Source organism: Lontra canadensis, unplaced genomic scaffold, assembly GCF_010015895.1.
Source record: "Lontra canadensis isolate GAN:19392208 unplaced genomic scaffold, GSC_riverotter_1.0 scaffold38, whole genome shotgun sequence".
Classification (NCBI taxonomy): domain Eukaryota; kingdom Metazoa; phylum Chordata; class Mammalia; order Carnivora; family Mustelidae; genus Lontra; species Lontra canadensis.
In genome coordinates this window covers 13,430,835-13,575,013 of record NW_022631032.1, presented here as the reverse complement: position 1 = coordinate 13,575,013, position 144,179 = coordinate 13,430,835, and the positions used below count along the sequence as shown (strand labels likewise).

Below are 144,179 nucleotides of genomic sequence, written 5' to 3'. Positions count from 1 at the left end.
CAATGAACACTTGACCTGTTTCCCTAATTTGGTTATTGTAAATAATGCTCCTATAAACAGAGATGTGCACGTATCCCTTTGAATTAGTGTTTTTGTATTTTTTTGGGTAAATACTCAGTGGTACAATAACTGGATCATAGGTTAGTTCTATTTTTAACTTTTTGAGGAACCTCCACACTGTTCTCCACAGTGGCTGCACCACTTTGCTTATGCAAAGTTCCTTTTTCTCCACATCCTCACCAACACTTGTTTCTGGGGCTGTTGGTTTTAGCCATTCGGACAGGTGTGATATCTCATTGTCGTTTTGATTTACATTTCCCTGATGATGAGTGATGTTGAGCATCTTTTCATGTGTCTATTGGCCATCTGGATGTCTTCTCTGGAGAAATGTCTGACTGTTCATGTCTTCTGCCCATGTTTTCATTGGATTATTTGTTTTTTGGGTGGTGAGTTATATAAATTCTTTATATAGTTTGGATACTAGCCCTTTATCAGATATGTCATTTGCAAATATCTTCTCCCATTCAGTACATTGATTTTGTTTTGTTGTTTTGTTTTGTTGATTATTCTCTTAACTGTGCAGATGCTTTTTATTTAACACTAAGTTTTTATTACTATAGCTTTATAATAACTTCTAAAATCACATGATAGCTCTCCACTTTTACCTTTATCCTCAGAGTTGTTTTAAGTATCCTAAGTCATTTGTATTCCCATATGAATTTTTAGGAGCAGCTTGCCAATTTATATTTAAAAATGTTTGTCAAGATTTTGATTGGGATTGCTTTGAATTTATAAATCTTGTATATTGTACTTTACTTCTTCCCTGGGCTTTAATCTCCTCTTCTTTAATGTGGAGATGATTCCTGCATTGCAAGGCAATTGGGAGGTCCATATGGGCTCATACTATAAAATTTCTGACAGTGCCTGGGGCATAATAGAAACTGAAATTTGTTAGTTTCTTTTTTTAATACCTTGTTCTATAACAAAACCTTGCATCTTTTATCCCTAACCCTCCCTGTAGATTTCCCTCTGTCATTTTTGGAAATTTCACCATTATATCCCGGTCAAGAATATATGTGACACGCCCTGCCTCCCTTTTTTGACTTTTTTTTTAAACTTATTTATTTGTTAGACAGACAGAGAGTGTGGGGAGCAGGGCCCGAGAGAGGAGAGTCTTAAGAGCAGACTTAGTGCTAAGCACAGAGCCCATCACAGGGCTCTATCTCATGACCTTAGGATCGCAACCTGAGCCAAAACCAAGAGTTGGATGCCCAACTGACTGTGCCACTCAGGTGTCCTGGCCTTCTGTCTTTTAAGTGGCCTCAAAATCAATGTCTTCAAGGTCTGTTTACTCTCAATCACCACAACAAAATCTTAACTCAAGTTCCAGTCATTACCTGCTGGATTTCCACAGTGAAACTACTGCCTTGACTCTTCCTCTCTAGGTTTGATTCTCTTTGAAGTTGTCTGACCTCCAGTCTATTGGTTAAAAATGCATTCAGTTGCAAGTCACCATGAATTTGGATAATGGTACCTTGAAGAAATAGGGGTTTATTTCGCTCACGTAACACAAGTAGTGGAGGTAGGCAGTTGTTTGTGTTGGCTCAGGTTATTTACCAGAATACCAAAGACCATCCTTTTCTGATCTGCCATGCTTAGCCTTATTAGCTTTCACTCTTGGGCTCATTTTCTCATAGCCACAAGATAGCTGCCATGGCTCCAGACAACATATTACTTTAAGGCAGAAAGAAGGATGTGGAATAGAAGCTTTCTCAGAATACTTCCTTCCCCACTAGACTTCTGCTTATTTCACATTGTCTAGATGAGGCTTGCATGGCCAGCCCTAGCTCCAAGAGAGTCTGGGAATAGAATTTCTGTGAGCTGTCACCCAGGCTTAGACACATTCTCACCCCACACAAAGGAGCAAAGAAGACGTAGAGAATGGGTATTATAAGCAGGCAATGGATGGTGTCTTTTACACTTGGTTCTCTTACCTGAGAATGGAGATAATAATGAGGTCATTGTGGGTTTAAATGAGGTAGTGCATAGAAGGTGCTTACTGCTGTGCCTGGCCCATGTTAAGTGCTGAATAAATGGTATATATTATTTTTATTATAGTTAGTATCTTCCTTGACAGAGTCCAAAGATGGCCTTCATTGCTCAAAAAGCCCATTTGGTTCCCAGTGAAATTAACTCCTTTCTCTGGACACGATGTCTTGCCAATTCCTTTCCTGACCACAGAGCATGGCTGCAGCAAACATTCAGGGGCATTCAGTACATTCTAGACAGTGGCGTTGTGGCAGAGGATGAGGCAAACCCAGCTCCTGCCCTCATGGGCAGCAGGTCATAAACAGACAAATAAATAAACAGGAGTGATTACAGTTAGTGATGAGTGGTGTGCAGGAAATAAACAGGGTGGAGAGCTTGAGGGCTGGGAGGGTGCTTTTAGATAGGGCACCCTAGGAAGGCTCCTCTGAGGACCCCATCTGAACTGAAGAATGACTAGGAGCCTCCAAGGGAAGAGTATTCCAGGCCAAGAAAACAAGCAAAGATCTAGAGGCGTGAAAGGGCTGGTGTACTTGAGGAGGTAGGAAGGGGGTTAGACTGTCCTGAGCTCAGGGAGAATGTTGGAAGAGAAGGTATGAGATGCTGTGGGCGAGCACCAGCATAAGCAGGTTTTGTAGCCATAGTAAGCAGTTGAGATTTTGTTTTAAGTGCAACGTGGAGCTGTTGAAAAATTTTTAGCTTGGGAGAGATGTGATCTGACCAAAGTTCTCAGATGATTCCTGTGGCTGTTCATTCATTCATTTAACCACTATTTATTGAGTGCCAGGCAATGTGAAAGGCACCAGAAAAAGAAGTCATGAACAAAATAGAGAAAAAATCCTGCCCTGTAGGTAACCTATAGCCCAGTTTTCCAAGGATTTCCTGGGACACAGTAATTTCAGTGCTAGAATAGGGACCACACTGGCCAAACTGGGATGGTCACCATCCATGGATGGTGACCATAGAAAATAAGCAAAACAAACAAGTAAATTGTTTAATTAGTTCAATAATGGTAAGGAAGGGGATCTGAAAGTTTGGGTGAAGGGTGAAGTTTTGGATAAGATGGCTAGTGGAAGTTTTCGTGAGGAGGTGAATCAAGGAGACTAACAGTGTTGAAGTTTGGGGGAGGAGTTTTCCAGGTAGAGTGAACAGCAGATGCAAAGGTTCTGAGGCCAGTGTATGCCCAATGGTGTTTGCAGAGCAGTAAGGAGGGCAGTGTGGCTGGAGAAGAAAACGTGAAGACCAGAGTACTAGAGAGGTGGAGGAGAGAGAGCAGATTATATGGGGCTTTGTAGAACATTATAAGGACTTTGCTTTTCTCTGAGATGGGAACCATTGGGGTAAGGAGCCGAAGGTCTAGAGGTTCTGAGTATCACTCTGGTCGCTGTGTTAAGGAAAGACTGAAGGAGCAAAGGCAGAGCAGGGATAGTGGTTATGGAGATATGATAGTCATTCAGGTGCTTTGGACCAGGGTGAGGCACACTGTGGAGACAACCTCAGGTTGATGAGTCAAGTTTGGTGCTGGGGGTAAGGGAGAAAATGGGTGAAAGGTGATCCTTTGTGTCTTATTTGAGCAGGAGGGTAGAAGGAGGGACCACTGCTGAAGTCAAATTTGGGGTAGGGCCAGGGAACCAGGAGTTTCACTTAGAGAAGTGCATGATATCTGTAAGTAGAGATGGGGGTGGGAAGGTTGTTTCGAACTTAGGGGACAGCTGTGGGACTGGAATGTAAGTTAGAATATCCTTAGCAAATGCATGGTATTAAGGCCATAAGGATGGGTATTATCTAGGCAGGGAATGTAGAGAGAAGGAATTGAAAGACTGCTCCTAATTCTTGGCTCCATGGCAATATATACCTTTGCCACTGTTTCAAACTGGGTAGAGTGAATCTTATTCCCTTGACTTTGGATTAACCATGTGACTTAGTTTGCCCAATAAGATGTTAGTAGATATTATGCATGTGTAGTTTGGCTTCGTGCCTCATGCTTCTGTCATTGCTGGAAGAATACCCCCTAGGGAGCTGACCCCTCAGTCTAGCCCCTGAGTAAGACATGTGGAATGGAACCACTCCTACTACCCCACAAATTCACCACCTCGAGCAGAGTTGCAGCTGACCCACAAATGCTAAGGAAGAATAAAATCCTTATTGTCACATACAGTTTGTGGTTGTTTGTTATGTGGCATAACCTGACTGACACTCATACCTCCCTTCAGCCTCTGGTTCCCATTTTTTCTTAACTCCACCTGTCCTCTGCATTGTAACAATTTAGAGTCTCCCAGTTGCCAAAGCTTTCCTCTTCTTTAAAAAAAAATTTTTTTTTTATTTGACAGAGATAGATCGTGCACAAGCAGGAGGAGCAGCAGGCAGAGGGAGAAGCAGGCTCCCCGCCTAGCAAGGAGCCTGATGTGGGACTCAATCCCAGGACCCGGGGATCCTGACCTGAGCCAAAGGCAGATGCTTAACTGACTGAGCCACCCAGGTGTCCCCAAAGCTTTCCTCTTCTTATCCAAGACCTTCAAATCACATTTCCTCAGATCTTGCTAGACCAGGGGAGGGGAATGAGAAAAGTGCTTTGTTTCTAGTAGTGGTAACTCACAATGCTTCAGCAGTCCTAGAACACATTTTACATGTTCTCATTGGTCCTTGTTGTACTGGGGAGGCGGTGGACGGTCAGGGAGGAGAGTCTTGTACCAAACCCCATAGCTGGAGGAAAGTCAGGAGCCCAGAGGCCCAGAGGGAAGTCTAGTTTTCTTGGGGCCAAGCAGAAACAGAAAACCAAATACGGATCTTATGGGTACAGGGTGGAAGGGAAACTTGTTTTTCACAGAATAATCATTTGTTCCTTTTGAATTCTGTACCACGTGCATGTATTACCTACACACACACACACACACACACACACACACACACACACACGGCCCAGGAATCATGTGTAATATTAATGCATTTAAAGAATCCATCTTTGAGTTGAAGGGGATTGGAAAAGGGATTCCCAGAAGTACATTTTTTCTGTTTCTAGATCTGTCCAAGGGAGGAGGCCTGAAGTACATTATCCAAGCAAGTCTTCTCCATGCCTAATTCTGATTTCTCCCTATCAGGCCCTTGTTTGGATGGGGAATTATGAGTCGGAAGCCCTGAAATTTCTAGAGGAGGAGAGCCTCTGCATCGGATCCTGCCCTGCCTTGTGTGGTAAGCATGCTTCCTGGGGTTCAGAAACGTCTGGGGTGCCAGTGCTTCTTTTTTCTGGCAGCAGGCTGGAGAGACAGACAGCTATTGACATGTCAGCCCAGAGAAGCCCTACCTCTAACACCCTAGAGCTCTGACACCCCTCTTTGCATGGAAACGCCTGCTAGAAATAGTAGTCCCAATTGCATATGGTTGCTTTTTGTTGTAAATCCAGGGAGGTAAAATCCACATCAATCCACAGCCTCTCCAGTCTGTCTGCTTTTGGATTCCCATCTATGAAAAGATGTGATGGGGGAGGGGTGCAACGTCGGTGGTGTGGGATTGGGCGAGGGGAGGGTGTGCTCCTCAGGCTGGGGTTGGAGAGGTATCTCGGAGGAAGGGAGGATTAGAATCTTTGGGGGGACAAAAGTCCTACTCTGAAAAGGCAAGCTCACAATGACCACAGTGAGCATAGCTCTGTTTTGTTTTGGTATGTTTGTTTTCTTTTTGGTCGGGATACATCAAAGCATTTGAAACTTCCAGTGACATTAAAGGAAGATAGATGTGAGATATTAAACAAATGTGGGTGAAGAAAGGACTGCCAGGACAGCAGGCTGGCTGGTGGGACTTGAAAAGGTTGCATTTGCAGTTGCAGAAAAGAGAAACTCTCCTTTCAATCCAGTGTCCCAAGAGGCCTGGACAATCAGGGTAGACTTGGAGGATCAGACGCGCAGACAAAACCAGCATCTGCATTTGAAACGGGCTCCCAGGGGCTCTTCTGGGAAGCTAGAGCCGGGATCAGCCAGCTGACAGGTTCCGCCAGTCCAGAGAACATCCCAGAAAGCTCAAGCAGGAGGCTCCCGCTCTGATCACGGCTCCTGGGTGTCCGGGTCCAGGAGGGGCCCCAAAAGAAACCCTGCGCCAAAAGCTGGAGCTGGAAGGTGGGAGAGTGGGCGGGGGTCATGTGTTGCCCCCCCCCCCCGGCTTGGTTATTTTGCTCAAAGTCACCCCCAAACGCGAATGGGAATAAACTCTCCTTGTTTGCCTCTCACCCGGCCTAAACCCCGGGTCCCCTTGGGTGTCGTCCAGGACGCCGGCACGGCTGCTTACAATGGCGCTCAGACGACAGATGGCGGGCGGGGAGGGGAGGGGAGGGGAGGGGGGCGGGCAGGTGCGCGGGGGAGACGCGCCGCCGCAGCGCGAGACGCCGTCTGTCGGCTCAATGGCTTGCGGCCCGCCGGCTGCAAGCGGCGGCCGCCGGGCCCTGCGAACAATGACCGAATTCTCCGAACCCCCCACACCCCCCGCGGGGCTGGGCCACGCGCCAGCCGGGCGGGCGGACCCTTGTGCGGCGCGGGCCGAGCTCGCCCATGCCAGTGCGCCGGAGCCTCCGGGCTGGGCCAGGGTGCCCAGCCGGAGCCGCGAGTGCGCTCGGGCACGCACACGCGCACGCACATTCACGTGCTTCCGCTCACGGGGGCTCGGGGCCAGGGAGGCCTTGAAACGGTCACAGGTGTGGCGAGCCCCGCGCCAAAGGCGCAGGGGCTTTCTCTATTGGCACAGAGGCGTTTGCTGTGGAGCGACAGGCCCATTATCACAAGCCAAGGGGCTAGGGGGGTCTCAGCCAGGGCAGCGATACAGAAAGCCCTGGGTCAGAGCTGGGAGGGCTGCAGCCTGGCCCTGGCTCTGCCACTTGCTGGGGCCAAGTCGGTGCGCCCGCGGCAGAGCGCCTTTTCCAGAAGGCTCATTTCGCCCCGAAGCCCGCAGGCTTTCGCAACCGCTGTTGCAGGCCAGGTTCCGTCCCTGGGCTTCGTGCCCCTTAAACAAAGCGAACCGGAATCGGGCAAAGCAGGAGACAGGACCACAGCCCTTTCTGCCCATCCCCTCCGGCCTCAAGTTTTCCTGAAGTCAGGGAGGCACTCTGGTGAGCTTAGGGGAGTGTTCAGCCCTTAGGGCAGTCGAACAAATCGGGCGAGTCCAAGGCAAATGGAGGCAGGACCCAGCACACCATGTGGCAGGCCCACTTTTGTTGTTGAGGAGCTAAAGGCAGCCCGGAGGGGGGGGGGCGGGGGGGACCTGGATGACTGAATGTTTAAGGCATATGTGTGTGCGCGCGCGTGTGTGTGTGTGTGTGTGTGTGGCTTTGAGGTGGGTATGTGTGCCCTCAGGGCTTCTAAGAGGTGCTGCAGTGACCTTCCCTCCCCCACTTCCCCACACTGCCTGGAGGAGTAACAGTGAACACTGTACAACCAAGGCAACACAGGAGGCTCTGAGTTTGAAAGAAATTCTTCCCTGCGGGTAAATGGAGACGATGCCATGTGAGAGGAAGTCCCTTAGGATGGCCACAGCTCTGATCCTGCCTTTCCCTAATAGGGCCCAGGTTCTGCGTGCTTGCTGCTCTCAACTGGGTTATATAAAACATTATAATCCCTGCCTGCTTGCTTTCTTTAATTATCAACCTTCATTCTGAGATCTATGTATATGATATATGTATGATACATATGTATCATGCATTCATGGTACTTATAAAAATATGTATGTGTATATGTGTGTGTGTGGTGTGTGTATTTGTAGATATGGCCCACCTGACCACAGAGAAGTCATTTCACTAGTCAATCTTGATTATGAAATCCCCCTTTTTCCTTTAAAGGGGTACATAACGCTGTTGGCAGAGCACTCGGTAATTCTGCTATACAGAGTAATAACACACCGGAGTTGGAAGGGAAATTCAACATTTTTCTGGTGCAATGTTTCTCAGGCTTTGTCATTCACACACCACCTTTGTGACTTTTGGCATATCATGTACCACCTATATTATTTACTTAATATATTTTTTGTAAATCCTCTTGCTTTTTTACCTTAAATTTATTTTTAAGGGAGGGGCACCTGGGTGGTGCAGTCGGGTTGGGCTGCAGACTCTTGGTTCCAGCTCAGGTCATGATCTCAGAATCTTGACATAGAGCCAGTGTAGGCCTCTGTGCTCAGTAAGGAGTCTGCTGGAGGATTCTCTCTCTCTGTCTCCCTCTCCCCCGTCCCCCTCTCCCCCATTCCCACCTCTAAAATAAATAAATCTGTTAAAACTTTTTATTTTTAAGGGATATTTTGGAGGTGATTCTGAGGACATGGTAACATGACTGTGGCCTCCTTTTCATCCACTTCATAGTTAATTTCTCTCTTTTTCTCTCTCTCTCCCTCTCCCTTTAATAAACAGTTGTAGGGACCAATGGAAAGAATGAGAGATAGTTGTTCAACTCCATCAGTTCGTACATGAAACACAGTTCAAGAAGAGGTGGAGCCTGAGGAACTTGGACCCTGATCCGTGGCCACTCAGAAAGGTTCACACTGGGCCAGATAGAGACACCTGGTCCCTTGTGCCTCGTCTCAGCAACTAAGAAGTTATTAAACTGGTAGGGGTTAAGTTCCCTTTTTCCTGAGGTTGGAGACTCCTTGGAATGCAGTTCAGGGAAGGATTTTCTAGATGCTTCTGCAGGAGATGGGCAGCATGTCCACATCTAAGCTGCCTCATTGAGGATAGCGTCCTTTCCCCCTTTTTCCACCGGCAGAATGCCCATCCCTTAGGGTGCTCCAGCACTTGGACCTGAGCCTCAGTGAGCTGGCAGAGAGATGAAGGACAAACAGAGCGTACATCCAATGAGCTAGACCTGCTGAAAAAGACAGATGGTAACACGAATTAAAAAAAAAAAAAAGCCCTACAGATATTTAAATACAGTAAAAAGAGACTGTGGAGCTAAAAATGCGATTTCCCAACGAAACAGTTCAATTGATGAGTTGAAGGAGAAAATGATCACCACTGAGATTTAGATAAGCAGCCTGGAAAATCAAGGTCAGCAAGTAGCTTCAAGTACAGAACACAATTATAGAGATGGAAATTGGGAAAAATTGGTCTTGGAGGGCAGATCTAATGATCTAACATATGAATAACAGGACTTCCAGAAGGAGAAAAGGGAATAGATGAAAGAAATAATTAATGTCATAGAAAAAGATTGCCCTGAGCAGAAGGAAGATTTGAATCTGCAAGACTGAAAGGATTTTCTGAATTTCAGGCTGAATGGACAAGAAAGTACCTGCCTCTTTCTGAACCATAAGGATAAAATAGGAAAATGTTATAAGATCCAGACAATTACCTCAACTTATCTGAAAAGAAAAAAGAACCGTGTTGGCATCACACTTCCCATCTAGTACTAGAAGCTACAAGCTGATGAAATAGACTCCATAGGACTGTTCCTGTTGAAGTGATTCACCTGGTGAGGACAAAGAAATATATTTAAGGCTAACCCCACCTGCTAAAAATATTCTAGAGAGGATGTTCCCCAAACGTAAATGACCCAGGAGAGAATGGAATGGAAAAGTAGATAGAACTTCCAAATTAACAAAGGGAAAAATGGAAACCAGCAAAAATAAGAAAAGACAAAGGAGAGAAGAAAATAATTATTCTCATTATTCTAGGACTCCATATTTGTAAATGCACCTACTTCCTAAACTTTTTTTTCTAACCTTAAAATCAATACCGCTAAATGCCATACGTATAGGGCATACAAGGTGTACAGCCATTTTGGAAGATGGTTTGGCAGTTTCTTACAAACTAAACACTCTCTTACCATATGATTCTAATTGAACTCCCCAGTATTTATCCAAACAAGCTGAAAATTTGTGTCTACATAAAAGCTGCACGTGGATATTTATAGTAGTTTTATTTGTAATTACCAAAACTTGGAAGCACCCACAATGTCCCTTAGCAGGTGAACGGATAAAATAAACTGAAGTACGTGAAGACAATAAATACTAATCCGTGCTAAAAGGAATCATCAAGCCATGAGAAGATATGGAGGAACCTTAAAGTATATTATTAAGTGAAAGAAGTCAATGGGAAAAGGCCACATACTGTATGATTCCAACTATATGACATTTTGGAAAAGGTAAACTATGGAAATAGTAAAAGATCAGTAGATTCTAAGGGTTGGGAGTTGGGAGGGAGGGGTGAATAGAGGAGCACAGAGCATTTTCGGGGCAGTGGAACTACTCTGTATGATGCTGTAATGGTGGATACATGTTATTACATGTTTGTCCAAACCCACGGAATGTACAGCACCACGACTGAACCCCAGTGTGAACTATGGACCTTGGGTGACAATGATGTGTCAATTTACACACATCTCTGATAGCAAACATGGCACCCTCACGCCGGATGTTGATAATGGGGGAGGCTGTGTGTGTGTAGGGAGACAAGGGGTATATAAAAACTCTTTCTGGAGTGCCTGTGTGGCTTAATCAGTTGAGTGTCTGACTCTTGGTTTCAGCTCAGGTTCCGATCTCATGGGTCATGGGATCGAGCCCTGTGTGGGCTCTGTGCTCACCGGGGAGTCTGCTTGAGATTCTCTCCCTCTACCTTTCCCCACACTCACGCTCTCTTGTCACTCTCTCTCTCAAATAAATAAAGAAAATCTTTAAAAAAAAAAACTCTTTGTATATTTTTCCTTGGTCTTTTCTAATATTTGGAGAGGTTAATCCTGACAGGTTTACTCAAAGCACCTCCCTACCTCAAGCCCTACTCCCCCTGCCCATGTTAAAATGGGAAGCCCTTTTTCCACAAGAAAATAAAAACTGAAAGGAAGCTATATTCATCATAAATAAAAAATTAGATATAGCTAAAATAAGTAGAAGATAGCAGAAAAAAAATAATAAAATGAAGTTCTTAAATTCCAGCTTCTATCGCCAGCAGAGGGCTTGGACCTGAGACCTGCTCAATCTGTGGTAAAGGAAGATCAAAGTCATTAGAGAAGCATTAAAACCCCCCTGGCACCAAATGGAGACCCTCTCTTCCACAGGATTAATGAACCAAAAGGTCACTGCAAAGGAAAGCGCTCTCTCAGTGCCTGCTTCCATTTCCTTTGATGCTCCGCTCTTTTGTCACCTAAAATCTCTAGCGTTGGAACTCCAGCCCTTGAGAAATGCGGATTTCATCTAAACCTTGTTTCTCCCATTGGAAAGCCAACCCCTGGAAAAATGGGTGCCTCATGCAAGGTCATACGGCCGGGTGGTAGTGCGTCCTTACTGTCGTACTGGGCTGGCTTTACCCGAAGAAGCAGGATTCTCTCTAGACGCCTTGAAGAAGAAACAAAATTGGGAGATGACGTTCAGTTCTATTCTTTGCTGGTCATAGAAAATAACCCCTTGCTCTTTTCCTTTCAGTCACTTAGAAAAATAATTTCATGTACATGAAAATTAAAATAGATGTTCGAGGGGTAGCATGGAATATATAAAGGTCCTAGGAGGAGAAAAATCCTCAGCCAAGAAACCATTTCAAATGCTTTGTCTTGTTTCTCAGGGCAGGGAACGTATTTAAGAATAGAACTCACGGAAGCAAGGTTTTCAAATGGAAGAGAGCGGTGGCTGGTAATTATAATGTGATGGGTCATTATGGTTTTCCAGGAAGTGCCTAAATTATAGTACAGGTGTCATTTCCCTGTTGCTTCCTCCTGAGAAAAATAACGCAAGCCCCAAAATCGATGTCTGGCTGGTAGGCATTTGGAAACTGTACCCACTTTGTCCAAGGCAAGGTGGTTTTACTTCAGGGACTCGTGGCTGCCCCCTCCTTCCTTCGGCCCATGTCACCTGGCATGAAGGGCAGCGGTCAGTGCCTTGTCCGCCTCCGCGACCCTCTCTACAGTGAAGGTGGCACTGTTCGCCAGGCTCCTCCCTGCCGCCTCTGCGGCTCCGAGAGAGATGAAATGGCAAGAAAGTCAACACCGATGAGGTCATGGAGAATGGGCAGCCGTGAAACGGGCAGATTCTGTTTCCCCTCTCCATCTGTACAAAGGCAACCTTTCATTCCCCTGGAAAAATCCACCGTGGGCCCTCGTGAAGAAATGGTCTTCCCCAGGACTCTTGTTTACTTTAGCTCTCGCCTGGGAGGCCAGGACTGGCTGACACAAATGCCACCCTTTTTTAAGGCATACTGACCTCAAATTGGCAGAGAGGAGAAATGAGAGTTTGTGTGAGGGGGGCCCACAGGGAAGGTCCGTGGAATTTTCCTGCAGCATCTTGACTGCAACAACAGCAGCTGTTGCACACAGTTGTCTTGATGAAGGGACATTTTGACTCAGTCTAAAACCCAGCCATTAAACTTTAGGCTTAAAAAAAAAAAAAAATGGCCAAGTCCCCAGACATTCCTATCCTATTCCTGAGCCTCCTTGGCTGGGGTGAGGATGGGGAATGGAGTAGGCGTGATAAGATTCTGTTTTGCCAATTGATGATTTTATAAAGTGTCAAGAATTTGGTGTCAGAGTGACCACCTTAAAATAGCCAGCTTCTCATCTAGCCCCACTCTTGCCCCACAGTGTGGCAGCCCTCTTGTCACATTGCCTTCTGTGTTGGTTCTTGGCCCAGCATGACCTCCTTGGGGCAGGCACCCTTTCTTCTGAGTCTCCAACAGTACAGCTGCTCGGTGCGCGCTCACTTGACTAATAGAAGAAAAAGTGCTTACGTTCAGCTGGGACTTTCCCACATTGCTGAAAAGCAAAGATAATGAACAAAGAAAAAGATCTCTAGACCAGCGGTTTGCTTTCTTCAAACTCGTTGACCGCAATCTATAATGAAAAAAGGCATTTTAGGGGTGTGTGGGTGGCTCAGTGGATTAAGCCTCTGCCTTCAGCTCACGTCATGATCTCAGGGTCCTGGGATCAAGCCCCGCATCAGGCTCTCTGCTCAGCGGGGAGCCTGCTTCCCCCCACCACCCTGCCACCTGCTGCTCTGCCTACTTGTGATCTCTCTCTCTGTCAAATAAATAAATAAAATCTTTTAAAAAAAGGCATTTTATATTGCAACCCAGTCTAAGATATACTAACACACACACACACACACACACACACACTTGATACCCCCCAGGTGCTCTTGCCTCGGCGCTCACCATTGCCCCCAATGTGGCCCCAGCCCTCAGCCCCAGGTTTTCTTTGAAACTCTTCAGTGAGGTGTAACTGACATATAAACTAGACATATTTAACATATACAACTCAGTGAGTCTGGGGGTAAGTTTACACCTGTGAAACCATCACCACCAAGACCATAGACTTGTCCATCACCTTCTAAAGTTTCCTCTTGCCCCTTTATTATTACTACTACTGTTGTTGTTATTACTATTATGCGTGTGGTCAGAACACTTAATGTAATAAGATCTATCTCTTAAAAATTTTAAGCAATACAATATCGTTAGCTATAGGTACTTTGCTGTGCAGTACATCTCCAAAACTTATTTATCTTGCACACCTGACACTTTGTACCCATTGACCATCTCCTCTCCATTTCCTTTGCCCCATCCCCCAGTCCCTGGCAGCCACCATTTTATTTTCTGCTTCTATGAGTTTAACTATTTTAGATTCTACATAGAAGTGAGATCATGCAGGATTTGTCTGCCTGTGTTTGGCTTATCTCAGTTATAATAACCTCTAAATTCATTGTATTAGTCAAGGTTCTTCAGAGAAGCAGAACCAACATGATATATATAATATATACATATCTCCCCACTATACCCATATATATATATCTCCTAACATGATATACATATATATATATGTGTGTATATATAGAGAGAGAGAGATAAGAGGACATTTATTATAGGAACTGACTCACATTGTTAGGGAGGCTGAGAAGTCCCAGAGTCTGCCATCTGCAAGGCAGAAACTGGGAAAGCTGGTGGCATAATCCAGTTCAAGTCCAAAGGGCTGGGAACCAGGGGAACACTGGTGTAAGTTCGGAGAACCAGGAGCTACCATGTCTGAGGGCAGGAGAAGGGGGATGTTGCAGCTCGAGAAGAGAGCATATTGGCCCTTCTTTCACCTTTTTTGTTCCAACTGGGTGCTCGATGGATTGAATGATGCCTGCCTGCATGGGTGAGGGCTGACCTCTTTACCCAGTCTACTGAATCAAATGCTAATCTCTTCCGGAAGCACTCTCACGGGCACATCCAGAAATAATATTTTACCAGCCATCTGGGCATCCCTTAACCCAGTCACGTGGACACATAAAAGTAACCATCACATCCATACATGTTGTCCCAAATGGCAGGATTTCCTTCCTTTTTTTCCTTTTAAGGCCAAGTAATATTCCGTTGTATGTATATGCCACATTTTCTTTACCCACTCATCAGTTAGGTGTTACTTAGGTTGTTTCCATCGCTTAGCTATTATGAATCTCAGCCCCTTATTTAGCCCACAATGCCCCATATGACAAAGGTCCTGATGAGCTGGACCTTGGACCAGAATATCCCTGCCACTACATGTGGACAATCGGGGAAGATAGAATTTGGTGCCCATATCTTCTGGATAAGGTCCAACTGTTGTGAAGGAGACACGGTTTTAGCACAGAACTAGAAGAGATTTGAGCCATCATCTACTTGAAAACTTCCTTTTTTTTTTTTTAATTTAATTTATTTATTTAGAGAGTGAGTAGAAGGGAGGGGCAGAGGGAGAGAGAGAGAAAGAGGATCTCAGACAGACTCCTTGCTGAGCACAGAGCCTGACTCGGGGCTCGATCTCATGACCCTGAGGTCATGATCTGAGCTGAAACCAAGAGTTGGATGCTTAACCAACTGAGCCACCCAGGGGCGCATTGGAGTCTTCATTTTACAGACAAGAAGGTTGAGGCTCAGGGCTTCAGGCCTCCCCCAGATCTTCACGTTCCAGCAGCGTGTGCTTGCCCAACACTGCAGAACTTCTCCCAGCCCCATCTGGGCTGGCCAGGCCGCTAGCATGGGGCCCTGTCTGAGGCACTCATAGCACCCGTGGGTGTCTGACCTTGGGCAAAGCTGTTAGCTTCCATGACCTCAGCATACTGAGCCATAAAAATGGGGGTAGTAATCCCCGTCAGAAACAGTTGTTATCCTGATAATTCTATTCATTGATTCATTGAACAAGCACTTATTAAGTTATGGATTACTATATGCCAAGCTCTGTTCTAGATGCTAGGAAAACAGGCATTGAATAAATAAGAAATCCAGATTCTGTCGTCATGGGACTTATGTTCTACTGGGGGAGACAGTTAATACACAAATCAGTAGGTACATATACAAGTTAATATTCAGAAGGGATAGGGTGATAAAAGATAAGGGTCGGGGAGAGACTGACTGAAGGAAAGCATTTGGTAAATTACACATCACCCAAAAACTGCCTGGGACGTAGATGTTGCTCATCAAATGCTAATTGCCTTCTCTTCTTGTCTACATTTCTCATTTCCACCTTCTCAGGCGATTCCACGCTCCCTGTTCTTCTCAGGTTGCCCATAAGCCCTCTTTGGGGGTTCCTTGCCGTGTCAAATTTCATTCAGCCGTCTGCCCAGCCATGCTGTGTCATTTTCACATCTCGCCTCTTGCAGGCCCTGTGCCACTCAACAGTAGCAGGGGACTGAGAGCAGTAATAAGTCTGGCAGAGGGAAGGCAAGGAAGGAGATGCATGTGATACAGCCATGAGGCGTTCCCCTGGGCGTCGGGGCACCTGCTTCCTTCCTGGAGCCTTGGCTCCTCCTGGACAGGGTTTTCAATTTAGAGTAGAAAAGATATTCTAAAAGTATCACACTGATTATCAAGGATCGAGTCTCTTTCCCAAATTTATTTGTAATAATGAAACTTAACAAATTTAATTTCTCTTACCCACCAAAGAGTATAAAAAGCAGTTCCAAAACATAGGGCAAAGGCAAGGAAAAGAGTATTTTATTAAAAAAATAACAATGAGGGGCGCCTGGGTGGCTCAGCGGGTTAGGCTGCTGCCTTCGGCTCGGGTCATGATCTCGGAGTCCTGGGATCGAGCCCCGCATCGGGCTCTCTGCTCAGCAGGGAGCCTGCTTCCTCCTCTCTCTCTGCCTGCCTCTCTGCCTGCTTGTGATCTCTCTGTCAAATAAATAAATAAAATCTTTAAAAATAAATAAATAAATAAATAAATAACAATGAGAAAATAAATAACAATGAGGGACACTTGGGTGGCTCAGTTGGTTGAGTGTCTGCCTTCAATTCAGGTCATGATCCCAGGGTCCTGGGATCGAGCCCTGCATCAGGGTCCCTGCTCTGCTGGGAGGCTGCTTTTCCCTCTCCCTCTCTGCCGCTCTCCGTGCTTGTGCTCTCTCTCTATCAAATAAATAAATAAAATATTTTAAAAATTACAAGGAGAGAAAATAATTTTTTTTTTCACTTGTAAATATGTACTCTGTTTCATTGTACTCTGTCACTTAATTATGAATAGCTCCAGGTGTGAGTTGCTTGTCTAGTCTGTTTAGAGTTCAAGGTTGGGAATGTCTTTGATGAGTTCTGCTTTGGGTTTCAGAGGGACAGACAGCTTACCTTTTCTGGAGAAGGAGAGTCTAAACCAACCTCTCTTCTGTGGCAAAGCCTCCTTTTTTTTTTTTTTTTCTTCTAGAACTCGAATCTCAAGCCCCCTCTTTGGGGCGGGCACCTCGGATCCATCTCTGAGCCAGTCTGGGAGCTGGCCCTGGAGGTCACATAGAGTTGGGAGACAGGGAGTTCTCAGCGAGATCTTGCAGCCAGAAGCTCTATTGTCAGATCCAGCTCAGCCTTTTCCCACTACTATGGCCCAGACTGCATTTGTAAATGGAGGGGGCTGGCACAGATCAGCATTTCCCCCAAATGTTATCCACATACAGCAGCCCCACGAGATGCTCTGGGGACAATGGTAAGCAGAGTAAGCTTGCCAGCTGCTGATGCCTCTAGGAGCAATCTGGGAAGGCTTGCGGGGGGGCAGGTGGGGGGCCAGGTGAGCGGCGCTGCATCACTTCTGGCCTGGGCCACCTGCCCTGGCTGGGACATGGGGTCATTCACTGCTGGGTTCCCTCAGGCAGCTTTCTGGGAAGAGCCAGCTGTGGTCTTCTAGAGGTCTGTCACATCAGAGAGGCCTGGCTATGAGCCCCATCCCACAGCTGTGAGGGTCTGAGCACCCTCTCTGACCTACGGCCTATGGTCGCATCCTGTCCCCACTGAGAGGCTCTAGCTGACTTCTCTGTGGGCTGGTGGTTAAGTGGGCAGACACGTCTGGGTGTAGAGCCACTGCCAGTCCGGCCGCGGCCGTGAGCAAGCGGGCGTTCCGTTGTCTGCTGTCTCACACAGGGTGCCTCATCCTGGCCTTTCTCACACCCTCTCCCAGTTTTTCCAGAACTCCCTGGGGGTAGGTGAGACTCACTATGAAGCTCAGACTCTACTATGGAGGGGCGGGTCTGCCTCTCCCCGTGGGGCCCCCTGTCAGGGTCACTGGCAAGGACGTCTCCTGGCTTCCAGAACTGGAAGAGGGGCAGGACTGTCAGAGCAGTTAGAATTCATCTTTGGTTCCCTTCCTTCTCCTTCTGGTTCCCCTCAAATCTACGGTTTTCTCCTTCCAGAAAGAGGTGACAAATGAACCAGCCTTGGTGAAGTAAGGACAGCGCACCAAGCTCCCTGAGACTGAGACAGTGGTGGTGAAGGTCAGTCAGGGAGGGACCGTGACCTCAGCCTGAACATGTGCAGTGTCGGGGGGACTGGGAGCCCATCTGGCATGGTCTGCAGGAGACGGCGGGAAGTCTGGCTGGGGTGTAGACTGAGTCATCTCGGCATGGCAGAGTCCCGGGTAGTCATGCCTGTGAGTGATGAGCACCTTGAGGAAAGACAACGTCACAGACGTGTCTGGAAGGTGAATCAGGGAGCCGCAGAATAGAGGTCTTTGCATTCCCGGGGGCGGCTTCCTTTTACTGCCTAGTTCTGTAAGTTTTCTCCCCCGAGTGACCTCAAAGGAATGATAGCTTTGCAATTGACGTTTCTGTGGCAAAATGAGTTACTGTGTCTCAGAGCTCCGAAGGGTGGAAACCATGGGGTTTCAGAGGCTGACAGCCCTTCTCTTTTTCCCTCCTTCCCTTCCTGTGTCCCCTTCCTTCCTCCTCCCTCCTTCCCTCCTGTCCATCCTTCTTCCTGTCCATCCTTTTTTCCTCCCTCCCTTCCTTCCCTCTTCCCCTCCTGCCTTCCTCCCAGAATGTCTATATTCATCTCACAAATATTTATTAGACAACTACTATGTGTGAAGTAGTGGGGACTGGGGACACAGTGGTGAATGAGACAAGATGGTCTGTGCTGTGCAGTCTCGGGTGGCAGAAGAACACCAAACAATCACAAATGATTCCCTGCAATTTGAGCCTAGTCCAGGGAATCTGAATGCACCTAACAGAGGTCTTGGCTGGACCTGGAGGGCCAGGGAGGCCTTCCTTGAGACACTGCAGTTAGGATGAGACAGGGAGGATGGGAGGTTCACCAGGGAAGAGCATCCAAGCAGAGGGAATGGAGGAAGTGGAGAGCTCAATGACTTGGAGGAACAGGGTATTAAGTGTGGCCTGAGTGGGAAGGGATTGAAGGGTTGAACCAGGATTCAGCTCAGCCAGAACCTGGGAGGCTGTGTTGAGGATCCGGGGCCCTCCTTAGGCAGAGATGGGTGAGGACTGGTCCCCATGGGCCTTTCAGGGGACCTGTGAGAGTCTGCTCATGGAGTGTCTGATCCCCCACCATCAGTCACACCACATAAGGACCACGTATCCTACTCTAGGAGGCTGGTTTCTAGGGATCATCCCACCCAGACCCACCATGGGGGACTGTGGGCAGGTGCTTTTGGTTCCCCCTGCTGTTTCTAACAGTAGGATAAACAGTAGTAGTGGCTGCTGGGGAGTATTTTCCTCTTTTAAATGGGTAGTCCAGGCCCAGAGGGAGGCTGCTGACTGGCCCCCCTCCAAGCCAGAAAACCCTGAGATCACAGTAACATAGCAGCCTGTTCATTGTGACATGGCACCTTATGCTAGGGATGGGAAAATCCCAATGAAGAATGAAGAAGTTCACAGATACCTTGATATAGAAGAAGGAGTCAGGCTTTGGGGACAGAAAGACTTGGATGTACATTCTGGGTCTGCCACTAGCTGTGTGGCCTTGGACAAATCACTTAGCCTCTCTGAGCCTCATGTGCTCACCTGTAACTAGGAGACAATTGCAACAAGCTACCTTCATCCTGTTGTATGAGGATTACTATGGTAGTTGTACGATGTTCAGCACAGCCCAAGTTGCCCTTCAGTATCTGTCCGGGGTAGGAAGAGTTTAAACCTTCTTAGACAGGTGGCTTTTCATTTGTATTCTGAAAAAGGAGAAGCCTCCTCTGCCATCAATACTCTTACCAGTCCTTTGTGAGCCAAGCTGTCACTGCTAGGACATCCTGCCTTTTGTTTTTCTGCATGGTAGCTGGACCCCGTCTCCCGTGGTCTGCCTGAAGCTGAGCGTGGCAGTATCAGGGCAGAGAGAGAAGTACCCAGACCCCTCACCACCTGTAGGCCCTCTCCCCTTGTTCCCACGAGAGAGCTCACAGGGGGCGTGCAACGCTGGTCCTGCTGAAACAGCAGGTCAGCTGCCTGGGCTAAATCACGTCCCACACAGGCACAGGTGTCCCTTTTCCCAGCACCATTCTTGGGCTACACACTAAGACCTCTCGGACCAGGCAGGAACCCTTCTCAGGACCAGGGAAGGAGAGACCAACCGGGTTTCTTGGGTTACACACACACACACACACACACACACACACACACAAACACACACATAAGGCATAATTATATAACACACATACACAGCTGCATACAGTGACCTCAAGCCCAGAGACACCTAGATAATTGAGCACATGATACTGTCATTTAACTTTTCCATTGGGTCTCTTATCTGAAAACAAGGATGATGATAAAAGGGTAATGTTGTCAGATTGTCACAATTACACGTAAGGAATGTGAAACACTGCCTGGACCAGAGTGAGCACTTAGCTTTTGCTAGCTATGATTTATTACAGCTGGAAATCCTCATGGGACACAGACAGATATGGGACCACAAGTACGCTCAGACCCCGCAGGATCAGATGCCACGTCTGTCCACAGACAACGTGTAGGGGCCCATCCAAGGGGAGCCCACCGGTGGCCCACGTGGTAGGGCTCACAAGGTTTGGCCTCCGCTCAGTTAGGCCTGATCGATTTCAGCTTCACTGCACCCAAGGGAATTAAATTGCTATGTAGATTCAAATGAGCAGGGTTTTGAGATGGAGCATGGAGGGAGGGTGTGCAGAGAGGCAGGAAGCTGGGTCTAAGAGGTCAAAGCCTCTTCTAAAGAGGGCAGATAGTGTCTTTTAAGCTGTCTGATGGCTGGGCCTGCAGTGTAGACCACACGCATCTCTGACTCTAAGGTGTTTTGCCAACAGCAAAACACCAGGCATGACAGGTATTTGGAGATGATCAAAGAAAGGGGGCTGCTTACCATATCTGAGTTAAGGTGCCACTGGCCACACTCAGAGGAAAGAGAGAAGAGAGGTGGAATTCAGTGGGAGCAGGAATTAGAGCCAGCAGACCAGGAGAGGGGTAAGAGACCCCAGGCCACTGGAAGATACCATCAAAAGATGGGTGCTGGCACCATTACAATGACTGGGGGTGCAGGACCGTCCAGGTGGCCAACTTCTGGAAGACAAGCTGCAGAAATCTGAGCACTTATGTCCAGCTCTCTTTAAAACAATGTCCCCACCTGCTAAGGGAGGCTAGATGGAGGGGTGTGGGAATTGTGTGGGTTTAGTGAGGGAAGGCTGGGTGAAAAGTGGGTGCGGGGCAGAGGAAAAGCTGCGTTGTGGTCAACTTGAAGGCACTATGGGATATATCTTGAGGGAAGTCCTCTAGGAACTTTCTCTGCAATTCACCAAGACATTTCCTACGACTGCACACTGATTATATATTTTTTAAATTTTATTTATTTATTTGACAGAGAGAGATCACAAGTAGGTGGAGAGGCAGGCAGAGAGAGAGAGAGGAGGAAGCAAAGCAGGCTCCCTGCTGAGTAGAGAGCCCGATGCAGGGCTCGATCCCAGGACCTTGAGATCATGACCTGGCCGAAGGCAGAGGCTTAACCCACTGAGCCACCCAGGTGCCCCCGCACACTGATTATATTTAAGAGGAGTCTATGAGCAGCCCTTAGTGATTAGTCCCTATCACCTTTCTTTCAAGGAGGAAGCTACCCCTTCACTCCGTGATTGACACAAAAGGAGTCTGGATGGCAGTGGAATTTAAGGAGGAGATCAATTGCTTTTGAAGAAAAGGTGGCCATCTGGATGTGTGCAGGTGCAAGGAAGCCGGGCTGCAAGGTGGCAGATGGTTTGGCCCTCTGAAGACAAATTAGGGAACCCACATGATGACAGATGGGCAGATGCTGGGTCATTGTGAAAGGGATTTGCCCAGGTGAAAAGATTTTTTGTTTCTATTTAAATTTGACCCAAGCAGAAGGATTTCATTGCTATTTATTAACTGCCTTTCAAACTTTGCCCACAAACACAGTTGGAATCTCTTTGCGGCAGATTAGCTTAGAATTTATCTCAAGCAACAAAAAGAAGAGATAAGAGAGGCCAGGCAGATCTGTCATCCCTTACCTGCAATTCCAAAAAGTAAAAGAGCTCTGAAAATTCAAATTTTTTTTTCTTTTTCTTTTTTTTTATGATCTTATTTCTTAAGTAATCTCTACACCAAGTGTGGGCTTGAACTTAAAACCCTGAGATCGATAGTTGCATGTTCTACCAATTGATCCAATCAGCCAGCCCTGGAAGCTTTAAATTTTAAAAAAACTCACGTGACAGCACAACGTGGCCTGAGTTGACCTGAAGCTCTTTGTCGTCTTTATCCCATGGAGTGGAAACTTTTTGATGGAGAAATACTGAGGTAATTGACTCTTGAGTATTACCTCCAGACTCCACTGAGTTTTACACAATGTGGATAATGTGCACTAGATTACCTAAATTTAGATTATCTAAAATCCAAAAAGTTTTGGATTCTGAAACCCACTGGGTCACCAGGGTTTATAGATGGGTCCTGCCCATCTCCAGGGACAACTGAGAATGAACGTTCTGTTCGGAAGGCCGCCCAGGGGGTGTCTCTGCCTGGGCTGCATGGTTGTAAGTGAGAGAGCCAGAGAGGCTTCAAGGGAAAGCTCCAGCTCTTTTTATGGGTACAACTGGGGTGGAGGAAACTGGGGTACGTCTGGGGAGGGGGGGAACTAAGGGGTATGCCTGGGCAGGGGTGGAGCTGGGATATGCCTGGGGTAAGCCTGGGCATTGGTTGCGGGGGGAAGGGCATGCTGAGCAGGAGGAGACTGGGGTACACCTGGGGAGGAAGGAGCTGGGCTATACCTGGGGAGGGAGCACGGGGAGTATACATGTCCAGGTTGGTTGCACTGGACTTAGGATGTGAACTGAATGAAGAGGAAGAGAAACCCTTAGGAAAACCATTCTCCTGGATGAAATGATACTTTAAAATAGAGCCAATAATGAAAACATTTTTGATGGCAAGATTTGTAAAGGACCCATTCAATTAGGCCCACCTGCAAAGCCACACCCCCTCTTTTCAAAACACATTTCAGAAACCTGGGGTGTGACTTTGCTGTGAGTTGACTCACTTTTCTGGTCTCCATCAGGCAGGTCCCTGTCCCGTAGCTCCTGCAGGGTCTCTTGAAGGGGACCAATGAAGAGGAGGGCTAACGTGAGAGGAAACGGGGTCGGGAGGACGGAGGAAGGAGGTTCTTCGGTGCCCATTCTCCCTGAGGCACTGGGAGCTTCCCTAGACAAGCTGCAGCTGTGGCACCCGGAAGTGTTGGATGCAGTATCAGGTAAGAGAAAGGATGGTTGCCAAGGAGGGGCAAAGTCAGGAGCCCTGCTGGCTCAGAGCCTCAGAGCGGCTGATGGGCTAGGCTAAGTGAGCCAATACACAGACACACGCCCACCGAGTAATAAAGGAGCAAACACGTCTGGGGCAATTTTTAAAAACCGCTTCATTTAAAAAGAAATGCAGAGAACCCTAGGTGACTTGCATCTTTAATAATGGTTTTGCCACGGATACAGAGGTGGATTTTTAGTGATTTTTGTTGATGTTACAGACAATAGAAGACTTTCAGTGAGGCTCTGATGGGGAATTCTGTGGGGGCCACCGTGAACATTCATTTACAAGCACTCTCTGTAACAAAAAATGCAGGACCTGGCCATGCTAGGTGTCCCACATCGGGCAGCTCCTGTTAGGTAGGCGAGGCTAAGACCAGGTGGGGGACCAGGAGTCCTCTTCACTGATGCAAAGAACTTCCAAAAGGAGAAGGAATCAGAACTGGGAGCAATGGATGGAGTCCCCATAGTCCCCTTTTGTCTGACTCCATTGAAGAAATAATGCCACCCAATGCTAGAATGGGCTATGGGGGAAGAGGCAAGGGAGGGGATGGTTTCCCTCATCCCTGGAGAGGCTTCAGCTGAGGCTGGCCACGCCTTGACAGGCATGCTGAAAGGGGGCTCATGCAGCAGATGGGGGTGCAAAACAGACAAGTGATTCTCCTCAGGAAAGGAGGGGGGAGATTCCAAATCAGAGGGTGGAGGGGGCAGAAAATTGTCTTCTGGAGCCACTGCCCTGTCCCTCCTCCAAATCTCAGACCCAGTGTAGCTGAAGCCAGTGGGCAAGCCTGTGCCTCCAGCTTGCCTCCCCTCAACCTCCAGGTTGAGGACTGATGCTGCCACCTGGGGTACTGGGAGCAACAACAAATCCTGGGGTAACTGTCATGGACTAGAGAAATATTGAGCCAGAGCTTTCTACCAGGGTTTCAGCCTGGAAATGCAAGCTGAGCTCACGTTCGCAAAAAAGGGGACTTTCCAAGGTGGCTGTTCTTCTCCTTGAGATCAGGACCCCCAAACCTCCTGAGACCACCTTACCTGGTTATGGGGCTACTTTTGATCTGTAGGTGATAGAATACAAAAGACCGTGGTGTCAGCAAGTATTCAAAACGAGGAGAAAGGTGGAACTATCTCATTTATGTCTATCTCTCCCCCACTGTGGCCATGCCCAACAGAACCCAGCAGAACTTTCTGCCATGATGGAAATGTTCTCTGTGGTCCCGTACGATAGCCATGAGCCACAGGGGGCTATTACGCACTTGCCGTGTGACCAGTGTGAATAAGGAAATGAATTCTTTATTTTATTTAATTTTTGCTGATGTTATGTAGCCACATGTAGCTAAAGCCCACTATATTGTCCAGCATAGTACTAGACTATTCTTGGAGAGCTCTAACTGTATTTTAAAAAAATCTTTGGGGCGCCTGGGTGGCTCAGTGGGTTAAGCCGCTGCCTTCGGCTCAGGTCATGATCTCAGGGTCCTGGGATCGAGTCCCGCATCGGGCTCCCTGCTCAGCGGGGAGTCTGCTTCCCTCTCTCTCTCTCTGCCTGCTTCTCTGTCTACTTGTGATCTCCCTCTGTCAAATAAAAAAAAAAAAAAAATCTTTAAAAAAATCTTTGTATCTCCAGCTCCTTGTGTAATGCCCACAAGCAGAGATTCCATGAATAAGCAACGGCGGAAGGTGCAGAAGTTCTGGGAAGTTTCTAGAGAGGGTGTGGCTGAAATCTGAACGTGAAAGGATTCTTTTTGGTGGTTGATGAAGACAGAAAGTCACAGGGGATTGTTGGCTGGTTCGTCTGCAGTTTTCTTCTCCTCAATGGCCTTGGGAATTCCTGCCATTTTAACCCCAGTTTGATGCCTTTTGACAAATGTACATAAATGTGTAACCACCACCAAATTCAAGATACAAAAGATTTTCATCACCACAGAAAGCCCCCCTGTACCCAGGGTTGGTTTCATGGGTGTGCAAGCAGTGTGCTCACACGGGGGCTCCTGCTCAGGGGGGCCCCACATTGTTTGATGGCTCTGTGGCCACTGCCTTGAAATTCTTAACGTTTTGAACAAGGGGCTCCCTGTTTCCATTTTGCACTGGGCCCTGAAAATTCTGTAGCCTGTTATGCCAGTACACCTTTTGACCATCCCAACCCCAGGCAACCACTGATCTGCTTTGTTGATGTAGGTCAGATTCTTCTTTCTTAGAGTTTCCTATAAAATGGACTTGTAAAGTATGTACTCCTTCAAGTGTGATTTCTCCTAGAATGATGCTCTTGAGATTGTGTGTGTGTGTGTGTGTGTCTGTGTGTATGTGTGTGTGGTTAGTAGTAGTTTGTACCTTTTTTATTATTGAGTAATATTCTATTATGTGGCTATACCACAAAAATTTATCTATTCATTTGTTGATGGACAGTTAGGTTGTTTACAGTATTTGTCTATTGTGAACAAAGATGTTATAAACTTGTGTGTACAAGTTCGTTGTGTGGACATAGATTTTCATTTCTCTTGGGGGAATACCTGGGGATGGGATAGCTGGGTTGTAGGATAAGTGCATGACTAACTTTCAGAAACTCTCAAATTGTTTCCTAGACTGCTTGCACTACTAAACACTCCTACCAGCAATGTATGATCCCAGACGCGCCACAATTTTGTTAGCGCCTTGTATTGTCCATCTTCATAATTTGAGCCATTCAAAAGGGTAGGCTATAGAGTAGGCTTATTATGGTTTTACTCTGCATTTCCTGGGCATAATGATGCTGATCCTCATTTCATGGCTTTTAACCATTTGTATACCTTCTTTTGTGGTTTCTGTCCAAGCGTTTGCCCATATTTGTTTGTTTCCTTATTATTGAGTATTAAAATAGATTCTGGATATAGGTCCTTGGTCAGATGTGTACATTAATCAGACATATTTTCTCCCATTCTGTGGATTGGCTTGCCATTTTCTTGACAGTGTCTTTAAAAAATAGAAGTATTTTTAACTTTGGTGAAGTCTAATTTAATATCTTAATCTTTTATGGTTTGTACTTTCAGTATCCCGTCTCAGAAATTTCACCTACCCCAAGTTTACAAAAATTTACTCTTTAAGTTTTCTTTTAGAAGTTCTGTAGTTATTCTTTATCTTTAGGTCAATGATGCATTTTGAGTTAGTTTTTGTGTATCATATGAGATAAGAGTAAAGATTCTTTTGCCCACCCTCCCTCTGTCCCTCCCTCCCTTCCTTCCTTTCTTTCTTTCACTCTCTCTCTTTCCTTATCATATCCAATTGTTCCAGCACCATTTTCCCCCCAAATTTCTCTTCCACCATTGAATTCCTTTTCACTTCTGTCAAAAAACAATGGCCACATGTGCATGCATTCATTTCTGGATTCTGTTTTGTCCCACAGATTTATATATTCTGTCCTTATGCTACTATCACCTTGCCTTGATAAATTATAGTATTTGGTAAGTTTTGGAAATCAGGTAACAAAAGTACTCCAAATTTGTTGTTTATAAAAATTATTTTAACTATTTCAGGTCCTTTGCAGTCCCATATAAATTATAGAACACATTGACTCTATAGATCAATCCGGGGAGAATTGATTTCTTAAGAAGACTCAGGTCTTCCAACTCATGCTCTCCCTTTCCATTTATTTATCTTCTTTAATTTTTGTCAGTAGTGTTATGTAGTTCTCAGTGCACAAGTATTGTACATTTTGGGGACTACATTTATCCCTAAATAGATAATGCTTTTTAAAATTTTTATTTTATTTAATTTATTTATTTGACAGAGAGAGAGAGAGATCACAAGCAGGCAGAGAGGCAGGCAGAGAGAGGAGGAAGCAGGCTCACTGCAGAGCAGAGAGCCCGATGCGGGGCTCGATCCCAGAACCCTGAGATCATGACCTGAGCCGAAGGCAGAGGCTTAACCCACTGAGCCACCCAGGCGCCCCAATAATGCTTTTTTGATGCTATTGTAAATGGTATGATACATTTTTTCCAATTGTTTATTGCTGCTATATAGAAATACATTTGATTTTTGTATATTGACTTTGAATTGTATAATGTAGAACTTATTACTTGAGGATCATTTTGTAGACTCACAATCGTGTCATCAGAGAATAAATTCAGTTTTACTTAAATTTTTTTATGAATTTTGTATTGTGGTAAACTATATATAACATATAACATAAAATTTACCATTTTATTTATTATTAAGTGTGCATTTCTGTGGCATTAAGTACATTCACATTGTTGTGCAACGTAACCACCATCCATCTCCAGAACTTTTCTAACGCAACTGAAACTCTATATGCATTAAACAATATAGCTTTACTTACTTTTCAATCTGTCTGCCTTTTATTTGTGTTGTCACTGGCTAGGCCCTCCCGTACAATGCCGGACAGAAATGGTGAGAACTAACATTTTTGCCTTGTCCCTAATCTTAGGTAGAAAGCAGTCTATCTTTTACCACTAGATATGGAATTAGCTGTAGGTTTTTCATCAATGTCATTTACACTGGGGGGTTCTTCTCTGTTCCTAGTTCGTTGAGTGTTTCTACCACAAATATATGTGGAATTTTGTCATATGTTTTTGTTTGCTTTTTTGTCCATTTTCTCATTTCCTGAGATGATCATATAGTTTTTCTCTTTTATGCTGTTGGAATGGCTAATTGTATTGGTTGATTTTGGGGGGAGGGGCGGAGGAAGAGGGAGCAGGGGTAGGGGGAAAGAATCTCAAGCAGACTCCCTGCTGAGCATAGAGCCCAACAAGGGCTCTGTCTCAGGACCCTACGACCATGACCTGAGCTGAAACCTAGTCAGATGTTCAATTAATGGTGCCACCCAGGTGCCCTGTTGATTTTCTTTTCTTTCTTTTGTCTTTTTATTAAAAAAATTTTTTTTTAATTCATTTTTTTGACAGATCACAAGTAGGCAGAGAGGCAGGCAGAGAGAGAGAGAAAGAGAGGAAGCAGGCTACCCGTGAAACAGAGAGCCGGACAGGGGTCTCGATCCCAGGACCCTGAGATCACAACCTGAGCCGAAGGCAGAGGCTCAACCCACTGAGCCACCCAGGCGCCCTATTTAAAAAAATTTTTAAAAAGATTTTATTTATTTACCTGACAGAGAAAGAGCACAAGCAGGGGGAGAGGCAGGCAGAGGGAGAGGGAGAAGTGGGCTCCCTGCTTCCGGGTGTGGGCCCAGGACCCCAGGATCATGCCCTGAGCCAAAAGCAGGTGCCTAACCGACTGAGCCACCCAAGTCCCCTGGTTCATTTTCAAACGCCAACTTTCCATTCTTGGAAGAAACACTACTTATTCATAGTTCATTATCCCTTTTAAATATTGCTGAACTCTTTGCTACCATTTTGTTGGAGACTTTTTGTGTCTCTCTTTATGACAGATATTGGTCTGTAGTTTTCTTTTCTTATAATCTTGTACCTTTGCCGGGTTTTGGTAACAAGGTTACACTGCCCTCATAAAGCAAGTTGGGAAATGTTCTTTAGCCTCTTTTATGAAAGAATTTATGTAGTACTAGTATTATCTCTAAGATGTTCAAAAGAATTCATCAGTGATGCCATTGACGACTGGATTTTTCCTTATGGGAGAAGTTTATTTACAAATTCAATCTCTTTAGTAAGCATATGGTTATTCAGATGTTTTATTTCTTCTTTTTTGGTTTCGGTAAATTGCATTTTTCAAATAATTTGTCCATTTCATTTAAGTTCTCAAATGTATTGGTATAGAGTTGTTCATGGTATTCCCTTTTATCCTTTGACTATCTATAGTGTCTGTAATGATGTGCCCTCTTGTACTCCTGATACTGGCAATTTGTGTCTTCTCTCTTTTCTTCTTGATCATTCAAGCTGATCAGTCTAGCTAACAGTTCATCAATTTTATTGATCTCTTAAAAACCTAGAGTTTTTTTTTAAATTTATGCTCTTATTGTTGTCCATTTTTATTGATCTCTACTCTTTTTACTTTGGGTTTAATTTGATCTTCATTTTTAGTTTTTTAAAGGAGAAGCTTGGATAATTGATTTTAGGTGTCTTTCTTTCTTTCTTTCTTTCTTTCTTTCTTTCTTTCTTTCTTTCAGTAGGCTCCATGCCATGGAGACCAATGTGGGGCTTGAACTCATGACCCTGAGATCAAGACCTGAGCTGAAATCAAGATTCAGACACTTAACGGACTTAACTGACTGGGCCACCCAGATGCCCTAGACCTTTTTTATTTCTAATATAAACATGTGGGGTGCCTGGGTGGCTCAGTGGGTTAAAGCCTCTGCCTTCGGTTCAGGTCATGATCCCAGGGTCCTGGGATCGAGCCGCGCATCGGGCTCTCTGCTCAGCAGGAAGCCTGCTTCCTCCTCTCTCTCTGCCAGCCCTCTGCCTACTTGTGATCTCTGTATGTCAAATAAACAAATCAAATCTTTAATATAAACATGTAAAGGTATTAAGTACTGCTTTAGCTGCATTGTACAAATTTTGATATGTTCTGTATTCATTTTCATCCACTTCAAAATATTGTCACGATTTCTTCTTTGATCCATAGATTATTAAGAAGTTTTTTCTTGAATTTTCAAATATTTGGGGATTTTTTCCCTAGCTATCTTTTTGTTGTTGCCTTCTAATTTAATTTTTAGTGGGCAGAGAATATATAATTCAATATTTTTATATACTGATACTTGTTTTATGGCTCAGAATATGGTCTATCTTGATCACTGTTCCATATGAATTTGAAAAGAATATGTGTTCTGCTGTTTTTGGTGTTCTATAAATGTTCATAAGATCATGTTGGTTGATTATTGTTCAAATCTATATACTAGCTGGTTTTCTGTCTACTATAAATTAATGAGAGGAGTGTTGATATATCCAACTATAATTGTGGATAAGGTCTATTTCTCTTTCTACTTCCTTTGTTTTATGTTTCATGCATTTTGAAGTTTTGTTGTTAGGCATATAAATGTCTAGGATTGTTACGTCCTCTTGATGAATTGATTCTTTTATCACTATGAAATATTCCTCTTGATCTTTAGTAATACTCTTTTAATGAAAGTCTACTTCATCTAATATTAGTATAACTGTGTTAACCTTCTTATAATTAGTGTTCATGTGGTATATAATTTTCTATAAAAGATCTTTTTACTTTTAACTTTTCTGTATCTTTAAAAAAAAAGATTTTATTTATTTATTTGACACAGAGAGAGAAAAAAAGAGAGAGAGAGCGAGCAAGTATGAGCAGAGGGAGGGGCAGGCAACGGGAGAGGGAGAAACAGGCTCCTCACTGAGCAGAGAACCTGATGTGAAGCTTGATCCCAGAACCCTGAGATTATGACTTGAGCAGAAGGCAGACTCTTAATCGACTGAGCCACTCAGGTGCCCCTACTTTTCTGTGTCTTTATGATTAAAGTGGGGTCCTTTAAAACAGCATATATTTGGGTCTGTTTGTTGTTTTAATTGAACTGTACTTTGATTTATATCTACTTTTAGTTTTTAGCTATATGCCTTTGTTTTATTTTTTTAATAAAGTAACAATAGGTTTAAAATGTATGTAAGCATTTAAATAATATTATATCACTTCAAATATAATATAGAACTTTACAACAACAAATAATCCTTCATTCTATTATTATCATACATTTTACTTCTGTTATAAATCCCCTAATTTATTGTTATTTTTTTTTCTTTCAACCGTTATCTTTTAAATACATTATTTTAAAGATTTTATTTATTTATTTGACAGACAGAGATCATAAGTAGGCAGAGAGGCAGGTAGAGGGAGAGGAGAAAGCAGACTCCCCGCTGAGCCAAGAGCCCGATGCAGGGCTCCATCCCAGGACCCTGGGATCATGACCCGAGCTGAGGGCAGAGGCTTAACCCACTGAGCCACCCAGGTGCCATTTTAAATACATTTTTAAAGGAAAAAAACTTACATTTTTATCCACTTATATAGTAAATTCCCTTATGTAAGTGCAAGATTTCATCAGTCTTTTTTCTTCAGCCTGAAAAACTTCTATTTATATTTATAAAAACTTTCCGTTTGTATTTGTAAGATATATTATTTTATAGAATATGTCTGTTTATAATGAATTCTTTCAGTTTTTGTTGTCTGAAAATATCTTTACTTCATTTCCAGTTTTGAAGCATATTCCCTTCTTATAGAATTCTAGATTGATATGTATTTCCTTTCAGCGTTTTATTTTGTTTTTAAAGATTTTTTTTTTATTTGAAAGAGAGAGAGACTCCCTGCTGAGTGTGGAGCCCTACACGGAGTTCAGTCTCATGACCCTGAGATCATGACTTGAGCCAAAATCAAGAGTCAGAGGCTTAACCAGCTGAGCCACACAGGAGTACCTCCTTTCAGCATTTGAAAGATGCCACTGCACTGTGTTCTTGCTTGCATTTTTCTTGATGATAAATCTATGGTAATTCTAATTTTCTTTCCTTTATGTTGTGTGTCTCTTTTTTTCTATTTGCCTTTAAGTTTTTCTCCTTATCCTTCATTTTGAGCAATGTGCCCTCATGTAGTTTTTATTTATGTATAGCCTTCGTGGGATTAGTTGAGTTTATTAGATATGTGGTTTGAAAATTTTACCAAATTTGGAAACATTTCAGACATTGTTTCTCCAAGTACTTTTTTGCTCCCCATGCCCTTATGCATATGCTCAGCTATTTGACATGTTATCATGGTTCATTCATGGTTTCCATGATTCCAGGTTCTATTAATTTTTTTTTCAGTTTTTTTTCCTCTGTGTGTCAATTTAGAGAATTTATATTTTTATACCTTCAGATTCATTTGCCTTTCTCCCATGTTTATGCTGCTGGTAATTCCACCCACTAAATTTTCCTTTCAGATATTGTGTTTTTTATCCCTAGATTTTCTGTTTTCTTTTATGTCTTCTATTTCTTTTCTCTGTATTCTATTTCTATTAACATATTCATAATACTGTTTAAGACACTTATTTGCTTATTTCAAAATCCCCATCATTCCTGGGTATGTTTGATTTCCCCCCCACCTAGTTATAGATCATGTTTTCCTGCATCTTTGTATGTCTAGTGATTTTTTAATTGGGTTCTAGGCATTGTCACAGTTACCTTTTTGAGTGGATGATTTTTGTTTTTCTCTTTAAAGAATATTGTACTTTGTTTTGGAACTTAGGATCACTTAAGGAACTTAGTATCAACTCAGTTTTTTGGAAGGTTTGCTTTTAAATTTTGTTAAGGCACATCTTGTTAAGGCAGCCCTCCTGTATATTTTAGCCCTACTACTAAGGTGTAACCCTTCCAGATTACTAAGTGCCCCAGCTGCCCAATGAAACCCCTCCTCTCTGGCTGGATCTCTGCTATCTCACATCCATGTGTAGGCTTTGGATGTTGTTCTGCACAGATTCCCAGTGGTTCTTTGCATAGCCTCTTGGAATTTTACCCTGAGCATCCACAGAAGTTGATAGCAATAGATTCAAGGAGACCTCTATGTGGATTTCTGGAACTCTCTGCATCGTTCTTTCCTATCCAATATTTCATCCCATAGATTCCAGCTGCTTCTGCCTCTCTGAACTCTGATCTTGGCTTCACTTGGCAAAATTTTCATGCTATGCTTGTGTTTTTTTTTCTTCCACGCCACTGTCTGGAAAAGTGGCTCCTGGCAGAAAGCCAGGACAACTGTAAGTTTTGATCATAGTCCTGACTTGGTTGTTGTCCAGTATTTGGAAACAGCTGTTTCATATATTTTGTCCAATTTTCTCATTTTTTTTTATAGTGGGAAGATAAGTCTGGTGCTGGTTACTCTATCATGACTAGAAGAGAAAGAGTTTTCTTCCTTTAAAGATTACATTCTCAACAGTAGTGACTCTAAATATTTTTCATACAGCCACAATCTGAGGGACTTTGGGAACTGGAAAGGACTTCGTAGAATCTGAGGTATGGCGATCTGGCAGTGGTTGTAGAAGTGAAAACAGGACACCAGGAAAGAGATCTCAGCAGAAAATCTGTTCAAGCTAGAACAGTATATGTCAGTTTAGAGAATTTAAATTCTTATATCTTCAGATTCATTTGCCTTTCTCTATATAGGCTGAGAATAGGATGGGAAAAGAATTTGAGTATTTTCTATTTAAACGTTGTTTGCTTCTTTTCGAAGCATGGAACCCAATATGAATTGGACCAGGGCCTTTTCTTCTAAGAACTGGATCTTGGTCTTGGTTAGATATTAGAATATCAAGAGAGGTTTTACAAATCCCGATGCTTAGGCTGTACTGAAAACATCAGTCCGTCTCTGGAGTGGGACAGGCATCTTTATTTTTTAAAGCTCCTTAGGTAATTCCAGTGTGTTTCCAAGGTCGAAAACCACTGCTCCAATGTGCCACACAGCCAGCCTGGGCCTGAATATCTTTCTTCTTGGGGAGCTGTATCAAGTGTTTTCACTCTATCACTGTGTCAGGTGTGTATCTCACCTGCTTATCAAAGCCTTCTTTTATTTTCCAGAGCATCTTCTCACCTTGCCCTTGTTCTGCTCAGAATCTCAGCTGACTGAGACTATTCAAAGTCTTCTGCTTATACTTCCTGTCCACAATCCCCCTTCTAGGTGATGAAAAAGATTGTGGAAGTCCCTTCCTCGTTATGGAGGAAGCATGGGCTTGTCTCCTGGGAATAGAATCCACAGACTTTCTGTGATGAAAAGTGCCATGGGCCAGAGTTCTCGCCTTGCCACCAACTCTCAAAGTGACCTGGGTCAGTTACTTCTCTTATATGCACCCAATTTCTTCACCTGTAAAATTAGGGGACCAAGCTGAACAGTCCTCTATTTCTGACAGTCTGGACAAGTGAAGGCAGCCTTGCATTCCTTTGAGAAGGTTCTAGAACCAGGCTCTAAGGCTTCCCCTCAAAGATAGGTGATGTCTGGTGGGTGTTGCTTCTAACCTCCCCTACTGAGTGTGCCCAACTTTGAGGGACAGAATTGGAAATGGAGAACTTTGGTGCTGAAAAGATGTCAGGTAGCTTGTTAGATGTGTAACAAAGTATGCAGTGGAATTAGACATTAGCATGGTCTTTTCTTTTTTTTCCTTTTAAACTGAGAAAAAAATGGCTATTTTGAAAGAGTTATATTAGGGGCAGCCTAAATGTCTGTTTTGAAAGAGACCACTTGGCACTCCCACTGGTGTTGTGGGAAGAGAAAGGCCTGCTCTCTCTAGGCTGAGGGTGTTGTGTGCCATGGAGAATCCTGGGGATTGGGTCAGGTGAGGGTCGACAGCCAGATGGAGGATGCCACAAGAGGACCCTGTCCTTGGAGGATACCTGGAAACCTGGAGAAGCCAGTATCACTACGGACTCTTTAGGAAGGCTGAGCCTGGGAGATCTCCAAGGAGAAGCATGGAGCAGGAGTGGAGGAGACCTTCTGCTCATGGAGTAAGAGGCCAATGGGAGAGCCAGGTCTTCAGGCGGCGGGCATTGCAGCAGGGCTCTGGCAGGGCTCAGCCCAGCCACCAGCAGAAAGATGTCCTCACAAGGACACTGGGCAGAAGGGGCAGCACTGCTGTGGCTGAGGATGAGTGAGGAGCCTGTCTGGAAGCTTGTCTCAGGCCTGGTTCCAGAGCCCACGAAAGATGGCACCTGGATGTTTCTAGGGAGCAGACCTTCAGAGAGAACAGATTCTCTGCATTGAGAGGGCGAGGGCTGGGAGAGAACAAGAAGTAGCCCTTCCTTTGCAACTAGAGGGCTGTTCCTCACTGTGTAGGCTCTGCGGCACACAGAGATAATTCACAGAACAGGACAAAGAGCTGATTACGTACAGGACCAGTGCCCCTGGTGTATTCACGGAATTGCTGCTGTGATTATCATCATTGCTACTGATCTGTCAGGGGAAAGTTTTCAAGAGCTGTGGCCCAGCTTACATGGATCCTTTTGCTGACTTCCGCTTGGTAACTAGGGTACCATTGCCCAGGCCTGTTCCTTTACGTTTATGGGACCCAGGCCAAGAGTGCAAAAGGAGGCCTACCTACTTAACCATTATAAATTCAGCTAAAAACCAAATGTCATAACCATGTGAATTGTTTAGTATTGCCAAATGCTCCTTAGCCACCATACATCTACAACTACTGTGAATGCAATGCTAATTAGTGACAGCACCTGGAAGAACATACTGGAACACAAAGAGAAGCAAGAAAGTGTCTGCTCAGCACTACCAGGGAATTATATTCTGTTATGCAAGAATCTATTGTATTCATGCTCTCTGAAAGGAAGGATTGGGTAAATCCGTAGTCTTTTTATTTTTTATTTTTAATTTTTTATTTCTATTCAGCGTAACAGTATTCATTGTTTTTGCACCACACCCAGTGCTCCATGCAATCCGTGCCCTCTCCAATACCCACCACCTGGTTCCCCCAACCTCCCACCCCCCCGCCCCTTCAAAACCCTCAGATTGTTTTTCAGAGTCCATAGTCTCTCATGGTTCACCTCCCCTTCCAATTTCCCTCAACTCCCTTCTCCTCCCCATTTCCCCTTGTCCTCCATGCTATTTGTTATGCATAGTCTTGATCTAAGCACACTGCCTTCCTGCCTCACATTCATAGCCATCAGCAATCACCTTTGTTTCAGGCTACCAAATAAAAGGTTTGGAATTGGTTTTATTGGGCTCTCAAGGGTGATCATCAAGAAGGTGGATATTTAGGTTCTGTGTTTATAATGTGTGGGGTGCTTGGAAGCATGGGGTCCCCTTGTTGGGTCAGCATTATTTAGTTTAATTTGATTTTGGACTTTTGATACAAGTTTAAATTAGTTTAAGATAGAGTCAGTTTAACTCTTGGATTTTTTTTTAATCAAAACAAGTTTCAGGGTTTTTTTCTTTAATATCAGATTGGATGTGATTGAGGATCAAAAGGATCAATACCGTTGAATGTAGATAAATGTTTATATAGAGGCAGGTGTCTAGGTCCCCAGGTGAGAATATAGGGAGCCAAGGAAAAGGCGCCGGACCCTCCTGGCAGTCAGCCTCTTCTTGTCTCCCTGGCCAGCAAGTGTACGCCTTCCAAGCTCTGTATTTCCTGCCCCCAGCTGTCCATTTGGCCATTGTAGCTGGCACCATTTGAGCCTTGACAAGGCCTCTGATGTCCCCTCAATTTCCCCAGGACCCTGCCTGTGCCCTGTGTGCCCACCTCCCCAGTCTCACCCCTACTGTCTTTCCTAGATGCCAAGGCTCTGTTTGTGGAAACTCTCCTGTGGCTGTCAATCGCAGTAATGGAGAATGTCCCTGTGAGTGAGAGCACTTCCACAAGTTGGACTGGGGTGGCAGCTATGGGGGTGTGCCGCTCACCCTCCTTTCACGAGGGAGCCAGTTGATAGGAGCTTCCAGGAGCAGTGCCTTCAGAATCAGTGTCTGTGTTCGAGCCCTGCCCACTCTCTCCCAGGCAACAACAACCAATGACTGTGTTCAATAGGGGCCATAGGGTCTGATAATTTCTGCCCAAGGCAGGACTCCTTTAATAGCCGATCTTTGTTCTAGAGCTCCCAGTTGGGTTGCCAAGTTTTTCTTGGTGCTGAACAGCTCCGAGGATCTTCCTGTTTAATTCTCCTTCTACCTTTCTTTCAGAATTGCACCACGGTCTGAAGGGTCTCCCTACCAACTCCCACTCATTCCTCCCTGTCGTCTTTCGTAATCATTTCCCCATGTAATCTCTTGCACTGCTAACTCCATCTTGTCATCTGCTTCCTGGAGGACCTGAACTGATGTAACCTGTAAGAAAGTCCGTGTTGGGGCACCTGGGTGGCTATGTGTGTTAAGCCTCTGCCTTCGGCTGAGGTCATGATCCCAGGGTCCTGGGATCGAGCCCTGCATCAGGCTCTCTGCTCAGCGGGGAGACTGCTTCCTCCCCTCTCTCTCTCTCTGACTGCCTCTCTGCCTGTTTGTGATCTCTCTCTCTCTGTCAAATAAATAAATAAAATATTTATTGGGCTCTAAAAAAGAAAGTCTGTGTTAAGAAAAATTATGTGTGGCTTTTTAGCTGTTGGCAGAGAGGGTAAAAAATGGTTTGGGTTAGGGTGAGCCAACGGTGGCCTTCTAGAGTCACTTGCCTAAAAGAGCGTGGTTTGAGCCAAAAATGAAAGGGAAGAAAGGTATGGACCTCTTGGTTTCTGTGCTTTCTTGGATCTAGCCTCTTTTCTGTACAGAGTATAGGAAGTTTTGAATCCAGGTCTGGTGCTCATCTCCTTCCTTTGCCATCCTCCCCACCACTTGCAGGGGCTGTCAACAGGAAGGCTGGAACAGGAAAGAATCTGTTACTGAGGCCCTCTTTTCTTTTGGCCAACTTCTTTACATATAAATTTATATCTGTTCTTAATTACTTGTGCAAATATCTCTTAAACGCCTGTCTTCCTCTCTAGAATGTAAGTCTTACGAGCAAAGGGACCCTGTCATTTTCAGTATTGATTTCCTAAAACCAAAAATAGTATCTGAAACATAATAACTATTCAATAATACTGGTTGATGAATACATGAGTGAAGAGTAGAGGGTAGCCCATATTGTTGTGCTTCCAGCAGCTAAAAGAACAAAAGCAAGAAATAAAAGGTTTCTCAACATTTAGTATTCTAGCCAAAAATTAGACTGCCCATGGCCACCATTCTAATGGATACGGTCCCTGGGATGTATCTACTCACTCCCTCACTCCATCACTGAGCAATCCCTCTCTCCCAGATAGTGGCCCCAGAGCTGGAGATGCCACTTCTATATTCCAGATGCATTTTAAAAAATTCCTTTTGGGAGGCCTATTTCCCCACCCCCTGTACCCAGAGTTGCCCAGTATGCTAAAGCCTCTATATGTGTTGGCCAGTACGTTTAGGGTGCCCTGCAATTGCTCCCAACTCAGGAAAGCCTGTGAGATGACATTCCAAAGGGTACTCCTCCCATCTTCTTTCATTTAAATAATTACAGGTCTCTTCCTCCTGAAAGAAGTTCCCCATGGGGCAAAGTCCTTCAGAAGGTGATCCAAGCCTGGCTCTGCTAAGGTGCACTCAGACTTTAAGCGCCATCCTCTATCAAGTATCTCAGGCACAGGACACACTAGCAAGTAATTATTTGTCTCTACCAAGGGGAAAAACAATAGCCACACTCAAGAGTTGAGTTTGACTCAAGATTTACTGGCTTCCACAGAGTAGAGCAGGGAGGGCTCTGTCTCTGCTCATCTTCACCAAGGACCAAAAGAGAGACAGTGGGTTGAAAAGACAGTAAGTCTCAATGGCTGGTTGCTGCTGAGCAGTGCCTCCTTTAAAAAATAAGGTCAGCTAACTCTTATAGAGTATATTAGATGTGCTCACTGAGGAGGTGGTCCTCTGGATAAAGTCCTGTGTTCCCTTCCTCCTTGGCACCTCAGGACACTAAGTCAATTAAAGAGCAAGTTGCCATACCAGAGACAAGTTCTTTCAACAAAAGAGTATCCTTCTACCTCAGTCACTCACTTGCTCTGTCTTCCAGAAAACATATTATATAGAAGGAAATCTCTCCAAGATCAAATTGGCAAAGAGTAGGTTTACTCAACCATTTATTCATTCATCAAACTTTCATGACATATGAACCATGTGTTCGCAATTGTTTTAAGAGCTGAGGATGTGTCAATGAACAAAACAGAGAAGGTCCCTGTTCTCATAGAGCTTATGCTTTAATGGAGAGGAAAGACTATAAACAAGAAAATCAATAAGAAAGACAATTTCCAATAGTATTGAGTTCCAGGAGGACAATGAAAGGGATGATGAGATATAGAGGATTGGTTCTCTTTGGGTAGGGCTATGTGCTGGGGATAGGTTCGCTCATTTGGATTAGTGGTCATGAAAGAACTCACTAAGGATTTGCCATTTTTGCTAATACTTGACCAACCCCGTGAAGTCAGCCCTAAATGTAGAGCTTTCTGGGTAGATGGAAGAACAAGAGCCAAGGTTCTAAGATGGGATGAACTAGGTGTGTGAGGAATCAAAAGAAAGTCCATGTGGCTGAAGTGTAATATACTGGAGGAAGAGGTAGAGGTCAGAGGGGTAGGCTAAGTGGTGAAAATAACCAACCTGCCCTACTAATGCTAACTTCAGCAGTCTGTGCCCATTTCAGTCTCTGGGCACCTGACACTAGGTATGTGTTGGTACAGGGATCATGGATTGGTCATAGGATGTGGGCCCTGAGCTGACTTCAGTCACTTCCACAGTCACACATAAACCCAGGTGTATCCAGAATCCCTCATTCTCACCAAACTTCTAGATGACCTCTTCTATGTTTTGCTCTTATCTTAGCCAAATCAACAGAAGTGGCTTTGCAAACTCAGCATTCCCAACCAACGGCAGAATTCCTATTTAAACAATTTTTGTTTTATGAGAGGGAAGTGTTCAGTTCTCAGTGCTTTACAGTGCTTTCTCTGACTTCCGCATTAATTCTGTTGCTTTGCAGCATTGGGCTACAGACCAAATCCAATTCAGAGTATTAGCACCAGAGCTTCTCACTGATCAAGCCAGGGCTCTGCAGAGTTTTACAGCACCTCCTCTCATGTTCCCTAGTGATTGTTCTGACTCCTAATTTCTGTTGGTTTTTAGAGTCACAAGAGTCCTTGAGATTCACACTTTCCTCCCAGTGAAGGAATCTCAACACCAACATTCTTGTTGGGCAGTCACCCTTCCTTGACTGGATTGTTCCTCTAATGGAGGGTTTACCTCCATCTCTAGCAGTTGGTTCCTTTGTTGGGCAACTTTAGTTATTTGAAAGTCCCTCTACCTATTGAGTGGAAATGTACCTTCTGGTAATATTTATGTAGGGGATATTGGAAGAGTTACCTTATAGTCTTAGAGTCTTCTTGTCTCAGAATTACATAACCAATTCCTCATCTTTCTCTCTAATGAAATCTCTAGATTGTTCTAAGCCCTCAGATCTACTAATATCAGGACTTCTTTCATAACAAATGGCTGCAAATTCACATCAAATTGATTTAAGCCAAAAAGATAATTCGTTGGCTCATATAACTGAAAAATCCAAGAAAAGCTCCAGGACCATCTTGGTCCAGCATCTGTTTTTCCCCTGTCTAGAACACAGGCTCAGCTTTCCTTTGTGCTGGGGGTCATTCTAGCACTCCATGGAGTAGCCCTTGGAACTCCAGGTTCACAGCAGTTCACTAGTGATGCCCTGTTTGGCTGGTCCTGGTTGCATTCCCACTGGTAAGGCAGGCAGGGTATGTGAGTCAGAGGCACAGAACAAATGTGCTGAGAATGAGGAGAGGTGTTCCCCCAGAAGGGAAGTGCAGTGTAACTACCTAGAGAAAAAAAGAGAATAGATGCCTGGGGGCAGAACAATAGTATTCCCATTGAACCACGGATTTGTCCACTGGCGTCTTCTGCCCCTGTAGAGATCCAGAAGTGTATAATTCTAATCTCAGGATGATTTCATGGGTGATCAGAGTTCTTTGGTAGGTAATCAGCTCACTTTAGGGGACTGGTTGAAACAGCACCTCTTACTTCTCTGCCATCTTGTCTCCTCCCCCTGAACCACGGATTTGAAAGTAACCAATATGTCCCACTTTATCTGCTTGGGGTTCAATTAAGGTCACATCTCTTTTTGCAGTATTCAAGTTAAAGACCTTAAGCCTCCAATCTCAACTCATCTTTTCCCTCCTACCAAGGTCTTCCCTTCCAGGATAAACAGAGAAGGGTCCCGGTTGTTAATTTGTGTTTACTTGTAATGTTGTCCTGCCTCATGGTGGGAGTGGAACTCAGACCATCAGAAATCAGACATCACAGCTGATGTCTCTGAGGTTCCTAGGGACTTCTGCTCTGCTGCTGCTGTCCCCCTTACTGCACGGGGTGTCACCCTACTGGTCACAGGTGGAATCTGGGACCGCTGGGACTGAGTCTCCCATTCAAGTGTTGCTCCTGCAAAGGGCAGGGTGCCCTTAGGTTGGGAAGGAGGCCGACTTCCTACGCCACTCCCTTCCCGTGCTCTGGGCCATAGGCTCAGCCAACAGTGTCCTCAACAAAGTATGGTCTGGGTTCCAAGCATGTACATAAACAATTTTTAATGTTTGAGGACTTTTGAAGATGGAGGAGAATCAGTACTCCTATGTTTCATTTAATGGTTCATTTATCAAAGTTCCAAATTTCTCAAATGACTAACATTCCATCAACTTTAAATGTTCTGTATTTCTCTACATAGCCACACAACACTTACACAATTATACATCAAAACTAATTGACTCACAAATTAAATTTCTCCAGTCATTTTGCCCTTGATGACTTAAGTTTCTAAACATTTGTCATATTCTAAAACAAATCCATATATCAGACTTTCTTAAATGCTTCCAATACTTGAATAAATAAAAATGGAATGTAGTCATTTTACAATTGGTTATTAGACTTTTATTAAAACCATTTATAAAAGTGCTAGTATCTGGATTTATTTATTATTTCTATTCTTATCCTCATTCTTACTTTTATCCTAATATTTCATGGAAGCTCTCTTCCTAAGAACATAAAAGCCACCAATGTTCCTAGCTTTCTCTTTGTAGACTGCTTGAAACAAAGGATGCTTCTAGCAAATTTAGCTTAAACACAGTGAAGTCTGATTTATTTCACAATGTTAATATAGGTTGCACCTAGGGAGTGGCAGCAGGAGGGAAAAAAAAGAGGAGAAACTTTAATTTTTCCTGTATATACTTGTATATTGTTGGAATATTTTGTTATCAAGCATCTAGGACCTTTGTGGTGATAAATACAGTTTTAAGAGCTCTGAGTAACAAAAACTAAATCACCCATGGCTAGCACTTTTAATATTTTTTCTACTCCCTTTGAGCTCCCCCTCCCCCAAGGCACCTCTATTTCTTTTTACAAAATAAGAACCACAACCCACATTTATTTGTTTTTCCTCCTGTCACAAGCACTTTCTCATGTTCTCAAATATTCTCTGGAACCATGGACCTCTAACAGCTGCATGACACTCTATCATGGGGACGCACCACAATTTACTGAGTCATCTTGCTTCAAATCTGGGAAGTCCATGAAAGATCATTTAGTTTGAGTTTCTTGTTTTCAAGCTGAGAAAGCCACATTCCCTGAAGCTAGCAATTTGTTTGAGTGTGGCCAGCTGGTCAAAGCCTCGGCTGGGACCAGGCACTCCCAAACCCTGGCCTCCACTCTTGCTGGCGTCACACTGCCTCCTGGGCTTCTGTAAGGCATTTTTTGGAAACTAACTGTAGGGCACTGCCTACATTCTTTCTAAATTACATTTTGCAATTTGGGGCCCATTATTCCTGCCTGTCGAGATCATTTTTTATCTTCTGTCATATAACCATTAGCTAATGGGGGACCCTGTAGCCAACATCAGAAATTGTGGCTTTCCTCTATCATGATGGGCCTCCTAAGTCATCTCGGTGCCCATAAAGGGGAAATAATGTCATAGCTTTTATCAGATAATTCCAATAGTCACCAGCAATTATAGGAAAGGGTGTTAATTAGCATACTCTGGTCCATGTTTCTCAGGGATCCCTTGGGTTCTGACATTCTGGGATCAGCATTCCAGCAGATGCCTGGGCTCTGCCTAAGTGCCAGTGCTCACAGGATGGAACAGGGATAATTATTGGGTGGGGAAAGCAAGGAGAGAAGAGAACTAACATTGATGACCAACTCCGGACCCAGCTCTGAGTCCTGGGGTGTGGATGACAGAAACATTATGGGAGGGGGAGCCTGGAGGATGAGATTCTATGGTTTTGGACGAAAGCAGGTGGATTAGGGTATTTCCCTTTTTACTCAGTATCTTATTCTGAGACTGTATCATTAAACTCTACATGGAGGAAGTCGCCATGGTAGAAGAGGTCACTCTTGGAGGGCTGGGGCTTATTCTACTTTTTCCTTTACGTTTTATGAGGCCCATTCTATCCAATCTTTACAAATGCATCTTTGATATCAGGGCCGGCCTTCCCAAGAATCACTTTTGGCTCATGTAATATGGATTCTTCCAGAATGCCATGTTCATTCTAACCTAAGTTATTTGAGATACAGCCCCTTCAAAATCTGTCTTTGGAAATGTTGTGGTGTGGGTTAACATTTTTCGTGTATTGCTTTCAGAAAATACTCAATTCATACAAATGCGATTGGTAGGCCCCAAAGGATGTGATGGTTTCTATTTATGGTTAATGTTAATCCATTGACCATATGGTAGTTTAAATTTCTGGTACAAATTCCTTTTGTATGGTGTTATAGCTCATTCCTGGACTGCTATAACTGTGTAATTTATTAATGTGAAAAAATGGACTTTGAAATGTAATAGTCCAGAGCTAATACGGAGAGCTGCAAGGGAATTTAGTGTGCTTAGGGAAGAGCTCTTTCCATGGAAACTAATTCCTCTGAGTGACATCCAGGGTCCCCAGGCTGCAGGGTGGTTGTGTGTCCAGATGATGCAACTGGAATCCCAGGCTCAGCCCTGACATGAATCTCCAGGTGCCAAGGGCAAGTCCCAATCTCTTTGTTACTTAACCTTCTCATTGGTGACTTGAAAAAGTCAACCTAGTTCAGTGTTTCCTAGGCCTTGGAATGTTAGTGACCACTTCTATATTTATTTAAAGTTTTTATTTTGGAATGATTTTAGATCCACCCAGAAGTTGTAAAGAGAGTACAGACAGTTGCCATATACCTTTTACCCAGCTCTGATGTTAACCCCTTACATAACCACAGCACATTGTCCAAACTAAGAAATGGACATTGGTTTAATACTATGCACTAAGCTACAGACTTCCTTTGGATTTCCCTAGTTTTCCCACTGATCTCTTCTTTCTTTCCCAGATATCCAATCCAGGACACGACATTGCATTTAGTTTTCATGTCTCCTTAGACTCCTCCAGTTTGTGACCATTTCTCAGTCTTTGCTGATCATGACCTTGTCACTTTAATTTCTTTTTATTTTTTTTTAAGATTTTATTTATTTATTTGACAGACAGAGATCACAAATAGGCAGAGAGAGAGCGGGGAAGCAGGCTCCCTGCTGAGCAGAGAGTCCGATTCGGGGCTTGATCCCGGGACTCTGGGATCATGACCTGAGCCGAAGCCAGAGGCTTTAACCCACTGAGCCACCCAGGCGCCCCGATGACCTTGTCACTTTTAAACAATATTGGCCACATATATATTGTAGACTGTCTCAACTGGTAATGTTTTTAAAAAGTAGAACACAATTAGAAGATTAGGATTAGAAAAATTACACAAGTGAGGTATATGAATGGAGTCTGTGTGTTGTAAGTGACAGAAAACTCACCCTGAATTGTCCTGTCAAACAGGGAATTTATTGGCTCATATAACTAAAAAGGCCAAGGGTATTTGTAGCTTCAGAATGCCATTTTGTATCCAGTTCCACCTGCCTCTTGGCTTGGTTCTTCTCTCCTCTGAATATTCAGGTCTTTCTCAGAGACACACTCACCACAGACTTAGTTACAAGATGGGTTCCAGCAGCAGCTCACACGGTTATTTCCACCCAGTGTGCATGTGTGTCTGTGTCTGTGATACTCACCTCTCCACCATGTTCACAGCTAAGCTCTCCGAAGCTGATTCTACCATCTCTGATTCTACCATCTGCCCATCCCAGAACCAGTGGGAAAAGATAATCACTTTCTGCTTCTAATGTGAGGACGTGTTGCCCAGAGTTGTGGCCACCATCTTGTTACCATGAAGGGAGCAAGCTGACAGCTCAGGAGGACACGAGAACCTTAAAGATGGATAAGAACCTGGGTTCTGAATGATATCATTTACTTGTGGAATTAATCAGCCCTGGATTTGGGTTGGTTTTATGGGACAATCAATTTTCTGGTTGCTTAAGCTTCTGCTAGTTGAGTTCCACTTTTCTTGCCACCCAAAGCATCCTAAATGATTCAATGAAATTGCGGATTTCCTTGTTAGATACAGGATATTACCTGGATATAAGTTTGCTTGTTGGGCTTCGCTATTTGACAGCACAATACAAACTGGACTTCAGTGCTTTCTGGCTGATAGTTTTCATTAGAATTACTGTTGGAAAATCCAGCTTCACCGAGGCATTTTGGCAAAAACAGAAGTGATCCTTGTCAATTTCACACACTGTAAAGTATTCGAGTAATAGCTCCCATGTTTCTGGTTTAACTTCTTCCCATGAAGGCAAGAAGCAAGCCATGGGACAGGCCAGGGAGGGGGCAGGAAGGGTCCAGGGTGCTCCTCACTCAACACAGCTAGTACATGGGCTTCTACTCATCCAGTGGGCATAGTCTGCTGTTGGTCAGAAAGGGATGCTTTGCCTGGAGAACACTTTCTCATGACAAACATTTGGGCACCTGGGCTGAGATGATCTCCTCAAAGGCCTTTCAACTCAGGCTAGCAGTGTGTGATGTAGTGTTGCGGAGACTCCCATGCCAACAGCAAGGGGTCCTTTCTTTCAGTGTACTAATCCCCGAAAGAATGAACACTTCAATAAAAAAGGTTTTTAAATAAAGATTTTTATAAAAGTATAAAGGTTTTTTTTTTAAATAAAAGGATAAAAGTGATTTTTAAAAAGGTTTAAAATAGTTTTTCGAAGTCACTGAAATTAAAAAAAAAAAGATGTAATTACTGAGAGAACAAACAGCAGCCCATCGTTTCCCATTAAAGAGTAATGTTTTAAAGAGCTAAAGGAATGGCAATTTGGAAATGCATTGGTTTCTCCCATCATTATGCCCTATACACACTCTCTTCTTCTTCTCCTCCTTCTCCTTCTCCTCCTTCTCCTTCTTCTTCTTTTTTGAAAAACAACTTTCAATCACTTTTATGTACAGAAAACTCAACAGTGTACACTTAGCCCAGTTTTGTGGCCAGTTCTTTAGTCTTTGCCTTTTTCAGCTTGGTGAAGTGAACCACCCACTTTAGACCCAGATATCGCCTCCCCCCGTGATGGCGGATCTCATATCTGTCACTGTCATTGGTCCTGACAGCTTCCTGTAGTCAAGGAAGAAAACTTCCTTCCAGGAAGTGTTGACAGTTCCTGCTTAGCCAGAACTCCTTTGTTTTCCGAGTTAACCTGTGTGAAGGCGACAGTAGTGCAGGTCTTCCCAGGGACCAGATGCTCCAGCCTGGCCTTCCCCCCGATGATGCAGTAGGGAACCCCCATCTTACAATGCAGGGCAGTTGGGAGGACAACCAGCTCAGTGGGATCCACGTCGTATGCAATCACCACCAGCTGAGGCTTCTTATTTTCTGCCAAGGTGGTGACAGTATTAACCCCTGCTTGAAGGACAGGAGGCCTTAGTGGGGACATCCCCTTTGCCAGCAGCTTTCTTCTCTGCCTGTTGCAACAATCTCTGCTTCTTCTCTTCCTGTGTCTCTGGTCTGTATTTGTGGGCCATGTAAGCAGCTGAGTGGCTGGTGGCCCAAGGCCTGGGTGAATTGGTTAATGGAAGGAGGCATTTTGAAACATTTATAGAGAATAGCCCTTTGCTACCACAGCCCCATGTAACGGGGCCATTTGACAAAGCAGGTGAGGTCCCTTTTGGTTGGATGTCCTGTCCGCTGCCAAAATTCTTGGGCTTTTCTCAAATGGGGGGGATCAATTGCCTTCTTGGCTTCCCGCTTCTTCACGACAGGGGACCCAAGGCCACCTTCTTCCCCTTTGCCTTCTTGCCTTTCTGCATGGTGGATGGCTGGAGGAAAGAACTACACTCATTTCTTTAATGATGCATATGAATAGTTGTTGCTTGTTCCTCTAGCTTTTTTAAAATGAAAACAATTTCTACTCCTTCCTTCCCTCCCACACACACTTTCTCACGAGCAGATACATACTTAGCATGAGTACGCTCAGATGTCCTGTGGATCCGCATACTTTGGGCATGTACATAAAGCCATTTATAAGGGTTTAATCCATGAATCATAAACAGAAGATTCTCATTAGGAATGAGCAGTGGCCTCTTGAAGCTTGCCTAGTGCTTATAGCATTCGAAGGTGGACGACGCTCAACATTTTCTAAGAGGCTCATAGATTCACAATGGACCTTGCATTTGAATAGTAAAAACTCAGAAATGGCAGGAAGTCCAAGCAAGAGGCAGGAAGAATCCAATATGATGGCAGCGCTGTGCTCAGGGGCTGGCGTAGACCAGTTGTCAAAAACATTTGCTGAGAAAAAAGGACAGCTTCTCCCCCATTTTTAATGTTCGAATAAGAGAAATAGAGGTTTTTCCCAATAAAAAGTTACAAAGCAGAGCTTTAGGGAGAATCGGTGACTTCAGGACTCACAGCAGATATTCCTGGGTTAAGTGCTGAAACCGTTTGTAAATTACTAGGTAAACTTCAACAGGGCTGTGGACAGCCTGGAGCGGATTTGTTATTTTCCAGGGAATGACACTTCTTTTTTTAAAAAGTGTGAAACTGGCTCTGTTTCTTGAGCTCATTTTTTGGGGACTGTCGTTGTGCTCAGCGGCCCAGATCCAGCGCTGGGGCTTACACTTTCCCTCTTGCTCTCAAATTCCTTTTACTGAAACCCTATCTTTATGTGGGTCAGGGCTTCCTTTTTCCTTAAAACTTTTTTTTTTTCCACTTTAAAAACAAACAAACAAAAAAACACTCTCCTATTTCCAGAAATTCCTTGCGCTGTTTATTTCCTGTTGGCTTATTCAGAGGCATTTTTTGCTCATGAAGTTTCAGGATGGTTTCTTGAAGCCGTTAAAAAGTTATGTAACTTTGCTGATTTAAAACTATCTTCTTTGCTAAATTCTTAACTGTTGGGTCTCTTTCTCCTTTCAGAGCAGAGGCTCCTTCTTACCTAACGACGGTCTTAACAGCAACGCTAAAGTGGGCCGTACACCGCGTGGCTCTCAGTTTTGCAGAATGCCAATCCGTTATGCATATTCCTCCTCCCCACCCACCCCAGTCTGATCCCAGAAGTAACCATCCTCTGTCCTGTACCAATTGTTATTACCTCCTGTTTTAATCCTCCTGATTGTCACTGTTTCACCTAATCCCCCCACTGTTTCACCTAACTGCTGCTGGCTTGTCTGGGAGCTCCTGGGATGTGCTGTCAAGAAGAGAACCTTGTACTGGACATGGGGCTCAGTCCCCAAATCTGCCTTGGTTTCCCCATCTGCAAAGCAAGAAGCCTGCATTGGATGTTTTATAGTTCCCTTACTCTCAGGCCCTGATCTGTCCAGGCATGATGCCAGCCCCTCTATTTCTAAAGACCTCAGAGAAGAAAATTCTAGAGGTTGTGGTTCTTTAATTCTTCAGCCCTGTAACTGGAAAAACTTCTTCCTCCCATCGTATAAATCTTTGCCCACTCAGTCAAGGCCCACTTCTGCAGCTACATGGATGAATGGCTCTTATCTGCCCACCGAGAGCTCTAGGACTCGTTCCTTCTCTTCTTCATAAACGCTGACTACCGCAGTTATTCATTTGTTTCCAGAATGAAGATTACAGGTACAATGGCATGGTGCAAGGACGATGGGCTTGGGCTGGGGCAGAAAATCCTTCTGTTTCTGGGTGATCTTGGCTCTCTGAATTTCGTTTTCCCATCTGGAAGGTAGGGGTCTGGCCACCCTGGCTGCAGGGCTGTTTTAGAGGCTGTGTTGAGAGGATGCACTGAAATGCCCGCAGAGAGTAGCTGTCCTCAAGGTATGTGATCACGCTGGTGTGAGGACAGGGATCTGGCTGGGCACTGAGACCCCTCAGAGAGGCTGTTACCTCATGGAATTTTTAGTGGAAGGGGCGGGGGTGATAAATGAAAGGAAGAAAGTGGAAATAGAGCTCCAGGGAGAGGCTGGCTCTCTTTGACTCCACTGGGGTCCTGCAGGGAGGATTTATTCGGAACACTGTGACTCCCTCCTGTGCCTTCCCCATCCTTGGGTTAAAAACAAAAAAACTTCCCCCAACTTTCCCATTCTTCCGTGGCCTGGCTGCGAATGCTGAAATTCCATCCCGTGTTTGTTGTCACCCGCGGGCCTGTTGTCATGGTTACCCAGATTCCAGGCCCTGGCCCAGGGCCCACCACAACCCATCTCTCAAAGTCTCCTTGGCAGAGTAGAAACATTCCTCCACACTGTGAACTCCGGAACTGAGAAAGGCGCACTCCATCTCTCCACGGCCCGTCCCAGCCCCATTCCTGTGCGATGGGCATGTTCTAGGTGGTTCTGCTCAGCGTCAGTTTGAGGGGGGGCAAGCACAACATAATGATTTCCTCCATTTCTCTTTACCTCATTTAAGCTGAGGAATTACTTTCTTGCACCAAACATAATACCCTTGACAAACACTCCAGATGGTTCTCATTAAAATTCCAGTTCCTTTTTTTGCAATTCTTTTTTTCCTCCATTCTCCTTACACTGTTATGTCAAAAATAAACACCAGGATGAGGACTGAATGAAGGGTCTTGGGGATAGCAGCTCAAGTGAATGGAATCCTTGCAGAGCTCCCTGGCGTCTCTGTGAAGGAGCCCCCAGGTCTCCTTCTTACCAATGGCCACCTCACGTTCTTGGGGTTTCAGAGATATGAACTTGTGGGAGAGTATATTTGATAGTCAAGGTGCCCTTGGCCATGAACTCTTTATAGGAAGAGGGGCAGAGGGCAGCTGGGTCCCTGGCCCTGACCGTGCCTGCAGATGGCTGGGGCAGGAGCGTGCTGTCAATCCCAGTTAGTGCACAGAGGCCTCCAAACATTCCTCAGGACCCTGGCTTCCAGACTGGGGCACACTTGCCCTAAGAAGTCAGTGGGAAGGACTGCCGATGCTGTTTTGCTTTTTAGCAGCTTTGCAAGCCACAGGTTTTGCCCCCACCTCTGAAAAAATCTGCATGCACAGGGAAAGCATGTGTCTCCAAGGATGTGTATTTGGTGTGTTTTTATTCGCAACTTTTTATTATGAAAAGAGTTTTAATATACGGAAAAGTTGAAAGCACAGTGCAATGAATACTCATATATATCTTTCCACCTAGATTCAATATGCGTTAATTTTGTCATATTTGCTTTCCCCCTTTCTAGACAAATAGATAGACAGATAGATGACAGACAGATCAATCAATCTCTATATATCTTTTGTTGAGGCATTTGAAAATTGGAATCTTGCCCCTACAGTGTTTTATAACTTTTAATTTATGCATTAATATAATTACATAATATATGACATTCTAATATAATACATTCTTATTGAAAATGTTCAAACCTTCAGAGAATACAGATGAGAGGGTAGAAGCAACAGCCCTGCCCAAGGTGCTACTCTGCCCCCTGCCCCCCCACACTCCACAAAGGGTAGTTTGGCTTCTGTCCCTCCTGACCTTTGTCTTTGTTTACCCAGATACATGAGCATGTCAATAGAAATGTGTTTTGTTACGCGTGTTTTTAGGCACAAATGAGATCACACTATACATGCTATTTTGTCATTTATTTTTCACTTGGAAATACGTCTGAGATCTTTCCATATTAGTGCTGGGAGCTCTGCCTCATTCCTTAACGACTGCTGAGTATTCCAAAGAATGGTTGTACCATAATTTTCTTAACTATTCCCTCTTGATGGACAATTCAGCTATGTATTGTTATTTTTCTATTACTCACAATGATGCAGTTAGTATCTGTGGAAAATGTTTTTTTCAGGACCCGGAGCAGTATTTCTCTTTGACTGATGCCTGGAGGCAGAATGTTGGGTTTGATATGATGCACATTTTATATTTGGGTAGATTCTGTCAAAATGTTCTTCAAAATGGTTGCATTGACTTATACACCCTCCCAAAGGGGGTCCATTTCCCCTTACCCTCAGCAACACTGAATTTGAACCATCTTTTTGTGTTCACATTCTGATGAAAGAAATCATTTCCTTGTTGGTTTAATTTGCCTTTCTTTAATTTTTAATAAGGCTGACCATTGTGTCAGAGTTCAGCTACAGATGACAGAAGCCACTCTGCTTAGGTTGCGTAGAAAGATAGGTAGAAAGAGAGTAGGGCAATGGCTTGTTTAAAATAGGGAATTGGGTGCTGAAAATTTTGTTAGGTCAGGTGAAAAAGTAGGACTACTCCCAGAACTCCAGCTCAGAACCAGCCTGCCAAAGGAACCGCAACTCCTTCCATGACAATGAAACTGGAGATTTGGGAGCCTGTGCCCAACTGCTGACTTGGGAATCGGGAAACCAGGAAGCCTCCGACACACCTAGCATCCGCCTAACACACCGCCTCAACTGCATTCTAGACATCCTCCATCTTGTCTACAGCACCCGCGAAGCTGGAGACTGCATCTAGCCTGCTGATTGCTGTTAACATTGATGCAGGGAAAAAAACAACAAAAAAATAAGGATTCCCCTCCCCCCCCCCCCCCCCCCCCCCACCTTCTGCTACCAGAGTCAGTAGAGCTCTTGAGGGTACATCTGCCCAGGGGAAGCCAGGATACATGCCAAAGCTCAGCTCTAAGGAAGCCTGGGAATTGTTAGGCATTAGCTTTTTAGGCTCCAACATGCCACAAGACAAGCTACAATGTAGTAGGCATGGAGTTGAGTGAATCAATCTGAAATATCTGCCATAATCCCATTTTCATGTTTTATATCTTTTTTTCTATGAATTGCCTGATTAGAACTATTGCCCATTTTTCATTTTGGGCAGCTCTTTTTTCTTATTAATTTATAGAAGCTTTGTAGTTTATCTGGAAAACAATCTTTTGTCTCTTATATATATTACAACCAGCATCTATTTTTTTTTTTAATTGACTTATTTGACAGAGAGAGAAAGAGAGAGCATGCACAACAGGGAAACAGCAGGCAGAGAGAGAAAGGGAGGAGCAGGTTCCCTGCTCCGCAGACTCGATCCCAGGACCCTGGGATCACTATCTGTGCTGAAGGCAGACACTTAACCCACTGAGCCACCCAAGTGCCCCCAGCTTCTATTCTTTTAACTTATTTTGTTATATAAAAAATCTTATCTATTTTTGTACTTCATGGTTCTTCAGTTTTGTAGCTTACTTAGGAAGGCCTCCTAAAGTATTCAACTATGTTTTTCTCCTAACATCTTTAAAATTTTTTTAGGTTTAATTCTTTAAACCATCTTGACTATGTGGTTTGAGGTAGGTAGATGGATCGAATGTAATTTTTGTTTGTTTGTTTATCCAGAAAGAAAGCCAATTGTCTCCGCATAATTTGTTGAATGAATTTATTTTTTTGAATCCTTTACATTTGGACGCTTTTAAAAATATAGAATGACTTAGCTTTCTGTGGTGCAGGACAAGGGTAAAGCTTTAAACAAAATTAACTTATCACTTCACATTTTGGTTCTTTTTAAAATAGGGATTTGGCATTTCCTAAAGCACAGATATGACAAGATCATTCCTCTAGTCAAAGACCCTGACTGTATTCCCTTTTCCTTGAGACCAAGGTCTAACCTCTGTTGAGTAGTTCTCTGTTCAGCAACCCCCATGGGCCGTTCTGATATGACTTCCCTGCTTCTTCCTTAGAAAGGAGATCATATGATTTGAATTGGGGGACAAAAGCAGAAAAGATGTGTAGATATCTTTGTCAGCACTTTCTTTGTAACATTGTAATAATCTATTCACAATACTTCTCTCACCTACTGGTATTTCTCAATGTAGTCACTATGGGTAATTTGGACAGAACAATTCTTTTTTGCAATATAGTTAAGAGCCTGGCCAACAGACTACTAAAAGCTGCAGTGTTCTCTGATGCCCTCTTTTCCATCATCCTAGTAATTGTGACCACCAAAAAAAAATTCCCACCTGTTTCCAAATGTACCGGTTCTACTCTTAGTTGGAAGGAAGGGAGAGAGGGAGGGAAACATTAGGATTATTAGGAAATGACAGGATATCATCACCAAAAGTCCCTTTGCCAACACTGCTTCTCATCTCTAGATGTATAAATCTAGCCTTTCAAAGGCTGTCTTTTTCCATAAAGCTTTCCTAAATCCCCTCGGCTGTAGATTATTCCTCTTCTTTTTTATTGATTGATTGATTGATTGTTTACTTTTTTCGATGTAATGTCTGCTCCCAATGTGGGGCTCAAACTCATGACCCTGAGATCAAGAGTCACAGGTTCTACCAACTGAGCCAGCCAGGTGCCCAGATGATTCCTCTTCTGATTCCCCTCTTCCATCGCATTATTTCTCTCTCCATCTGTTTAGCCGTCCATCCACCTGTCCATCCATCCATTTGTCCATCTATCTAGTAAGTACTTAGTGAGCACTTACAGTGCACCAGGCACCCTGAGCACTTTCTTCTTAGATTATTGCCCTTGGCACAAGTGTTTTCTCTTCCTCAAGAAGTCCCGCAGTTAGACCATGTGCCAGAGTGAGCACTGGTCTCTGCCCAGGGTGGTGGGCGCAGGAACACTGAGATGCAGACGACACATGGGGAGGAAGCATGGGCAACGATGCCAGGAGAGTGGAGGCATGATCATGGCATGGGTGGAGGAAAACCCCCTCTGCCCTTGGGTGGTGGCCCCACGATAAACGGGATCTGAGTCACCAGGGAAGGCAGGCAGTAACTAGGATGGGTTTATACATCAACCTCCCTCACTTCCTTTGGAGTCACTTGGTTGTTTTCAAATTCTCCACCCTTTGCCGGCCCCCGCCTCCCCTCATCACATCCAGTGTATGTGTTGTGTGTGTGTATGCGTTGTGTGTGTGTATGCGTGGACATGAACAGCTGGCTCTAGGTAAGAAGAAAATTAGCTAAAAACAGGAAATTGTGCCATTTTTGACCTATAAAAACAGCTTTTCATATGGTTCAGCACATTGAGTAAATGGAAATAAAAACCCAGGCTGAAACTCTTCATGAGCTAATGTGTTGACCATGGTTCTCAGCTCTGTAATTGTGCTCTCGTATCTTATTTCAATCAAAGGCTCTATTCTGAGACAGTCACGTTGCTGTAGTGTTAGCGCAAGAGAGCGTGAGTTCATATAGCACTTGCCTAAAAGACGGATGAAATTTAGGCACAGACCTGCCCTGGGATTGGGTGATAACCTTGTTTCAGTTCTCTCAACTGTCCACAAACCCTGTTTTGTTGCACTTCTAGTGTTTCTCTATCTACCCTCTCACTGTGGGTAGGATGGGCTAGCCTTCAGGTGGTGACAATGACAGAGGACTGGATCAAGCTCAGGAAACAATTTCAGCAATGGGTCTGTAGGATTTCATGAGGAACGGGAAGAGCTTTCAGGATGCCTGCTGGTCTGCCAGGCCTTTTTCCTGCCCCTTCTCCTGGATGTGCCTGCATTTTGGATATCCCAAAGCTAGACACTTGGTGGCTTGAATTCTCATTCCCAGTTGAAGGCATTTGCTGGATCCATGTGGTCACCATCCGACATGGAACTCCTACAGATGGTTGCCATAGTTTTAAGGACCAGCTATATAATTTATGGGGTCCCTTGTTCAAAGATTGTTAAGAATTTCAAGACAGCCTCAGCAGGTTCTTCTGAGTCAGAGTCCTGTGTGGCTACACAGGCTGCATATCCATGGAATGGGTCCCAGTTGGCTCAAGGGCAGAGGCCAAGGCCACTATCAGGGCCCAGAAGGTCACAAGATGTGAAGTCTACTCAAGAGACCATCCAGGTGGGCCTGGGTGGCTCAGTGGGTTAAAGCTTCTGCCTTCGGCTCAGGTCATGATCTTAGGGTCCTGAGATTGAGCCCCGCATCAGGCTCTCCATTCAGTAGGGAGCCTGCCCCACCCCCAGCCTGCCTTTCTGCCTCCTTGTAATCTCTGTCAAATAAATAAATAAAATCTTTAAAAAAAAAAGAGAGAGAGAGACCGTCTAGATACCTTTCTATGGCAGCCCCTTTCCCTTGTCCACTACTTTCCATACGAGCTCACAGACGGGGTGCAGCATGGCAAGGAAGTGGGGAACAAATATAACTGTGGGTAAAACAGGGCCAGATCAGGACAGGAGAAACTGTCTTTGTAGAGCCTAATAGATCGTTCCAGGACAATGCCTAAATTCTCCAAATAACTTAACACAGACAGCTGGGAAATAGCTTAATGAGAGAGTCCCCAGGCATGATCATGAATATTGGTTGGGGCCAGAGTCTGTCACAATTGCTGTTTCTGGCTATCTTTCTCTGTAATCAAAGTTCTGAACTGCCCTCACCTTCCATGTGTCCTCACTTGGGCCCCTCACAAAGCACAAGCGAGGAGCCCACTAAGTGAGCCCACGAAAGGCGGCCAGCTAGAATCCCAGGGATTCACATGAACCCCTACCCTGCACTTTGGGCAACGCAGATCTGCAGAATCACTTCCAAGCCAAACACCACATTTATTCAGCATCCTCAGTTTAGTTTCTCAAAAGGGCTGCATGTGATTGAGACTTTCTCAAAGCAATAGAGCGCTCCCTGCTGGGTAAATGGCATCGCCGTTAAACTGTCCGTTACCAATGCACCAAAATCTGAAAATATACCTTTAGTGAATTAACATCGTATAAGACCCAGAATCAACAGTATGACTCATAGTGATAAAGTTGTCAGTTATAGGAATTATATATGGATTTGGTGATAAGTTGATTTTTTACATGTTTCATGACTCCTGAGTTCCTAACAATTTTTTTTTAGATCTTTATCTCAATTATGGAAACAAGGAAAACATTTTGAAGTACTCAATGTTCCAGTAGGATTTCCCACTCATTTCAGAGAAGAGTGGTCACAGAAGATCTCACAGGGGAGGAGGCTGCAAGGTCCAAGGAGAGGACATGGGTTTGGAGATCAGCCAGACTAGGTTGCTAGAGTGGTTTCAGCTTGGAACAAATTGTTCGATTTTGAGTTACCATCTTGTGATCACAAGGACAATAATATCCACCTTCAAAAGTGTATGTGAGGGCTAGAGATCCTGTGCCTGAAGCACTCAGAAGCGCTCAGTTAACTGTGGGTGTCATTGTTACTGTTACTCTATTATTATGAAGTGGGTCTAATTGGGCTTCAAAGGATCTGCCGCTTCCAGACACAGAGCCTACCTTCCCAGGGGGCAGGGGCTCCATCTGGCTCAGAGAATTTGCCCCTGGGTCACAAGGGCAGTGCTCACACTGGGCACTCCACTTTCTTTTGAACCCCACAACCACACTTTGGGTGCTGGCTTTGTGATATACACCTCTCACTGGGCCCATCTGGACAATTCTCCTTGTAAGAGATCCCTCCAGTCCCTCTAATTCCACATCTGTCTTGTCAGCTCAAGCTACCTTCATCTCTCTCTTGAGCCAGTGCAAAAGCTCTTCTGTCATTCCATCTCTGCTCTTAGCTGCTCAAACTCAGAGTAACTTCTGTTTGATAAAATGAGATCCAGTTGGGGCCACTCCCCTAGCTCCCCCAGCTTACCTGCCTGCCTTGCTTGTAATGCCAGTCTCACCCCTGGGCTTTATGCAATTTGCTCTCCCTGCCATCAATCCTCAGCCCCCAGATTCCTCCCCTGGCTACTCCTTCCCATCCTCCAGGTTTTGGCTCAGACACTCAAGGTGGGTACGAGAAATAGCACACTTTATTTTCTTCAAAGCAAATTGAATTTTTTTGGCCTCATTCTGCTGTGCTGCAGCAGAAATTAAATCTGTGGTGGCCACTAGGGTGTTTCTTCCTTTTAGGGTCTCACAGTTGTTTGGGATGTTCATGAGTGACCTCAAAAGTGGGCGAGGACTTCTATTCTTCAGCTCATCTGGGTCACGGCTGCTATCCTCAAGGCCAATTCTGAGGGGCTCCGGAAGGAGGGGGCTCCAATACTTGGGAGTCCTTGCCTAGGCTGGAAAACAACCCCAAAACACGAGCCTCTGAAGCTCATCTCACTGGGTACCACCAGCAACTGGAGCACAGCATTCCACCACTTTTGAAGCTCCTCTCTCCTTTCCTCCCCTGCTTCCCAAGCAAGGGTTAGGGTTGTTTTTTAATTCATCTGTTCCCTATTGGGAACAAGAAGCTCAAAGGACCTAACCACTTACTTGGAGGAGGAAAAATTTCATAAACAAAATTACTATTTGAAGTTATGTGCTACAAGTCTTGTTATAACATCTCACCATGATCATCCAGTCTAAGTCAGGTCTCCCAGACCCACTCTCTATACCCTGTGGTATAGGGCCGCACTGCTGGGGCCCAGTCTGGTCTGTCCATACACCCATCCTCTGACTACTGGCTCTGTGTTGGCTACCAAGAGTATGGTCACACTGTCCTCCAGGTAGCCTTGAACCCCGGCAATACCTGCGGTATTTCTTCCCAGGGGACAGCGGGAGGGGAAGAACCAACGACTGGGCATTGCACACTGGATACAAAGGCCTAGCTACTTGCCTCCAGCTGGGGAAACGTGGTGACCTCACATTCCTAGCACCCATGGAACCTGGCTCTTGACTTCAGCTTGGCGCTCTTTGTTTAGCCTCCTCTGCTCTAGCCTGTTTCCCTCACAGGCTCCTCCTGAGAGCACAACCTCAATAAATCCCTTACACACGAGACTCTGCCTCAGGCTTTGCTTTCAGGTACCCAACCTAAGTGACAGCCTATTATTTCCCTTCCCCACACATGTCACAATTTAAAATCATAGATGTGAAGAACTATTGGCTTGATGTTTGTTTCTCCCACTAAACAAAGGCAGATGTACTTCTGTTCACTGCTATACTCCCAACACCAAGGGAGATGGCTTTTACGAAAGGCGATGCATTGAACTGGACACTGCACGAACACAGCCTCTCAAACCTCGCTCTGCAGACTTCCCTCTTGGGTGCTGTGCGACATTTGCTTGAAAAGCCTCCTAGCATCTCTTGGGGCCATCATCCTCAAGCCAGTCCTAGATTCCCAAGCCGCAGTGGACAGTGTGGCCCAGGTTTGGTCACCTCATTCCTGACACAGTGAGCTGTGGTTTGGGCACCACATCACAGGTCAAACTTGGCGTGGGGAGACCGTTCTTTGATGAGGGTGTAAGCCAAGCAGATACATCAACAGTTCTCTATCTTTACAGGCATCATACTGTGATTCAGTGAAAATCAAGACAGCTTTCACATTTTACTGGTCTACCTATATCCCTGGGAAAGGCTGGATTCATATGAACATACCCTAGATTCCTTGATGTCAGCGTCTTAGCTGTTACATACAAGACTAGTTATAGTAAAACCCTTATTTAATTAGAATGTGTAAGAACCATGGCATTCTAGGTACTTTCAGTTTTTGAAAAACTGTTTTCTCTTAATATACATTTTTCCTGAACATTAGACCCCTCTTTTCTACTGGGTTGTCTGTCTTTTGTTATTGAGGGACTGGTGACTTGGGGTCTTTATTCTGAGATGACTGACTTGTAGCCAAGACATGACGCACAGGGAGATCAGCCTGCATGTGTCTGGATTACAGGAGTTGCTACAACCCCGTTTCCGATTGAAAACCTAAAATCAGCCCATTTGTGATATACTTCTTCCTAAAAGCTAGGTAAACAAAAAGACCCCTAAAAAAGAAGAGGGGTGCCTGGGTTCAGTCAGTTGGGTATCTGCCTTCGACTCCTGTCATGATGCCAGGGTCCTGGGATGGAGCCCTGTGTTAGACTTCCTGCTCAGCAGGGAGCCCACTTCTCCCTCTTCCTCTGCCCAACCCCCTTCAGGTGCACATGCTCTCTCAAATAAAATCCTAAAAAACAAAACAAAACAAAATGCAGAAGACACGTCAGCGATTCAGTCTTTCTAGTTTTTGAATGAGGGATACAGAAATAGAAGTCAGGGCCTCTTCCCACGGTTCACAACCTAGGTAAGAAAACGTTGAGATGCCACTTCACAGAGGCAAATGATTCCAGGAGATAAATGTCCATGTTTTCAAAATAGGAGTTGTTTTTTTTTTTTTTAAGATTTATTTTTGAGAGAGAGCGGGAGAGAGAGTGAGTGGGGGGAAGGGCAGAGGGCAAGAGAAATCTCAAGCAGGTTCCCTGCTGAGCATGGAGCCCGACCTGGGGCTCCATCCCAGGACCCTGAGATCATAACCTGAGCTGAAATCAAGAGTCGGATGCTGAACCGACTGAGCCACCCAGGTGCCCCTCAAAATACAAGTTCTTATATACATGTATAACTGAACATGTTCTTCATGGTGTTTCCGTTGTATCCGAAAGGGCTGTGAAAACACAAAATCTTGTTACTGAATAAAACTAGTGGTCCAGATAGCCAAAGGTCCTTTCCGATGGCACCTAATTAACTTGTACAGAGCAGAAGTACCTGTCAGATAACCTTTAATCTATGAATTTATCCAAATTTTGAAAATGCCACAGGGGATCTGAGGAATCGCAACAATCCCAGATATCCATCCTACAGTGAGGGGCTCTACACCGCTGTTCAGAGGGAGGCATGTGAGAAGTTAACAGTCCCCTCACACCTGGCTCCTCTGTCTTTGCCCAGCCCTCTCATCTCTTCAGTCACCTATGTCATGGGACACAACTCTGACAGTAAAGCAAAATCAGAGTGAAAGGCAAATGTTGAACCAGTCATGTTCAAACACAAGCTAGTGAATGAAGAACTTTTGGTTCAAAGGGCCAAATATTCTGCATTCCTGAGAAATCTCAACCGGTTTCTCATTCTGGTGTTTTCACACTGCATTTTGTTGTCACAAAAACTAGTTGGGTGTATATTTTTTAGTGTAGATTTATCATGTCAAGATCTGAATGAGGAGACAGAAAGAAAACATTTTGTATCTATGTATTTTTCAAAAACCTGTCCATGAGAAAGGAGCCAGGTGTTAGTTTCCCACAGGGGGAACATTCTCATGGAGATACTGTAAGGCCAAGTCGGTCCACTTCATTTCTTGCTCTTTAACAGATTCTGTGGTGCCACCGTTGTCCTGTTCAGGTTCAGGAAGCTCATTCTGCAAAGGTACAATAGACATTCAGAATGCTGGTACACTCTGCATTAAGAAACCCCTTAAAACTCAAGAGCACTTAGAAATGAAATCAAACCTCTGAGTTCTTAGAAACAGGCAGTATAACGGACAGAAATCTATCCTAAAGAAAGAACTAGGATGAACGGACCTTTTATCTCCTCTTGGGCAATCAGAGGAAAGAGTAGCCATCACCTCAGAGGACAGCTGTGAAACTAAATGGGGTAACTGAGATGGAGTGCTCACCCCTGCAGGCAGCCATCTGATGCTCAAGGAACGGCTGCTCTTATTACTAGAGGCTGGGCTCACCGACAAGACCCAATACTAAGTCCTTTTTTGGGAGGCTGCTTTCATTGAATACCACATTTGCTGGAATATTCCTTAAGTATAAGAAATGTATTTTAACAAACTATCCCGTGCCCATCATGCCTATGTTCTTACGGAGGTGGGTGGTGAGGGCTGAAAATGTTAACATACTAGGTGAGGTGTCACCCTAGTGCTAGAGCACAGCAACACAAACCCTGGCAAATGACCGGTTCCTCCCCTGCTAGCATCTGTCTTAGAATGGTAAGCCATGGACCACACTTACTAGGGAATGTGACATATAGTGTTTTTTTCAGCTTGAACTTTAATTTACATAGAACACTGTGTGAGTTTATGGTGTACCACACGATGATTCGACACATACATACATGAAGTGATTATCACGATAGGGCTAGTTAACATACCTGTCACCTCATATAGTTAACTATGTTTTTATGGGTGTGGTAAGAACTTTTGGTAGTTTCCGTATATTTTAAATTTAAATTTCTTATTACCAGGAGTCTGCTTTATACTGGAGTTTACTGACACCAATATATCTCTTTTCAATTATTTCAATTTATACTTTTTTGGGGGGCAACAAACTGTTATTCAATATAGAGACTTTCAATTTCGCACTGATTCCAATTTGCAGCACATGAATGTTTTTCTCTTTCAAAAATATGCTCAATATATATAAAGTGACTTACAACATGTACAAATGTATCTGAACACATGTTGTTTTGAGCACATATGTTGTTTTATAAACATAATATTGAGACTCAAACATATTTGTATGAATTACAAAGAACTATCATTTACTGTAGAGCAATCATACATTCAAACCTAAAGAGTAAGTTTGGTTCCAATAATTATTTATAGCTCACAAAGCACAAACAAGTCCTTGGTTTGTGAATTATTTAACTGACAGACAAGTAACTTAATTTCATCTCATCTGTGGTATGTGTTCTTTTTTTTTTTTTTTTTAAGATTTTATTTATTTTGAGAGAGAGTTAAGGCTAGGGTTAAGGTTAGAGAGAGAGAGCATGTGTGTGTGTGTGTGTGTGCCCAAGCAGACTCTGAGTGCACTAAGCCCAGAGCCCAATGCTGGACTCGATCCCAGGACCAAAAGATAATGACCTAAGCTAAAACCAAGGGTTAGATACTCAACCAACTGAGTCACCCAGGCACCCCTTCGTGGTATAACTTCTAAAACAGTATCTTTCATTTGGTCACTACTGTCTCTTACACTGAATGCCAAGATGAAAAAATGTGTACGTGCTTTGAAACCAACACAAAGTATCATAAACTATCATAAACACAACTATCAATTATGGCTTATTGCAAATTGGCCACAATTCTTGGCAGCTACTCCCATGAAAAGGCAGAGTCTTATTTCCCCAATTTCAGATTGGGACTGACTGAGTGACTTGCCTTGGCTAGCAGAGAGCAGCCACAGTGTCCTTGGGCCCATTCTTGGCTAAGCTCCATGAAGCCTCACAGTCCTTCTCTTGCTGTTCTTGGAACCCTGAGATGGCCAGGTGCAGTCTAGGCTAGTCTGCTGGATAATGAGGCTTTGACCTCATCATCCCAGCTGACCTGCTACCTACCAGATGTGTGAAAAGTCTCCTCATCCCCCAGCCTCCAGCTGGCCTGCCGACTGACTGCAGAACACCAGCAAGTCCAGCAGGGATCAGCCGAGCTGGAAAGACTGGAAGACCCTCTCAGCTGAGTCACAAAATCATGAGATAAACAGCTATTGTTTGAAGTCACTCTGTTTGGGGGAGATCTGTTAGGCAGCAACAAAAGCTAACCAGTGCACATTCCCTGAGAGTCATGAAACAGGAAAAGACACAGAATAACAAGAAGGCCAGGCTACAACCTGGAAACTTCCTTCTCCCTCAACCCCTTCCACAGAAGTGGTCCCCAAATCCTGCCATATGCCTGCAAAATTCAGCAGTTCCCCTCCACCTACTTGCCTTTGTTCAGGTTCTCCTCCCCATACTACTGCGATCACTTCCTCACTGGTCCCTCTGCCCTATCACTCGCCCCCTTCTCCATGGCACACATTCCCTAACAATTCCCTTCTGAACATTCTAAAACTCAAATTTGAGTGTGGCAGATTTCTAATTTGAAAACCACTCATTCCTGGTTATCCTCAGAATGAAGTCTAAGCATGGCGTCATATACTTGTCTCAAAATCTGGTCCAAGCCCATCTTTTCTGCCTACCTTAGATGACAAATATAGTCTCTGTTCACAATGAATGTCTCACCATCTCCCAAAGCCTTTCAAAATTCTGAGCCTCTGCACATCTGTCCTCTCTGTTTAGAGTGCCCTTGTCTACCCCCACTACATTTCTGGCCCTCCCTTATGGCCAGCTTAAATATTACATCTCTCTGAAGTCTTTCCTGATGCTCAACAGGCATCAGCCACTTTTTATCCTACGTCACTATTCACAACCTGGCTTATAACATCTATTACTGTAATTACTTATTTCTATGTGTTGTCTCTCTAGATCCCCAAGGGCAGGAATTGTGCCTGCCAAGTGAAAAAACAAAAGTTTGCAAGGCAGGATCTGGAGCCTTCACACAGACCTAAATGTGAAGTCTAACTTATCGGCTACCCAGCTTTGCACAAATTCCTCTCTGATTCTATTCCCTTGCTGTAAAATAGAGATAACACCACTACCTTTGTAAGAGTATTTATTTATTTATTTATTTTTATTTATTTATTTTTAATTTTAAGATTTTATTTATTTATTTGACAGATAGAGATCACAAGTAGGCAGAGAGGCAGGCAGAGAGAGAGAGAGAAAGGAGGAAGCAGGCTCCCCACTGAGCAGAGAGCCCTATGTGGGGCTTGATCCCAGGATCCTGGGATCATGACCTGAGCCAAAGGCAGAGGCTTTAACCCACCGAGCCACCCAGGTGCCCCTGTAAGAGTATTTAAACAGTTAGAAATAACATATGTCAAATTTCAACCTTAGTCCGTGGCATAAAACTGGTATTGAATAAGTGGCAGCTAGAATTCTCATTGTGCACTCACTTTTCACTGTTTTTCTAAACTTGAACTAAGCTGTGACCTATTATCTGATATGTGTATTATTCACTAAGCATAGTATCATCTCTTAGTCTTAAATGAAAATGTGGGTGAGCGGAATTTTATTTCTCAGTAGGCAGCAGCAGTCTACTTGGAAGGTGCATTTTATTAACAGCTCTTCTCAGGGCACTTGGCATGATCTGAAGATAAACAATCCCTGGAGTCTGTTCTCTGTGTTTTTTGTTAGGCCTCTACGACATAAATAGGATTGAAAATAAAAATTAATGCACAACTTTTAGATTATTTATTATGGGAGGGTCAAGAAACTCCCTGCAGGAGCATTCTCTAGAGATTGGGAAAGAAGAGTATGTCCCAAGACCTGTTTGGTCTAAATCCAAGAGAAAACCCAGCTGTCTTCCAAACATTTTCCAGGAAAACTAGGATAGGTGTGTGTTTCAAGAATGTCTCTAAAAATAGCAAATGATCAATCACAGGTAGACAAATAAGAAATATACTGTAAATGCCATTGCTTCTTGTTCCTCTCTATCTTTTGTACACTGAACTCTCATCTGGTTTACTAACTTTGGTGTGGCAGACGGAACATGGCTCAGAAGTCTTGAGTCCAGTCCTGGCATGACCCCTAACTGAGCTCCTCATATCAACTCTCTGAACTACAGTTCTCTTCAAATAAAAAGTCAAACTATTCAGTGTCTTCTAGAGTTATAGGAATCCACATCTTTGTGGATTTCTTTGCCCTACTAGTTTGTCCATTGACATCCTACTTCTAGTAGGGTTCACCAGATCATACCTTTAACCCACCATCCTTGGCACAAACTATAGCCTACCAGTGGTATTGCAACATCCTCATATGGCAGCTTGTCTTCTCGCCAAGCATCATCAATCAAATCCAAGATCCTTCCATCTCTCTGTACCTCACTGTCCATTCTTCTGCAGCTTTGATCTTGTCAGATCTGTAAGTCAAAGAGATTATTTCTTAAGCATGAAGGCTGAGGAGGTGATGTAATCGAGCATTAGGCTTCCCCAGGCTTTTTAGCCTTCATGTATCTTTTGGTATAACACCACCCTGGGAAATGGGAAAGACTCATCTTCTCATCTGGGTCAGGTGACAATCTAGTTCTAAGATCCCAGTCTCTCCCTACTGCCCATTCCCTTCCCCCAACCCATGGATGCTTTATAGCACATACAGGACAGACAGCAGACATAGCCTAGTTGACAGACCAGTGTCACAGCATGACAGAAGCCTTGTGTACAAGGCCACAGTATATCTAAACATAGGTTTTCTCTCCTAATTTGCATATTCACCTTTCCCTGTTCAGAATGCCTTCAATGAATCCCTAATTAATAACCAAGTCTCCTCTCTGTCCCTGTTAGCCTTTTTCTGCACTATGTTTTACAAAAAAGTCTCTACCTGCCTCAGCTTTAATATTAGCATTCCTAGGCACAGGAGCTAAATGAACGTATTGAGATAATGAACTGGGCTATACAAAGTGACCAACCACAGGGCTGACAGAAATCCTCAGCTCAACTTTTAAAGGAAACTGTCTTTCTTAAAATAGTGCCCAATCCAAGTTCTGAAAGGAGCACCTGAAGCAGGTGAACAACAGCAGCAGGACCTCAGCTGTTGGACCAACAGCTGCTCATTTCTGCTTCCCTTTGGGGTTCTTTCCTCTTTTAATGCTGTACTCCCTTCAACGCCTGGACCAAGTGGTCAAGATATTACTTAGCTCCTTGGCCATGACTGACTACTTTTTCTCCTAAACATCTGCAGCCTACCTCTGGATTCTGTTTCCTAGTGCGGGCTCTGCTGCTCCATCATAGGTTCACTTTACTGTGTTCCCTGCCACAAAGCAGTCATCCTGATGGCCTGGAAGCCAGGGGCACCAAAGGAACTCCCAGTCACTCCTAGTTTCTGAGGCTAGGAGCATTCATAAAAGGAACAATCTTTAGGGGTGGACTCCAACTCCTTCATACAGACCTATGCTTGGCCCCAGTAGCATGACTGCATAATAGCCCTAATGCCTGGGTAATAATTATTACAGGTTGGGGTTGGATAAGAGTTTTTAACCCCATGGTAAAGAGTCAGGCAAAACTGAAGCAGAAGGTGCCCAGCAATTTTGGCTACCAGTGAAACAGTTGAAGCCTTGATGTTTCACTCAAGAATTAATCCAGCACTACCCCATGGAAAACTCAAAACAAGTATAAGGATATTGTCTTTAGAAAATGTACACACAGTTCCAGTTATATTTTTGGAATTCCTGTCCCACAAGAGCCCTTTTTCCTGCTGCCAGTCCTGTGTCCTTGCTGCTCTGTCCCCTGCGATACCCTCATTTTTCCAGTTGATCAGAACTAGCTAATTCTCCCAGTCATACACAGATTCCACCTTTCTGTCAAGTTTTTTCAAGCCTCAGTGAGCATTTGGCCCTTGAATGTCTCCTTCTTGTCTTTATGATCCACTTAACAAGTCAGGTAGTCTTTGTAACAGATTTCTCAGGTATCAGTGTCTACAATTATTATGTGTAAATATTGCAGACTCTTTCCCAAAGATGTGCTTTTTTGCAGCACATCTTTCCCAAATTTGGCCTCAATCTTTTCTCACCGTCCCTTTCCCAAACACCACTAACCCTGCCATACTTTCCAGCCTTTGCACTTAAAAGCCTTTTTCCTCCTCAGTAACGCTTATTTTCCTTTCAAACTCAACACTGGTGTCAGCTCATCTGGCTAACATCTCATTTCCAGAGTCAGGCCCTACAGTGCCTTCACTCTTCAGGGGCTGGCAGGGTGGAAAGCATCAAGACAGCCAACGTCCAGGACACAGCCACTGTCCAAAGCACCTGCCACACTCGACAGAATGAAACACTACCACCTTCCTGAGCAAACTTTTCTTACACATGTAACAGTTCCGATGCCTAGAACGCTCGTTACAATTTTTTTGTTTCCAGCTAAACTCCAGTCTAAAAAATTTGGCTCCCAGGTCATCTCCTGCAGGAGGTCTGCTCCTAGACCCAGGGGGAGCACGGTACCCGTCCTTCCTGGAGTCCCTTAGCTCCCCTGGTGCAGCGAATGGTCCCAACTGGGAGCTTGTCACACTGTCCGTTACAAGGTTTTTCCAAACCCGCGGCACGTGTCACCCGACTCCTGTGCTCTGCAATTCTACAAACGTATAGTCACACGAAATAAACGAGATGACCGTCTACCTAGCTAGAATTGACCCTCGCAGGCCACCACCATCCGTACACAAGTGTGGGCCCGCCCCCGTCCCGGCTTCCGGTTGGATCTACCAAATGTGGAAGAGGGGAGGTCCAGAACTGCCTCGCTAGTGCCCTTCCACTGTCCATGGCGTGCGGAAAGGAAAGTGATTGTGAAGATGAAGTGAGACATCGGCCTCAACTGACGGAAGGTTGGAAAGGGCGACGCTAAGGAACCCACGCGTCCCCGGACCTCCAAAACCAAGACTCGGGGCGCGGGAAAACCTTACCCGCGCCGAACCCAGCGCCGCACCCGCTTCCACACAGCCCCGCCCCCCTCAGCCTCACGTGACCCACGCGCCTTTCTCACCGATCCCCGGATGTGGGTGAGCCCATATGCTTGCACGGAGGGGAGGCCTGGGAGGACACTTCTTCAATTCAAAGTGAGGGGGCGGTGGGCGGAACGAACGTGGCGACGCCGGAGGCTGGACGTCGGGTCGGCGGTGACGCGCGTGCGCGCCCCCGGCCGGAGGTAACGGCGGGAAGTCTCGGGGGCGCGCTCGCGCAGTCCCAATAACCGCATGGGCGCCTGGTGGACTGGCGAGGGGCGGGCGTGTCCTGTTCCGGAGGCAGCTCTGGCTGCGGTGGCGCCGCGGCCTGCGCGGCCGTATGGCCCGGGGCCGGCCTCCGCAGCAGCCCGCTGGCCACCAGGCCCGCCCTCGCCGGCCCGGGTCCGCTGCGGCGCCGGGTCCGTCGGCCTCCCCGCGTACGCCCTGCGGACCCGCGAAGGCGGATATGGCCTTGCCCGGCGCGCCGTACCGGCCAGCCAGGTGGTCAGCCCTTCCCCAGAGGCCGGGCCGGCGGGAGGGCGGCGGGGGGTGCGAGCAGCTGCCGCCGAGTCCACGTCTACCGCGGCGGAACCAGCTGCGGGCCGCTCTTCCTTTGCAGAGGAGGGACCCCCGGCACAGCCCTCCCGCCTAGGCTGCCTTATCTGGTTAGCTTCCCAGCATTGTTGTGACTTAGGCCATTGACCGCACGTGATGCCGGTTCACTTAGGGGGGAATTTTAGCAAGTCTTAAAAAGTGAGTTAATGTTAGTACAGGAGGTACGGAAATGTGGCAGAAGTCTTGAAGGACTGAAGAAGTTCAGAAGCCCTGCGTTTGCGGATTGGTCCATACAAATCAGGGGTGGGAGATAAATGATAGGCCGAGAGTTTAAAAGGGACAGTTCCTTAGGAGCACTTTAATCGGGAAGCTATTTGAGGACAGTAAATCTAGAATCAGTGTTTTTCTTACATTCCTTACAACATCAGAGTAAAAATGAGTCTGCTGTCAATGACTGGTCTTCATTTACATTTAGGGTACCCTTATGTGCACGAAATAGTTTTCATTGAGCCTTACATGCAATTCCTTCAATTTCATTCCTTTAATAAAACAGTATTGTAGGGTGGGTACACTGCTGTTACAGAGTTCCCCTCGTGCTTGCGTTCCATTTTATAGATGTGAAGAGGAAGTCATAATAAGGATCATCAACTACATATTACTTTCAAATATTTACATATACTTAATCATAGCTGTAGCTTAATGGTATAACAAAATACATGTATTTTCTTAGTTGAAATTAAGTGCCGCCTTTAGATTTGTGCAGCTTCTTGCCCTTTGGCTATGTCACTATCCGTGATCAGTATAGTAAAAATGAAATTAAAATGGGTTAGAGATTCATAAACATTTATTAGACATTCACACTGCCCTTAAAAATGTATGTAGATTCAGGTTTTTAAAAACTGTTTCTAATAATTGCATATGTTAGTTGTACTGTGCCATTTTCCTCCCATTAGAAGGTAGAAGACCTTTGCTTAGTCCTTCCCTTTCTCATTTATGTAGTAGTGGTAGCCTGCTGGACAGCATCCTTAATCTACTCTGATATATCAGAGTTGTCTTCTTAACCTTTTCAGCCACCCAGGTGCCTCCAGAGTTACCTACTTTAAAAAAAAAGTCAGCTTGATTTGAAATTTATCTGAAGCTAACATGAACAGAGGTTGCAGAGATTGAATTTATTTTTAGGTTGTTTCTTTTTTTTCCTCTGAAAGCTAAATTTGCTTTTTTGGTTTTATAAAAGTGGATTACTGTCATCACACCTATGAAAATTTGTAAGAATTCCATGTTAGTATTCAGTCTGGGTTCAGATTTCCCCATCTGTCCCTTTGAAATGACCTTTTACAGTTAGCTTCTTTAAATCAAAATCCCATAGAGGTCCACATGATGTATTTGGTTGATACATTGTTTAAATCTTTTTTAATAGGGCAGTTCCCTTGTGTCTCTTTTCCCCCTCAGTATTCTAGATTTAGCTTAATGCATCTGCATGACATCCTTTTAACAAGTACATCTTTCCCTTTAAACCAGTAGTTAGATCTAGAATTGCACTGTCCACTATGGTAACCACCAGCCAGCTCTGGCTATTTAAATTAACTAAAATGAAATAAAATTAAAAATTCAGTTTCCTAGTTTTGTTAGCCATATTTCAAGTGCCCAATAGTCAAAGGTGCCTCGTGGCTACCCTCTAAATGGTGCAGACATAAAATATTCCAATAATTGCAGAAAGTTCTGTTGAATAGCTCTCCTCTGGAAGATCAGACTTAACCTTAAATTTATTTATTTTTTTTGTGGGGGTGAAGACGATTCCTAGGTGATGCAGTAGATAATCTATTGCATTAATTATCAGAGCGACATGAAGTGTCTGAGCTCTCTTGTGTTAAGATTGAGGAGTGTAATGCGTTCAGGTATTGTTAGCCCAATCCATCCATCCTGAAATTCCCGATGAGCTTTTCACTTAATGGTGAAATCTTTTTATGGATTTAGATCACCTATATCCATTATTGCATTATGGATTGCAGAATGGTGATTTTCTAATCCTATCATTCCTTCAGTATTAGCTAAAAATCTTCTATGAAGAAGAACTCTACCCCACCAGCTATTTGACTGCCATCAGCTATATGAAATATAGCTTGTACAGGAAAGGCAAGAAGAATGCTTAATTCTTTCCCTGTTTTCAGACTACAGTAATGAGGTGGTGGCCTACCAATCTCCAAAGGTAACCAAGAGGGGTTTTGCCTTTTTTTTTTTTTTTTTAATCTTCATGGACTTGACTATATTTAAACTGTTTCAATTTGTTGCAGTCTTTTTTTTTTTAATACTCAAATTGCTCTGCCTTTGGTCAGTGCCACCTCTTTATGTTGGCTCCTGTCCATCTTCACATGATCAGTAGTCTTTGATAATTCATTTCCCTATTTTCTGGTAAAACATGTTCTTTCATCATTTATACATTAATGGCTACCAAAAAGCCCTGGTTCCTTTGGGTGGGAGATGGTATTTAGAGACCCTAGTCTGGGTGCTAGAGGTGCTCATGGTGCCAGGTTGGTCAGTGGTTCTAGGATTTACAGTGGCCAGAGTTAGGAAATACATATATTTTTAAATATACAGAATTCGCACTGATACTTATATTTTAATGTAATTTTTTATATTTGTTTTTATGTTTGGGTCTTTTTGTCTTGCTGAAAATCTTGGAACCTAATATCGTTAATGTAATTACTTTTTTCCCCTATCCTATATTACATATATTGATTTCAGATTATACCAATTTTATTATTAACAATATGATTCCTGAATAGTGTTTAGGATTTCTTTGCAGTTCTTTTTTATCTTTAGTTATATTCCACTTGGGATGGATTACAAGTACCATAGAATTATTGCATTTTAAAGGTATGTGAAACATTTTATTATATGGTTAGTTTTCCACCTTGATATCTAATTGATAGTTGATTTGTTTCATTTTGTTTCCAGTTTTTCCAAACTGCTTTTCCCCCCCCATTTGGATTTGATTTATTATATGTAAAACATTAACATAAAACTAGTACTATAAAACACAGATATCCAGACAAGTTTAGTGTTCATTCCTCTTTTCTCTACCCTAGTTTTCTTTCTTTTTCTTTCTTCCTTTCTTCCTTCCTTTCTTTCTTTTTCTTTTTTTAAGGAAAATATTTATTTTGAGAGAGAGAGAGTGAGAAAGGACAAGCAGAGAAGCGGGGCAGAGGGAGAAGCCAACTCCCAACTGAGCAAGGAGCCCAGTGTAGGACTTGATCCCAGGACCCTGGGATCATGACCTGAGCAGAGGGCAGATGCTTAACTGACTGAGCCACTTAGGCACTCCCTAGTTCCCTTTCTTATAGGTATCATATTTAGTAGCTTGGGTTTATCCCTCCATAAAAACAAATGCATTATCTGCTTGCTTTCCCCCCCTAGTAATATATGCCTTGTAGATCCTCCTAAGAAGTATGTTCTCTGTTTTTACAGCTTCATAATATTCCACTGGTAGATGAATATTCAATTAGTCCCCGTTGATAGGCATTTGTGTTGTGTGCAACTGTTGCATATAGTGCTGTACTGTGTGTCCTTGTACATACGTGATTTTGTATTTTTGCCATTGTAGCTTTGGGAAAGCTTCCTAGAAGTGGCATTGTTGGATCAAAGGGTAAAGGCATATTTTTTAGGTGCTAAGTATTGCCAAAATCTCAATAGAAATTGTACCATTTCCCATTCCTGCCTACAATGTATGTGAGGGCCCTTTTTCCCATAAATATACTTTGTCATAAGAGTATATTGTCAAATTTTTGAGTTTTGGTTAATCTAAATACAGAAGAAAAGGTAACTTGTGTATTTTAAATTTGTATTTCTCTTCTTGTGAACAAGATAGAGCATCTTTTCATGTGTTTTAGTTAATTAATTTTAAGCGTTTATTTTAATTTCCATTAATTAACATACATTGTTTTATTAATTTCAGGTGTACAAAATAGTGATTCAACAATTCCATACATCACCCAGTGCTCATCAGGACAAGTACACTCCCTAATCCCCAAACCTATTTCACCCATCTCTCCACCTACCTCCCCTCTGGCAACCATCAGTTTGTTCTCTATAGTTAAGAGTATGTTTCTTGGTTTGTGTCTCTCTCTCTGTCTCTTTCTTCCCTTTGCTCATTTGTTTTGTTTCTTAAATATATGATTAAAATCATATGGTATTTATCTTTTTCTGACTTATTTTACTTAGCATTATACTCATTATACTCTCTAACTCCATCCATGTCATTGCAAATAGAAAGATTTCATTTTTTATGGCTGAGTTATATTCTGTCATATGTATATATCCATGGAAATATGTATATCAATCCATTATGTCTATGTATATTTATCTATATATCTGTCTCACCTCTTCTTTATCCATTTGTCAACTTTTGGACACTTGGGCTGCTTCCATATCTTGGCTGTTGTAAGTAATGCTGATCTTATATGTTTAAGGTCATTTGCATTTCTTTTTCTGTGAACTACTTGTTCATAATTTGTGTGCATTTTTTTATAGATTCCTTTTCTCCCCCCTCAATTTTTATTTTTATTTTATTATTATTTTTTAAGGATTTATTTATTTTAGAGAGAGTGAGTGAGTGAGCTTGGGGGAGGAGCAGAGGAAAAGGGAGAGAAAAACTCAAGCAAATTCTACATTGAGCACAGAGCCAGACAGGGCCTTGACCTCAATACCCATGAGATCATGACTTGAGCCGAAACCAGAGCTGGATGCTTAACTGACTGTGCTACCCAGGCATCCCTTCTCCTCAATTTTTAGAAGCTTTTTATATATTTGGATAAATAATCCTCTCTGATGAAACTTTCAAATACTGTGGCCTTTAGACTTCACTTAGGGCAATTTTCCTATGTAAAAGTGTATTTTTACCTACTCTGATTTCTTAGCTTCCTCCTTATTCTTTCTGGATTTTGTGCCATAGTTTGATCAGTATTTTAAAATTCCACTTTTATTTTGGAAAATTTCTTTGTTACTCTATCTGTGATTTTTTTTCCACCTTAAGTTTAAGTAGGAACCTTTCTGGGCAATGGTAAATTATTGTTTATTGGAGCAGCCAGTTTATCAACCATAGTAATTCTGACAGAGCCATAGATCTTTGTAATCATGGTAATGCCAAGACAGGTAAGGGACAGAGCATTGTTACCCTCCTTTAAATGAGACTCGTTGAGTAGGCATATCCCTTTTGTTAGTACACATTAATTCACAATTCTATCCAGAGTTTTTATTTTCTTCCTGTGCCCCATTTTGTGAGTAATTTGATCATGGGTTTATACTTGGAATATTTTTCCTGATCTGTAAATGAAGAGTTTAAAGAGGAGTCCTTCAGATCCTTTCTAGCTCTTAAATTCCAGTATGCTAATGAATTTCAAAGCTTTGCCTTTTATTAGATATCCTATCTGGATTCTTTTTCCCCTAAGATTTAAAGTGTGTTTTCCCTGCTTCCTACCCTGTGTTCCCTTTAATTCTTCTATTCTAGATCTCACTGATTTAAAATAGCCTTCATTCCAAAGGAGAGTTACAATAAATAACTTAAAAGAGTTATAATTAATAAGTTATATTTGTTGATGTCTTGGCTTAACTGCAGAAGTGACAATTGTAGAGCTACACAGTTTTTTGGTAACCATGTTAGCATTTTACATTAGTGGCAAGGAGTAGTAGATTATCAAATGGTGAGTAAATTTGCATTTATTATTATGAACAAAGAGTATCTAACTTTACATCACTATTACATGGCACAGGCAAAAGAAGAAAGCAGAGTAACATAGCATATAGAGGTGAATGAGGCTCGGTGTGTTTAGGAAGGAATCAATGATGTAGTTGTGAGAAACTCAGATGAGAAAAGTCCACAGAAAACCCGAGCCCTTGCTATTTACCCGATCCTAAACAATGAGAACTGGTGGTGTTTGGCAGCTGTTCAAATAGATGGTGAAGGTATTGGTAAAGAAACGCATTACACATTAGATCATTTTCTAGAGAGAATGTTGCTGGTCCTCCACCCCCCAATTTTTAAAAACAGAGATCTCTGTTTTAGTCTTGGAGCATTAGTTTTACTTCTGAAATGGCAATTTTCCAAGGTGTGGGTTATTTTCACTATTGTGTTACTGCCATCTGGTGTCCATGGTGGTGAGTTTGCATTTTTTCGTGTACCCAGACTTTTTCGTTTGGTTTCATTTATTGCCAAGAAGACACTATTAAACTGAAAGGAAAGATGAAGGCATTTTAAGATCTGGAATCCTGTAAAATTTATGAAGATTGCACATTGGTTGGGACTTAGGAGTTACTGCTTAAGTTTGATCCTATGACTCTAATGTGTAGTTTACTATAGTCAACCTATTTAACCCTCTAAGCCTCAGTTTCCTCAAAGTAATTGTGTCTGTCTTTTATGAGTGTTGTGAAGAATGAATTAAACAGTGTGTAGGAGGCAGAACAGTTGTGCACTCAGTGACTATTACCTTCTGTCGTAAACATTGCTAATTATTAATCATATCATCTAGAAAATTATTACTATATATTACTGTGTGTTACTAATTTATATTGCTAAATATATTAATATTTAAGAATGAAATGACCTAAAGAAGTATACTTTTACTGATGATAGTTTTTAAGTCTGTAGTAGCGCTATCCTTAGGAATTCTTACAGATTTAATAAATATCTGTGTACAGTAGACAAGAGCATGCTACTTACAGTGGACATTGGCTACTAGAATGCCATGACACCTTGGGGACTATAGTTCATACTGCTCATTTTACAAATGCAAAAACTGCAGTCCAGGGACACAAAGCTACTTAGTTGCAGAATAGGACTCTCTCCTGGGTTTTTTATTCACATGGTACTGTGTAGACTGGGCACTGCCTCGCAGCTCCCCAGAGTAGAATAAGACATGGAATCGGGATTGTGCTGTAATTGACCATATCAAGGTTTGAAAGAAGGTGGATTAGAACATGAAAACCTCCATCTTTAGGTGTTTATTTTATTTAACATTGGTGTAAGGTGAAGGATAAGCCAGCTGGAGAAAAAGCCTCTCTGCCATATTTGTGCACAAATAGTTAAATACTTCCGTTAGTAACTTTAGAAATGGATGCAAATAGCATGCAGTAGTTGTATTTTCCAATCTTCCATTCTCCTCTCTGTCTCCAGGACACTCTGTCCTCACCTTTGTCACTACATTTATCATACTGAGGGAACATTCTGGGTGAGTTTTTTCTTTCACATACTGGACTATTAATTCCTTGAAAAGGAGCATGTCTTTCATCCTTGTGTATCTGGTGGTTAGTATGACACTGAATTCTCTGTTAAATGAAGAAATCCCCTTCCAGAGCATTGTAATTTTTGGATGAGGCGTTAGGACGAAGGGGTAGAACCTCCCACCACAGCTTTTGAGAATTACCTAAAGACTAATTCAGGGCTGAACCTTTGAAGGCTTAAGGAAAAAAGCAGTGTCTCAGGAGTGAGAAGTAGTTTGACATTGGTTGATGTTTTGTAGAAGTGAGAAACCAGCAAAGGGTACTTTTTTTTTTTTTTTTTTAGCAAAGGGTACTTCTATTGTCATTTCTGAATTGAAGAGTGATCTTTTACTTCTCTTCCTCACCTTCCTTTCTTCGTGGTGTGTCTTTCCCTTTCTATGGCAGCCTGTTCTGTCTCCTTCCTTTCTTTCTCTACTATACGCTTCTCTATGACCAGCTTGTACAAGGAGGTTGGGAAGAGGGAGGGGAATTGTGGTAAGTTCAGCCAAAAACATCGAACATGTGCCATACTGAAACACTAGGCTCTCTAGCTGGAATACAATTAGATTTCTGCCCTTGAGGGCTGAATAGTAAGGAAAATGTGTGTGCAAAAACCTCATTCCCAGATTGGTGTAACTCCTGTGAAAGCACCTGTTAAGGACTAGCAGTGGGGAAGTAGAGAGGAGGGACGGCCTATAGAGTTGCCTTTGAAGAGAGGGAGAGTGTTCAAGGAAGCTTCACCGGCCTGTCATCTGAAGGGTGTAAGATCTCCCATGATGGACCAAGGAGTTCAAGCTCAGGGCATTTAATCTTCTTATAATGTCTCTTAAAAAAAAAATCTACTTTTCCTCTGACGTGTGTGACCCCTAATTCCACTCATTTTGTGAGAGGCTTTGTATCACTGTCCCTCTGCTTCTAGCCCCCCTGGTTCACAGGGGTACAAGAATGAGGTATGATTGCTATCATGTGAGAGTATCAGCACAATTCAGATCATTGTAAGTTACTTTCTTTCAGCCTGAAGTGTATTTGGTTTGAATATTTCTTGAAGTGGTGTTCATTGACTGCTTCTACAGTCATCCTAAGAAGTGCTACATTTTCTCAGTTATTTGTTATTCTGTGCTTTCACATTCTTAGGTTTTTAAGTTGGACTGTTAGAACTTAAAAAAGGTATTTTCTCCTGACATTTTTTTTTTTGCTTTCCCAGTTGCCAAACCAAAGGGGATTTGGTGATGGAGGCTTTGTTGGAAGGAATACAGAATCGGGGACATGAAGGGTAAGTTTGTTATTGACCTTAAGCTTCTCGCTAAGTTAGTTAGTTTGTTTATTTATTTATTAAAGATTTTATTTATTTATTTGAAAGAGAGAGAATGAGAGAGACAGTATGAGACGGGGAGGGTCAGAGGGAGAAGCAGACTTCCCACTGAGCAGGGAGCCCCGATGCTGGACTGGATCCCAGGACTCCAGGATCATGACCTGAGCCAAAGGCAGTCACTTAAGCAACTGAGCCACCCAGGCACCCCTCTCCCTAAGTTTAAAAAGCATATCCAAGTTATGCCTCTGATCATTTTGTGCTTTGGGTATAGAAGCAAAAATGCTGAGTGGAAGCTCAGCCGATCCACATCCTGTCTGTGGACAGCATCTCTCTCTGGGGTGTTTGCCTTATATCAGCATTGTGGAGCTAGCTGCTTGCTTTCATCCCACTCTCAATTTTCTCTTCAAAAGCAAAAGTCGAAGTTCAGAAGTTTTGTACATTAAGAACAAATGCTTTTATAAAAAAGTATTTAAGCCTTCCAAGCTATAGCTTTCTGTGGCTATTTCTGGAAACCTGTTTGAATCCAGTACTTCTTTGTCTACTTCTTTTTCTGCCTCTGAGATATCTGGCATCTCCTGTAACTGTGAAGGACGAAGGTCAGTTTACAATACGGTCGGTTGCAATAAGTTTCTAGTAATAAGGTGGGAAGAAATAGTTGAAATACATCTGGCTCAAGGATGCGTTTCTTGAAACAGCTATTAAAATTGTATTGTCATTTTCCCAATAGCTTCCTCACTTCAAAGGCCTTTTATTTTGGTTAGCTAAAAATGTGACAAGCTTGCCTGGATTCTTCCTGACAGTGTTTCTGAAACATTACAAAAGTGCTAGTTGTTGGTTGTGGAAGCATTGCTCACAAGCCTGACTTACAAATCAGTCTTGTGTTTGACCAAATGACTTAGGCTTCAGAGTTGGGTATTAGAGGAAAGCAAGGTACTTAGGGGAATAAGAAATCACCTTAATATGAACATGGAAGGGAAAAGCTCAGAAATCCTTTTCTTTGTCTCTAATAAGTTCTTTATTGACATCATTCTACCTCAGCAGGGTTTACATCTGCTATATTTTTATACAGGAAAGAGAAAAAATCATGAGCATATGTTCTTATTTACAGGGGATTTTTGACATCCTGTGAAGCAGAACTACAAGAACTCATGAAACAGATTGACATAATGGTGGCTCATAAAAAATCTGAATGGGAAGGGCAGACACATGCTCTCGAAACTTGCCTGGACATCCGTGAACGAGAACTTAAGGCCCTTAGGGGTCAATTGGATATGAAACACAAAGAGGTAAAGCTGTTGATTCACTCCTCTTTTTGGTATTTGACCTTGGCTTTTACATTAAATATGTTTCTTTTTTTAAAAATTCTTTGTTTAAGTTCAACTTAGTTAACATGTACAGTATTACTGGTTTCAGGAATAGAATTTAGTGATTCATCAGTTGCACGTAACACCCGGTGCTCGTTACATCACGTGCCTTTCTTCAAGCCCATCACCCAGTTACATTATCCCTCACCCCGCCTCCCTCCAGCCCTCAGTTTGTTTCCTAGAGTTAAGAGTTGCTTATGGTTTGCCTCCCTCTCAATTTTCTTCTTATTTTTTTCCCTTCCTTTCCCCTATGTTTATCTGTTTTGTTTCTTAAATTCCACATATGAGTGAAATCATATGGTATTTGTCTTTTTCTGACTGACTTATTTTGCTCAGCATAATACCCTCTAGCTCCATCCACATTGTTGCAAATGGCAGGATTTTGTTCTTTTTGATGGCTGCATAATATTCCATTGTATGTGTGTCTACACACACATACACACACACACACACACACACACACACCACCTCTTCTTTATCCATTCATCTGTCAATGGACATCTGGACTCTTTCCATAGTTTGGCTATTGTAGACATTGTTGCTCTAAATGGGGTGCATGTGCCCCTTTGGATCACTCTTTGTATCCTTTGGATAAATACCTAGTAGTGCAATTACTGGGTCATAGGGTACCTCTATTTTGAACTTTTTGAGGAACCTCAGTACTGTTTTCCAGAGTGGCTATACCAGTTTGCATTCCTAAGTATGTTTCTTAAATATTTGCTGAAAAAAGCATTTGTATGTCAAGTTAGTGTGAATTTTAATTTTCATGGTTTCTTTTAGGAGAAGAATTTGTTGTGAAAACACATAAGAATATTAATATTTATTTCAAGTTATATTTATATATCAATATTTATTTCATATTACCTTGCACACATATAATACCTAACTTCTTTAAGAAAATGTAGAGGGTGTATAGCCGTTATCCTATTACATGCCTTTATTAACATTGACTTGAGTTTGGTGAACATTGCTTTTGGCTTCATTTTATGGCTAGGGTAAAAAAGTTAAGCCCAAAATTTAGTAACTTGCCTCTTTGGGTTCGATTTAAAACGAAATTCAGAAAACCCTTTAAAAAATTTTTATTTGCCCTTGTTGAAAATTGGGAGAAAAGAAAGAAAAGAGAAAAATAAAACTTACTTGCAATCCCACCACCACTAGTTATTGGTGATTTGGGGGAAAAATTTACTAATATGCTGATTGATTTCTCACAGTTTAGCTGGTACAGTAAAAAGAAGAACATGGAATATTGGAAGGAAAGCATAAAGCACTTCTAAGCCCAAGAATTGCTTCTAAATGCCTGGCATCAATGTCCTTGTGAGGGTTGGAAAAGTTGTAGGGAGGCCCCGGTCCCAAGCCCCACTCTGCTGGACTTTGCTACCAGTAGAATCACCACACATGAGTACTGTTGACTCAGCTTACTCGGGGATACTTCTGTGAGTCTACACACTGACACTATGATTCTTTTGATGACACATAGCAAGAGTGTCATTTTAAAAACGTTTCATGTAACAAGGAAAGGATTAGTCTTCATAAAAAGTGTTTTATGCTTGTCAGGGGAATCTCTCAGTGGCTGGCCGTTTGCACTTTGGATCAAAGCAGTACAGAATACAATTGGCCACATCAAATTCAGTTTTCTGTGAATGTCATTTGCTAAACTGGAATTTATTTTAAAACTTGAGTAGACCTTAAAGAATGTATTTTAAAATTATACGTCATGCAAAGATGTAGAAGGTGGCAAAAAAATACATGGAATGATAATCATACTTGATTTTTTAAACACTGTAATTTAGGTAGGGTCAATCCTCCTTGTCTGGTCAGCTACTTTAGCTACCACTTCTTTATTTTTCCTGGGGCGAAACAAAAGTAGTTTTGTTTAGTAAGTTAAAGTGATTTTGTTTCCTAGCTAAGAAAAACACTGTATGTATATATAGACACCTAAGTTGTTTATTTTGTTAGAAACCCATTAAAGAAATTCCCACGTGTGTGATTATGAGAATATTTAGTCACTCTGAGACTGTTTAAACTTATTCCTGTAGCTTGGTTTTAATCTCAGGGGCATTACTACCATTACTTAATACCTTAAAAAGAAATTAAAGGGATTGAATGGATAGGTTCCATGGTAAGGATGTGAAGATTACAGTTTTGGCCTGGGGACATAAAAGAAATTTAGAATTGTAGCTGTCTGGTCAATTTACTGCTTCATTGATTGGGTTGCTGAAAGTTGATTAAGTTTCTAGAAGTAAAGTGCTTTTACCAAATGCTAGTAATGGGACTCTATCCCATAGAGTTCTTCTGTGAAATTGTGTTGGTTTTTAACACGTTCATAATCTACTTTGATATAAGAGTTAGAAAATAGAGCTTTAAGTTTTTGTCATTCTTATTTGTTTGAAAGTTCCAGGCCTAGAAGCCGTGCTATGGTATGAACCAGTGCTACTCAAACGACACTGAGATGGAAAGCTTTCACCAGATTGTGAATCAGTATATTGCATCCTCCACTTCATAGAAAGTTTTGCTGCATAAAAAAATGCCAGCTGCACTAAACAGTGTGTTTGGTGATGTCATTGCTTCACATTCTGCCTCAAGCTCCTTATCTTGCGCTGGGTTGCTGTAGTGATCAGCTCCAGCCTATGTGCAGATCATGCTTGCAGGAGCACTAGCATAAACAGTTCATTTTGTAAGTGAATGCTTTAGCTGTTTTCTGATTACATTGTTGGGCTTGGCCGTTTCTGCTTGTGATAACTCCTAATGCCATGCAGAACAGGCTGACCTGATGAAATGAATGAGGAACTTGGAGTCCTAACTCTCTCTCTTTTCTGCTGATTGGCCTTGGACAGATAGTTTAACCTCTCTGAGCCTGTTTCATCATGTGTAAAATTGGGATATAATATTTATGTCCCAGGGTGGTTGTGAAGAGTGAGTTACTATTTAAGAAAGCTCTCTGAAAACTCAGTTGTATCTCAAACGATCTGTTATTTCACCTCTTTCTTCTCTCATCCATACTGGCAGTTTCAAACCTTAGCTCCTATTTCTCTGCCCAATGCCATTCCTCACTCTCAGCATTCAACCTCTTTTTCTCCTTTTTTCTTTAAGAAGTTTCAATATTGGTGAGTGCCCCTTATGAACTGGATCTTGGTACAGAAATAAAATTAAGCAATCTTATCTTCTCATTTAATACGTATGCTTTCCACTTGTAGTAAATAAAAAGAAAAATGGTTCTGTAAGGCTGGTAAGAAAAACCAGTAATCATCTGCCCGCCCCTCAGAAAGTGGGATTCTGGCTTCTCTGAAGCAGTCATTTCAATGCCTTTAGTTCTTTCTTTTGGTATTTTCCCCATGTTTCTAAGTGGCATTCAATACTGATTTTTCTGAATTTTCAGTTTTAGCTATTTATCTAATGACTTGCTGCTATAAGAGATGAGTTTTGCTCTTTTATATAAAATTCCCATCCCCTTATCCTGCCAGGATTATAGATCTTTATTTTTGGTTAGATTAGCATTTAGTATTTACATCATTAAGATGGTAAATATTATTCACATCTGAGTCAGAGAGTATAATGATAAACTTGTTTCTTAAACAATTTTTTGTCTTCCTGGGAATTTTCATTTGCTTTTTAAAAATGTACCTACAACTGATTCTTCCCAAACTCTCTGACACAAGTGTAAGTCTTCTATGTATCTTCAAATATATCAGGTAACCTATCTATGATTATTATTTCTCCTTCTTCTCCTCCTTCTTCGTCGTCGTCTTCTTCTTCTTCTTCTTCTTCTTCCTCCTCCTTTTTGGAGCTTGCCGTTTTCAAATAAGGATAAACTATTCTCTAGGGTAGCTGGATAGCTGTCATTTTGGCAACTCCCTTCACCATTATTCTGAAGTTTTTCCTGCTTTCCTCCTTTTTGTCTCTTTGGATTCTGTCATCTTTGTTTATTTCTCCATTTTTGGTAGAACATACTTTTGAGAACTTACATGTATAAAATATCATTATTCTCTTTTTACATCTGATTGAAAGTTTGATTGGATATAGAATTCTGCTTTCAAAGTAAATTTATTCAGGATGTTTTCAGTTAAATATGAATCTTTCAGATTTTAACATCTGGTAAGGACAGGCTAGTTATTTTGGGCCATCCCACCCGCTGAGGCCAACTACATAAACTAGATTAAAGGAAAAAAAAAAAAGTCTGCTTGAAGTAGAGTGCTAAACAAGCTAGGGAAGAACCAGGCCAAGATCTCTGCTAGAGGTTGAGGGAGGAGCCTAGGGCTTGGGACAGTTGAAACTAGAGAAGGTAGCTCAGAGGATAGAGACTAAATGGGGTTTTTGGTAACTTCAAGGTGCTAAGAGAATAAATAATTTGGTGTCCAAGGCAGCTCTGACCCCTCCTCACTTTGGATTGGGATCCCAAAAGGCAGCACCCTAAGAGGGAGGATGGGCTGGATATAAAACAAGCCCTCTTGAAATCACCACTCAGTCACAGTCATTTAAATTTCTGAAATTAGTTTAAGGTGATCTTAGAGTGCCACTGTCCCTAAGCATCTCCTAAGTGCTAAGGCTTCCAGGAACTTGGGAAAAGTAAGCTTAAATTTTCTCCAAAGGGGGGAAAACACCATTCTGGGGTTTAAATTGTTTCCTCAAATAATTTTGCAAATACACACTTGGTACCCACTCAGAAAGTAACCCCTGACACAGAAAGACAAGCGACAAAAATGCAAAAAGGCAGAAGCAACAGAAGATAGAAACAGGCCCATGGCAAATCTAGATACTGGCATTACCATGCTCCGACTTTGCAATAGCTATGTTCACTGTGGTCTAGAAGATAAAAGAGAAGATTGAGCACTTAAAGAAAGAGTGGAAAATTAAAAAAAAAAAAAGTAAAATGAATGGAAATTATAATATTGAAAAATAAAGTAACTGAAATTAAGGCCTTAAAGATTAAAAGATAATTAGTGAACTTGAAGATAGGTCAGAAGAAAATGTTTAGTATAAAGCATGGACAAATGATGGAAAATATAGAGGAAAGATAAGAGAAAGAAAATTCAGTGAGAAGGTATAATATGAGTGTTTTGGGAATCCCTGAAGGAGAAAAAAATGCAACTGGACAGAAGCAATATTTGAAGATAAATTAACTAAGATTTTGCCAAAAGTGAAGAAGGCCATGTATTTAAGAAGTCCGAGAATCTCAAGCAAGATAAATAAAAAGAAATATTTACCTAGGTTGAAAACTAAAAAACATAGAGGAAATCTGAAAAACAATCAAGGAAAAAAAAAACATTATTTAAGAAGAAAAAAAGATTATCTCCAGACAGCTCCAAACAGCTGACTTGTCTGCTAAAACAGTGAAAGCCAGAAGACAATAGAATGATCCTTACGAAGAAATGACTTTTCCCCCCTGCCAAACCAAAAATCTATACCCAGAGTAAAGATAAAACAATGACATTTTCAGATTAATAAAAATTGAGAATCTGTCATTGACAGACCCACACCAAGGAAATACTAAATATTCTTCAGGCAGAAGGAAAGTGATCTCAGATCAATGCTCCAGAGATAAAGGAAGAAATGAAAGGCAACAGTAAATATTTGGGTAAATCTGAGTGAATATTGACTGGATATAACAATAGTAGCATTTTCAGTTTAACATATATGTAGAATTATAATGGCATTTAAGTCTGGTTGGGGGATAAATGGAATAGAAGTATTTCTTTAGTCCTTGAGTTGCTTGGGAATTGGTAAAAATGACTAATTAATGTTAGATTTATTAAGTTGCAAACCCATGTTTTAATCTCAAGAGAACTGTTTAAAGTATATACTGATACGTTAGTAGAGTACATATTTTATAATCTAATAAAGGGAGAAAAATGAAATGATAAGTTGCCATTTCCAAAGAGGCCAGAAAGATGAGAAAACTGGATCATAGAGCTCAGTAGGTACACATTGCACTTAATAAGATGAGAGATTTAAATCCAGATGGGAGGTTCCCTGCTCTCTGAAAGTGCGCCTGATAACCACTTTGCTCTTACGCAAGACTTATATCAGTACCTGTTTTCGCTAGCTGACAGAAACCTGAAGAGAATTTCTACTTTCATGAAATGATCACGGCTTCTTTGCTGTAGCCATTTTGACTTGCAAAAGGTTTCACAGGAACACTCTATTTTCAGATAATGGGGGAAACCTTGTAGGCCCTTTAAATGTAATTGCATACAGTGGCCTCATTAAAAGATGAAAATTGTCCAACTGGGTAAAAATAAAGTCAACTATTTGGTGTTTATAAAGATGCAGCAAAATTGAATTGTTCTTGTAAGAATTTTGTTTCTGGTTTTTTAAACTAAGATAAAACATTAGTTTCAGGTGTACAATGTAATGATTCAGCATTTGTATATATTGTGAAGTGATCACCTCAGTAAGTCTAGTTACCCTCTGTCACCCTATGTACTTACAAAATTTTTGTGGGTGTGTTGAGAACTTTTATTGCTCCAAAGATTTAGATGCCTCTATTTTCTCCTTTATTGATATTGCTTATTAGAATATGAGTGCTAAGGTATTTGGTGATTGATATTTGTATTTTATTTTAAATTAATACATACAATATTTTATTAGTTTCAGGTATACAACATAGTGATTTGATATTTATATACTTGGTGAAATGCTCACCAAAACTGTAATTACCATCTGTCACCAAAGTTATTATAGTATTATATAATTATGTAATATAATATATAATATATAATATTAATTAAAGTTATTATAGTATTATTGACTATATTCTCTATGTAGTACTTTTTGTCCTTGAGAGTTATTTATTTTATAATTGAAAGTTAGTAGCTCTTAATTCCCTTCATCTGTTTTGCCCATCCTCCTGCCTTCCTCACTTCTGGCAACTACCAGCTCTCTGTGTTTACGAATCTGCTTCTGTTTTGTTTTGTTCGCTTGTTTTGTTTTTTAGATTCCACATATAGGTGAATGATGAGAAGTTTTAAGATCTGTTTCTTGTTTGTTTTGTTTTGAAATTGCCATTCTATATTGTGATTATTATCTAGTATTCCCCATTTTCCCTCTCCCTCCTCACTTATTAATAGATGAAATTCTAACCAGTTATGGAGAGACATGGAGAGAGACTGATGGGTATTGATGGAGGTGAGGGCTGGTCATGAACCAGCTGCGGCTGGTATTAAACTATTGAAGAATGGTTTAGGATAGCGTCCTTACTTTGGTTGGTGGAACTGATTTCTCTGAAGAGAGGTAAATGATAAAGTTTCTAGGCTCCTGGTATCTTTCCACCTGACATTACTATTCTGTTCTTTAATTTATATATTTTTTTCTTGAAGCCTCACTGATTTTTATTCAGTATTCTTAGTTTCCAATGTTATTATAACTTTGTATATCTAATTTTTTATGAGTTTTTTTTAAAATAAAAATTGTTAGGGAGAATAAATCAAACACCAAGTTTCCATTTAAACCTAGAGATCTTAGAAAGTTTATTAAATAATTAGATGTTTGACTTCCCAAGGAGTGGGGTATTACCATATACCATTGAAAACTTGTTTTTATGGATAAGTACAAAGGTTATTTCCATTTTTTGTGTTTCAGGGGTATTGTTTCAATAAATTTCAGTAATGAAAAATACTACTACCTTTTTGCTTCTAGGTTGGAATGTTGCGTCAACAGTTAGAGGAACATGAAAAAGTCAAACAAGAGATGGCCATGGACTATAAGCAGGAGTTAAAGAAACTACATGAAGAAGTGAGATTTTAATTCTATTATGTGTTGTATAATTCTTTCTCTTTAACCACTAGAATTTTGTCAATGTGCCCGTTTCTACTTGATAAAGTAGGAAGTATATAATCCATGGGAGACACAGGGGTAGAAATCTATTTCTCTGTTCTGTGAATCCAGGCAAAAGAGTCTTATCAAATTATATGTTTGGTACTATCTAAACAGGGATTCTAAAATGTGTTTCTCAGTTGAGTACCTGAAAGAAATAAAGCTGTTTTTATATAATACTATGAAATACTGATACCAATATTGATATCAGTATTGAAATAATGATATTTTAGTTTTTTTTAAAGATTTTATTTATTTACCTGACAGAGATCACAAGTAGGCAGAGATGCAGGCGGGAGGTGGGGGGGAAGCAGGTTCCCTCCCGAGTAGAGAGCCCGATGTGGGGCTTGATCCCAGGACCCTGGGACCATGACCTGAGCTGGAGGCAGAGGCTTTAACCCACTGAGCCATCCAGGTGCCCTGATATTTTAATTTTTGAGTTAAATCAGTTACTAGATTTTAAGTGATGGAGAATCCAATGTATTCAGAAGTATTTTGGGATAAATAAGGAAAGTAAAATTCTAGCAATTTAATATTATTCCTCAGATTGGGAAAAAACACTGCTTTTATTTTTATTTAATTCTAAAATACTCCTGTCCTGCTTATTGAATATCAGTGTTCCACAGGAGAATGGCTCAAGAACCACAGGGGAGGAATTTTTATTTGCTGCTTTTATCATGGGTGTGGTTTATGGGGTCCTTAAGTGCAAGGCTATTGTAATAAAAGCTAAAGTTTTGTTTAAAGAGTATTTTTCCCTCAGTTTTTTTCTTCGATGCAGTATCTTTCTCTTCTAATGTTTATTTTTTATATGCAGGTTTGAATTGTTTTGTATTTAATTTGCAAATCTAACATGCTCAGTCTATTTTCAATAGTACTGTTTAGCACTGCTCTTGCTTTCATGATACCAATTTCTTCCACCACCACTGTTTACAAATTCTTAAATTTTAAGTCTAGAAATAACTGTGTCTACAGTTAGGCAGACTGAAGAGAAGCTATGAAAAACTACAGAAAAAGCATATAAGGGACTTCAGAGGAAATGCCAAAAATCACAGGGAAGATCGTTCTGAAATTGAGAGGTTAACTGGAAAAATAGAGGTATGTTCATAGTAATAATTTCTTCATAGTGGTTGTCAGCCTTCCTGTAGGAAGGTGCTTTTTCTAATAGTCCTAGTTCTGAAACCGATTTTCTACCATCTCCAGGACTGCCGTGGAGCTATTTCAGAGGTACATCCTGTCATCATCTGGTCCCCTGGGGCTGATGGGGTTACTAGCTATCAGTAGTTCTCACTAGGGCAGTACTACCCTTTGAGAGCATTTGGAAACGTATGGAGACATTGCTTTGGTTGTGCAAATGACTGGGAGTGAAACTGGTGTTGAAAAAAAAAAAAAAGAAAGAAACTGGTGTTGAGGAGACAGGAACTAGGGGCACTAAACCAGGGAATGCCCAGGACCATTCCATACAGGAAGAGTTATCGTACCCAGAATACCAATATTGAGAAGTATTGACCACCATTTCCTAGCAGTCTTCCGTGGGCAGTGTCCTTGTCTTACTTATGGCTCAACAGAGTTGGGGCTGAGTAAATGTTGAAAGTACATGGCTTTTTGTACAGAGTACTGTGCATATCAGATTGTTTATCCTCAGTTCCCATTTAGATATAGTACGCCCTTTACCCCCTCTTTGCTGACTTTGTTTTTATTAAGACTAAGTAACTCTGCAGTTATTGTGTATGTCGATTCCCAAACAATGTAAGGGAGGCAGCAAGTTAACACTGCCAAAGGTAGATGAAACAACAGCACAGGGCTCTCACACTTTTCCCTTTCATCTGCCACTCCCCTCCTCTGTCCGTGCCATTGGTTCTCCAATGTCCCTAAGAATCCCCGAGGTCCTCTTTAGGCTGTGAGAGATTCTGCTCCAGTGTTATTACATGAGATCTAGGAATCTGCATTTTATCCACCTCCCCTGGCTGATTGTAATTTGAGGAACATTGCTCAGCATCTCTCTGTGATTGCTTACAATTTGTCAGAGTGAACTTTCACCCACAGAAATGCAATTATTACTACTTAGAATCATAATTTCTTTAATATTCTTTTACATCTTAATTTTTTTTATTCTTTTTTTTTAAGATTTTATTTATTTATTTGACAGACAGAGATCATGAGTAGACAGAGAGGCAGGCAGAGAGAGGGGGAAGCAGGCTCCCTACTGAGCAAGAGCCCGATGTGGGGCTCGATCCCAGGACCCTGAGATCATGACCTGAGCTGAAGGCAGAGGCTTAACCCACTGAGCCACCCAGGTGCCCCTACATCTTAATGTTTTTATGCATTTGAAGAGCTTAGACTCAGAGGGCTGTGCAGATACTGCTTCCTTTCCAGTCATTACCATTCTCCTTTATTTCTATCTCAAAACCGCATCTTTGATTTTCATGTCACAGGCTGGTACCCCCAACCAGTATACGTACAACCAAAGTAGTCATCTTCTGATCCCTGAGTTACTTCCTGGCCCAGAGGTTTCTGTGCCCAGGGCGTTGTCACTCTCTTCAGTGTTACACTTGTCATAATTCTTGAGGATTTCAGTATCTATAGGGATGATGCTTATAATACTTGGCTCTTTGAATTTCTTGGTGTTCTTTCCTCCATCCACATCTTGATCTCCTTCTTGTCTCATCCATCCATTCCCACTGCCATTCCATGTGTGTCAGTCATTACCAAACTTACAAACTTCCTGGAATCACATTTTTAATCATCTCATTCTTTAAATGCCATCCTTCTCGTTTCAGTTCATGCCCTCTATTCTCAGTAATCTCTTGGCTGTCAAGAATCACTTGACCCCATCCCCAAGTGATTGAATTCTGCTACCTTTTCACTGCTCGATAGCTACCCCATGTCCTCACATGTCAGTCCTTACACGGCTTAAATTCCGTGGTTACATTCCTTACATTTCCCTTCAGCTCTTGTGTCCATTTCTTCCCTCATGATATTTGCTTGGCAAAACCATTAATCTACTTAAGTCCAGCTTTGTGCCTGCTCTCTACTTGCTATGTTTGACAGAACATGGCTGGAGGAAAACATAATCATGCCGACTGGCCTCATTTTAAATTCATTTTCATCTACCTCAAAGAGTTCCTAATGCTTCCCAGAATCATACTACATTTCCCCTCACTCTGCTACTTTCCATAATGACTATTTTATACTTTCTCTTTTCTCAAACTTTTAGTACTTGTTCCCACATTCTCACCATTGGGTGATGATCTTGCTTTCCATTTACTTGAGAAAATGGAAGTAATAAGAAGAGAATTTTCACAAACTTCCAACACTATCTGCCCCCCTGTTTGCATCTGTGTCCATATGCTCTGCCTTCCTGCTAGTGGAACTGTCCATACTCTTCCTTGGCCCCTACCCGAGACATGGCTCCAGCCATTGTTTTCTTTTGTGCTTCCTCCCTTCCTTTCTACTGAATGTTTTCCACCACCATCCAGCTTTCTCCTCTGTTATATATCCTCTCTTCACCTCTCTCTTCCTCTGGATGCTGCCCCATTTTTCCTTTCGTTTTATAACTAAACTACTTTAGGCACGTATACCTGTCTCCAGTTCGTTTTTGCCCATTTTTTTGCATCCACTCAGTAAGGGTTTTGCCCTGTCACTGTCTGGAAGCTATTTATGTGGAGGTGACCAATGACTTCCACCTTAAAACACTTTCTTAATTTGACTTAGAGAACAGTCACGCTTTCCTGGGCTTTCTCCTACCTTGTTAGCTAGTTCTTCTCAATCTCTTTTGCTACCCACCCTTTTAACATTGGAATCACTGGACCTTTTCTTTTTTGTATCTGTGCTCACTCCCTTAGTGATATCATTCACTCTCGTATTTTTAGGACTATATGTATGTTGATAATCCCCACATTTATGTATCCAGTCTTGACTTGTCCTTTTTGCTACAGAGTAATTTCCAACTGCCTGGTTCAGCTGTTCCACAGCTCTACCTTGATGTCTAAAGCTGTGTCAGACTTGACACATCCAAAATAAACTTCCTGGTTTCCTCTTCCCCATCTCCCAACACCATTCCTGTTTAATGGCAACTCCATTCCTCAACTTCTCATGCCGAAAGCCTTAGAGTGACCCTTGACTTCTCTTTTCTCCACACAGCAGCCACCATGATTCTGTTGTAAGTTAAAGCGTGTCCTCTCCTTTACAAAAACCTTCCAGTACTATCTCTTAAAAGCCAAATTTATCCTGATGACCTATATAGTCTTGCTCCTTGTTAACTGACCTTTCTTTACCTGCTTTTCCCTTACTCCATTTGAACCACACCAGCCTCTTTGCTTACCCTTAAACATACCACGATGCTTCCACTTCAAGCCTTTGTACTTGCCCTTCCCTTCCCAGAATAGTGTAATCTCATCCCCATCTCCCTGGAAGTTTACTTAAATGCCATCCCCTTTTAAAATTGCAACCTCCAACTCTGAGCACTCTGTGCTCCGTTTTCTGAAAAACAGGTATGATCATCTAATGTCTTATACACTGAATGTGTTGTCTATTGTCAGTTGAGTTGGGCTTGACTTTTTGTGTGTTTTGTTAACGATTTTAGGCCTACCACTTAGAATAGTTCCTGGCATATATAGGAGAATGGATGAGTGAGTGACTCTCAGAAAGCTGGTTAACAGTGATTATCCCAAAGTCACTTCTGACTGCTGGAGTTGAGAATCCTGGAGAACAGTGATATAGAAATCCCTTTGATTTGTCCCATTTTCATAAATATTGGGCTCATTTTCTTATCAACAGGAAGTGATCTGTGATTAATTTTGACTGTTTGGCTTTGGGTTACAAAAATCTGTATATCTTTTAGGATTCAGTACAGATATCCCCTTGTTATTGAAGTTTTTGCAGTTCTTCTGTTGAGATAGTAAAAATTTGGATATCAAAGGGTATTACATTATCTGAGTCTATTTTGTTCCTGAATTTCAGATACTAGAAGTAAGAATTGGGCTACCCATGTGAAAATTTATTTGATCTGTTCAGTTTCTGGGTTTGGATATCAAGAATTTGGGTAGTGGTATCTCCCCATAATCATATTTTGAGATTTTAGTTCTCTTAAGATCAGTTTTCTATAAAATCACTAAAAATGATAACAACCTTTAGGTGGCAGCAAATCTATGAAAATCATCACAACCTAGGATTTAGCGTCTATGTTTCATACCCTTCACCATTAGGGTGTTAAATTTAGAAAGACAGATAATCTAGAGGCACAGAATGTCAGGAATTCAGTATTGCTCCACAGTTCTATCAGTTAAGTGAGTAATGGGGCTCCTGCTGGGGAGAAAGGTGCATGTGTGCCCAGGGAGGAAGGGGAAAATTAAAGTAAAATTGAATCAGGGAAGCAGGGACAGCAAGGGGAAGCACTTACAAGTTAAGTACCTTAATTGCCTCTTCAGGAATTTCGTCAGAAATCACTGGACTGGGAGAAGCAACGCTTAATTTATCAGCAACAGGTGTCTTCTCTGGAGGCACAGAGGAAGGCTTTGGCTGAACAATCAGAGATAATTCAGGTAGGTTTAAGCCATTTTAAAATAATGAGAGGCCAAGAAGTCTTGATGGCATTGGCACCAGCTTAATGTGGTCCGTGTTTTCTCACTCATGTCCACACTCGTGTCCACGCATGTCTTCATGCCACATACTCTTTTGTTTTCTCGCTCCTCCCTCGTGCTCCCTCTTGCCCTCCCTGTCTTGCATTCTCCTGCTCACTCCACACTCACACTCATGTCATTTTCTCCTGATCTTGGTCTTCCCTTTTTCTCCCTTTCTGTCCCTCCCCATCTCTCTCTTTCTACCTCGGTTCTTTCTCTCTCTTTCTACTTCTTTGGGTCTCTGGCTTACTAGTCTGCGTGTTTCTGGCTTTTGCCTTGGCTCCATTTCCGCGTCATGCTCCATCTCTGCCAACTGGGGGACCTTGGCCGAAATGCCTCAGTTGGGGAGCTTCAGCCCAGCTGCTTGGGCCTACAGGTACCAAGAGACTGACACCGCATTGATCTGCGTACTAACCAAAAGCAGTATCTTTGTGACAACAGAAACATGTTCTAGAACTCTAGTAAAAATCTTTTTTTAAATAAAGAACTAGTGACTTAAGCAGAACCAAAGAATAGCTATCTAATTTAGGGATATTTCTTCCTAGAACATACACTGTTTTTTTCAATTAAAAACCAAGAACACAAAAGGAAATGAATATAGAGGGGAATAAATATTTGTGACCATCTGTTGTGTGCTAGACACAGTCTTAATGCCTCTTTTAGATTGCAGTTATCTAGAATATGTGGTTCTATGTTGTCTGTTTAATATCATGATAATCTGTTAAGGTTATCTCAGTTTTATAGAATGAGGGAATTACTGGATAAGTTAAAAGAACTGAAGAGAAGCTTAAAAAAAATTTTTTTTAAACAATTTGCATTATTTGCGCTTTAATTCTCAGTAATGTTTTGGCTTGTAATCATTCCCCTGAAATATCAGCTGGCCAATTAATTCCCGTGAATGGCTCTGTGACTCCACTCAGGATGGGAGGAGGGGCCCACCGCAACCTCAAGGAAGAAAATTATTTATTAGGCTGCCGCAAGCTAAGCAGTCAGAGTGGGCCAATAAAATCCTGGCTGTCTAGACTACAGTTTTTTTTTACCTGAATGCTAAAGCACTGTGCAAACATAAATAGCTATAAGGCACTGTTATATTCTAATTGTAGCTTTCAGTTTGGAAAAAAAAGAAAATCAAGTCCTGCTTTTTAGTTCTCAATTACTCATCTGTGGAGTATGCTTATTATTGATTGCAAATCCTTTTTTCAAATTACTATTGTGATTACTCTGCATAATTAAACTTCATTGTTAGTAAAAAGTGAGATTTTTATTTACCATAATTTAGGGAGGCCAGAATAAGAAGCCTTTAAAAAGCCAACATTTGTTTTCCCTGCTAAGGGTATTTGAATCATTCTCCTGGTAGTTTGTTTAAAACTACTTTCCCTGCTTAACTCGAAAAATATTACTATAATATATTTCTCTCCCCCCCCTTAGCAAACTAAACAACATTAAATCTTTCTGTGATTCAGTATGTGGCAATGCTGTATGACCATCATTTAAAAAAAAAAAAACAACAACAGAACTTTTAAATTTCTGGATATTTGTTACCCAGCATTAATAGTTACTATCATTTTGCTAGTCTTTTTTTTTTTTAAATTGTGGTAGAAAACATTAAAATTTACCATCTTGGGGTGTCTGGGTGGCTCAGTGGGTTGAAGCCTCTGCCTTCAGCTCGGGTCATGATCCCAGGGTCTTGGGATCGAGCCCCGCGTCGTCGTCGGGCTCTCTGCTCAGCAGGGAGCCTGCTTCCTCCTCTCTCTGCCTGCTTCTCTGCCTACTTGTGATCTCTGTCAAATAAATAAAATCTTTTTAAAAAAAATTTACCATCTTAACCATTTTATTTAAAAAAAATTCTTTTTATGATTTTATTTATTTATTTGACAGAGATCACAAGTAGGCAGGGAGGCAGTCAGAGAGAGAGGGAAACAGGTTCTCTGCTGAGCAGAAAGCCCTGTGTGGGGCTCAATCCCGGGACCCTGAGATCATGACCTGAACTGAAGGCAGAGGCTTAACCCACTGAGCCACCCAGGCACCCCTATCTTAACCATTTAGTATAGTAATGTTAACTCCATGCATGTTGTTGTGTAACAGAGCTCCAGGACTTGTTTTACTTGTAAAAGTAAGACTGTACTGATTGACAACAGCTCATTTTGCCAGTCTTGTTTCATCCTTCCACACTTTTTACCTTTGGATGGACTATTACAAAGCAAATCACAGAAATTGTCATGTTTCCCAACAGATAAGGACCTTAAAAATTATAATATACCTGTATTACATTAACAGAATAATTTATTAACATAATTTAATATTCAGTCTGTTCAGACTTCCCCAGTTGTCTGAAATTATATCTTTGTACAGTTGGATATTCAAATTGGGATCCAGTCAAGGTTGACATGTTACATTTTAGTGATATGTGAGTCACCATTGAACAGTCAAGCGAGAAAATCTGGGAGGATGGGTAAGTGGAGATCAGCATCCACACTTCCCCCAGTTTTTAAAAATTTTATATAAACTTTCTTCTTACATATTTTTTAACATCTGGAAGTGGAGTTCCCAATAACTTCTCAATCTTTGAGTCCTATGTTTGCTCAGGTTCTTTTCATCAGCTATTAAAATTATTGAATACCTGTTTTTTTTGGAAAAAATGAGAAAATGTCAGTGAGACAAGAATTAAATAAAATCACCCATAATTCCATAATTTAGAGATATCTCATGATTAACATTTTGGTGTAAATTTTGTCCACCTTTTTTTATGTTTCTATGCAGTGCACGTTGCAGTCATGTACATTTACTAGAAAAACACAGTTGTGTGTTAGGGGGGTAATATGTATGTTCGGTTTTTAGATTCCATGATAGATGAAATCATACAGTGTTTGTCTTTCTCTGATCTGTTTCACTGAGTATAATGCCTTCTAGGTCCATTGGTGTTATCACAAGTGGCAAGATCTCATTCTTTTTTAATGCCAATAATATTCCATTCTAATAGAATACAAATACACACCAACACCCATTCCCCACATCTTCTTTAGCCATTTGTCTATTAATGGACACTTGGGTCGTTTCCCTATCTTGGCTAGTTTAAGCAGTGAGGTAGTGAACATAGCGATGTGGTTATCTCTTTGAGTTGGTATTTTTGTGTTCTTCAGATAAATACCCAGAAGTGGGGTTACTGCATCATATGGTATTTCTAATTTTGATTTTTTTGAGGAGGTGCCAGACTGTTTTCTATAGTGGCTGCACCAATTCACAGTCCCACCAACACTGTATAAGGTCTCCCTTTTCTCCACATCCTCACCAATACTCGCTATTTTGTCTTTTTGATACTGGCCATTCTGACAGGTGTGAGGTGATATGTCACTGTGGTTCTGATTTGCATGTCCCTGATGATGAGTGATGCTGAGCATCTTCTCATGTGTCCGTTGGTCATCTGGACGTCTCTGGGAAAATGTCTGTTTATGTCTTCTGCCCAATTTTAAATCAGGTTTGGTTTTTTGATATTAAGTTGTGTAAGTTCTTTATATGTCTTGGATTTTAACCCCTTATCAGATGTATGACTTGAAAGTATCTTTTCCCATTCAGTAGATTGCCTTTTTGTTTTGTTTACAGTTTCTTTTATCATGCAAAACCTTTTTAGTATGATGAATTCCGTTTGTTTATTTTAGCTTTTGTTGCCCTTGCCACAGGATACTGGTCCCAAAAAATATTGCTGTGACTGTTGTCAGAGAACTTACTGCCTGTGTTTTTTCTAGGAGTCTTAGGGTTTCAGTTCTTTTTTTTTTTTTTTTTTTTTAATTTATTTGACAGAGAGAGAGAGATCACAAGCAGGCAGAGAGGCAGGGGGAAGCAGGCTCCCCACCGAGCAGAGAGCTCAATCCCAGGACCCCAGGATCACGACCAGAGCGTGAAGGCAGAGGCCCCACCCCCTGAGCCACCCAGGCGCCCCAGGGTTACAGTTCTTATGTTCAACTCTTTAATCCATTTTGAATTTTGTATGTAGTATAAGGTAGTGACCTGATATCATTCTTTTGCATGTAGCTGTCTAGTTTTCCCATCATTTATTGAAGAGACTCTCCCCGTTGTTTGTTCTTTCCTCCTTTGTTATGGGCTAATTGACGATTTAAGTGTGGGCTTATTTCTGGTCTCTATTCTAGTCCATTAATATATGTGTCTGTTTTCATACCAGTACCATACTGTGTTAATTACTATAGCTTTGTGGGATAGTTTGAAATTAGGGGGCATGATACCTCCAGTTTTGTTCTTTCTCAGTATTGCTTTGGCTACTTAGGATCTTTTGTAGTTCCGCACAAACATTAGGATTCTTTGTTACAGTTCTGTGGAAAATGCCATTGATATTTTGATGGGGATTGCACTGAATTTGTAGATTGCTTTGGGTAGTATAGGCATTTTAACTATTAATTCTTCCAGTTCATGAGCATGGAATATCTTTCTATTTATTTGTGTTGTCTTCAGTTTCTTTCGTCAGTGTCTTACGGTTTTCAGTGTACAGATATTTCACCTCCTTGGGTAAATTTATTCCTAGGTGTTTTATTCTTTTTGATTCAAATGTAATGGCAATTATTTTGTAATTGCAATTTTCTGATAGCTCATTATTAGTGTACAGAAATACACTAATATGTTAGTATGTTAATTTTGTATTGTACAGCTTTACAGAATTCCTTTATTCTAACAGCTTTTTCTGTAGCCTTTAAGGCTTTCTATATATAGTGTTATGCCATCTGCAAATTTTGATAGTTTTATTTTTTCTTTGCAAATATTGATGCCCTTTTATTTCTTTCCCTAGCCTAATTGCTGTGGCCAGACTTCCAATACTATGTTGAATAAAAGTGGTGAGCGTGGGCATCCTTGTCTTATTTCTGATCTTGAGGAAAAGCTTTCAGCTTGTTGAGTATGAAGTTAGCTGTGGATTTGTCATTTATGGCCTCTATTGTGTTGAGTTGTGTTCCCTCTATATCCACTTTGTTAAGAGTTTTTAATCGTAATGGATGACAAGTTGTCAGATGCTTTTTCTGCTAGTGTGGAGGTGATCAAATGATTTTCATCTTTCATTTTGTGGTGTATCACATTGATTTGCAGATGTTGAACCATCCTTATACTACTGGAATAAATCCTACTTGATAATGACCCTTTTAATGTATTGTTGAATTCAGTTTGCTCATATTCTGTTGAGGATTTTTTACACCTGTGTTCAGGGATATTAGCTTATAATTTTCTCTTTTTGTGGTGTCTTTGGTTTTGATACTTGGATAATGCTGGCCTCATAAGTTTGGAAGCTTTCCTTACTCTTCAGTATTTTAGAATAATTTGAGAAGGATAGGTACTAACTTTTTTTTTTTTTAAAGATTTTATTTATTTATTTGACAGAAAGATGGAGAGCACAAGTAGGCAGAGCAGCAGGCAGAGAGAGAGGGAGAGGCAGGCTCTCTGCTGAACAGGGAGCCTGACGTGGGGTTCGATCCCAGGACCCTGGGATCATGACCTGAGCTGAAGGCAGAAGCTTAACTGACAATTACCCAGGTGCTCTGGTACTAACTCTTCTTTAAATGTTTTGTAGAATTCACCTGTAAAGCTGTCTGGTTCTAGACTTTTGTATTTTGGGAGTTTGAAAATTACTGATTCAGTTCATTACTTGTAATTGGTTGATTCAGATTTTCTATTTCTGTGTGATTTAATCTTGGAAGGTTGTGTGTTTCTAAGAATTTATCCATTCTGAAGGTTTTCCAGTTTGTTGGCATGTAATTGTTTGTGGTAGCCTTTTATGGTCCTTTGTATTTCTGTGGTATCGGTTTTAACTTCTCTTTTTTTATTTATTTGTTTCTTCTCTCTTTTGTTCTTATCTATCTGGCTAGAGATTTATCAGTTTTGTTTATCTTTTCCAAGGACCAGTTTTTAGTTTCATTGATCTTATTTATTTTTTAAGCCTCTATTTCATTTATTTCCTCTAACCTTTATTATTTCTTCCTTCTACTAACTTCAGGCTTTGTTCTTCCTTTCCTGTTTCTTTTATGTGTAAAGTTAGACTGTTCATTTGAGATTTTTCTTGTTTCTTGATGTAGGCCTCTATATTTATGAACTTCCCTCTTAGAACTACTTTTGCTGTATAGTGTTTCCATTTTCATTTATCTAAAGGTATTTTTTCTTTTTGATTTTTTTGTTGACCACTTAGTTGTTTATAGCATGTTGTGTAGTCTCCATGTTTGTGTTTTTTCCAGTTTTCTATTTATAATCAATTTCTCTTTTCATATTGTTGTGGTCAGAAAAGATGCTTGATATGATTTCCATCTTACTGAATTTACTGTGGTTGGTTTTGTGGCCTAACATGTGATCTGTCCTGGAGAATTCCATTTACACTTGAGAAGAGTGTGTGTTTTGCAGTTTTTGGATGACATGTTTTGTTTCTATCTGTTAAATCCATCTGGTCTAATGTGTCATTTAAGGCCAGTGTTTCCTTATTGATTTTCTGTCTGGATGATCTATCATTGATGTAAATAGCGTGTTAAAGTCCCCTCCTCTTTAATATATTACTGTCAATTTCTCGTTTTATCCCACTTAGTATTTTTTTTTTATTATTTAGGTATACTAAACACTTAATAATACAGTATTTTATTCGATTATCATGCTTAAATTTTTCCTTTTTAAATATGACAGATCAACAAATGTGTAGTCATAATGATGCATAGAAGTCCAGTCTACCATTAAATATACCATAATTAACATACTGAATCCCTTATTGTGGTAGAACATTTAGTTTTTTACTTTTTTACTCTTGTAAATAGTGCTTGGGTGAATGTCTTTGTCTAAACATCTGGGAGTATATGTCCATTTATATTCTTAGGAAATGGCCCTAGAAGTGAAATTGCTGTACCAGTGTACTTGTACATTCTTAAAGATTTTAATATATATTGGCAAAGTACTCTCCAAAATTAGGTTGATCCAGACTTTCACCAGCAGTATTTGGAATTGTCCATTTTCTCACACTTTCCCAATATTGGGCACTAATATTTTTTTAAATTTCCCCTACTTTTAAGCTTGTCTTTGCCAGTCTGATAGGTGAAGAATATGATACATGATTATTTCTTTTAATGTGCATTTCTTTAATTATGAATAAGTTTGTGCATTTTTTCATCTACTTGCAGACATCTCCATTTTTTGTAAATTGTTTGTATCCTTTGCTCATTTTTCTTTTAGGAGATTTATATTTTACTATTTTGAAATAGCTCCTTCCTACATTAACTATATTATTAACACTTTGTTGTTTTGTTGCAGTTCTGGGTGTTTCCTAGTTTACCTTAATTTTTGCCCAATAGTTTCAATGGAAATATGGTGGTTTTATAAACAATTATTTAGAATTGCTTATTTCTATCTTGATGTCGTAGTGTAAAGCTTTATCTAAGCCAAGATTTCTTCTGCTTTATAATTTCTTTTTTATATATTTGATCTGATCATTATTGTTATATGGTATTTGAGAAGCTAAATTTGTTTCTTTTCTACATGGTTATCCACATATTTTATTGACTGTTAGATTTTGAGAACTTGACAGAGTGATTCTAAAATTTTTATGGAAGAATAAATGAATGGTACTAAGCAGCATTTTCTAAAAGCGAGGGTGATGTTCTATCAAATATTAAAATGTATTATATTAAAAAGAACAGTTCTTAAACAACGTGACATTATTAGATGCAATGATAGAATGATGGTTATATATGCATAGAAAAGGATCTGTTTAGTCACTAAAACATAAGGTTATTTCTGTTTAGAAGGCAAGAAATCACGTGCTACTTTCCCTCTTGTCCATATAGAAATGTTGAAAGGAGATATTAAGGGAAATCTTTGAGAACATTAAAACATTTAAAAAATTAAAGTATTAAGCCAGCAGAGAGGATAAAATATTTAGCTGATAAATGTTATGTGAGAAAAATAGAGGTTGCATTAAATATACATGTTTTCCTTTTTGAAATATTTAGATGAGCTGTGTATCATTCAAGTTAGTTTTAAATCCACTTCTCAATTTTATATGTATATATATACATAGGTATGTATATATATAATATATATATATTATTTTTAAAGCATCCTTTTCTTGTTACAACCTATGAAGAAAAGATGATCCTAACTCAAATGTTAATCTGTTGTCTTGGTAGAAATATCAGAGTTAATTGAATTGGGTCAGACCTACTGTTGAAGTTTATGGTGACATAGACACAACAGTGATAAGAGGGTGTTACTGCGAGCCAGTCTCTTAATGGGCTCTTCAGGCTGCTACCTGTTGGAAATGCTGCAAGGCTATAGCCTGCACTGACACGTTTGGAGTCGACACTGATGGGGAGGTTGATAAAGATGGATCCTGCCACGGTCATAGCTTCATTCTGGGATTCTTTGGAAGATAAAAAGCCCTTGTTTTTTTCATATCACATTGTTCTCAGGAATCTCACTATCTGGGAAAGCCATTCCATTGAAGCACCAGGATTACAGTAAAGCCAGAGAAGGATTTGACCGCAGTCCCAGCCCCCAGCCCTTTCCCTCCTCTCACACTTCCATTGCCCACCTTGGATTTTATTCCCATCTCCTTGACATAAATTGCCTCTTTAATTATTTCTTTACTTTTAATACCTCTTCTGTGAGTTGTATTGTTGAGATAATTCCACCCATTCCAACAGAGTAGTTAAAATGCCACATGTTAGGTTAATAAGAGGAAGTTCTACAGAGGGGCAGAAGGAAGTATAGAGGGAGAGATATATGGGGATGGGTTCATATTTACATTTTAATGATAACTGTTACTGTGTGTGCATCTCTTTGGCTGTACTATAGGAATACTTAAGTGTTTCAATGGAAGCATACCTCCCTGCTAATATTTGAAGTATAAATTGGATAATGATTTCTTTTAGAAGCATTATACGTTGTGTACTCTGTTACTTTATGTCTCAATTTTAATTGAACATTAAAGGAATGCGGTATTATAATTGTAACTAGAGACCTGTTGCCATTTTTGTCTTTTATGAAATTTTTTTCTCCAAGAAAGGCAGGATTACATTTTTTTTTCTTTCAGATGGAGTTGGTGTAGTATATTCTTGATTATCCAAATACACATAGTTTGAGGATTTTTAAACGATAAATATTCACAGTGTATAAAAAAGCATGATACATAACTGTATGATCTTAATTACATTAAAATGCTTACTTGCGTAGATACACACATGGGACCCAGAAGTCAAACTGTAAACTGCTTGTGATTATGGATGACTTTGTTCTTTGCTTCTTGTGTTTTTCAGTTTCCTCTTATGCATGTGTTAACTTTTAAAAAATAAATTTTTTAAAACCTCTGAAAAAATAAGAAGTTCTGGTTTTGAGTTCAAAAAATTATCGGCAGTGGTTATTGCCAAAAAAGCTCAAAGATATATTAGCCTCAAGATTCCTCTAATGCCAGATATTTAAGAGAAATAATTGTTACTTTGTAAGTAGTTTATATGGTTGTTTCTATTAGTTTTAGAAGAGGTATTTTGGAGATATTCTAGTGTAGTTCTGTTCAATAGAAATAAAATGAGAATTATATGTAACTTAAAATTTTCTAGAAGTCACATTTAAAAAGTAAAAAAGAGGGAAAGATTTTGTTTATTTGAGAGAGAAAGAGAGAGATAGCAAGAGCAGAGTTAGGTGCAGAGGAAGAGAGAAAAGCAGATTCCCCAGTGGGGCTCAAACCCAGAATCCTGGGACCATGACTTGAGCTGAAGGAAGATGCCTAACCGACTGAGCCACCCAGGCGCCTGCTACTGCGGTGTTAAACACATAATGCTAGTGTTTTGTAATTACGTGTTGTCTTTCATCTCGAGTGTCCATTTGGGCAGAGGCTTTCTAGCTCTGTTCTGCCAAGGCCCAGGGCGGCTGTGCAGTTTAAGGTGGGGTCGGGAAGGTTCAGCAAGTTGGACTCCAGCCTCTCCTCCACACCCTCACCCAATCTCTTCAGTTATTTTTTCTGTACAAGGTTCTTTATAAGAGTTTCCCTTGGGGCAGAAAATGTATATATTGCATCTTAAAAAGTTTGGACACAGTTGCATGCTTGGCAGTTATTCTTGTGGACCTAAACCTATTTGATTTCTTTTTTTCAGACTGTTACAGGAATCTGGTAATAAGTTTTTGGTTCTTTACACCAGAATCTTGATCCGTAATTTCTACAAACACTATTTGCCTGTTTCTTCACCTTTCTCCTTCCAGCATTCCTCTGCCTTATGGGCACTATTGAGCATCTACTTTATGTGATCATAGTATAAGATTTGGGTCCTGTACAGTATACAGTAAAATCTTTAATCCATGGCAGATTGATTTCCTAGAGACATTTCCATTTAAATTGCTAAAAATAAAACTGGATACCTTTACCTTTTAAAAGTATTTACAGTAAGACAGTTTTACTTACACAGATGGTTCATGTCTGTCTTCAGTATTTAGATGAAGTACCTATCTGGATGCAGGATTAAAATTTGTGAACGCTAGAAAGTTGGAAACTAAAAACTAGGATAGCTGGGATACACAGCCTAGGAACTATCGAAGTCTGCTGGAACTTTACACTATAGGTCTGTGAGATAGTCACTAACCAGTTTTAATCAATGTACCTCAGTAGATAAATCATTGAAAGAAACTAAATTTTTTTGTAAAGAAACTAATTTGAGATACACTGTATTTGGTTAAGTCTTTTAGCTCAGGGATTGTCTAAATATTGATGATAGAACCAATCTTTCCTCTCCTCCATGCACCTTTTTTCTCAAGGAGCAAAATTTCTCAGTTCCCTCCACCCCAAATTTAAACATCTTGTGGTCATTTTGAATCGTCTGAATATGCATGTTTGTAATGTATCTGAAAATACAGAATAATTAACTACATGTAACATGTTCTGGGAAAGGAAAATTTGACCTGGAAAGTTAAGAAGTTTAGTGTTTAAGAAAAAAAAAAAAAACCAATTTATGAGCTTCCATAGGAAATAAAATAATACACTATAGTTCCTTTATTTCCTGTGATATAAAGAGGAGAGGAATCCAGTTTTCCTATGTGATGACTCAGATGCAGTTAGACTTCCGCACTAGTGGGAGAATAATGCAGCTGTTCTTGTAGTAGGTGGGCAGCATCTCTTCTCCTGAGGAATCCCTTTACTTTCTCAGTTCTTTCTTACCGCTTCTCAAGGTAGTTATTATATGATTTCTTAAGATTTCATTATTTGAGAGCAGTTTTCTGTTTGCAACAACATGGAGAGGGAGGTACAGAGATTTCCTATGTGCTCCCATACATGCATGGCCTCCTCCATTCTCAACATCACTCACCAGAATGCTACCTTCGTTACTAGGGATGACCCTACACTGACACATGATAGTTTACTTTAGGGCTTCCTCTTGGTATTGTTTGCTCTGTATGAGTTTGTACAAATGTGTAATGACAATACCCATCATTGTAATAGCATACTGAGTATTTTCACGACCATAAAATTCCTCTGTGCTTTCCCTGCTCATCTTTCTCCTGCCCTGCATCCCCATAATCACTGATATTTTTATTGTCTCTCTAGTTTTGCCTCTTCTAGAATGTCATATAGTTGGAATCATACACTATATAGTCTTTACAGACAGGCTTCTTTCCCTTATTAATGTGCATTTAAAGTTCCTCCGTGTCTTTTCATGTCTTGATAGCTCATGTTTTTAGCACTGAATGATATTCCATTGTTTGGATGTACCACAATTTATTTATCCACTCACTTACCGAAGGACATCTTGGTTGCTTCCAAGTTTTGGGAATTATGAATAAAACTGCTGTGAACATACATCTGCAGGTTTTTGTGAGAACATAATATTTTCAACTCCTTAGGGTAAATGGCAAGGAACACAATTGCTGGATCATATGGTAAGAATATATTAAATTTTGTAAGAGAACACCACATTGTCTTCCAAAACATCTATAACATTTTGTATTCATACCAGCCGTGTATGAGAGTTCTTGCTGCTCCACATCCTCACCAGCATTTGGTATCATCACTGTTCCAGATTTTGGTCATTCCGATAGATGTGTAATTATTGTATTAATTTGCATTTCCCTGGTGATGTATGATGTAGATCATCTTTTCATATGCCTGTTTGCCATCTGTATATCTTTTTTGGTGAGATGTCTTTTCAGGTCTTTGGCCCATTTTTTAATGGAGTTGTTTGTTTCTTTATTCTTGGGTTTTAATCTTGTTATATTTTGTATCATGGTCCTTTATCAGGTATGTCTTCTGCAAATATTTTCTCCCAGCCCCTGGCTTTGTCTTGTTGTTCTCGATACTGTCTTTCAGGGAGTGGAAGTTTTAAATTTTAATCAAGTTCAGCTTATCAGTTATTTATTTCAGGGCTCATGTCTTTTGTGTCATATCTAAAAAAGCATTCCTGTACCCAAAGTTATCCAGGTTTTCTTCTATGCTATCTTCTAGGAGTTTATAGTTTTGCATTTTACATTTAGGTCTATGATCCATTTTGAGTTAATTTTTATGAAGGGTTGAAGGTCTTTGTCTAGATTTATTTTTTTGCTTATGGTTGTGCAGTTGTTCCAGGACCATTTGTTGAAGAGACTGTCTTTGTTCCATTGTATTGCCTTTGCTCCTTTGTCAAAGATCAGTTGACTCTGTTTATAGGGGTCCATTGCTGGGCTCTCTATTCTGTTCTATTAAACTGTTTCTCTTTTCTTTCACCAGTTATTTTGATGTCTTAATAATCATTGCTTTATAGTAAATCATGAAGTCAGGTAGCATCAGTCCGCCAACTTCTTTTCCTTTTTTTTTTTTTAAGATTTTATTTATTTATTTGACAGAGAGAGAGAGAGAGAGATCCCAAGTAGGCAGAGAGGCAGGCAGAGAGGGGTGGGGGAAGCAAGCTCCCTGCCGAACAGAGAGCCCGATGCGGGGCTTGATCCCAGGACTCTGGGATCATGACCGGAGCCGAAGGCAGAGGCTTAACCCACTGAGCCCCCCAGGCACTCCTCCTCCAACTTCTTTCTTCTTCTTCAATATTGTGTTGGCTAATCTGAGTCTTTTGCCTTTCCATGTAAACTTTAGAATCAGTTGGCCAATATCCATAAAATAATTTGCTGGGATTTTGATGGGATTGTGTTGAATCCATAGATCACAGTGGGAGGAACTGACATCTTGACAGTATTGAGTTCTCCTATCCATGAACATGGAATTTCTCCTCATTTTCTTAGTTCTTTGCTCTAATTCATCAGAGTTTTATAGTTTCCTTTAAATAGATGTTGTACTTATTTAGTTATATTCATACTTAGATGTTAATATAGATGATACCATGTTTTTATTTTAAATTCCACATGTTCATTATTGGTATATAGAAAAGTGATTGAGTTTTGTATATTAACCTTATATCCTGCAACTTTGCTTATTAATTCCAGGAGGGTTTTTTTTTTCTTTTTAAGTTTTTATTTTAATTCCAGTTAGTTAACATACAGTGTAATACTAGTTTCAGGTGTAAAACATAGTGATTCAACAATTCCATATATCAGCCAGCCAGTGCTCATCACAATATGTGTACTCCTTAATCCCCATCACCTATTTAACCCATCTCCCTACCCACCTCTCCTCCGGTAACTATCAGTTTGTTCTCTGTCATTAAGAGTCTGTTTCTTTCTCTCTCTTTTTCCCTTTGCTTCTTTATTGTGTTTCTTAAATTCTACTCATGAGTGAAATCATATGGTATTAATCTTTCTCTGACTTACTTCTCTTAGCATTACACTCTTTAGCTCCATCCATGTCATTGTAAATGACATGATTTCATTCCTTTTCATAGGTAATATTCCATTGTGTATATATACTACCTCTTCTTTATCCATTCATCAGTTGATGGACACTTGGACTGCTTCCATAGCATGGCTATTGTAAATAATGCTGCTATAAACATAGGGGTGCATTTGTCTCTTTGAATTAGTGTTTTTTATTTGTTGGGTAGATACCCAATAGTGGGATTGCTAGACGGTAGGGTTCTATTTTTAATTTTTGAGGATTCTTCCAGGAGAGTTATTTGTTGTTGTTGATTCTTTCAGATTTTCTACATGGACTATCATGTTATCCTTGAGCAAAGGCAGCTTGTGTCTTCCTTTCCAATCTGTATACCTTTTATTTCCTTTTCTTGCCTTATAGCATTAGCAAGGTCATCCAGTTGATATTAAAAAGGAGTAGTGAGAAGTGTATCCTTGACTTGTACCTGATCTTAGTGGGAAAGCTTTGAGTTTCTCATTATTAAGTATGATGTTAGCTATACAGTTCTTTGTTTTGGTTTTTTTTTTTTAGATCATCTTTAGCAAGTTGAGAAAGTTCCCTTCTAGTCCCAGTTTTTATCATGAATGGGTTTTTTGGGTCATGAGTAGGTTATTATAAATAAGCTAATGCTTTACATTTTTTGGCAGTAAAACTCACTTTATTTTAGTCTTCCTTATTCATCAATTCTTCTTTTATTATTTCACTTCTGTCTATTGGTAATCTGTGTCTCTAGGCTCAGCTTGTCAATCGGAAACAAAAATTAGAATCTGTGGAGCTGTCCAGCCAGTCGGAAATTCAACACCTGAGCAGTAAGCTGGAGCGGGCCAATGATACTATCTGTGCCAATGAGTTGGAAATAGAGCGCCTCACCATGAGGGTCAATGACTTGGTTGGAACCAATATGGCTGTTATGCAAGAGCAGCGGCAAAAAGAAGAAAAATTGAGGGAATCTGAAAAACTATTAGAGGTTTGTTTTAAAATTACTATAGTTAGTGAAATGTGTGTATGCATGTTTTTAAGAGAAAATAACCCAAAAGTCCATTAATAGAATGGATAAGGAAGTGTGGAGTGTGTACATACACACACACACACACACACACACACACACACACACACTGGAATATTACTCAGCCATCAAAAGAATGAAATCTTGCCATTTGCAATGACACAGATGGAACTAGAGTGTATTATGCTAAGTGAAATAAGTCCGAGAAAGACAAATACCATGATTTCACTCATATGTGGAATTTAAGAAACAAAACAGATGAGCATAGGCAAAGGGGAAAAAAAAAGAGAGGGAGGCAAACCATAAGAAACTCTTAAAGATAGAGAACAACTAAGGGTTGCTGGAGTGGAGGTGGGTTGGGGGGAGGGGATAATTGGGTGATGGGCACTTGTGATGAGCCCTGGGTATTATATGTAAGTGATGAATCACTGAATTCTCCTCCTGAAACCAATGTTACATTATATGTTAACTAACTAGAATTTTTTAAAATTTATCTTTTTATTAGTTTCAGAGGTAGAATTTAGTGATTCATCAGTTGCATATAACACCCAGTGCTCATTACATCATGTGCTTTTCTTAATGCCTATCACCCAACAATCCCTTCCCCCCCAACCCTTCTCCCCTCCAGCTAACCCTGAGTTTGCTTCCTAGAGTTCAAAGTCTCTTACGGTTTGCCTTCCTCTCAATTTTCATCTCATTTATTTTTCCTTCCTTTCCCCTATGTTCATCTGTTTTGTTTCTTAAATTGCACATATAGCTGAAATCATATGGTATTTGTATTTCTCTGACTGATTTATTTTGCTTAGCATAATACCTTTTAGCTCTATCCACATCGTTGCAAATTGCAAGATTTCATTCTTTTTGATGGCTGAGTAATATTCCGGGGTGTGTGTGTGTGTGTGTGTGTGTGTGTGTGTGCGCGCGCGCGCGCGCTCATGCACCACATCTTCTTTATCCGTTCATCTGTTGATGAACATCTGGGCTTTCATATTTTGGCTATTGTGGACATTGCTGCTATAAACATTGGGGTTCATGTGCCCCTTCAAATCACTATGTTTGTATCCTTTGGATAAATACCTAGTACTCTAATTACTGGGTCATAGGATAGCTCTATTTTTAACTTTTTGAGGAACCTCCATACTGTTTTCCAGAGTGGCTGCACCAGCTTGCATTCCTACCAGCAGTGTAGGAGGGTTCCCCTTTCTCTGCATCCTCGCCAACATCTGTTCTTTCCTGAGTTGTTGATTTTAGTTATTCTTACCAGTGTGCAGTAGTATCTTGTGGTTTTGATTTGTATTTCTCTGATGCTGAGTGATGTTGAACATTTTTTCATGTGTCTGTTGGCCATTTGTATGTCTTCTTTGGAGAAAATGTCTCTTCATGTCTTCTGCCCATTTCTTGGCTGGATTTTTTGTTTTTTTTGGGTGTTAAGTTTGATGAGTTCTTTATGGATTTGGGTTAGTAGCCCCTTATTTGGTAAGGCATTTGCAAATATCTTCTCCCATTCCGTGGGTTGCCTTTTAGTTTTGTTGACTGTTTCCTTTGCTGGGCAAGAGCTTTTTATCTTGATGAAGTCCCAGTAGTTCATTTTTGCCCTTTTTCCCTTTGCTTTTGGCAATGTGTCTAGTGAGAAGTTGCTGCAGCCAAGGTCAAAGAGGTTGCTGCCTGTGTTCTCCAGGATTTTGGTGGATTCCTGTCCCACATTTAGGGCTTTCATTAATTTCTTGTTTATTTTTGTATATGGTGTAAGAAAGTAGTCCAGTTCATGCTTCTGCATGTGGCTGTCCAATTTTTCCAACACCATTTGTTGACTCATTAGAATTTAAATAAGAACTTAAAGAAAATTAACCTCGAACTAGGTTCGAGAATCTGTGGTTTCTTCCATATTCCCTAGCTAATGGATCAGACATTGATAGCCTTATTAATATTGTATCTGTTATAGTCTGACTCCCTGGCTTTCTTTTCTTATGAAATAGAAAAATTGTAATAACATCTGACTTTTTTCTATTTTTCAGATTCTCCAGGAAGAAAAGAGAGAATTGAAAGCAACACTTCAGTCTCAAGAAAATTGCATGCATGAGGAAAGAATGCAAAAGGAGAAGCTACAGGCAAAGTTAAAGCCAACTGACACTCAACACACACTAGAGACCGTAAGGTATAATTAATCTTCAATATTAATTACATCCACTTGGAGTTTTGGCATTGAGCACCAGTTTTAATATTATTATATATTCATAATTTTGTGTTTGATCACATTATGGGTTTTCTTATTCACCTTTAATTTCTGAGTTAGATTTTTATAGCGTTATACAATTTTGTGTGGTTATTTTTTTTCTGCCTCCAGTTTGGGTCCCTAACAAAAAGACTGTAATGTTAGAAAGTAGAAACCGCTTGGTCAGTCTGTACTCTTGGTAAAACTCCAAATGTGGAAGGAACTGTAGTCCATGTCTCCTGGGATGCCTCCCTTTCTTGGTCGACTAGGTCATGACAAGTGGCTGCTTGTCATCAACATCATCAATAAGGCAACTACTGAGATAGCTCATTTAAAAAAATCCTTCACCTCATTGTATTTCTATATAGGAATTATTTCCGTGAGGCTTGTAGTGGAGAGTAATAGAAGGAACTCTGCTCCTTTCGCTTGATTTAAGTCTGGTATACATTTCTGTCCTTGCCAGAACTTTCCTGTAACTTTTTCAGTTTTTTTGGCTCAAGGTGTATCAAGTGGAAACAAAAAGTTTTGTCATTTTGCCTTTTTCCTTGAAAAACAGGCCAAATCTCAGTTGAAAAAGGAGTTAACTGCTGCTGACTTTTTTGGGAAGCATCATCTGATGCCTCTTTATTCTCCCAAGTGTTCTTTTCCTGAAGCAGGAGACAAGCTGAAGAGTTCCGAAGAGTTTCATTACCAAAAACAAGTGGGAAACACGAACTGATTGTGCATTGTTTTATTTGCGAAGATAAGAGGTCTTTAACAGCCCTCCTCTGTCTTTAGGTCACTGGAGGAGTCACAGGCCGAAAGGAGGTACTCCTTGCAAGAGCAGGGGGACTTAGGCAACATGCTGTCCCATCTGGATTTCACCCACAGTAGTGAAGAACTTCTGCAGGCAGAGGTGACTCGTTTGGAAGGCAGGTAGATAATTACATACACATTTCAAGAATGTTCAAGTAGCTAAAAATGATTCTTGATCATCATATTGATAAAGTAAACTAATGGAATAGTCTTAGTGAAGGGACACCTGCATGGTTCAGTCACTTAAGCAACCGACTCCTGATTGTGGCTCAGGTCATGATAGCAGGGTTCTGAGATGGAGTCCCATGCCAGGCTCTATGCTTGGTGGCAGTTTCCTGTCCCTCTGCTCCTCTCCCTGCTTGTGCTCGCTCTCTCTGTCTCAAAGAAATAAATCAAATCTTTAAATAAATAGTCTTAGTGAAAAAATAAGTGTTTTTTTTCTCTAGCATCCACAGATAGCCTAACTTTTTATTTCATCACGAAAACAGAAGGAGTGAAAGGAGAGTTTCCTAATTTTTCTACCACCAAATCTACCAGTCTGCCTGCATATATGTGCCTGTAGTCTGTTAGAACACACGAGCTGATAGATGACATGTCTGTTCCCCTAAGATTTCACTATCGTCCTGTTTGCACAGTTTTTAATTTTCTTTTTACGTCATCAAGTTCTTCCTTTCTGCTGAATCATTCTCACTGGTATAAAGTAGGTTATAATCTTTTCCCATACTGGGAAAAGATTAAAACCCTCCTTGAATCCTATATCCCTGTCAAGTTCTTCCCACATTTCTCTGCTCTCCTTCAAAATCAGATTCTTCAAAAGAGCTTTCAATACTGACTATGCCAATTTTAATTTTGCATTTTGCCTGTGTAGAACGTTTCCAGTTAGGCTCTGCCCTGTACCAGCCATCTCACTGGAGCCGCTCTCAGCGAGGGCACACTAAGCACATGGTGCTTCTTCCTTCTGTCCCGAAGTGCTGCTGATCGTTTCCTTGGTGCTGGTTGAATCCCAAGCTATGCTAGAGCATACCCAGCTCACCTGTTCCATCATCGTACTTGTGAACTTCTGTTTGTCATACCTCTAAACTCTGTGACTGGGGAGAGTTTGATAATTTGTTTTAAACATGAAATGTCATTGTTTGTAAACTAATGTTTTCTGTATGTAAAAGATTTAAAAATATATGAACTGTTAGCCTTTGGGCAAACAAACAACAAGCATTTTGCCCTTTTCCCTTTCAAGTTTATCTTTAAGTTTTACATTTTTTACTTATTATTTCTGTTTTTGGAAACCACCAGGTATTTTCTTTACATATTAAATACCATGCAGACACCGTTTTTTGCTTTATTTGTTTTGCACCTTGAAAGACTTAAGATATTCTTGGTTATCATTATTGAGGTGGATGTGTATGCTTTAATTTTTTAAAAAAGATTTTATTTATTTGAGAGAGAGAGGAAAGAGTGAGTTAGAGATAGCACCAGCTGGGGAGAGAGGCAGAGGGAGAGGGAGAAGCAGACTCCCCACTGAGCAGGGAGCCTGATGCCAGGCTTAGTCTCAGGACCCTGAAATCATGACCTGAGCCAAGGTAGATGCTTAACCAACGGAACCACCCAGGCGCCCCAGGTGTGTACACTTTAGAGAAAATAAAATAAAGCCCTTGCTTTATTTTGTTTATTTTTTAAATTTATTTTCTTTATCTTTATTTTATTTTGCCATCAAGAGCAAGAGTCTATGAGTGGCTGCGGGGAGGAGCAGAGGGAGAGGGAGAGAGAGTATCTTTTTTTTTTCTTTTTTTTTTTTTAAAGATTTTATTTATTTATTTGACAGACAGAGATCACAAGTAGGCAGAGAGACAGAGGAGGAAGCAGGCTCCCTGCTGAGCAGAGGGCCCGATGCGGGGCTCGATCCCAGGACCCTGGGATTATGACCTGAGCCGAAGGCAGAGGCTTTAACCCACTGAGCCACCCAGGCGCCCCGAGAGAGAGAATCTTAAGCAGGGTGCACGCTCAGTGCAGAGCCTGACATGGGGCTTGATCTCACAACCCTGAGATCATGACTGGAGCCGAAATCAAGAGTCTTGATTAACTGATGGAGCCATGTAACTGCCCCAAACTTTATTATTCTTTTTGACATTGGAACTGAAATTTACATTTTCTAGCATAGATTTTCCATTGATTGACATTTTAATATCTTACATGCGGGTATGTTTTACTGTGCTCCCATCAGACTCTAAGGACCTACTTCTTATTTCTGACTTGCAGTGTGACCTTACACCCTTAGCCTCTTTAAGCCCCAGTTTCCCCATCAGTATCTAGGACAAGACTATCTGTGATTTTTTTCTCTCTCTACCTCAGTGTTTAACACACTGTACTAATGTACTTAGTACCAAATAAGTGAGCATTCTAGGATATTGAGAAATAGGTAAAATTGAGATAAATGGAAATAAACACCAGTGTTCAGTAATAACCAGTGTTCAGTAATAAAAAATGTCTTTAAAAAATTTTTTTTATCAAAAGAAAAAGGAACCGATATTAAATAGTTTATTTGTATTGTTTAGTTTAAACAAAATATTCCCTGAGAAAGGAGCAAAAGGATTTTATTAGCAGAAATGAGTGGTGAGATCTGAGAGTTATGGTGCCCCTGAGGTTCTCATATCTGGTGAGGGATTGATTCCTAAGTAAGGGTGACAAGTTGGAAGCTATGTGTAGGCTGGAATTGTAATTAAGTATGGTAGAGATTAGAATTAGGATGGTAACTCCTGTCCAGTTTAAGAGAAAAGTGGTAAAGTTGCTGTAATCTTCAGAATTTTATAACCAGTTAAATTTTAAGCAGAGGCAAAGGGTGTAGATAAACACAGAAATCAAAAATATCCCCAAAAGTTTGAATTGGATTTAGTTGCCTCTGTTGATGAGGAAATTGGAAATGAGTTTTAAGTTGGGGTGGGAGGTGCTATTTAAGATAATTCTTGGACACCAAAAGGTAAGTTAGATAATTGAACCTGTGGGCTTCAGGGTGCTTGAAGTATGTGATCATATTTTTGTCTCATACACAGCTTGGAGTCTGTGAGTGCAACATGTAAACAACTGAGCCAAGAACTGATGGAAAAATATGAAGAATTGAAGAAGATGGAAGTACATAACAATGAGTACAGGGCAGAGATTAAGAAGGTAAAAATCTGTCTGCAGTCGCCAAGTTGTATATATTAGTGGACTGAGCTGTGGGTTGGAAGGTCACAGGAGTTATATTTAATGAGAGAAAAATGTGGTCCAAGGAGCCACTTGATATTTGGGAGTAGACACGCCCCCACAGCGTGCTTAGGGAAAGTCTGTCATCGTCGGGGATGCCATAGAAGCGTTTTCGAGGTAGTTGAAGCCTCTCCTCTCTGAACTCTAAGCTTTATTTTAAACATGTTTTGATGAAAAACTTTCTAAAAGATTTACACTCTTTTGCTTTCAAAAAGGTTTCATATGAATGAGCACTTAATATTTTCATAGACTGAAGGTGGTTGTGGGTATGTATTCTGTGCTGTGGTGTCCTCAGTATCCTCGTTGGCTGCTGAGGTGTGCAGCGCTGTCTGTCTGCATTCATGGGCCCCGGCTGGTGTGTTTGTTGACTCGTAATTTTTATCACTTATTTGAGATTACTTGTAGTTTCCTTCTTCCTCTTGCCTTTCTGTTGTCTTTTGTGGACAAGGAAGCCGTATAAACAAAATTTTTAGCTTTGCCACTGAAAAAAAAAACAATGAAGGGCACAGGTGCTGTCTTCTAAATAATGTGCGCATGGACTTAGACACAGGTTCTCAGCATTCGAATAAACCATCTCTCCCCGTTTTCAGATTAATAAATTATTGTGGGTGTAGCCATCTGACCTTCAGTGTAGACATACAGCTTGGTAAATTGCTAATTTTCTGAGGACTGAATTAAGGAAAAAATTCATGTCTTGGGGTAAGGTAAAAATTGCCCTATTATTTTAACTGTTGACATATTTATCTGTCTGTGTGTTCTCTTTTTATTTTTTATGCTTTCCTTTCTGTTTCTTTGTAGTTGAAAGAACAGATTTTACAGGCTGAACAAAGTTACAGTTCGGCATTAGAAGGAATGAAAATGGAAATCTCACAGCTAACTCGAGAGTTACACCAGCGAGACATCACTATTGCTTCCACCAAAAGCTCATCCTCTGACATGGAAAAGCGACTCAAAGCAGAGATACAAAAGGCAGAAGCAAAAGCCGTAGAACACAAGGTGAAGCTTGAATAAAAACTCTTCAAGTATTTTTGAAGATTGAATTCAATATAAATATAATTTCCACAGTATTTCATTCAGCAAATTTTTATTAGACTCCTGCAGTGGGCTGAGGTGTGCTGGTTCACAAGCATTCTGTGAGGATTGGTGGGGAGGGGAGAGGGGGTACAGAGTAAGAGGCTGTGTCTTGTCGTGCATGGCAAGAGTGTGATGTGTTCACTGGAACAGACTGGAATACACATGGGTGAGTGCCCCAAGGAAGGGAACTGAGAAGCAGGGACTGGCTTCCGATGGGCCCTGCTGGCATGGGAAGGGCTTAGTGTTCTCTTGAAGCCAGTAGGGAATGGCTGTAAGAAGGCATCAAGGTTCTCTTGGTTGTGATAACGGAGAGTGAGCAAGGAGGCAGAGAGACCACTCAGATACTCTTAGAGCAGTAAGGTGGTGGCTCTAGCAGTGGGCAGGGGAACTCAAGGGGAATGCAGGAATTCTGAGATATGTGGCTGGTAAAATTGACTGGGCTTTGCATTTGATTGGACCGGGAGGGCGAGTTAGACAGAATTAGGGGAAGATGTCACTCAGGATTGCAATGTGGGCAACTGAGTAGAAAGTGATGCCTTTTAGTGCAGGAGAGAAAAGATAGGGAGCAGGTGAGGGAAGATACTGAGTTTGTTTGAAAGTACCACAAAATAGGGAAGCTGGTGGAACAGACACTGTTTTGAGATTAAGGCTGGATGTTTGTAGGAAATACCTAGTAGTAAATTCCACAGAAGACCTGGAGTTCAAGGTTAGAATCAGGGTGAGGCATTTGAAACACCCTGAGAGACTTAAAAAATGTGGTGAGAAAGCATAGAGATGAAGACAGAGATTGAACCACATCTGGGGAACTACTCATTTAGGGTAAAAAGGCATTAGAATAGAGCTAAAAAAAAAAAAAAAAAGTAGCAATGAGGAAGAAAACTAGATAGTTTTCACAAAGGAAGCAGTAAACCAAAGAAGGCCGGAGACTGTTTCAAGTGGGAATGGTGGAGCAGACCAGCCGAGGAGAGTAAGGAGGGAGAGTAAGTCACAGGCACACCTGCTCTTATTGCACTTCGCTTTATTACACATTGTGGATGTTACATTTTTCACAGACTGAAGGTTTGTGGCAACCCTGTGATGAGCAAGTTAGTCAGCACCATTTTTCCAACAGAATTTGCTCACTTCATGTCTCTGTATCACATTTTGGTAATTCTCGCAGATTTCAAACATTTTCATTATTACTATATTTGTATGGTAGTCTGTGATCAGTAATTACAACCTGCTGAAAGCTCAGGTGGGGGTTAGCATTTTTTAGCCAAAAAGTATTTTAAAATTAAAGTGCATACATTATTTTTAGACATAATGCTATTGGATACTTAATAGACTATAGTGTGTAAACACAACTTTCATATGCACGGGGAAACCAAAGTATTCATTTGACTCATTTTTTTGTGATACTTGCTATATTGCGGTGCTCTGGGATTGAACCTGCAAGATCTCCAAGGTATGTCTGTAGTCTCTTGTGAAAGGAGTGCAGTCCCTATGATGTCGGAGGTGGAAGCTGCATGAGAGGAGGCTAACACTGGAGAGTGGGAGGGATTGACCAGGGAACGTGGTCATCTTTTTTTTTTTTTTTTAAAGATCGATTGGTTGATTGGTTTGAAAGAGCAAGCACGAGCAGGGAGAGGGGCAAAAGAGAGGGAGAGGGAGATAATCTCAAGCAGACAGCCCACTGAACACAGAGCCCCGATGTGGGGCTCGATCTCAGGACCCTGAGTTTGTGACCTTAGCCGAATCAAGAGTCAGCTGCTTAACCAGCTGAGCCACCTGCGTGCCCCGAACTCATTCATCTTATATTTTAAATACATGTGTGTTAATACATCTTGACACATCTTTTTAAAAAATCTTTTTATTTTTTAATTTTTTTGGTGATTTTATTTCTTTGAGTGATTGACCATGCATGCATGAGTGGCAGGGAGGGAGAGAGGGAGAAGCAGACTCCCTGCTAGGCAGGGAGCTTGATTCAGGGCTCTATCCCAGGAACTTAACCGACTGAGCCACTCAGGTGCCCTTAAAAAATCTTTTTTAGAAAGATATTTATATATATAAATATGTTATATGTTCATTAACATATTAATATATTTCTATAAATGAATAATGCATCTTTGCCTAAGGAAAATTATATATGGAAACATTTTGTAGATGCATTTGATATATTTGTTTGTTTTTGTGCTTTTCCCTTCTCAGGAGATTTTAGGACAGATGGAGTCACTCAAGTTAGAAAATCATCATCTCTCTGAAATGGTGATGAAATTGGAATTGGGTTTACACGAGGTACGTAATAGAAACTTAAGTTTATCTATTATCCAAGCCTTTTAAAAAAATCACTTTGTAAATACTGACATTTTAGAGAGTGAAGATCAAACTGTGGAATGATCCTTCTGCAGAAACTTGCTCAAATAAAAAGAAGTCAAGACAATGATGGCAGTGAGCAAAATACCACTCCCCACTTCAGCAACTGGCAGATCTTTATAAATTATATATATGACAAAATACATGTACAGTCTGTGATCTTAGTAGGGAGCATGTACATAAAGTGCTTAACATTGTGCCTGGCATTTAGTACGTGCACAATTCACGTTAGGTGATATTATTATTATTGTTACAATGATTATGTTCATAATATCTTTTTCTTATAAAGTATATCATCTTTTATATAATTTGCCTTTAATTATATTTCTATAAGATATAATTCATTTAGTCAAATATTCTGAAATCTTTTGTGTTCAAAGTATTTTCATAGGCAATGAGACAGATGCAGTGATGAGTCAGGTAGAATTCTTGACTGTAAGAGATTGAGAGTGAACTAGTAGGGGAGTATGAGTAGTGTGTACCAGCTCCTGTGAAACGGGGAGACTGTGCTTAGTTAACAGTGAGTTCATAAACGGTATGGCTGTTCTTTCTGCTATTTTGTTATAAAATCTTTATAATTTGCAAAATGAACCATCTATTCTGACCCATTTCTTCTTAATGTAGGTCAAATGCTCAGAGATTGTAGAAATTTTTTCTCTCTGCATTTCCAGAGACTCTGTGCCCCAGAGACGTATGGCCATACAACACCCCTATTCACTACTAAGTAGTTTTAATTTCACAATCATGGATTATGGAGACTGCAGTGGGAAAAAGTGCAAAACGTTAAATGAACACTTTATTTCAAGTAAAAGAAAATATCGGGGACTATTTTTACAATCTTTTGGGACAATAAGATTCTCTTAGCATCATAAAACCGTAAAGAATTTTACAACATAAACAATTTTGCAACATTAAAATGTAAAATTTGTGGATGGCAAAAGACCCCATAAAAAAAGACTAATAGACTGGGGGAAACATTCTATAAATAGACAAAAGTTAATATATTAATATAAGGATTTCCTGGAAAGATAATAAAAAGATTAGAATCCAGTAGAAAAATGGACAAAGATCAGGGATAATTCATAGAAGTAATGCAAAAATCCAGTAGACAAGAAAAGCTGTTCAGCATCCCTAATAATCAAAACTAAATAGGTAAATACTTTTTTGCTAACTGGCTTGACAATGATTTTTAAAAATGAATATAGCCAGTATTGGCGAGGATACAGGGCAACAGGCTCTTGTGCTCTGTTAATGGGAAAGTGAACTGGTATAGCCTTTCTAGGGGACAATTTAGCAATATCCATTAAAATTGTAAGTATATATAGCCTATAAACTTCTGGGTCATATGTATTTCTGATTTTGATAATTATTACAGAGTAGTTTTCCAGAAAGGTCATATCAGTTTGCATTCCCAAAGAATCCATCCTACAGGAGCAAATGTGCTGAAATAGCCATTTTGGTGTTATTTACAATGTACAAAATTTTGAAGTAAACTAAATGTTAACCTGTAGAAGGATGATTGATCTGTGGCTGTCTATACTATGAAATATTATGTCATTTAAGGTGGCAGATGAAAGTACGCATCTAATCTTGCTCCTTCCCAAATCCCTCTAACACTGTAATGAAAGGATTTTTTTTAAGTGCAAACCGACAAGGGAAGGGAAAAAGAGGAGAGGAGAGAGCAGCTAAACCCTTTGTAAGGGGGACGTTGGAGGGAGAGAGGAAGGAAGGAAGGAAAGAAGGAGATTTTATTTGCCCCTGTAAAGCCTATATGAAGCTAGTATGGAGAAAGCCAAGGAACAACCTGATTTATACCACAGAAACTTAAAAAGGCTCAGGATTTGGCTGGCAATACCTGATTGAGAGAATCTTATCTTATGCAGTGATTACCTGTTCATATTTAAGAGTTGGGAACCCTCAGGGGTTCTTAAACCAGACTATGACCAGAGATTCTGTTGAGCTTAATTTCTCCTGAAATCCCCATCTAACAGTGATCATCCTGTCCTTTCTTCAGCATGTGCTTGGCACACAATTTTTATATTACCTCTCACATTAATTTTTTAAAATTGTTAATAAAATAATTAATTTGAGAAAACTTTAAAAGATGCCTGCCAAAAGCAAAGCACTGTTTTTTTTTGTTTTTTTTTTTTATAAAAAATGTATATTCAGTGACATCAAACATCAGACCCTAACTGGTCAAAATCCCATCAAGCAGTTTAAACTTCCTCTGGTTTTGAAATTACCCACAGTGTGAACATGTTGTATGTATGAAGAATAATCCTTAGAAAGTTCCTTTTTTCATTTTACCACCTAGGAAGGTAGAATTACTTTTACAAATGGATGTTTGGATTAAGTAACTATTTTAATGAAATAATCTAATTATTTTAATAATGAAAACAGTAGCTCTGGTAAAATTATTTACCACCTTTAAAAAATTCGCAGTAGTCTTTCATTTACTCTTATGTCCTGCCCTTTTTTTTTTTTTTTTTGAGATTTTAACTGGCATTGACAACTTACTAAAAAATTCTGTGACTTATTCTGACTACTGGTATACAGATAGTCTAAGGCTACATTTTAAAGTTTATGTTTTAATTCTGTTAAACTACTTCGACCAACTTATCAGAAAATTCTTTATAGAAAAGATCAAGCTAAACATATTAAATTCCAAAGAAAATTATCATAATTTTTCAGAATGCTAACAAAATATTTTGTCATTAGAGAAAACACAAATGGTCTAGACTACTGTGTTTTCAGGTAGTATTACCAGGAAACACCTAGAAAAGCAAAATTCAGGATCACAGAACCCAGACCAGATCAGAATAGTATCACCTACTTTACACCTGGATGCTGTCTCGCTGTGTACTTCAAATTGAGTTCTTGTACCACAACAGGTGCTGATGTTAAGTAAAAGTCCTTAAGACCAGAGAGTACTTATTTAAAAGTTGTCCCTGCCAGCTGGAATTCCTTTTCTGAACCTTCTGTTCAGATGTCTTTCTTTGAACTAGGTCTCTCAGTTTTCTTCCATAGATGCTCTGGAAGAACCCATGCTGCTATTTTCTTTCTTTTTTCTGTTTCTGATTCTCTCTTGTAGCTCTCTGCCCTCTGAGTTCCAGCCTTCCTCTAGCTCCTTAGATCTTCCTTGGCACACCAGGGAAGCCCATCGTGCTCCTCATTTTCCACCCCCACTCACTGTAAGAAACACTTGTTTTCTCATAAGGGAGGGGCCCAATCACAAATAGTCACTTTAACCAAAGCAAAGCCATAGATGAACTAGTTACAACTTAAAAAAAAAAAAAAAAAAAAAAAGTAATTTCCCACCAGCGGTATCACAGATCACAAGTATTCTTTACAAATTAAGTAACTCTAGTATTCTTTTTTATTAGGCAAAAGAGATTTCACTAGCAGACCTCCAGGAGAATTATATTGAGGCATTAAATAAATTAGTGTCTGAAAATCAACAACTACAGAAAGATTTGATGGATACTAAGTCTAAGCTGGAAATTTCTACTCAGATGTGCAAAAAAAACCATGACAGGATCTTTAAACCGATACACGGCAGAGCACCTGAGTTCAAGAACACAGAGTTCAAGTAAAATTTCTTCACAGTTTACTTAAGATGTGTACCATTATAATTCTCATTTCTTTGAGAGTAATTTTAGACTCACAGAAATTAAATCTTCCTCAAACAGCTCTATGTTTGACTCTTAAGTACAGTGTAGACAAGTAAAGCTACTATGAAATCACAAAGTGGCGGAGGAGGGTTATAAAGCACTTTTATTCAGATTTGAGTCTCACACACTCTGGACATATATATAAACAGTGTCCTCACTCCCCTAAACCTTTCCATGCTGCCTCCCACCCGCTCGAACCCCCACTGGTACCATAAGAAGTCAGAATTGGCTTTTTTATATTAAGAAAGCTTCCTTTGTATTTTTGGTCAGTTAATTATAAGCTGTTACCATAAGAAGTCAGCATTCCAGGAAAACCCACCTGGCTTCAGCTCTTACTATATGGCTCAAGTGTTTTCCTACCGACCTACCAAAGCCTGTGCTGATGCCTCACCTCCACTGCCAGCTTGACACCAGGTCCCCTGTGCATAGTACTTCCCTCTGCCCTAGCACCAAACACACTAGATGACTCTGGCAGCTTGTCTTTCTCACTGTATTGTCCATGTGTGAGGGCCGAGGCCTGGCAACGGGGATTGGATGTGGGCCTGAATGGATGGGAGGAACAGGGGGTCTGAGTGGGCTGCTCATTTTATAAATTACAGCCTTAAACTGGTTAGCTTGTTCCTTTATTTTTAAGTTCCTTTATTTTAACTTCCTGTAACAGTTCTGTATTAAAAGGGAAAAGTCGCTACAATTTATATTTGTTCTGTTTTCTAATCTGCTATCCAGGCCAACCCATGGCCCGTACAGACATGATGGAATGAAGACTGAGCACTACAAAACAGGTCTTCATTCTCTGAGACGACAAGCCTTGGATAGTATAGAGCCCATGTCTGGGGTCCTCAGCCCCCTGAGTTCTCAGATCACCCCGTGCAGTTCCGTCTCTCTGCCTTCTCACTTTCTCTACAAAACTAACTCTCTGCCTTCAGTGCTAGATACAAATGAAGCCAATTATTCTGACACTGTCTCTGAGAGTATAAATGACCAAGAGGAGTTTATGTCTTCGGTATGGAAACTTTCTCATCTTATTATTTATTAAGTCTGTTTAGTTTGGTTTTAGTTTTTATTTGAAGGATAAAGGAGGGTGAGGGGGGTGTGTTGGTTCCTTTCTTACTAGTTCTCTATCTCAAGTACTCTGTATTTTTCTCATGTATTTCTGTCTTAGGATTTTGCTTGCGAAGACACATTCAGCTGTGATTACTTTTTGAAGTACATCTTAGTTCTGAAAGTTAATAGCCATGCCTTTGTTTGTAACCCTAATTGGAAATTCTTTTCCTGCCTTTTTCAAAAAGAGAAGATCAATTTTGTAATTGGAGTGATTAGTTCAAGGAGTGTCTCTGGATGCCAGGATAGTCGTGAGGTCTGGACAGTGAAGAAGGAAGGGAGGAGCTGTGGGAAAGGGAGAAGGGTGGGTGGAAGCAGAGGAAGGAAGTGGTCTGACGCGTCCAGAGCACGGATTCAGTACCACGTAAGGCGACGCTGTGCTGACCTCATGTTCCTGCAGCTGCCGTGCAGACTGGAAACTCTCGCCTCCGGCCAGTCATTGCCCTCCCCGGTTAGTGGTCCCACACCTGTGGAGGTTCAGTATTTGTGACTTTTCAGTGTACCAACAAGTCCATGGAGAGGTTCTCTTTCCCTTTTTAAAATAAGTCTCTGCTTCACTTACATGTAATTCTGAAATCCAAAAACGTCCTACATTTGGCACAAAACTTAGTTGGCGCTAAAACCTGACCTGACCTAAACAGATGTGGTAATATGTGTAGGCTTTATTTTTCTACTTAGCATTTCTCCTAGCATTTCTACTTAGCATTTTACTTCAGAAATATCAATATGTTTAATTATGGGACGTTACCTCAGACTCCGATAAGGTAATACAGTAGATCCTTGTTAATTATGGATTCTGTGTTTGTGAATTGCCTACTTACTAAACTATTTGTAACCCCCTGTCAATACTTGAGGGACTCCTATGGTCATTTGTGGTCGTGCGCAGAGCTGTGAGAAATCTGAATCCCCAGACCTGTGCATTCCCAGCTGAGATTGGCCAAGGTGGCACTCTGCCCTTCTGTCCAGCTGTCTCACAGAGGTGACCAGACTGGGGAGGAAGTGGGGACAGCACAGTGTAGCATCAGGAGCGTGGGCTCTGGGGCCTGGTGAACAGGGTTGGAATCCCAGCTCTGGCACCCACTAGTGGAACGGCCTCAGGCAAGTCACTTCACACTTCTGAACCTCGTTTTCTTTTTGTAAAATAAAGAAAATTGACTCTACCAGGATGAATTGTTTTAGGATGAGTGTGTGTGTGTGTGTGTGTGTGTGTGTGTGTGTTTCCCCAAGGAGCAGTGATGCTTTATTCAGTAACTCATTGTTTGAGGTGACTCTAGAAATAATGACTGTGTGCAAGGAAGGACTGTGTGTGGTACGTGTCCTATATTCCCTTTATGAGCTCTGGATTCTGAAACACCATGGCCCAGGAGTTTCAGATGAGGGATTATGGACTGAGGTTTTGGAGGTGGGAAAGTACTGATTTCACTTGGTATCTAATATGTTATCAGTAGTTTGTTGTACTTTAAAATCGAAGTAACATATTCAGATTTTAAAAGTGAATTTGCAGTAACAGTAAGTATACTCTCTTCTGGGGTATTAAAGGCTATTAAAGGCTATATGTGTACTTTTTACAAAGCCTAAGCAGATATTCTTCAGATCCATAACTAATTTATTTATTTAACACTTTACATTTATACAATTTGGGTCAGAAAGGAAGAGGTCTATATTAATTTTTCCAGGATATCTCCCTCCCTCCCTCCCTCCCTCCATCTCTCTCTCCCTCTCTTCCTTCCTCTTTACTAGTTTCATCATTAGGATAAAAAGAAATATCTCTTCAGAAGAAAAAGTAGTTTTCTGAAAGTCACCTCTTAACATTTCTGGTTAGAAAATAGCATGAAAATATATGTGAGAAGCATACTGTTCAACTTATGTATGTCAAAATTGGTTTCTCCTGCAGTGTCCCTTGCCTGTATCGCCTCTTGGTTCAATAGCTACCAGATTTTTGGAAGAGGAGGAGCTGAGGTCACATCATATTCTAGAGCGCCTGGATGCCCATATTGAAGAACTTAAAAGAGAGAGTGAAAAGACAGTGAAACAATTCACGACCCTAAAGTAGCCTCTAAAAAAAATCACAAACTTGGAAATAAAAATAGACCCTGAAGAGTTACTGTCACCCGGAAGTAGCAGCTCTTCACAGCACGAACATACAAAAAATCTGAAGACAGACATCCTAACACTGTTGTGAAGAAACCTGAAAAACCGACACTTCTCTGAGGCATTTTCATTGCACTGGTTTGTCGGAAGAACTTTTTCCAGCAATAACTTGTAAGAATAAACCACTTTGCTAGCCTTTTTTTTTTCTCACATTAATATTTCTTATAAAGTGATATTTTCTCTTGATGACTTAAATGTGACTAGCTGTAGACTAAAATAAAGATTTTATGATACAAGTTGAAGATAAAGTAAGAAGTATGTAGTAGAAGCCTGGATTTCAGAGGCAGACCGATCCAAATCCAGGGCAATGGCCTGGCCTTGCTGCTTACTAGCCAGCCAGGCTGCTAGCGTGCACAGGGGCAAAAGAATTTTGCCAGGAAGTCCCCTCTTGCTCCGAACATAAGTATAAGAGAGAGGCGGGGGGAGGGGACGGACTGGTTTTAGGTATAGGGTGCCTGTGGAACGTCAGATGGAAATGATCGGCCTCTGCCTTTCTGAGATCTTTAAAGGGGAGACGAAGGTCTCAGTGTGCAGAAGGTGTTCGAAACCAGGGAGAGTTGATGAGGTCCCCCTGATGAGGTCCCCAGGGAGAGTGTGTAGGGAGAGAAGAGCAGAAGGCAGGGCCAGGGTGCTGAAGGACACCCGCATCTGAGGGGCACAGGCAGTGCATCCCTGTGCAAGCCATCAGGAGGTCCTGTTAGTTCTGCTTCCAGAACCTCTCTCAGATGCAGCCATTTCTCTCCTCCAGTGCCTCCACCCTGTCCAGACTAACCCAGTCTCTCACTTAGATGCTGGCAGGAGCCTCCTACCTAGCATCCCTTCCTCTCCTGAACCCGGTAAGTGGAACGGTGTCGCCGCTGCCTCCCTTGAGACCCTTCAGAGGCTTCTTGCTGCACTCAGAAGGACTCTGAATTACCTCCCAGAGCCTACAGAGCCTTCGGTTACGGGGCCTGCCTGCCTCGTGCAGTGCATCTTCTTTCATCCACGGTGCTCCAGCCATGCTGCCCTCCTTTATGTTTCCAGTGCAGCCAGCTTCAGCCTGTTAGGGTCCTTGTCCTTGCCGTGTGCCTGGAATCCCTCTCGCCTCACCCATGGTTCGGGTTTCTTGCCATCAGGTGTGCACTCTAAGGTCTCACCTTGAGGAGACCTCTGACCAGCTTCTCCCAGTTTCTCTAGCTCGCTGCCTTGAGTTATTCCCTCTACAGTACTCCCCACTCTGAAATCATTCTGTTACTTGATTTTGGTTTTCCATTCGTTTTGTTTTGTTTTGTTTTGTTTTAAGTAGGCTCTGTGACCACCATGGAACCCAGCACGGGCCTTGAACTCACAGCGCTGAGATTGAGAGTTGAGACTGAGATCAAGAGTTAGATGCTTCACTGAGCATACAGGGACCCTTTGATTTATGTTTTTATCATCTGTTTTTACTCAAGCTCCTTGAGGGCAAGAACGTTACCTGTCTGGTTTGTGGTGGGGAACTCATGACCCAGCACAAGCCTGGCCCTGTGCAAGTGCTCTGATGGATAAATGTCCTTCCTCAGATGCACCACGCTGTCCCTTCATGCCTGTGTATGTGCTGTCCCCGGGGTCAGCCTGCTCTTCCCATACTTTCACATGGCCCTGCTGTCTTGTCGGCAAGGCCTTCCCCCAGCCCGACCAGAGACTGCCCCTGACCATTAAGAGAGCTTCTCATTTCTTGGCATGCCCTGTGTGTGCCCCTCTCAAAGCACTGACCACACCATGCTAATTTCTGTCTCTCCCAAAGACTGCTTAAAAGCAGGGGCAAGGTCCTGCCTACATCCAGGGTGCTGCCTCACACATAGTAGATACTGAGTGACTTCTCAGTAGATAACAATCGCTACCGTTCTTGGCTTCATTGCATTTACCTGCAAAATGGGGATGATACCTCACAGGGTGGAGAGGATTTATTGAAAAAACATTTCTGAAAGGGCTTTGCAGACTCTAAAAGTATTATACCCATCTGGATCGGTATGCAGGGATTTCTGAGTTTCAGACTGTCCCAAGCTTCCATCTAAAATACGTAGGGTACAGCCCCAAATTTCCATGGCTCATGCTGACTAGGAGGAACAAGGACAGACTCGAGTCGCTGGAGATACTTAAGGAATCCTGAGGTACTATGTACTTCTTAAACTTCCACCGTGTTGTTAAAGTTGAGGGAAACAATCTAGATTTGTCAGAATGTTTGATTGTAATTTAATCTCCCAACTTCATTTTTCATAAAGATATACCAAATACTAAAATGCATCAGACTAAATTTGAGCTAGTTTCTTAATACACGTTTTATAGAATCTGTAATCAGGATACTCCCATGAGATGGAACGGTAAGGGGGCTCTCATCTACTTTTGGTGTTTACAGATGATGTTGTGTTGGGTCAGTTGCCTCATTCCTCTTGGTCAGCATTCTCTGTGAAGTTTGGTCTGGATTTCTATGCAGATTTTAGCTGAAGAGGACAAAGTTGAGTTCTTACTGTGAGTGGGATGCTGCCTTTCCATGGAGCCTCTTTTGATCTCAATAAGTCTTGGAGGCAGTGTGTGTCACTGTTCCAAAACAATGGTAAGGATTTAAGTGGCTTGCCCAGGACCTGAGAGCCCCGGCTCTCTCTGGCTGAGCCTAGGTAGAGGTAGAGAGTGTGGACTCTGCAAGCAGGCGACCCCGTTCCTAATCCTAGCTCTACCACTTACTAGTTGTGTGACCTTGGGCAAGTTAATTAACCTCCCCATACCTCAACTTTCTCACCTGTAAAACAGGGGAAATGAAAATCATACCTCCCTTTTAGGGTTTTTGTGAAGATCAGTATTTGTAAAGTACATAGCATAGTATTTGGCCCAGTAAGCACTATGAAAATATTTTGTTGAATAGACAAAGAAATATACTGTTTCTTTTAAGATTTTGGGAGCGAGCACAAGTTGGGGCTGGCACAGGGAGAGGGAGAAGTGGGTGTCCCACTGAGCAAGGACCCCAGTGCGGGGCTTGATCCCAGGACTCCGGGATCATGACCTGAGCCGAAGGCGGATGCTTAGTTGACTAAGCCACTTAGGCACCCCCAAAATACAGTTTCTATTATGTCTGTTCAACTTAAAAAAATTCTACCTTCCCTCTCATACACAGACACATGACACCTAGTAAACTATGGGTGATGGTAATCTGTTTGCAAAACACCCCCGAGTCTGGAAACTAAAAGTAACATGTGAGAAAAATAACTGTGAAATAAGTTCTGTCATTAAGAACACACATAAGCAATCAGTTGTCATGAATGGCAGTCAAGTACAGAAAGGCAAGGTTAGGAAGAGATTCGTTGACTTGTTCTAGAAACCGTTTGAGATAGGATACGAAATGGTCTAAAAAGAAATGAAGAGTGGAATCAAGGCAAAGGGAAAACGAGAGCCGTAAACGTCCATTTGCAACCTAACCTCTAGTTCAGCTGCTAGGGCAGGCGGCAGATTCACCTCTGAGCTGCTTAAGGACAAAAGCAGAAAAGGAGACGTTACTTAAAAGCTTGATGGTGCCCACAAGATCAAAACAGACCATGGGTTCAGGAGAAGCACAACTTCTCTGAGCGTGTATATGAACACTTGGCTGCTTGTCTGAGCGTTAGGAGAGCTCCTACAACTGACAAGAATGAGAGCATCTGTATGGCTTCCTTGCAGCGGGCCTCAGTAAGGGCTGATGGCAAAGGCTGGAGAGCAATCAGGCCAGTTCTACAGCGGTCCCGGATGGGATGGTGTAAAGCTCTCGCCATCCGGCCTGACCCAGGGGAAAATTTAGAGAAGTGATGGGCTGCGGGCCGTCAAAGCAATCTTCTATAAAAGCTATTTCTCCACAGTGTGATTTCGATAATCTGACAACCAGTTCACTCTTCTTCTGTGGCAACCGAGAGTTTGGGCATTTTATGTTGCCCATTAAGGCTAGGTTCAAATGATTGGACAGTACAATCAGAAGTAAGTAGATACTCTTCTTACAAAAAGAAAGAGCCTTATCAAGGCAGTGCTTGAATGGTGGAAGGCCCAGGAACTCCCTGATAGTAAATGTAACAGAGATAAATTTGCATATGTCTGTTTTTTTGTCCGAGAGTATCCACCGGTTTAGAAGAACCACCACTTTAGGGACTGGAATTTTCCCAGAACTGTGTTCTGTTTTCTGGGGAGAGATGCAAAATTGTAGGAGTCCAGCTAATTCGTATTAGGGCTAAGTTTTAAAGTGTAGTTGAATAGTCACTGGAACCTCAAGCTGTTCAATAATAAAAAGGCAAATAACCCAATTTTAAAGTGGGTTAAGGATCTGAATAGACATTTCTCTAAAGAAGATCTATAAATGGCCAAAAATCACATGACAAGATGCTCTGCCTCCCTAGTCTCCAGGAAAATGCAGCTCAAAACCACACGCGCTCTTACTTTGCAGCCGCTGTAATACAGACGATGGACAATAACAAGTGTTGATGAGGATGTGGAAATGTCACAGGCTTGTGGGGTTCTCGTCTCACCGAGTTGAAGAGTGAATCTCGCAGACACAAAAGGGTGAAGTGGAAGTTTATGAAGTGAAGGTGAGAACAGAAAGGAGAGAGCGAGCTCTCTAGAGCGAGAGTGGTTCTGAATGGGTTGCCACTGAGGGTTTTTAGGCCAGTCTTTTATTGAAGACTAGACCAGCGAGCTTGTGGCCTTGAGATTCTTGCTCCCTTTTGGTCTGAGCAAGGACAATCGATAACACTCTTAATGGCTGACTTCTTTGAGGTTTGGTCATTTTCTGTGATTACACTGTCGCCGCCAAAGAAAAATGCTCCCTAACATCCGAGGCCTGGTGGTCTAGTCTATTCCCTGATCGCTTGTTCACTGTTTCAGAGCCTAGTCAAGGGCCCCCATCTCTCCCGGAACCCTTTCCTTACTCAGAGAAGTGGGAACCCTTATACGTTGCTGATGGCAAAGTAAAATGGTGCAGCCACTCTGGAAAACAACTGGCCAGTTCCTCCAAAAGTTAGAGTTACCGTTACGCAGCCATACCAACCCTAGGTGTATGTCCAGGCTCACAAAAACACATGTCCACGCAAAGAGGAGCACATGAATGTTCATAGCGTTACTCCTGGTAGCCGCAAGTAGAAACAGTGTAAATGTCCATCAATCCGTGAGCCCATATACAAAACGTGGCGTATCCAGACAGTGGAATATGTTTTGGGAATAAACAGGGATGAAGTACTGCTGCCCCAACACTGAACCACTTTGAGAATTTTCTACTATGTGACAGAAGCCAGTCACGAAAGACCACATATGTATGATTCCATTTTTATGAAGCGGCTATGATGGGCAAATCTGCAGAGACAGATAGTAGACTGGTGGTTGCTAGGGGCAGGGAGAGGGAGGGTTTGGGGGGTGCTGAAGACTAAAGGGTAAGGGGTTTCTTCTGGGAGGATTCTGAAATGTTCTACAATAGGTTTATGGCAGTTGCCCAACCCCGGATATAACACCTCCCGAATCTATTGAATGGGTGAAGTACATAGTATCTGAATTGTATCTTCCTAAAGCTGTTACCCAAAAAAGCCTCCCTGATGTGTAGCAATGCCTAGAAAATTCAAGTTTATATTCAAACTACATCACCGCACGTACAGCACACGCATGCCAAAGTCTCGTCGTTTCCACTCCGTGCTCACACTCAGGAGTAACCGTGGTGGCCCTCTGTAGAGAAGGGGTGACCAAGCTCCACGAGCGGAATTGCCTGTAAGAGGAGCAGTTCCTCGCTGCAAGATATTGTGGGCAGGGGCTTTGCCAGGAGCTGGGCGCACTGCAAGGCTCCTGCCCTTCCTCCTGCAGAGTGTGCTCCTGTGCTGCCTGCGAGGGGAGCAGTTTCCAGCATTCCTGAGGGTCCTGGCAGCGAAGTTGAAGTCCATAATAACCAGCCAGGCAGAGTTTCTTGGCTCAGTATCTCGTATGGAGGGGCTGCAGGAATGCTTGGCACTAACCTCAGTGGTGAGGAGGGCTGCGTACAGAACGTTTCAGAGAGCGTTACAGACCAATGATGGGGGAGTGTGTGAATATGGGACTTGTGCCCTAACACTGCTTGGCAAATCCTCCAGTATCTCTCCAAGCATGACTGGGAAAAACAGAGACAGAAAAGTCAGATCCATTACATAAACCGGCTCATTTCTTCAGCTATGGAACCCAGATGAGCTAAGACCATTTGACACTAGTTTGCCCAGTGCTTTCATGGAACAGCCACTCTTTTGGGAGGCATCTAGTGTGGCTGAGCTAGTTGTTGGTTCCCAGAGCTGTTCTAATTCCCACGACATTGGCTTCGGGAAGCAATGAGGGCCTCTCGGTAGGCCACCTCTTGGATTTGCCTTGCCCCTGATGGATACCATGAACTAAAACAACTCATCAGTCCCTGAATCTTTCTGGAAACTAGAATGCATGTTTTAGGTCCTCAGCTCCAAATTCAATCCCATAAACAAGAAGTGTTTTCTACCAGTTAGTTTCTTTTCTTTTTTTTCAATTAATGAATTTATTTTTTAAAAATATTTTTTTGAGAGCGAGAGAGAGAGAATGAGAGGGAGGGGCAGAGAGAGAGGGAGAGAGAAACCCAAACATACTCCCCACTGAGCATAGAACCTGACACAGGGCTTGATACTATGACCCTGAGTTCATCACCTGAGAGTCCGATGCTTAACCAACTGAGCCACCCAGGCGCTGCCCAATTAGTTTCTTCAACCATGGTGGGATATATAGCCTGATCCCAGCAGGAGCATATACTCTGTGTGCACAGTTCCCCCTATAACCCAACAGATCTGTGGCTGGGCAGGAGCCCAGTGGTTTCCCCAGTGATCTCCCTCCTGGCTGACAGGCCCTCAGCCCAGCATGGAATCCTAACCTATTCATATTAACAAGTCCTGGACCATGAGCAAAGGATGGGAAGGTTTCTAGGTAGCTTGTACATTCAGCCTGTGACCTCCTGAGTGAGCTCTCATTTGTAGACATCACCTGATCTTTTTATTTTGTTCCAAAAAGTCTTAATATGAAAACATTTTTAAACAACACCGGGCAATTACAATCTTCTCAGGTGAAGTCATTCCCTAAATCCATATTTTTCAAAAACCACTTTCCAGAGATCTGAAAATTTTCAGTGTTAATATGTATTCCTTAGAAATATGCCAAAGCAGAATGGGAAATGCTGCATATCTTATCTCCTAGGGCCAGAACAGAAGTGGCAGAACTGCATCTCCTCCTTTCACTGGCCAAGATCCCTCCACTCCTCCACCCTGCCCCAGCCTCCCATATTGTTTTCCAAATCACTGGGAGCGGATGGCCTTAGACACTTAGCCTTCTTAACCTTTTGTGTGCCAGGGACTTCTGTACAGAGTGGGGAAGCCTATGGACCCCTCAAAATCATGACTACTTGCATAAAATACATAGTGCTAAAAGGAAAACCAGTTATTTTAACGTTCTGTTATCAAAACCTAAGAGAAAACAAATTTGTGATACGGTATTATATATGTTCCTTTATTAACTCATTAAATAACAAGACCAAGTGGCAGATCTGTTGCAGACTATGCTTTCAAAGCAGGAGTGCATGAAAATAATATTTTGAGATGTCTACAACAAGTGTAATGAGATATGAAAACATCTGTGATTTCTTTTTGAATAAAGCCCCAGGTACTGGTAGTTGCTGTGGTTTATGGCTTATATTCCTAATGAAATAAAAACCAAATTTCAGTTAGAGCTTGTTGGGAATTAGGGTGTCGGTTTTCCCCATCCAAGTTCATGGAGCCCTACATTCTCTCCTTGGCCCCATTTGTAGGAGGTCTGTGAACTCCAGTTTAAGAAATCTGGAACCTTGGGGCACCTGGGTGGCTCAGTGGGTTAAGCCTCTGCCTTCGGCTTGTGTCAAGGTTTTGGGGTCCTGGGATCGAGCCCCGAGCCCCGCACTGCATCTGGCTCTCTGCTCGGCAGGGAGCCTGCTTCCCTCTCTCTCTCTGCCTGCCTCTCTACCTCCTTGTGATCTCTGTCTGTCAAATAAATGAATAAAATCCTTAAAAATTTTTTTAAAATAAAAAGTAAAAAGAAATCTGGAGTCTTAGAGCTTTCTTATGGTTTATTTATACCTGGTCAGTCTGGTTCTCTGCGAACATTCATTATTATAGAGGGGGTAGTATTTCTTTTTTGTTTTATTTTGTTTTATATTTTATTTATTTATTTGAGAGAGAGGGAGAGATAGCAAGAGAGAGAGAGCGCACAAGGAGGAGAGGGAGAAGCAGGCTCCCTGCTGAGCAGGGAGCCCTACTTGGGGCTTGATCCCAGGACCTTGGATCATGACCTGAAGGCAGACACTTAACCGACTGAGCCACCCAGGTGCCCCGAGGGGGTAGTATTTGTGCCTAGTGTCACCAACTTACACAACAGAACTTTTTTTTTTTTTTTTTTTTAATTCATGGCATACCTTTGGGCATCTTGGAGAACTAGTGTTGTGCATTGGCGGGCCAGAGCATCCCACCTGGGTCATTGGGGTCCCTGGGGTCCTAGAAGTTCTCAGCATTTGGGACAGCCAGGTCAAGCCAGGGATGGGTGTGTGACCAGGGAGAAGCTGGACCACTCGGACATCTTCGACAGAGCTGCAGAAGGTGCTGCTGTCCACAGCAGACAAGGGCCCCATGGCCCACTGGAGGAGCTGGTGCTCTGTGCACCCAAGGAGAATTTGCAGCCCAAGTGCAGCCGTCTGGAGACTGGGGCAAGGGACAGGTTGGGGGTGGTTGATGTAGGGGGTGACCAGGTGATATTCTTCTGGGTGCAACTCTAGATGGCAGACCCAAATCTGTCTTTGCAAAAACAATCCAACAGTCTCAATCTTTCTGGAATCTCAAGACATAAATGTTTAAATACTGCAAACAAGGCAAAAATTATTGTCCTGCCGAGGTCAGATAGTCATAGCTGTCTGCTGATGTACCCTGCCACCCCTTACTGCAAGCTAGCTACAGGTTGACTGTTCCAAGATTCAGAAGTTGTTCAAATTAGTGTTTCACATTAATACTAGATCTAAAAGTGTTCGATTGGATTAAAAGTCTATCCATAATATTACTAGAAACGTCAACAATAGATTTGTCAATGAAAGAAGAGAAATTACAATTAGTCTTTAAATACAATCGGGATTATAATTTCCAAATTAATGTTGTAAAGAACATTATCACTACTTTGCAAAGTTTCTCATCAAGGTGAACTATGAAGAATATAAAGACACTTAATTAAAAACACCTTGATCAGGAATTGTGTGTAACAGTTTTAAGTATAAATCCTTATATAAAAAGTTCAAGTCACAAAAGAAAGCTCAGGTTTTCATTACTTTTTTTTTTTTTTAAAAAGATCATATTGGAAGTTTTATATAAAGTCAATGTCTCTTCTGATACTAGGATTTGTTTTATCATTATAGTTACATATTGCAGAGAAAATGTAATGAATTTTGTCCCATACAGACACCTTAAAATCCTCTTCTTTTACTCCAGAGGGTTGTACAAATATCACTGTCTGTGCTTCTCATGCGAAGTCCTCTGTGAAATGTTCCGCTATGAGATGAGAACTTGTGGTGGGGCCTGGCATGGGTTCTGGCACGTCGTAGGCCCACCCTTCCTCCTCTTCCTTTATATGCCTCAGCTCAAATATTTCTGTAGTTGAAATCTATTTTGATTAATGGTTAAACATATGTGGGCTACTCCAATGACAGCTCATCCATTTATTAGTTCATTCATCAAACATTTGATCAAGCAAACCCCTCATCTTAGAGGCCTGAGCTCCGGCTACTCCCAGCAGATGCCAGCGCAGGTGACACGGACCCGAGCTCCCTTCCTGCTCCCAGAACCTCTGACAGGTGCGCAAGGCAGCCTAGTAACACACCTGAACCCTTAGCAATTTGCATCATCAATGCTTCAAGACAGCCCCCACTAGTGCCCACAGCTATGGGGCCCTGTGGAGGGACACTGAGAGCAGAGGGGGAGGACCTCAAAGCCAGAGGGCCACTTAGCAGCTGTACGCCCTTGGGCAGTTTCCTCCTATGCAGAGTGTGGACTCTGATCCTGGATCAGCGGGGCTGTCAGGAGGCCAAGTGAGCTACTGAAAAGGAGGGGATGGAAAAGCTGGAGGTGAGGCCTTGCAGGTAGCATCAAAGAGGGCAGCTGTAGGAAAGCAGGCACTCAGGCAGCTGACCCTGGCCTCAGGGTCTGGGGGACAGTCAGAGGGGCAGGTGTGGGGTGACCTGGACAGCCAGCTTGTCCAAAGGGGGTGCTGCAACTCAATCCCCTGTGATGATCACAGGCTTCTTGAGAAAAGTTGGCCAGATTTGGATGTGACTTTCTTGATTTTTAAATGTTGGCACTGATAAACGCTTTTTTTTTTTTTTTTTAAACACTGTGCATGCCGAACAGAAAAGTTTGCAACCTCTGCCCATACCAGTGTTAGGGTGATAAGGATGACCGGGGAGGCAGGGTCCCTACCACAGGCAAGGCCCCTTGGAAAGGGGGTAGAGAAAGCACAGTAGGAGGAAGGGTCATCTTCCTTGTCGGTGGGGCTCCAGGGGAGCTTGATCAACCACCATGTGTTCGTTCCATCCTCCTTGGAGAATGTGGCTCATTTTGCAACAGCAACTTCTGTTAAGAGCTAAAACCATAAAACTTCTAGAAGAAAACAGGAGAAAATCTTTGAGACCCTGAGTTAGGCAAAGATTCTTTTTTTTTTTTTTTTAAGATTTATTTTTTAATTTGAAAGATAGAACACGAGCAGGAGGGAGAGAGAGAGAATATCAAGCAGACTCTGCACTGAGCTCAGAACACAATGTGGGGCTCCATCTCAAGACCCTGAGATCACGACCTGAGCTGAAACCAAGAGTTGGACGCTCAGCTGACTGTGCCCCCCAGGCACACCACCCTTTTAAAAAAATAGTGACATGAATGGTTTCTTTCCCCTGGAATTTAACAAACGCCAACATTTCAATGTATATTCTTTGAAACTTACATAGAATAAAGGATTACTGAAAATGTCTTTGTTTTGGTCTAATTCCATGCCTTTCTTCTGTTTCCAGAAGCAAATGCTATCCTGGTGATGGTGCTAACACCTCACAACTATATTTTTGGATTTGAACATGTCCACAAAGAACACACAGCATGATTTCACGTAGTATACTGCTATGTCTATGTCTATGTGCTAGAAACAATTAGAAATTGCACTTTAAAATTGGTACCATGAGCACATCATGAAAATACACCTGTAAATACCTGGAAATGTACCTAATAAAAGATATGCAAGACTCCACAAAACTCTACTAAACATTACTGAGAGAAAGGAAGAATTTGCTACCTCATCCTTAAAACTGGGAGACAGGAAAGGGGGCTGGGGATGGAATGGCATGAGATGTCTGAACGCACCATCTAATGCACCATCAGTATTTCACATTTATGTTGTTAAGACCCTGCAAATACTGCATTTAGTATACTGAGATTAATATGATATTTGGGGTATAATCTTTCTTCATGAAATTAGCATTTACTTTGTTTCAACACAGCTTTCACCAAATAGTCCTGCAAACTCCTCAGTGTCATTAAAATAGCCAAGTGAAGTCACCTGTATCGGGTAACTGAGTCATTGGTCTCATTTTATGTTTTCCTATGACATGCCTCCTTTCAGCGCTGGGTCCATCCTCCTTGCTGGGCAGCTGTTCTCCAAATTTGTCCTATTACCATCCTCCTGGGTATCCCCTTGTCCCCCCTTTCTGTAGGAGCTTCCTGGTCCTAGTGCACCCCATTCCCTGTTTATAGAGGAAGAGTTTTAATCTTTAACATCACACACTGTGATTTCTGTCATGTTCTATTTGTTAGAAGAGAGTCACTAAGTACAGCTCCCACTTCAGGCGATGGGAACTAGGCTCCACCTTAGGAAGGGAGGAGTACCAAAGAATCTGGAGATTTTTTTTAAAGCACCAAGATGCACTCGCAAACTTTCTGTGTGTGAGTGTGTGTGTGTGTGTGGCGAGGGATTCCTAGAGGTGGTCCAATTGGGTTCTGGTCCTGTCACTGCAGTGCTGCCTGTAGATTGTACCTATGGGTCGTTTTTCTTGGGTTGGTCAGTTTTCTCAGATTTCTGGTCAGTTTTCTCTTATATGCTTGGAGCATATAAGTTAGGAAGGCCAGGTTCAGGGCATTATATGGGATGAGGACTTGGGGTGGGCTCACCAGACAGTATGCAGATTGTATAACTTTTCTAACCATTACTTTAGTTCATGAAGTCTCGGATGCTGATTTGCAGGCTCTCTTGAATGGGAGATTTTCCTTTTCTTTCCTTCTCTTTGGGCTCTCCTTCTTTACCTAGGTAGCTGACAGCTGTTGGAGCCAGCTCCCAGAAGCCCCAGATGAGCTGGGTTTTGTACTGGTGGCTCAGGCTGCCTGCCCTGTGGTCACCTTGGACCTATTACAGCTATGTTTGTGAACCATTGGGTGGATTGACTCAACTGCTTGAATATACGGCAGTCATATATAGGGAGGGTCTTTTAACAGAGGTGTCCAGTAATGGGATAGCTGTTTCACAGAGCAATGAGCTCCTGGTCTCTGGAAGATTCTAGAAAAGGCAGGTGGCCAAGTGTTGGAGACAGGATGTCTTCTTTTAGAGGCTGGCATCAGTGATGGCTGTGATTTCAGGAGGGGCCTGTGACGTCTGGATTCAACCCATAGCACAACACATGGCACTTGAGTCTCATCCTCGTAACGCCGAGGACACCGGTGGTGTGGGGTGATGACAGCTGACATTCACGGAGCAGGTACTATGGGCCAGGAGCTATCCTGCTCCTGCATTCATGTTCACTCATTCAATCCCCACAGGAAACTTGCATGGGGGCTGTGATGATTATCCCCAGCTCACGGCTGAGGAAACGGGGACAGGGAGGGTCAGCACTTTGCCAAAGGCAGCAGGAGGTGGCAGAGCTGGGACAGGAGCCAGGGGGCTGATGGAGGATTTGTGCCCAGCCTCATGTTGGCAGACAGGGTCAGAGGTCTGGGGGCCGGCCAGAGCCCAGTGAGGAGGGGTCTCCAGCTAGCTACGAGGCGTCCCCAAGTCAAACCAATGTTTACAGAAAGAAACCAAGGCTTCAATCATACATTAATGGCTCCTGACGGCACGAGACAACTTTCAAACAGGGGACCAGCAGCTAAGAGGCCATCTTTCCAGAAAGATGCCCATTGTCTTCTTTTTCAAATGGACTCTTAACAGTCTTCCTGAGCTTTAAAAACGTCAAGTGAAGCTTTGACTGACAGAATGCATTTCCTCCTGCAACCAGGTTAATGTGTTCTCTTCGCTGTGTTTCTCCTGGGAGGTGGGGAAGGAGATCTGATGCTAAAGAAATGGATGCCAAGGGGTTCACAGTGCTCACGCTCGTTCCTGAGGGCGGAGCTATCATGAAAGATATGGCGGGGGAGGGGACAACCTCCAAATGCCTCGGGCATCTTTGGTCACATTTAATTGTTTACTGTATAATAAAATGTTAATTTTCTTATCCCCTTGGTGTTCACACACATGCAAATACATCAGCCAAGTATTCAGGGTGTACTTTGTAATCCTGCAGTGATTTTGTCTTAAATAAACATCTCCTCCCCACCCCCCAGCCGCCCTCCCCATCACTCTGCTTTGTCTATGTGGGAGCCACCAGGGGCCCTCACCCCCAACACCTGCACTTCATTCATCAGGCGGCCCAATTGTTCTTGGCCATTCTCTGTGGTGGCTGCTCTCGTGTCTTCCTGCCGCAGGCTTCTCCATGGTCGTCCCTGCCAACCTGGGGCAGGGCGCCACCGCCTCTGTCTCCGCACAGCCGGGGTGAGGTGATGGCTGATTCCTTGTGTCAGAGAAGCAGTCAGCCGTCCCTCCTGATGGAAACAAAGCAATCTCGGTGCAGGCCAAGGGCGGTGGACTCCTGCTGAAGAAGGGCACTCCTCTGATCGATCGGGAGCCCTGATGGCTTCCTGGTGGCAAACCGCGCAAGCACTCCCAGCTGGTGGCAGTTTCTGTCTTCCTGTAAACAGACATTTCCCACGGGGGGTGGGGGGCAGAGCCACTCACTCCTGGGCCTGTGCTTTTGTAGTTAGTTGAGCAAAAGAGGGAAATGACTTAAAGATGTTGTAACTCAACAGCCATGTAAATAAATCCTGTGATCTATGAATTCACTCTTGAAATGACAGATGGATGTTCACTTCAAAAATGTATTGATCATTTATCCTAAATGCAGGTGTCCTGTAAGCATGGCGATGAAACGGCGAGCAAATCCAACCGGCCGCCTTCTTCCTGGAGCCCAATGCTGGCGTGCAACTCCATGCTCTGAGTGGGTATGGTGGGTGGCGCCCTCCTGGAGCCCAGAGGTGTCAGGAGGCCTCCAGACCATCCTTGGACCGATGGATGGATGGCTGACTGGTTGTCAGTGGGCTGGCTTGCTCTGTTTGCATGGCTGTAGGTAGGACCGGCAGACGCCGTTAGCTACGTTTGTGTGCTGCTAAACAGAGGCACCCAAAGCTTAGGTTATAGAAGCTCCTTCAAACAGGGTCTTGGAGGGGAAGTCTGGGGCAGGAACCGCAATTAGGTAGAGGAAAGGCAGTTTCATAAAGTTATCCGTGGCCAGAGGGTCCTGACCACTGCCTGCCACCGGCAGTCACAGACAGGGTGGTCGTTCTTGTGTTCGAGTCAAGCTCAAGTCATGTGTTCGAGTTCTGATCTGTGGTGTAAGCACGTGTTCTCCTTCAGAGCCTTATAAATAAGTGTGGGCTGCTGGTCTTGGTAATAAGGCCACCAACTTCCTTGAAGACCACCATGAACTACGTCCTCAACCATCCCCAGGGTTCTCATTCCAGTATCGCTCCCCATCCCAGTTTCCCAGCCCTTTCTGGGGGGGTGGCCCTCCCTGAGAACATCTTGGGTTCTGCTCTCAGTTCAGGCTCTGGTGTCCAGAGCTGGGCAAAAGGCACAGGGGCCAGTCTTTGTGAACTGGAAACATGTTTCGACAAATGTCAGTGAATGGTTATTGGACTGCTGAGTTATGTTACTTCGCTGGTCCTGTCTTCATCTTTCCTCTCTGTTGTCCCAATGAAACGCTTACCAAGCATTTACCAAACCCTGATTTTGTGCCATGGAGAAAAATCAAAGTAACTATGTTCAAACAATTCATCACCAATGCACGAGCCTCCAAGTACCCCCCAATTTCATGCATCATGCAGCAAGTACCTGGTTGACAGATGAGCTGACAAAAGGCTAAGTGAGCATGGAGGGTGGGCAGATAGGGGCTGGTCCAGATCCCTGAAGACCAGGCAGGGCTTCTCCAGACAGAGATGGAGGGAAGGGCTTTCCAGTGAGAAGGAACAGCATGTGTGAAAAGCACGGTGGTGAGAGGGTCCATGGCCTGTTTGGTGTCATGTGGTTGATTTTTGCAAAAGTGATCTCATGGAGAGTCATGAGAGACAAAGCAGAGAAAACAGTGTGAAGCCACAGCGGGGATTATAGATTGAATGTTTGTATGCCCCCCAGAATTCATGGGTTGAGACCAAATCCCCCATGTGATGGTGTTTGGAGGTTGGGCCTTTGGAAGGTGATTAGGTCGTGAGGGTGGAGCTCTCATGGATGGGAGTAGCTACCTTATAAAGAGAATCCAGAGAGTAAGCTTGTCCCCTCCACCAGGTGAGGATGCAAGAAGAAAGTAGCCATCTACAAATCAGGAAGTGGGTTTTCATCAAACACCGAATCTGCAAATGACTTGTTCTCAGATTTCCAGCCTCCAGAATGGTAAGCAACGAATTTCTGCTGTTTCTTAGCCACTCCCATCTCTGGTATTCTCTTACAGCAGCCAGAACAGACTAAAACAGTGGGGGACTGAGTCTTACCCCTTGGACAATGGGGAGTTTTCGGCAGGATTTAAGTGAGCGTGTAACATGAGCAGATCCTTCTGGCTTTAGTGTTAAGGCTGCCGTGGGTGACATGAAGCAGGAGGCCAAGGAGGAGAGGGAAGGAAGAAGCTGCCTTCTGTCAGTCGAGTCTCCAGCACATTGAAGGCAGCCCTTGGAGGATGTGTTCCTCCTGCCAGACATGGATCCCACCCCTGTCCCTTTGACAAACCATTTGGTGGCTTCTCACCAGTGATCACTGGATCCCAGATGGCTTTGAGATGAAGCTGCACCCAATCTTTTCTGAATCCTTTGTGGCAGACACAGAGGTGTGCTGCTCAGCTTTCCTGTCAAGAGAGAACTTGCTGGTTATCTGCAAGGGGTATGTCAGATAGCTGAGAGCTCTCAGCAGGCAGTCCCTTCAGGGTCTGCCTTAGCTTTTATACTGTGTTGGATTCAGTTTGCTAATGTTTTTGGAGGATTTTTATATCTGTTTTCATGAGAGATATTCATCTGTTTTTTTCTTTTCTTATAATGTATTTTGTTTTGGTATTAGGATAATGCTGGCCTCAGATGAGTTAGGAAGTAAGCCCTCTGCTTCTATCTTCTGGAAGAGGTTGTAGAAAATTGGTATAATTTCTTCTTTAAGTGTTTGGTGGACTTCACCAGTGAACCTCTCTGGGCCTGGTGCTTTTTTTGTAGAAGGTTATTGATTATTGACTCAATTTCTTTAAAAGATTATAGGCCTATTCAGATCACCTATTTCTTCTTGTGTGAATTTTGGCAGATTGTGTCTTTCAAGGAATGGGACCATTTGATAATGGTAGGTTATCAAATTTGGGGGCATAGAATTATCTATAGTATTCCTTTATTATCCTCTTAATGTGCATGGGATCTATAGGAATACCTCCTCTTTCACTTCTGGTATTGGTAATTGTGTCCTTTCTTTTTTTCTTAACTAGCTTGGCTAGAGACTTATAGATGTTATTGATCTTTTCAAAGAACCAAGCTTTTGATTTTGCTGATTTTCTCTATTGATTTCTTATTTTCAATTTATTGATTTCTGTTCTTTTTTAATTATTTCTTTTCTTTTGCTTACTTTGCTCTTCTTTTCCTAGTTTCCTATAGTGGAAGCTTAGATTATTGATCTCAGAGTTTTTTACTTTTCTAATATATGCCTTCAATGCTCTTAATTTCCTTCTAAAGAGAGCTTTTGCTGCATCCAAAGTTTGATAAGTTGTGTTTTTATTTTCCTGTAGCTCAAAATATTTCAAATTTTCTCTTGAGATTTCTTCTTTGACCCATTAGCTATTTGGAAGTGTGTTGTTTAATCTGCAAATATTTTGGGATTTTCCAGTTATCTTTCTGTTACTGAAGTCTAGTTTAATTCCACTCTGGTCTGAGAGCAGACATTGTGCAATTTCCATTCTTTTTAGTCCATTAGGGTGTGCTTTATGGCCCAGAATGTGGTCTTTCTTGGTGACTAGTCCATGTGCAATTGGAAAGAATATGTAATCTGCTATTGTTGGATGAAGTAGTCTATAGATGTCAACTGTATCTAGTATTTGGGGGTGGTATTGAGTTCAACTGTTTCCTTACTAATTTTCTGCTTGTAGATGGATCCATTCCCCCCACCACAGAAGCATGAGGGAATTTTTCTCTGATATTCACTGTGATACCTGGTAGAGATCCAGGAGATAAAACTCACAAAAATGTGGGGGTTCTGATGACTGGGTCACCCTCGAGAGTTTTCAACTCTCAAGATTGTCCACATTGAGCCCCAGCAATTTGTCAATTACAATTCAGGTTTTCCCACCCAGGCAATAATTCCCTGGGAGGCTCCTGCTCTGGTGGGCTGTGATCCTTGGTATCAGCTGTCAGTCTCTCCAGTTTGGGAAGGGGACAATGGTTTACCTTGTGACTTCACTTCTCCTACAGACATAAATTTGATTTTTCCATTTGTCAGCTTTTTACCTGTTGGAGGGAATGATGGCTTCTAGGCTTCTTACATGCTGGATCAGAAACCAAACATGCATCTTAGCTTTTGAACTGGGGCCAAGCTCTTCCTGGTCAGCCCATAGCCAATGACTGAGCAGACTGAGGTCTATAGGGCTTGGGTGTTTAGACTTGGACCGCTGTCCAAAGTTCTCTCTGCCTGATCCTGCTTCCTCCCCCTTTATCTTTCATGGGCATTACCCTCTAGTACCTTGTTTGCATTCCTAACTCTGTCTCGGCATCTGCTTGCCAGGGAGCCCACCTGGCACATTTGCACATATGATCAACACTGTTTTGGTTCCAGGAGGGAAACAGGGAAACCTGTGAACCACGGGTGTGGATAATCTGATTTACAAGGTGTAGCTTGCTAACTTTCGGGCTAGTCTCCACCACTTACCTTGTCACAGGTCCCTCTTTAGGTGTGGTTCTATGAGCTACCCCACATAGTGCTGCCCAGAGTGAAGACCTTAGTTAGCACCTGGCCTCTTCAGAATCCAGGTAAAGGAGGAGTTTCTGTTTCTGTGTCAAAACTAGTTTTTGTTTGAAGACCTACCTTTTCCATCAGCACCTGACACAAATTATCCTTTCTCCAAAGACAGCAGACTTCTACTGGAAGGCTTTCATGGAAACCTTGTCTTAACACAACCAATAGTTCTATGTTCTTATAAGAAGATAAACGGGGAGTCATGGGGCAGCTGGTGGTGGTGGGGCTCATATCATCGTGGAAAGCAATCACCACAGCGGAGCTGTGAGATGATGAAGGCTTGAATTATTGCAAAGGCTGTGGGAGTGGGATTGGATGTGGGGCTGGGAGAGGGGGTCAGAATGGCCCAGATTTCATCACTGAGGGGAATGAAGGAGTCACTAGTGACCATCATGGCTCTGACTCAAGTACCTGGGGGATGGGGATGCATTTACTGTGCTGGGGGCCCAGGAGGAGTTGGAGGGAATGCGGGGGAGAAAAGTGACTTCAGTATCTTTTGATTTGGGGATGCCTGTGGGATATCTAAGGGAAGGCATCCCAATCCCCGACTTTTCATTTTCTTTTGTCCTGCTTGCAAAATCAGAGAGAAGCAGCATCCTGTCAGGGGCTGTTGCTTTCCCTTTGGTCCCTCTGCTGGGTTTGCTCCAGCCCCTTGCCCTCAGGCAAGAGAGGAGCAGGCAGCTCAATCTGCTGGAGGCTGCAGGGCAGGCTCTTAACACAGCAGGGCCCTTCAGACGTTCCCAAACACAATCCCAGGTCTACCACCTGCCAGCATATGTTCACAGAGACGCAGCATCACAAACTCTCCGGACTGGAAGGGACGTTAGAGGTCATCCGTTCCAGCCTCCTGGTTGGCATTCTCAGACCATCCGAATCATTTAAGAGTTCCTTTTCTGAACGCGAGAGACTCTCTTCTGACTTCTCCTTAAATATGCTGTTAAAGACACGGTCCACCCGTGTGTTTCCTTCCTTGGGAGACGTGCGCGGGGGGCTCACGTTGGTGGGTCCAGTGGGGAGAGGTGCTACAAGGCCAGATTTGAGAACACAGTTCTTTCTGTCCTTCACACTACAGCTACGACGATGGTCTCCATGTTTATAGCAGCTTCTCAGGGGTACCTGGCTGTTCATGTTCTCTATTTCCCTAAATGTCTAATTTATGAATAACCTGTTTAGGTAACCTGCTGGGAAGTTTCTGTATGTATCTGAGAATTAAGACATAGATATATACTCAAAACAACAAAAAAAGAAGGCTCATAGGCATTTTGGGTACATTTTTTTTTCTTTTACTAATAACAGAAATTCGGATTGACTTGAAAAATTTCAAGTTAAACAAGATTCAATGAAGGAAACACTGCCTTCATGTTCTTCAAAGGCATGTGAGCCAAAGAGGGGCTGAGCTAACCTAATTATGTTTTCTTTAATGTGATATAGCTATTTGCCTGACATTCCATTTGCATCTTCCCATCACATTCAAATGGCTGGGACATTGATTTTTTTTTTTTTTTTCCCTAGGGCTCCCTTTGAACATGAAAGTGTTTTTTCCTATTTTTTCCCCCCTGGTGAGAGCAGTGATAAGAACGGATCGATAATTACATTGTTGGATAAAAATGAATATAAATTTTATTGAAAAACAACACCAGCAACAATGTGGGGAAAGCCTACTCAACAGCCACTGGCCCACACAACTCAACACACATGTTATGAAAAGTAATCAGCTCTTAAGATTTCTGGCTACTTCTTTCCAATGAAAAGAAATGATAGGCCCCAGAGAAACTGATGTGGGACACAGACGCACACATCCCACCCCTGAACACACTGCTAACAGCGAACGATGTGGCAATCAATACTGTTCACTTTGTGTTTGTTGGGGACCATCTAGTGTACTTGAAGGATTAACTGGTTTAGAGAGAATTTAGTCCTTCCAGTTAGCCTAGCATCTAAACCCAGACTACTGGGAAAACTTTTCCAGTTTTCAGAGTCCTTTGAGAAAACGATTTTTCACAAACTTTCTTGGCACCTTGCCGCTCCTGCTTGAAAACAGGAAATAGTTCTTTATGTCTAGCCTAAATCCTTCATGCTTCAGTTAATCTATTTATTTCCTTTTAATCTCCGCAGGCCACGAGGAGTCTGTCTGGGTGGGGCAGTGCAGCATATGGGGAACTCACAATGACCATAATCAGATTGAAACGGCGTCCAGCTGTGCTGCTGGCACACTGAAAGGAGTTAATTGCCGTTGTGGTTGTAGCCCATTTGCCCCCCACTCCCACCCCCTCCCCGACCTTCTGCACCCTTCTGCCTGTGGCCAAAGCCCTGAGTGTGATCAGTCTCGGTCCTTCACCAGCGTAGTAACGACTGCGGTCAGAGCGGTCCTTTCCGGTCCCATATCCAGCGTTTCCATTTCAACACGTGATTTCTCCGGAAAACACCCCCCAGTATTACATGCCGTGTCTTCTCACCCTGCCAGGCAGGCCCCGAGCTCGCCTCACGGCTGGCGCGTGGCAAAGATGTGCTCCGTGTGTACATGAGGAAATACCCAGTGAACTGAACATAAACGTCTCAGTAGCGAATTTCAGATTCTGCCTAAAAACCCGGGCGATCCGCTCGGCCTCGCAGTTCCGCTCGCCGGCAGATCCACGCTATGGGCACCAGGGGGCGCCCGTGCCATTCCACCAGACGTCGGGACTCGGGTACCAGGAAACAAAGATGGGGATTTGAATAAAAGGCTTCAAAATGCAATCCTGAATTCTATCCTGAGCAGCATGCGTGTAAAAATTCATGAAGATTGGATTTCATTCCATGTATTTTTACTTCGGTGGAAAGAAATTCAGGTGATTTCTGACAGTGCCTACAGCTGTCTTTGCAAGGGAGGGGGGTTAACACAGAGGGAGGGGTTCCCGGTTGCTCTGCAGACCTTTGGAGAGGTTGTGCCGGGTGGCATCCTCTGCCCGCTCCAGAATGTACTGATTAGTTATATTATTTTTAAAAAGGTACATGTTGTCCTCATCAGGACTAGCCACCGTTCTGGGTCCAGGGAGTCACATGAGTCATAGAAGGCACTTGTTATTTGGATAAAACACAGCACATTTCTTTCAGCCCATAAAATCAAAGGTGTGAAAAAAGGCTGTTTTCAGGGTGTTAGAACTCCCCTTGTTTTCCCGTCGTGGTTACTGCACAGTGGTTCTGCCTTGGGGGCCTTTGTTCATTTTCCAGGCGTGAGTGACAACAGTGCTAAAGGCTTGGGTGGCAGAGCCTGCCAGGGGGCACCGGACACAGGCCAGGGGAGAGCGCAGACACCCATGGTGTGCTGCCCTTTGTTCTAGGGCCCCCCACCTGGTGAGGGCTGGGCATCTCTGTCACATGGCTCAAGGTCAGGTCCAAGTTGGGTGGCAGCGGTGACCTTTGGGGAGGTGATGAAGTTTTGGGAGCCTGGAAATTTAGGCAGGCCTCTTTGGGGGAGGCTGCTGCCACCCACCCTGAGCTCTGAGATGGCAGGGGCAGGACCCCCTTGGTTCCCTCCGTTACCACAGCATCTCACATGGAGCCTGGTGCTTATGAAGTGCCCCGTGAACCTCTGCTGAATACACAAATGTGAGGATGATGGCAGGGAGGGAGGCATGGGTGTCCGGCTGGCTTGGCTGTCGCTGATCCTGAGGACATGCAGAAGAGTAGTTGAGGGGGAGGGGCGCTGGGCAGGGCCAGTTCTCAGGGTGAGGGCACTGAGACTGGAGGGGGGCCACCAAGCTGACAAGCCAGGAGGCAGGGAGCCCCAGCAGGGGTTCCTCATGCTGGGAGGGTGCTGCCATGGCCACACAGGGCCTCTCCCTCCTTCCCTGCCCTTGCAGGAAGGAGCCAGCCTTGCCGCCGTTGCCATGGCAACATGGGCCTGAGGTGCTGCTGAGGGCCGCTGGGCGGCTGAGGCTCCTAGGGATAGAGAAGGTGGCGTAGAAGGCAGGACCCCAGGGGTCATTCATGGCA

At 42.2% G+C, this 144,179-nt stretch overlaps 2 protein-coding genes and 1 pseudogene across 14 annotated transcripts; 1 reads left to right on the top strand and 2 right to left on the bottom strand.

Annotated features, from left to right (window-relative positions):
• Window positions 1-45,710: 45,710 nt before the first annotated feature.
• Window positions 45,711-46,543, bottom strand: LOC116874796 (annotated as a pseudogene).
• Window positions 46,544-59,477: 12,934 nt separating this feature from the next.
• On the bottom strand, window positions 59,478-66,696 carry ANAPC13 (anaphase promoting complex subunit 13). Of its 4 annotated transcripts, none has more exons than XM_032869659.1 (3): window positions 66,509-66,573; window positions 63,858-63,983; window positions 59,478-59,660 (listed from the first exon to the last, which is right to left on the bottom strand). In XM_032869659.1, exons 2-3 carry the CDS (start codon window positions 63,954-63,956, stop codon window positions 59,535-59,537), a joined length of 225 nt encoding a protein of 74 aa, XP_032725550.1. In that variant the 5' UTR covers window positions 63,957-63,983; window positions 66,509-66,573; the 3' UTR covers window positions 59,478-59,534. The 4 variants fall into 4 exon arrangements, with proteins under 4 accessions (XP_032725550.1, XP_032725551.1, XP_032725553.1 ...); XM_032869660.1 differs by lacking the exon at window positions 66,509-66,573 and adding an exon at window positions 66,221-66,301; XM_032869662.1 differs by lacking the exon at window positions 66,509-66,573 and adding an exon at window positions 66,054-66,111.
• Window positions 66,553-121,977, top strand: CEP63 (centrosomal protein 63). Of its 10 annotated transcripts, none has more exons than XM_032869657.1 (15): window positions 66,553-66,604; window positions 75,558-75,626; window positions 76,774-76,951; window positions 84,662-84,757; window positions 85,811-85,933; window positions 90,265-90,378; window positions 104,973-105,206; window positions 107,261-107,400; window positions 108,235-108,372; window positions 111,297-111,411; window positions 112,288-112,485; window positions 114,751-114,837; window positions 118,299-118,504; window positions 119,313-119,589; window positions 121,582-121,977. In XM_032869657.1, exons 2-15 carry the CDS (start codon window positions 75,583-75,585, stop codon window positions 121,738-121,740), a joined length of 2,109 nt encoding a protein of 702 aa, XP_032725548.1. In that variant the 5' UTR covers window positions 66,553-66,604; window positions 75,558-75,582; the 3' UTR covers window positions 121,741-121,977. The 10 variants fall into 10 exon arrangements, with proteins under 10 accessions (XP_032725548.1, XP_032725540.1, XP_032725542.1 ...); XM_032869649.1 differs by lacking the exon at window positions 66,553-66,604 and adding an exon at window positions 66,615-66,750; XM_032869648.1 differs by lacking the exon at window positions 66,553-66,604 and adding an exon at window positions 66,835-67,048.
• Window positions 121,978-144,179: the final 22,202 nt, after the last annotated feature.

Coding starts and splice junctions, on each gene's coding strand:
- CEP63 (XM_032869648.1), top strand. CDS start 66,888: ATGGCCCGGGGCCGGCCTCCGCAGCAGCCCGCTGGCCACCAGGCCCGC. Junction 85,934..90,264: donor GGTTAACTGGAAAAATAGAG/GTATGTTCATAG, acceptor TTGCCTCTTCAG/GAATTTCGTCAGAAATCACT. Junction 108,373..111,296: donor GTGACTCGTTTGGAAGGCAG/GTAGATAATTAC, acceptor TCTCATACACAG/CTTGGAGTCTGTGAGTGCAA.
- ANAPC13 (XM_032869661.1), bottom strand. CDS start 63,956: ATGGACAGTGAGGTACAGAGAGATGGAAGGATCTTGGATTTGATTGAT. Junction 59,661..63,857: donor AGGATGTTGCAATACCACTG/GTAGGCTATAGT, acceptor GTACCTTTGCAG/AATGAGCTTCCTGAACCTGA.